The 144179-nt window shown below is 37.7% G+C and overlaps 2 protein-coding genes across 17 annotated transcripts; both read right to left on the bottom strand.

Annotated features, from left to right (window-relative positions):
* Window positions 1-35293: 35293 nt before the first annotated feature.
* Window positions 35294-84906, bottom strand: eef1a2 (eukaryotic translation elongation factor 1 alpha 2). Of its 14 annotated transcripts, XM_073938266.1 has the most exons (14): window positions 84510-84831; window positions 83438-83468; window positions 83010-83224; window positions 69795-69855; window positions 63911-64097; window positions 63703-63789; window positions 63119-63248; window positions 56786-56977; window positions 46601-46780; window positions 45623-45919; window positions 45350-45500; window positions 38576-38832; window positions 38261-38495; window positions 35294-35912 (listed from the first exon to the last, which is right to left on the bottom strand). In XM_073938266.1, exons 8-14 carry the CDS (start codon window positions 56927-56929, stop codon window positions 35785-35787), a joined length of 1392 nt encoding a protein of 463 aa, XP_073794367.1. In that variant the 5' UTR covers window positions 56930-56977; window positions 63119-63248; window positions 63703-63789; window positions 63911-64097; window positions 69795-69855; window positions 83010-83224; window positions 83438-83468; window positions 84510-84831; the 3' UTR covers window positions 35294-35784. The 14 variants fall into 14 exon arrangements, with proteins under 14 accessions (XP_073794367.1, XP_073794365.1, XP_073794364.1 ...); XM_073938264.1 differs by lacking the exon at window positions 69795-69855 and having other exon boundaries at window positions 84510-84780; XM_073938263.1 differs by lacking the exon at window positions 69795-69855 and having other exon boundaries at window positions 63119-63272; window positions 84510-84780.
* On the bottom strand, window positions 84147-100755 carry mrgbp (MRG/MORF4L binding protein). 3 transcript variants are annotated; one of them, XM_005161991.5, is made up of 6 exons: window positions 100598-100755; window positions 99957-100078; window positions 96136-96217; window positions 95982-96056; window positions 95729-95765; window positions 84147-84977 (listed from the first exon to the last, which is right to left on the bottom strand). In XM_005161991.5, the coding sequence occupies exons 1-6, from the start codon at window positions 100731-100733 to the stop codon at window positions 84896-84898; spliced, it is 534 nt and encodes a 177-aa protein (XP_005162048.1). In that variant the 5' UTR covers window positions 100734-100755; the 3' UTR covers window positions 84147-84895.
* Window positions 100756-144179: the final 43424 nt, after the last annotated feature.

Consider the following 144179-nt stretch of genomic DNA (forward strand, 5'->3'; position numbering starts at 1 on the left):
TTTTACATTGTCCTGTTTTTTGGGAGTATGCTGTTGTATTTTGCAATGTCTGTATTTTGCACTGTTGTTGTATTTGCACTGTCTGTATTTTGCACTGTCATTTTATTTGCACTGTCTGCATTTTGCACTGTCGTTGTATTTGCATTATCTGTATTTTGCACTGTCTGGAGCCAGCACCTAAGCTTTTCACTTATCATAGCACCAGGCCCGGCTCTAGCTTGGAACTTTAGGGTTATTTCTGTTGGCCCACCCAAAATGTCACATGGCCCACCCTAAGGTTCTGTCACTATGCTGGAATTTACAACTTTAAGATGATACCTTAAAAAAATATCAACATTCCATACCATTTTCTATATTTAACTACCATACCATACTCTATATTCAGCATATGACATGTTATAATCGACACACACATGGCGTTTCACGTGCTTTATCATAGCGCTCTGTGTGTATGCATCGGCCTGCTCCCTGAAACATTTTGAATTATCAATATTTATTCTATTCATTATTGAATTCTGAATTTCTAATATTGCATTGCACTATTGTTAAGCACAACAGTGAACAGTAACAGTTTATGATATCTTGTGTATGATTTTGACGTTTTTCCCTTATCAGTTAAAAAGTCCAATAACAGAGATCACATATAATAATTTGAGAGATTTAAAAGAAAAAAAGAACACATCAATCGACAACATGTTGCACGGCTTTCGTATTTAATTAATCGAGTCAGTGATATTGAAATGAGTTCAGTTATTAACTTTTCGATATTGTTTATACAGATGAGGGACACGCAGTAGCGCGCGTCAAGAGAGCGCACGTTTAGAGAGAGCAAAGTGAAAGCAAGATTATGTGTGGATATGTGTCGAAATATTGATGTTTTTGACAAACTGAAACAAAGTGCTTTGCACTCGTGTTTGAATTTGTATGTTGCACTTTGCACAAACTTCAGTAATGAAACTGCCTGTGATTTGTTTTTGTGCGTAATTAACAGATGGTGAACTTAATATTTGCTCTTTCCGTGAGAAAAATGCTATAATGTTTAAGCTGGCCCAATTGCATCTCCCGAATCCCACTCAGTGCTGAACTGTTTGTGTTCTTTAAGACTTTCTATCGTATGAATTAGGACTGCATGAAATAATATAAAAGGGAAATGCGCGCTCAGACGTGTGATGCGCACAGAAACCTGCGCTCTATGCTGAATTGGTGTCTCTTTCTTTTTTTGCAGCCTGAATTGTTTAAAATTATTAAAACAGAATACTTTAATCAAGATTGTAAATAAGTCTGGCTTGCCAAAACATGTTTTTTGAAGCTTACGGTTACATCTTATGCTGCTTTCTAAGTTATGAAACGCATCGCAAAAAATAAAAAATTGTTGTTAACTGATGTAGGGCCTGGGTGGGCCAAGCTTCTGATTGGGTGGGCCAGGCCCACCCAGGCCCCCCCGTGGAGCCGGGCCTGCATAGCACACGTGCTGCTGATGATGTGACAGTAAAAGTGATTTGACTTGATTTGATTTGGATTGACTGAAATGACAGGATGGGTGGATAAATAAATAAATGAATGAATAAACTGCAGTCAGGAAAGTAACTATGGGTGGATGGATGGACGAAGGGATGGACTGAAATGACAGGATAGAAGGATGGATGGATGAGTAAATTAATTAACGAATTGCAGTCAGGAAAAAAGGGATGACGGATGGATGTACGGGCGAATGTATGGACTGAAATGGAAGGATGGATGTATGAATAAATAAATGAATTTAATAATTACAGTTAGGAAAGATGGATGAATGGATGGGTTGAAATGACAGGATGGATTAATAAATTAATGAATTATTGAATTGCAGTCAGAAAAATAGGAATGATGGACAGATGATGGTGGGACAGATGGAGGAACGGATGGATAAACGGACTTAATTAATGAATTAATTAAGAAAGAAAAGAATAATAGACAGATGATGGATGAATGGACTAAGATGACAGGATAAAAAGACAGATGAATGAATTAATTGCAGTCAGGAAAAAAATGAAGGATAAATGAATGGATGGATGGTCTGAGATGACTAGATAGAAAGATGGATAAATGGATGGATGGATGGATGGATGGATGGATGGATGGGTGGGTGGGTGGATAGATGAATAAATGAATTAATTAATGAAATTCTGTCAGGAAGAAAGGAATGATGGAGAGATGATGGATGAAAAATTCAAGGACTGAGAGAAATAATGTAATTATGAATAAATGGATGGATGAGTGGGGTGAAGAAAGGTTTAATAGATGGAGAAAGAAAAAACAATGCACCGAAGAAAGGATGACAGATGGAAAAAGAAGTATTAAAAGAAAGAAGGAAAGAAAGTTGGATGGTTTAAAGTATTAAGACAGACAGATGATAAGATGATAGGATAAATGGTTAGCAGCGTCTCTTATAGTTCTCAGGACATACTGAAATGACATTAAACGCTGCTCCTCTGATCTCCTCAGTGACTATTAGGGACGATCTGTATCCTCTTTATCTGCTGCCCGTAGGGAATCAGCAACATAATAAACATCAGCGCCACTCACAGAGAGATGGGCAGGTCTGTGCAGTCAGGATTCTGAAAGCTCTGCTAACTGATTTGTTGTGGTGAAATGTATTATCTGTTGTCTTCACACTGATCGTGCTCCCCTAAAGGCATCTTTTTGCACTGGCGATCGATAATGAGAAAAGTAGAAAAGGCTCATGTGGCCTGGAGAATAAGAAAACAAGCTGGGAGAGACAGAACTTTGAGGCAAAGAGCAATGAACACTGTATGTCACTCAAACATCTCAAAGATTGTCAATGAGACAATTCTTGAAAGAGTTTTTTTTTTCTTTTTTTAATGGTAAACAATTGGCAAAATCTTAAAAAGTAGAGTAAACATATCAAATTATGACTGTAACTGTTGGAAATGGGGGTGTGAAGATGGGACAGAAGATCTGGGACAGAAGGTGGGGTAGATTAGTTCCTTTTTTGATTCTTCTATGGAGTTTAGTCATTCGTCCATTACGTGAACATACCAAGCATACCAAATTATCACTGTAACTGGTGAAAATGGGTTAGTTCCAAACATAGTTATTTAAGAGGAGTCAGATAGGCAGAGGCCGAGAACCACAACAACAAAGTAAATCCTAGTTATTTGTCATTTTTGAATGATTGATTGATTTTGAATGAATCTTTTGTGACTCAAGAATGGTTCGAGTCCTTCCAGGGAGTGATTCGTTCATTCGCACATACACACATTTGAGCAGGTGGGGTAGAAAATTAGTTCCTTTTTTGAGTTTTCTATCAAGTTTAGTCATTCGTTCATCATGTTAACATACTAAATCATGACTGTAACTGTTGGAAACGGGGGTTTCGAGGCAAGGGATAGTTCCAAACATAGTTCATTAAGAGTAGTCAGACAGGCAGGGATCAAAAACCACAACAACATAGTAAATCCTAGTCATAGGTCATTCTTAACCAATTGATTGATTTAGAATGAATCTTTGACTCGACAGCGTGCCCCGACGGGCCGAAGAGGTCGAAAGCATGCCCCGACAGACCAAAGAGAGCCAAAGAAGTGTGCCCTGACGAGCTGAAGAGATCGAGAGCGAGCCCCTTTTGAGCTTTTTGTGTGAGACAGAGCCCCGGCGGGCTTGCTGTGCGAAGTGGAACCCCGTTGGGCTTGGTAGGCGAGATGGCACCTCGTCAGCTGGCTAGATCAGGGTCATCTTGTATGAAACCTATGAAATGGACAATCCGTTGTGATTTATGACAATTAATGTTGAGCTGTTTAGAAAATTGGAGTGAACATTGAATCCAATATTTATGATTAGGTCCTGTCTGAGGATGACGGCAGGCAGTGTCTACCCCCAAAAATATAATACCCAACAGTTAAGATTTTCCTTGTTGCAATTTCTTATATAGTCGATAAGTTGTAGCGCAGGCCTGTCCATGTGATGACTAGATTTTACTGACCGTTGTTCTCTGTACAATGTTCTTTGTATGGTTGAATTCAATGCTTTTGGTATCCTAGAAATATAATGTCAATACCAGTTAGCTTAGCTTATCTGCTTTGCTGTCACATTCTACACGCTGTTGTGCATGAAAGAGCAGAGACGGCAGTGCGTTGAGCACTGTTCACCAACGAGTGACACTGATAAACTTCAGCGACGATCACAGCTGATCCATAAGAGACGCAGTGAAGAAAAACTCGCTATGCAGACACACTCATATATCTGGATCCACAAGTGTCGCTATAACAGCCGAAAGGAGAGGAAATGTCACATTAACAAGTCAAAGGGCAACAGTGAGAGAGAGAGAGAGAGAGAGAGAGAGAGAGAGAGAGAGAGAAAGAGAGAGAAATGGAGTTTACTTTCACCTTCGCAATCGCAGTGAAATAGTGGATGTAGCCTGCTGTAACTTGCATGTCAGTGAATGACTGTCCAGCAAACACTCACACGGTAAATATTGCACAGTTTCTGTGTTCTTAAGTTGCAGTGTTTTAATTGCCGTGCAAATAATGAGATAAATGACGTCTGCACATAATGACCAGTTAATATGTATTGCTGAACCGATACCGAATTGTCCACATCTGCATCGTGGCTTTATGGTATAGCATTCGACTAGTTTATATAATGTGGATTCCAGCTAGGAAAACATTTAGAACAAAATAATTAAATGCCATAGATATGTGCTCTTTTTAGATATTATATGTTATGATTCAGTGACTTTATATAATGAAACAAGAGTTAGACTTACCTCATGCAGACTATGTAAACACATAACGTATTTAAGGTAATAAACAATGAATATAAGATCACCGAGATGAAATGGCTGATAAAGATGACGTAAAAAATTCTGATGAAGAAGATTGACTGTGTTTATGGACAGTTTTCAGTGAAAAATCCCATGATCATTCTGGTATCTAGCTCTATCTTGTTTAAAAGGTAACGTACTGTAGTAGGTTGCATATGATATTGTTCAATTTCAGCATTGTTAAATTCATAATTACATTTTTTTTTGCGAGTAGGAGCTAGAAGTGCTAAAGGGGAGTAACATTATGCAAGGACATTTAAAAATTTATGATCAGCATGTAATAAAAGCAAAATAGCAAACTCAATCAAAAGCAAAATTAAAGTGATTTTACGAAGCTGTAACCTTAAACTTTAAGCTGTTAAACAAACACGGACTGAGAAATAAATTAACTGGTGAGACATAAACAACGCCGGAAAGTCCAAACTTCTGCAACGTCACCTGAGTACAGCGAAACAGATTGTTTAGATGGGCTTATATATAGCTTGCTTGGTTGTTACAGGCTGACGAGTTAATTATTATGAATGACGTGACATCTCAGTCTTTCTGGTAGAACTATTCCTAAAGCCTTTATTTCCTTTTTTGAGTCTTCTGTCAGGTTTGAGTCATTCCTTCATCACGTGAAAGATACAAGCCAATCATATGAAGTCAAAGTCAGGAAAAATGATCTGATCCGTTCATTTCTCAGAACATCTGAACATCGTTCAAAAGTCTTCTGTTTAGAGACATCGCTTCACATGCAGTTACTAATCAAACTATTTATGCGTCCTTTTGGCTCAGACTATGTGTTTTTGTTAAGCTTATATGGGACTGTCAGTATCCCATATTATCTTAAACAATATAAGACTCTTACATTTGAAGACAGAAGAGTCATGCTTTATTCACACTAGCAGTGAATTTGAAGCTGCCTGTCACTCTGGCTGATGACCTGCTGCAAATGTAGGTTTGTGTAGGTCTACAGCTCGGAGAATACAACTGGCCTCTGAGTAAGCTGAGAGAGGATCATGTGAACTCTACAGGTGCTCCTTGTTGCTCAAGAAAGTCACTTTTCATTTGCATAAAGTTGAAGGATTCTCAACTTTGTCGCATCTCTACACACGCCCACCTGGTCGCCAACGGTAGCTGTCGCTCACGTAAATGGAGGTCACTGGAAGTCGCTCACTCTGTTAAAATGAAGAGTCACTTGTCGCTTTGCCGCTGCGAGTCGCTGGTGGTTTGAATGAGGCTTTAGAAAAGGTGAGCTGAGCAAATCATAGACATAATACCCAAGTAAACAATGATTATTTTCCCTTTATTATAGCATTCTAGTTAAGACTTGTTTGTAGTGTGATCAATGTTTGGCCTAGTAGTGTTTTGAGGCAACTCGTACATAACGTTTTATTAATATTTTTGGCAAATTGAACATAATGACTCGAGTCAGCAAAATGATCTGAACTTCCCATCACTTGTAAATCCAAGAGCGTACAACAAGCAAAAGTTCAAGACAGTTGACAAGAATTGAAAAACAATAAACAAAGCAAAGATCAAAATACAAGAAAGGCTAAAACAAGGAAAACACTTTGAATTAAACAACAATCAGCAATTGGAGAGTGTATAGTTGCGCCCCAAATTGCATACTCATGCACTATTCCACATCGTTTTGTAGTATAAATAATGTAAGAAGGGCATTCACACTGAAAACTGAAACCACTTACCATATAGATTGTGTCAGAGCAGCCTAACATAGAAGTTCTTGTAAATTGAAACAGTGTCAGTCCAGTTTTCAAAGTTGAAGTTCAGTTTAGTTCAGTACAGTGTGGGTTAATTTTCACTTCTGAAAGTCCAAACACTGAAGAGCAAATCCATCGATGCGCAACTTGATTTAAAAGTTTTATAGTGATAGTTCACCCTAAAATGAAAATGACACTGTACAGTTACACTGTAATCTTTCTTTGTGCTACAAACACTGCTGTTCTCTAATTTAGATTAATTAAAGTTAATTAAAGTTTACAAGGTTTTCATAGAAGTGCCTCGTTAACTATAGCCACAAAAAAACTATTTTTTAATTCATTAAATCTGAAAAAAGTATTTATAAGTAGGGATGGCTGACGTGAAACTGACGTTTCGACACAGTTTCGAGATCCCAAAACACTGCACCGAAGCATGAACCGAAACACCCAAGTCACGTGACTAAAGTGTTTCGAAAGACTTGGTCACGTGACTAATGTGATACAAAGCATCGATCAGTTAAGAAGCGTTTCGAGACCTGGCAAATCTACATGTTACTGGCAGTGTCTGATTCATTACATGTCTTATATGGCTTAGTGGACTGTGCGTGTGCACATTGTTACTATTCTTCCAATGTATTTTGGGTTCGAATCCTGACTTGTACAAATACTCCCAAATTATGGTTTTATGTATTTTAATCATATTTCTGTTTTATGGTGTAGCCTAAATAGATTACAGCTGCTGATACGCCATCAATATAGCATCATTTTTGTAACACCAAAACAATAATAAATATTTTTACAGTACTGATGGTTGGGTTTAGGGTTTGGGAAGATGTTAATGAAATACAATAAATGGGAAATTGAATGAATAATATAACAAATCTTTGATACCTTCTGTCCACAACTATGTCTGATCTAGCAATAACCATTTTAATACCAAAACAAGACATATTTATTCACAAAGTGTTTATTCGGATGTCAGACCAATGTTGAAACAAAACGAAACAAGAACAAAGCATTACCAACTGGTATTAAAGCATTTCAAAATAGCTGTGTCAGCTTCGAACCCACTATCCCACATGGAAGTCAGAAACCTTAACTGCTCCACTAAATCTCTTGAATATATACTGTACTTTTACAAAGTGGGGTTTAATACCTCAATTTGCTAAAATGTTCTTGCTGAAGCTGTTTCGATGCAATACATTAAAAAATGACCACTAGGTGTCACTGTAGAGTGGGGCTTCGAAATGTTTCGAAGCTTCGACTCATTTGCTTAGATTGTTTCAGTGTTTCATGAAGCCTCACTTTGCCCACCACTATTTATAAGTTGCTCTCAGATTCTCATTTACACTGTACTCTATTTGTAGCTTTCGAGAACCGTTTAGTAAACCATAGTAGACCTCATACATTTATTTAAAAAAACAACAAAAAAAACAAAAGTTCTTGATTTTGATAAGGAAGGCAGGACTGAAATGATTAAATGGATGGAAGAAAGAAAGAGAATAAGAGACAGCAAGACATTCTTGATATTTCTGATTTTTTGTGCTTTTTATTTATTTATTTATTTAATTTCTATCATTTACTGTTATTCAACAAAAACTGCAATGGGAACAGTGGGAACTAATGCCAAGTTTAGACTGCATGATTTTCAAAGATGTTTTAAAACTGCATGACTATCTGGGCTAGGGCTTTGTCGATGCTTTTTTTACACTGCAAGATGGATTTACAATAGGAAACTTTGTCCAATCTATGTAGTATATCTTTTGTTTTTAACTACATAAAGAGAAAGAAGCCTTTAATGGAGTAGAAAATGTTGTTCTGGGTTTGAAGGAAATTAGCAATTTATCTCAAACTTTTTTCATTTTTGACCCAGTTGTGGTTTTGCTCAAATGTCGTCTATGTTATTTTCAGTCAAAACTCATTTCACACAGCATAATTTGAATCGTAGACAGTGCCAGATATTAAGCATGCCAAATATCTCTTGGGCATTGGCAACTTATTGATGATTCTCTAAGATCGCGTCTTTAATAGTTCACATTGTGTGATTGTTACTCGCACGAACGAGCACCAATTTGCCTGTAAAATCATGCAGTCTGAACTCGGCATCATTGTTTGCAATGACAAAGGTGAGAGAGAGTGAGTGAGAATGACACTTATATAGGTGCCGTAGCAGTAAATGACTAAAGATAAGAACTGCTCTTTGGAACAAATAAGCACACAGGTAAGGAACTCCATATAGGGGCCATAATTGCCACCAACTTGCCACCATGGGTGGAAAAGTACCTGCGAAGCCATCCAGTACTAGAGAGTGTTTCCCATTTGAAGCCGGTCTTCTGAATGAGGCTTTGTCTCAACTGCTACAGTCAATGCTTCGCTTTCACTTTTCCACATCAGTAACTCAATGTCAGAAAGGTCTCACTGGGGAGGAAATGTCTCTTTCGGCATCTGTTAAGAGAAGAGTTAAGAAGCAAGACAACCTCTGACAAGCCTCGAAATAAGAAAGTTTCCTTAACTGGGTAAACTGGATGATTTTCAGAATTTGCAACATAACTGTTACACTTCAGTCATTTAATCAGTCAGTCAAATTTAGAATTTATGTCCCACTTTTCTAAATAAACAAATGCAGTTCAAAGTGCCAAATACAAAACAAGAACGATTGGATTCACCAAATACCAAGGCTATCTCACACAGATTTCTAACTTTTTGATTCAGTGGCTAATTTGCATTAATTTGTATGAACTCATTCTTACATTTTTGTACAATTTGCTCATCTGATTGATGGTTGGGTTCAGGGTTAGTGTTTGGTGCCACGTCACCTTTTAAAAATCCTATATTTTCATACAACTGTACTCAACGTACATGTAATGAACTACAAATTAGCCACTAAACTGACAAAACGTTAAATTGTTACGTTTCCTTCTGAGATCAGGCTGCAAATACATTACATTACATGTATACTCTTTAAAAATACACAAATTATAAAAAATGTTGGGCTTAAATATGAAGTTTAAAATAAAACATAAAAATTAAGGAAAAACACAAGACATATTAAATAAAAAATAATAATTTACAGCAGCATTGTCACATTTATTTAGTTGTATGACACACTTATTAAATTATTTATTAAATAAACTAAATTCATGAATCCAAGTACTTCAAGCATTAAAAAAAAAAAAAAGTCTGTAGCAAACATGCGCAATGCCTTACAAATATTGTCAGCAAACAATTTTGTGTTAATAGATGTCTAATAGACATCTAAACTAAGCTTGGCTAAAACTGGCTAAAAAGTCTATAGTTTTGGCCTATTCTTAGATGTCTATTAGATTTTCACTGACAGCCCAAATTTAGCCTTGTTTTAGCCAAGAGGACTGTTTAGACATCTATTAGACATCTATCAGACATCCTTTAAAAACAAAAAATGCTTGCTAGGTAAAAGCTTACTCTGTTTTGTTTGTGTGTGTGTGTGTGTGTGTGTGTGTGCGTGTGTGTGTGTGTGTGTGTGTGTGTGTGTGTGTGTGTGTGTGTGTGTTGTGTGTGTGTGTGATGTTGATCTCTATAATTAGAAATACGTGTCCTTGCACTTTTCAAACTCTAATCGAACTAAGACGAAGTTAATAATTTTTTCTTATTTGGTCTGGAGCAAACAAGCCACGTGAACATGTAAACACACCAAAAGTTGCAGTTACATTATGTAATTAACATTTTGTACAAATTGATGAACAACAAACTTATTGGCCTATCAACATTTGAGAATAAACGTGAACACATATTCATCATTTTATAGTTTTCACATTGGTCATCTGCCATATTAGAATGGTCAAAGGTTGTTGGTGTATATTCAAATCAAGATGACTATAGTAATATGCATGCCATGAATATGTAAATCAGCAATTGATTTTAGTAGACGAATGCGCTAAACTAAGACAACACAAAGGAGTTAGATAACACAACATAAAAAAGTACAGATTTCTCAGAAGAAGAAAAAATCTATGGTATGCGACGAGATATTTGTGCATATCGTGTTTATTGGTTTCATATTAGATTATAGTCAGTACCAAAACCAAAACTGAAACTATTCTAACAAAACAATTTAAGATTGTGGTGAAAAAAACAAGCATACCCGATGAAAGCGTTTGATAAAACACACAATAAAACATTACTTTGTTCATTACTACTACCTGTTTTAGTTTAACGGTGGCTACTACACTGCACATCATGTATACATCTAAACAAAATATCTTTTCTGCTTTTTTTTTTTTTTTTTGTAAAAGTTGTTAAAAATTTTAAGCTGCAAAAGTAGCCAAGCAACATCAGTATACAATTATATCCAACAACACTGCTAGAAAAGTTTCCCTGTGTGTCATCACCTGGACACAAAACTGCATACGCCTGCTAAGAACAACAGCTGTCATACTCGTTCATATACTCTAAAACATAATGTTGTAGGCATTTTAGCCTATAAATGTCTTCAATTTAACACTTTCATTTTGTCCAAAACATATTTCAGTTTTTTTCCATTGATAAAATGAAAAAAAAAATAAAAATAAAAATGTTGTCTTGGCAGTATGCTTTGAAGAAAATAATTATTTATTCTTCAATCACTGGCACAGATTTGGCTTCATTGAATTGCAATTGGTGGAGTGAATGTTTTTGTCAGCCTAATTGTTGCTAAAACTTAACATGTGACATGAAACATGTACTTACCCATTCATTAATCAGAGTCTCTTGTTAGTTAACAAAATAAATAGATTGTTATTATTGCTTTAACTAATGAGGGAACATTATACGTAACCATATAACAGTATGTTGTCCTCTGATTTACCTGCAGTTAATCATTAGTGAACATATAATAACATCCATGAAGTGTGCACTTTTTTAATATAGTCTTATTTTCAAATGAAACAAAGTCTAAAGAAAAAGGGTGTTAATGCAGCAAGTGGATGACAGCACTATGATCAGTCATTGTGAGCGCTGCTGCCTCACAAAGACCTCTGACATTTGTCATAATTGCTTTATATTGATCTGCTGTTTTGCAGTCACATTTTCCCTCTCAGGCTATTAAGCTATTTTTTTTTTCATTCAGCTCACATCCAGACTGCCAGAAGAACAAAATCAGACAAGGATCAGAACTTTAAAACAACAAAAAGTATTGTTTAAGCCTCAAATCCAGGCTCATTTTATTTTAAATCAGTGGCAATCATTTTAGTATAAATCACAAAACCTCTTCTCTAAAACAAAAGGAAAGTTTGTGTATGGTTTAATCCTTTCCTATGACCATTTCTAGCTAATTTAATTGCTCAGCTTGTGAGATATAAATATGAACAAGATTCCCTTGCTTAATCTGACTAAGAAAACAGCATATTATTATCAACAAAATTCTAAATAATGAGGTTCTCAACCTAAAGTTCAGAATAGGCTCAGCAAAAATCAGTATACAATACAGCATGGCTGTAAGAAAACATGGTGCCTTCATTTATGATTTATCGTTGATGAAAGTGATTTTCATTTAATTGAATGCCGCATTTCCGTCAGAAATTTACGATGAAACATCAGTGATCAAGAGAGAGAAGTCATGCTGAATTAATTTTCCCAAATTGCCTGTTGAAGTAATTGAAGCTGTGGGGTACAACCGTGATTACAGCAGAGGAAATGAAACCAAAATATCTACCTATTTTTATCAAATCTGGCAAGCACTTTTATGACTCATTATAAGGTATAAACAGTGGTGTAGTCCTAAAAAAAGGTGGTGTATTACCAACACAATCCATATTTTAAATAAAAGTAGTCAAAGAAACGATGAAAGTCAATGTTTCTTTGATTTGTTAGCAATATATATTTATTTAACACCAGTTACCTGTAGCTATTAACTTCTACAGAAGGAAAATCAAATATTATGGAAGTCAATGGTTACAGGTTTCCAGCATTCTTCAAAAAATGTCCTTTTGTGTTCAATTTAAAAAGGAAAAATATTTAAACAAGTGTGTAGATTTTAAAGCGAGATGCTAATAGTCTAAGGATTTATGCTTAGTTGATAGTGCCCCCAACAGACCGGGAGATTGGCTGACTATATTAAGCTGGTGGTAAAGTGGTAATATCCAACTGTTTAACTCTAGGGGACTTGTAAAATGTTTCTACTTCAAAAAAAAAAAAAAAAAGTTTTAATTTATTTTAATACTGTACAAAAAATTGTGCTTCAAGACTATATCAAGCATTGTATGTTTTTAACTTAAACTGCAAATTTTAAAGGAAAAAAATTGAAAAACAAAAGCAAAACACTTGTTCATAACTTAAAATACTAAGTACATTATTTCCATGTATTAAAAAAAAACAAAAAAAAAAACCACAAATACTTTGTCTGCTGCCATTTTGATATCAAAATTAAAGGGGACTGAGGGGATAATGTAGTGTAGAGTTCATGAGCAAATCGCAAAAATTTAAGGGGCTGAATAGAAATATATAGGGGCTTAAGTGATGCCCATGCTGTTTTATAATTTTACCTGAATGTTTCAGCAAGACATCATTCAGTTGACTTGTCCTCATCTTCAAAAAACTTTCACAAAATTTTCTCACAGCTGCTTTGGTCGTCAGGGGGTGGGAAATGGTGCAAGTAAAAACAAAAATTCACCAATTGCAACAAATTAAGATGCGAGTTAAAAAAGCATTTGGTATACAGTTAAAGGGGACACGAATACACATAAATTAGGGAAGTCTAATCAGCAAAACAAGTAAGTATACCGAGGGTATATGCAATTATTGATCCTCAGAAGTCGTAATACTCAAACAGCTCATGGAAAAAAGTAGGTATATGAAGTATATGTGCGTATGTGCGTAGTGACTACACCCCTGGGTATATGGATATATTCATTTATTCTTTCATTTTATTTTCAGCTTAGTCCCTTTATTAATCCAGGGTCGCCACAGCAGAATGAATCGCCAACTTATCCAGCACGTTTTTACGCAGTGGATGCCCTTCCGCATGTCTTTGGACTGTGGGGGAAACCGGAGCACCCGGAGGAAACCCACGTGAACCCAGGGAGAACATGAAAACTCCACACAGAAACGCCAACTGACACAGCTGAGGCTCAAACCAGCGACCTTCTTGCTGTGAGGCGACAGCACTACCTACTGCGCCACTGCATCGCCTTTTATGAATATATTGACAAGATATCATGTGCCAGAAAATATCTTGTAATCCTGCATGCACCTCCACGTCAGCAGATGGAAGCAGTCTTTATTCATTTTACAGAATGTAGGACTGTGGAAAATACTAACTTTGAATATAAATTACCTCAATCTCTTTCTTTCTTAAATATGGCCATGATCACATGAAACTATTTAAGCATTGGAATGTTCAGGTAAGATGAAAGTTTGTGTGTGCACAGTTTACTTACTTTCATTTTAATCATTTACTAATTCACTAAGCTGAACTGCCAATCACTAACATTGATGACTCCAATGAGGGTGCTTTTACATCTGTGAATCGATTAAGTTGTTCCGAAACAGGGATTAAAATTGTTACATTGTTGCTCTTTGCTCTTGGTGCGGTTCGCTTTTACACTGCAAAGTTTCTAATTGGACCAAAAGAGCTAAAAGAAGCCACGTGTGAGTAAACTCCTCACATTGGTCAGAGTGCAGAGTCCCGCTCAGCTGTCAGGAGAGGTGGTGGTTTGGTGGTGTTTAACAAAGTGCGCGCGACGTATCTAAAGAGTGAGGAGAGATGCTGTGGGGAGGGGTAAGAAGCGTCCGCGACGTAGCCTATTTGAGCACCGGGAGGGAGACGCGAGATTACCGGGAGATTATCACTCGTTTGCGGGCATCCGGAGACTTGCAAAACATCCTGCCCTACTCATAAATCTCTCTTCATATAGTCGTATGCCTATTCCATATTCATAAAACACTGTGATATAACCACGCTCGGACCGTATCGTTTTCTCACTGCAATCGATCGCTCCAGAGTTTGTTTCAATCGAGCCGAGACCACCTCATTCAAGCGATCTCGGAGCAATTGATTTGGCGTGGATCCGAGAGTGATTAGTGGTTTCACATATGCCAAAAGAACCGTGCTAACTGAGCAAACGAGACAGGTTCCGAAACAAAAGTGTAGGTGTGAAAGCACCCTGAGATTCTAATACTAAATCATTCAAAAAAATTAGCAACATGGTTCAAATGGTTTCCAATAGACAGAACATACTGCAGAAACGAAACAGATGAAGATGCCTTTCTGTTGGCCAGCACGGAAAATCCATGTGACCATTTTCACTCATAAGTCATGTTTCCACTGTCACTTCTGGGGCCTAATCAAGCCAAAGCGGGGTTTTCTTTGGGCCAGTGGCCGGCTTTTTTCGGCCCGCCGAATACCTTGGGCCAAACAGGGCTAGCTGGGACTGTCACGGTTGGTGTTAGGGAAAAAGGAGCGAGGACTCAGGTGCAGCAAATAATGGGTGTTTATTAACAATAAAATAAAAACAAAAAGGCAAAACAAACAACCCCGAGGGGGGAAAACTCTAATAAAACAAATAAACGAACAAACAAACTTGACTGGACTGGCAGGACAAGGCAGGGCTGGACACAACAGGACAGGGAACTATCCACGACGAACTGGCAAAGGACTGAAAACATGAGGGGGATTATAAAGCAAAAAGTAAATAGACACACAGGTGAACATGACAAACTAATAATGAGTTCACAAGGAGGGTGGGACTAGACAATAGACGAGAGAGTGCATGACACAGAGAGACAACACAAGCCATGCGCTCACATAAAACAGGACAAGAACATGCAGCCAATGAGAGAAATCATTAACCGCATGTTCATGACAAGACAAGCACAACACTGAAGCACACGACAAAAGCACGTGACCACGATGTAAACACATAGCCACGTGCTTTAACAATAGACCCAAGACACAAGCACACGATGAATGAAAACACTCACCGTGCGCTCACACACGCAGCGTGCATGCTTTATCCCAGCGCCGACCAAAACCGAAACCAACTAGACTGAGATGCTGGGAATGAAACACCACGCTGCAGACAGACAAAAACATAAACATGAGTACAAGAGCGCGCGCGCGCGCGTCGGAGGGACGCAGAGCCCGCACGGCCGCATCAAGCGGGAGCATGCACGCTCTGCGCACACCCACGAAGGCGTGCGCACACACAGAGACACACACAATGACAGAAACAAGTGCTCGACCCAAGAAAACTTGAGCCGAGGACAACAGGACAAGAATAGACATGACTAGTGTCCGGATTCTGCCACCAAAACAAAAATTTACATGACTAGAGTGGCAGAACCCTAACAGGGACTTCGTGGCGGAATGAAAGGAGAGGCGGACACTAGTTTTCCGATCGCACACGAGTACATGCGCAAAACAAATAAAAAAATAAATAAATAGAGGAAGGAAAACATCTAGCCTTATAGGCTGTGTGCTTTTTGCGTAAAATCACCATTATGTTTCTGTTTTAAATATAAGGCTGTTGCATAAAATAATAAAGTTTTAATTTCTAAGTGACTTTGCTGCATCCTCCTTGATGTATCAATAACGCATAATAATATTTAAACCATATTAATAACACAGCAAACAGTAAAGGTTTGTCGAGAGTTTTTGTCAAGTTTAAAAGGTGTGTTTGTCCGCGTTTAGATGCATGTATGTGAATGTGAGACAAACCAAAAAAGAGCTCCCTTCACAGCTCTGTTGATGCTGCGAGCAACTTCTGTTTTTACTTATTTAAGAGATAATACACAATATGAATGCAACAGAAATACATAAAACTTTACAAATTTTGTGTCCACTTTTGTAGACTCAACACAAGTGTCATATCTTTATAAAATAGCCTAAGCTATATAGAAATAATTTAAATAATTACAAATTTCGGATATAATAAAATTACATAAAAAATAAACCAATATAAAACAAATAAAATCTAGCTATAATAATTTAGGTAGCCTATAAAAATACATAAATCAAACCATTTTAAAGCCATTTTAAACTTTCATTTTACAAAGGCCTACCTGAAAAAATTTTTTTTAGATATTTTCTAAAAACAGTAAGCACTGGAGAAGGTTTGAAATATTATTTAAAGTATTTGGATACAATGGTGTTAATCAAATTGTGCAAACAGAGCATTTATGCGTGAGTGAAAGCAGAAACTAGGCTGCCTACTAGAAACTGGCTCCCGTGATGCCCTGGGGCATTCGTTCAAATAGAAAAAACCCTAGAAGACATAAAAACGTGGTTTTCTCTTTATCCTCCTCGGTCATGGTATCTGATCATATCCACTTCTTAAATCCAGAACAGAAAACCATTTACTTCTTACCAAGCAGTCCAACGCATCCTCTACCCTAGGAGTGACAAACTGATAAAGAATTGTCCGGCTATTTAGGGTACGGTAGTCCACACACACATCCCCATTTTTCTTTTCTGCAATCACTATGGGTGAGGCGTATGGACTCCGAGAGTCCTTAACAATCCCTGCTGCCATCAAGTTTTTAAGTGACATCGAACATCCTCAAGGTCAGCTGGATCTAGCCTTCGAGAACACTCACAGAATTGGTTGTCATCACGCAGCCTTATGTGATGCTCAACTACCTTTGCTAAACCCACATCACAGTCAGAGAGTGAAAACACATTAACTCTCTGTGACAACTTCTGCCTTAACCGGACTTTCCATTCTGGCGGTACTGGAGAATTACCAAAATCAAATAACTCGAAGTCAATTTCCTTTACAGCATTTTTGGCCTCTCTAACGGTGTTGGTGGCATAGACTCTAGCAAGCATGGTACCCGTTGGTATAAACTTTTCTTTCAATGTGTCATCTCACTAGTATACGAAAATGGTTAGCATCAATGGCGAAAAAAGGTACAACCACTGGAGGAACTAGCACACCTGCTGAGAGAACATTATCCTCTGGAGCTTCTACTAAATAAATATCTTTGCCCAAAGAATCTTGCTCAACCAACTGACCAGATACGCATGTCTCAGTCTGCGGGGGACTAGTAAGAGGATTGGGGTCTACCCACTTCACTTCTCCAACCGGCCTGTCTTCAGTTAACCAACAAGTAGGTGGAGAAGCTCCTCCCTCCATCACAATTGAGTCTGAATCTGAATTCTCATTGCATGAGTGAACTGAGCACTAAAATTTTCCTGTCAGATACCGGCCAGTCACTGGAAAAGGCTGGCATTAGTTCTAATTATTACCGGTACCTGCTCTGGTCCCTTGGGTTCAGGACATACCAAAGCAAGTACGGAGATGGTCTCTGGAACAACCATAAGAGAAACGGGAAACTCCATATCCACTACAATATAACCCCTGTAAGGGTAACTAGATTGACTTAAACCCCAAATAGCTATAGGCTGCAGTGGAACCTGAGGTAGATAGGTCAAATACCACTTTTTAAATCCAATGGTTACTTGGGACCCACTATCCATCAGGGCAACACACGATGTCCATTTACCGTTACATTTAATGTAAGAGAGGGACTTACAAGCCATTTGGGTAAGTAACTTGACTCTGAAGATTCAACTTGACTTTTCTAAGAGAAACATTCTTCTTTCTCTATGTGACCAGTGTTGGGGTTCAGTGTAGGGGGTGTATCTGTTGGTTTTAGGACCAGCTTGAGTAATTTCTGGATCACAAGAACATGATTTTCTGCTGATCTACCTTTGGGAGCAATATGCTCATCTTCCTCACAGTGATAGCAGAAAAACCCTTCACTGCTCTTGCCCTGTGGTCCGCCTGTAGCCAGAGAAAGAGATTCGGTTATTGGATGGATATTCTTTCCCACTAGAGACATAGGGGCCTACCCTCAACGAAGACAACTGCTCTTGTAGTTATAGCACCTCGGCTCTCAAAGCTTTTACTTCTGAAGTTAAAGGTAATGCAGTTCCCTTTTACACACACTCCTTCTGAAAGTCACGTTGGTTTTTGTTCCCCTGACTGAAGTCTCAATTCCTTTACACCAACTTTTGAGGTTTCACGGCTAACTTGACTGCTTTTTAATCAATCTTTTGAGTGGGCCTCCCTTACATTAACTGTAAATCTACGTCTAATGGCCTCAGTCTCCTCCTCTTCTCTAATTTCATTTAAGAGCCTCAGAAAAGTAGGTGGATTGTCTTTTTTTTCACGTAGCCGCAATTTTAAAATCATTATATCGCACTCCACCGCACTCCTCAACAGTTGCTCAATTCGAAATCTGTCAGGGGGAAGGGGGAGTACGCATATGAATATGAGATGGTTAGAGGTGAGGGAAGACACAGGTCCGCCTGTGAGGGGACACTGGACCGTGGCTGAATAAGCATATGGGATCACCAGTGGGGATCGCACATAGCGGGCACCTATACCCAAAATGTGGGCTGACCAGCAGGCAGACCTGCAATGCAACGGGTCAGCGACTGACTTCTCCGCTGAGTCAGATAACCAGTAAAATTCACAGCAATATGGAAAGGCGCCACCTAAAATCCTGAAAGTGGTACGGCATGGTTCAGTTTAGTATGCTTTTATGGCTGTTTCCACTGTCAAATAATACCAAAAAGCGAACCGTACTAGAACGCGTTTTTGGTTACTCTTTTGAGAGGGTACCTAGCACAAGAAGCTGAACAGCTGAACACTATTGATTTACAGATGCGTCACTAGCTCGTGCACAAGCCAGGAAAATGAAAACAAAGGAATCGCTATTTTTAAATACACAATCAGGACATTACATCATTGTAATATATACATATAATAACGAGCCATGGTCGACCCAAGCTCAAACAAACCTTGTCGTCATCTTGATGAGCAGCATAAGCAGAAAGACCATAATCTACCCTGTGCCTCGTAGTTGTTTAAAAGGCCGCCTAAAGCACGAGTGGTTTTTACTTTCTCGAGACATGTCTATATTTGAAATAACGAACTTCTTGAGCTGATAATAATAATGTGTGTTTGATTATTAAAGTGCTTCTGACATCCGATCTTTTCAGAAACAAACACGAGAGAACCCATTAACCCATATAAGACTTAACTGTATGCTGTGTGTAGTTTTTCTGTAATTGGTGATATATCAGAGACTGTAAGTGTCAGTATGTATTCATATATGTTGCATTTAATTTATTATTTCATATAATCCCAGAAGTTACAGTAGGCTATCATTGATTTGCAGTTATAAACATCAAATCATGTTCATAGAAAAATTAGTAATGAACATTTATTACCCCTCAGTTATACTACCCCTCTTAGACCAGAACCTGAATCAGAGTTTCTGATATGTGAGGCAAACGTGCTAACAAGAACACTTAAGACCATGGCTTCTAGTGATACCATTATGACCTTTCAGATTTTATTTGCCTTTCTGGGGCTGGACTTGAACCAGTCTTTCTAGCATGGATAGCAGGGGGACACATTACAGTTTTTCTTATTTGTTAACACACAATTACTTGTACTTCAGACACAATGACAACAACATGTAGCTGATGCACCAACCCCCTGAACCAATTCTACTAAACTACAAGCACAATTCCTGCTTTACACTCAAGTTGAAGACTGCTGACTACAGATTACAGACTGCTATAATGTCAAGCATGATGTTGTGCCCCTTTTGAGGCCTGGGGAGTGAGATTTACTCACACAACTGCTAATTGCTGGTCATCAGTAAACTCACCCCTCTAAATTTCACTCTCATCCGGTCATGGCACCAATGTGACACATTGTACTGTATCCCCCCACTTGGATCAGGATTTGATACTGTGTATTTGGCATGGGAGAAAACACACTGTCTATGTACAACCAAACAATCAATTTGTAATAGGATTTGTATGATTCAATCATATCGATAAGACATTCATGTATTCACATAAATCAATCCAACTGAGCTCAATCCAAATTACATTTCAAACTGTATGGGGTAGTTTATTCCATTTGTAATCTGATCCAACAATAAAAATGACCATGTAAACACTTCTTAATCGTACTCTGAAGTCTCTGGGGCAGTGCTCAGTGAAATGTGGACATTAATTTTTGGGGATAAATGTAAAAATATACATTTAAAAATATTATAAAAATGATGTCAGTTCAAAAGATGACGACTACTGCTGCTGGTTTTTTAAAGTCATAAACAGTATAGGAAGGCACTCCTTTTTAACCCTAAACCCAACCTCAAAATGATTTATTGCACGGATAGCCTATTTGTCTATTTTTAAACATTGTATAAACTTTTATTTTATGGCTCTGTTGGTGCACTGTAAAAATTGTAAGCCAGTACAACAAAAACATCATTCTTATTTTCTTTTTTGTGTACTCAACTTTTGAAAACAAAAGGGTTAACATACAATTATTAGTTTTCTGGAGAGGTGAACTAGGGCGAGACAGTGGCGCAGTAGGTAGTGCTGTCGCCTCACAGCAAGAAGGTCGCTGGTTCAAACCTCGGCTCAGTTGGCGTTTCTGTGTGGAGTTTGCATGTTCTCCCTGCCTTCACGTGGATTTCCTCCGGGTGCTCTGGTTTCCCCCAAAGACATGCGGTAAATTGTCCATAGTTTGTGTGAATGTGTGTGAGATGGGTTGCGGCTGGAAGGGCATCTGCTGTGTAAAAACTTGCTGGATAAGTTGGTGGTTCATTCTGCTGTGGCAACCCCAGATTAATAAAGGGACTAAGCCGACAAGGAAGTGAATTAATGAATAAATGGAGAGGTGAACTATTCTGTAACAAAACGTTTTAAGTTGTGCCAACTGAATTTTTTTGCCTGAAGTTGAGAGAACAAGAAAAAAATTTATTAAAAACTTATTTCCTTTTATTTTTTCTTGTTTAACTTTTGAAAACATCAGCTGCACTGACCTAAAATGTCTGAAATTGAGTGAACAAAAAAGTCTTTTGGAAATAGTAGAAATAATACATTATCAGAACAAACAAACATAGTTCAATTGAAAAAAAAAAAACTAAAACAGACACAAATGTTAACAAAACAATTATTAGACACAGAATTAGAAACAGGACAGGAGGTAATACAACACAACGATAAACAAAACAAGGATCAAGATGTGGCAGGGCAAACAGGGAAAATGCTTTTTATAATGCTTCACAGGGAAAAACAAGACTTAGTAAAGAGTCTGTGTGAATGAGCTGTCTTTATAGTCCTCTGAAATCAGTCTATCATGAGTTTCCAGCCAGTGTATGTGTGAAAACCAGAAACTAGTTTCTCCATTTGAATTATAGTTTCAGTATTTGATTTTTCATTAAATTATTACAGGATTTTACTGAGTTGTTCATGAAAATTAAATATTAACTACATTTGATATCTCTTTTGAGAAAGTATTTCGATTTATGACTTGATCGTTTGAGCATTTGATAATTCGATTTATTATTTGATTTTTTAGGCATTTGAGGTTTCATTTTAATTTTGTTAGGAAAAAACTTCCATACATACATACATAATTTAGGGGTGTAGCGGTTCACAAAAATCATGGTTCGGTTCCATATGACAAAGGGGTGTCACGGTTTGGTACGTTTTCGATACAGAAAAAAAAAGAAAAAAGCCACAGGACTTCTCTGAATTTCATTTTTTTAATGTATTAAAACTAACATCATAAAAGTTTGATCCTGTTTTTTTTCTTTTACTTTAAACAGTGATAGAGCTATACTTCCGGGCTTTCTGCTAGCAAATAAAACAAATCTTTCTTTATACTCAAAACCAAAAAGCTTCCTATAAAAAATAAATGTAATAATGTAGCAGTAAAACAAATTAAAATAAAAGAACAATTTAGTTTTTCCATGGAATTTCAATTTTTAAGTTTTTTTTTTTTTTTTCAGAAAAATGAGTGTCCACATTTTCTTCAGACAGCACAGATCTGCTGGATTTGACTGTCATCTGCCATTTTAGTGGACAAAAAAGTGTCCTAAATCAAATCAGCAGGATGCCTGACTATAACTGCAGTTCGGCAGTTTTACTTTAACTCATGAACATTTCATTTATGCCCATGTGACATTAGGTATTAAACGCAAATAAAGAGGAAGGACAGGTGAGAGTGAGAAGTTTACTAACGCACGCTAATTAAAATAAATTTCCGCATTTTGCAATGCGTGTGTGTGTGTGTGTGTGTGTGTGTGTGCTCTGTCTATTACTGACAGCCGTGTGTGTGGATCTTGTCTGAAAATATGGCTAAGTCCTACATGACGGTAATAGTTTTATTGCTGTGTTTACTTTAATAATGCCACTAATATCTGCATACTCCACATCTTAATTCTATTTTTGTTTAGTTCAGTTATGACTTTAGTCAGATTAAGGTGATCAAAAATCGCTGTTGCAAGCTTATGTAGGCCTACAGTTCAAATTCATGTTTAACTGAATAAATAGTTAGTAAACACAAGTATATATTATTGATGAACAAAATTTATTTTCATCTCCAATTATCCTAGTAGAACAGTTTCTCAAGCAGTTTGTAATGCATTTTGGAAACAGGAGATTAGCCCCTGGTCTAATGCGCCACCTGGCCTGAGAAACCAGCTCTCAAAGACTTATTATTTGGGTAGCACAAATATTCTGAATGCCTTCGACATAATTCAAATGAGCCATATTAATCTAGATTAATCTAGATTAATTCCAAGATTACCAAGAGATTAATCTAGTTAAAATAAATCTATGCCCACCTATAATATATATAACGGTTAAATACAAATTAACAGTCTACATGTGCTAAGAATTTCTTTTTGAAGAGCGAACTAGTTAAATGTGAGATGAAAATTTACATTAAAAACATACATAAAATACATAAAAAACTTGCAAAGTTTTGCTCACAAAACTAATCTTTTTAACTTGATGAAGAAAATTTTGATTTACGTTAATGAACGTCTTAAATTGTACAGACTTTTTTCAAGTTGGAATTTTTACAGTGTGTCACGTCTACGCAGAATGTGTGGGCAAAGGTTTTAATCATAACGTGTATAGAAGACACATATAAACAAATATCTGGTTTAGAGCACATGTAAACAGATCTGCGATTAAATTCAATTCAATTGGATTTATAATTATTTTGTATATGTAAAAGAAAAAATGCTAACCTCTCGTAGCAAGCAGATTTAGGTTTACTCATATCGTTGCCTCTAGATGACCTGCATTACATATAATCTGCATAGAGAGTTTATTTGCTTTGGTAAAATTACTAATAATTTGAAGGATAGTCTTTGTGTCAGAACATCCAAACTGTACAGGAAGAATTATTTTTTCATTGACAGGAAACCGGCATGGGTCTCAAAGCTCAGCGCTGACCTGTAACTCCAGATCCATCGAGCCTCTGTCATCCGTCGCTATTCTTAGTAGACTGAGTGATGACCACTGTGTTATTGTAACTGGGCTGAAAACTAGGCTAGCTCCAATACGACTTCCTCAACTCCACCGGAGGCTCACGGCACATTCATTTCTGACCTCTTCATAGTTAGGACAACATAAAGATGACAAGTTCTTGCAAAAGTTGTAGGCAGAATGAGGAACATCAAATGTAGGAGGAAAAGAAAAAGTTTTGCCACTTTAAGGATTTCTTCTAACATATGCAAATGAGATCTGTCATTGAGCAGAAAGGCCAGAATGTGTCCTGCCAAATATCCCTGTGCCTCTACAGGCACAAATTCAGGCCCTCTTTTTCTCTTACTAAACATTTATCTCTTTTACATCCACTCGCCAAAACCATCCTAGCAACCAGACTTTAACATGTCTGCTAAATTATTCAAAGCTTATGCTCAATTATGTATCAGTCTGGTATATTTGGATCGTCTGTTAAAAGTCTGCTGGATGGGATAGTGGGCCATACATGAACTCCATGCAGAAGATGCAAGTCTGTAGCTCTTCAGACTAGCCTTTCTAAGAAATTGTTTACACAAATAATATGCTGGCACAGGACTTGGCACAAAGCTCTGCCACCCTTAACAAAGCGATAGCTTTTAGCTCCCAGTTAGAGATTTGCACGCTCGCCTCAATCTATTTCACTGATTTAGAAGAAAAAAACATCTGCAGATTCCATCTGCGAGCAAATAGACTGTGTAACACTGTCGATTCTGGCTGCAAGTCAGGCTGAGCTGTGACAGTGCATATCCATTAGCGATAATGCAAGTTTTCACCTCTTCGATGCAACTGTCCATGTGTGATGAATCTAATAATGGAGTCAGATAGTTAGTATATACGCCACCTAGTTTATGGGAAAATGTGTCCTGATGAAATTAATCACACAAAATGAGGCTAAAGAGCTGATCTTAGAGGCTTTTTTGGAGCTGTTCACATATTTACCAAGCAGAAGGCTCTTGTTATAGGTTGTTCTCTCTGGCCTCCCCGAGGACAAAGTGTGTCCACAAAAGCGAAGGATTCTTTAGGTCAACAAGGTCTCTGTGCTCCCCACAGCCAATTACTTCCTGTAAATGTCAGTGCCAAGCAGAAGACCACTGAATACTGATAAGGTCACAGGCTCCGTTATCAGATTCCCTCACTGTAAGTGTGTAAACACACACCTGAGATTGGCATATAGTCTTAATCGTACATCTACTTATTATGTGTTCCTTTAAGCCAAAAGTTTGTCGTTTTTTGTGCATTCAATAAAGTCTTAAAGGGATAGTTCAGCCAAAAATGGAAATCCTACATTGTTTACTCACCCTAAAATGGTCCCAATCCAAACTTTCTTCAGTTTATTAGAAAGTAAAAATCTTAAAATGTGTTGATAAAAATATATACTATGAATGTCATTGGCTACTGGTTTCCAGCCTTCTTCCTAAATCTTGTTTCGTGTTCAACAGTAAAAGAAACTCAAACATGTTTGAAGCAAGAGGAGAGTAAATGAGGCCTTGAGACGAAGAACCATATCATAATTTAGAGTGATAAGATTATTTTATTTGGATCTTACACATTATATTATATATTTTTATTTTACTTGAATATAGACAACAAAAGCTTCTCAATTCTAAAGAGATAATATTTTTCAGTGTCAGTTTTAAAAATCAAAAGTTATTTTGATTTATATTTTTTTATAACCACCAGAGATTTGATTCCTAGTTTTAGAATCAGAAAGAGCTTTATTTTATAGGAAAAAAACAGAAATATATTTTTAAAAATAGTATTGAATGCAAATAGACAAATTGACAAGTGTATGTACAGGTATATCACTTTATACAACGTTATGATGACAAGATGGCTGCGCGTACACATCGCAAGGCTTGGCGTCTCTCCAGTTTCTGCAGTTTGGCAGTATTATTCCTGCTCATTTCAAGTCTGTTCGTGCAGAATAGTAGTGCCTTAACATCATTCACCCGACAGGAGATCTTGGATATTGGTTTGTGCATTCTGGACAGTTTTATTAGCAATCTTCGACTCATCCTAGAGTTCGCCAGAACACCCTGTCCGGCCGTTCAGAAGTGCTCGAAGGCAGCATTGAGACCGTAAATAAAGACGGGGGAAGCGCGGCGGGCTAAGAGCTAAAGGTAACACCACACCTGCTCTCTTTACCCAGCATCTTTCTCACCAATGTACAGTTACTGATGAACAAATGGATAAGATTCGACTGCGCATCAACCACAGCAGAAGATTATGAAACTGTAATGTCAAGATTTTCACAAAAACATGGCTAAACAGCGGGATACCAGACAATGCTGTAACTTTAACTGAGCATGACACATTCCGAGTGGCGGAATGGCAGATGACTCTGGTAAGACCAGAGACAGAGGATTATGTATTTATATTAACAAAGCTTGGTGCACAAAGTCTATCATCGTTGGGAAACATTGCTCTGTTAACCTGGAATTTCTAATGGTTAAATGTAGACCGTTTTATCTGCCAAGGAAGTTCACCTCCACCATGATAACTGCTGCTTATATTCCTCCCTATGCTGATGCCAAGCTTGCTAAGAATGAACTTCATGCACCCATCAGCAAACAACAGACTGCTCACCTGGAGGCTGCTTTTATTGTTGCAGGGGATTTTAATCACTCAAACTTAAAGACAGTGCTTCATAAATTCCATCAAAACATTTTCTGCCTCACAAGGGGAAACAAAACCTCAGACCATGTTTACACAAACATGGCTGAAGCATACTATGTGACCCCCTCCTCCACTTGGGTCAATCAGATCACTTTTATTTGTTCCTCACCATAGATATATAAATTAGATGTCACCTATCCTGTTGTTGTCTAAGGAATGTGTCAGTTGAGCCGCCATTTTGGAACAGGGTAGCGCTCCATTGAAATGAATGCGGGACCAAGGTACAGTGGGGGACTGTGGCCATCCAAAGCCAGATATATACACATATACACATATATCTGTGATCAGGAGTTTTCCTGGATGTTAGAATTCAAATTTTTTTTTAATTACAAAAATTATAATTTTACATCACTTTTCCACATTGATGGATCAGTGATTGCACAGTGAAACTTTGCAGCCTGTGTTGACTCATATTTAACATTCCCTGTCTTTTTTTTTCTGGTTAAATGCTGAGTTACAGACCAACGTAAAGGTATATACTGCCAACTACGATCATGATGTGTGTAAAATCATGGCTTAGCAAGAGCTGTTTGCGTCCACATGTTGATTATTTTGGGTCAATCCGTGTCAGAAATTAACGGATAAAGTCTAATTTAGTTTCAATTAGATAATTTAGTCTTATTTAAAATAATATAGTTTAAGTCTAAATTATTAGCCCCCCTTTTACTTCTTTTTTTCTCTTAGAAATATTTCCCAAATAATGTTTAACTGAGCAAGGAAATTTTCACTGTATATCTGATATTTTTCTTCTGGAGAAAGTCTTATTTGTTTTATTATGGCTGGAATAAAAGCAGTTTTTAATTTATTATGAACCATTTTAGAGTCAAAATTATTAGCACCTTTAGGGCTAAAATAGTAAACAACCAGCTAAGGCCAATCTGACCAGCTTGAACCATTTAAGACTAGCTAAAAACCAGCTAAGACCAGCATGACTATCTTAAACCAGCTAAGAATTGCTAAAAACCCCCAAGGGGCCGATCACATCGAATGCGATTTTTTCGTTGAGAGGAGCCTTTTTTGAATGATTTACTAACGGTAGTGAGCATTTTGCATGCTGCTAATGCACCCTGCGCGACTCACTTTTTTGTCCTTGCACACTGTGCGCTCGCAGTTGTAAAAAGTCAACTCTGAGCGGAAAAAGCACGTCATGTCACTCGTGTCTTTTTCATTCTCCAATCACATGAAAGCAAAGGCGGGGTTTCTGTTGAGGCACCTGCAGTGTTTATGTTGTCATGACAACAACAGAAACTTTTGACAAAGACTATGGCTGCGTCCGAAACCGCCTACAACTCAGTATGTACTGCATTTCAATTTAAACGTACTACACGGCCGTTAGAAAAGTACGCTCTATACAGTATGAATGTGAAAAGTATGAATGGAATTCGGACGTACTACATCCGCCATTTTGTCATGGTCACATGACCTACCTGCATCAGTTGCATCGCTTTACTTCCATTCACGAATTCGCTCGCGGGGCATCATGGGATAGTGCAGCATGCATGGGATGCGCACTCCGGAATCTCGCCGGAAGTAGTAAGTCATCCGGGTACTTCTCGCATACTGATTTTTGAATTCTATGAATTCGGACATACTACTAGGCTCGCATACTGATTTTGGCGTACTATATAGTATGGAAGTATGCGATTTCGGACGCAGCCTATAGAATACACAAGACTTATCACTTGTATACTTTTGAATGGGAAACGTGTAACTGTCAATATGGCAAATTAAGCTCCGCCTTCTAGTACAGGAGCCAATCAGCGGTCGCTATATGGCGATTAAAGTCCGCCTTCTACTACAGGAGCTTATCAGCAATTGCTATAGACCTTTTTCTTGGAATGCAAAATTACCCATTATGCTTTGCGTGTATGCATGTATTTTACCTGCTTTTATCCTCTTTGAACTAATACTGTTGTCCATCAGCACAATTCCCTGGACTAATCATTTAAAGAAATGCGATCTAATAGGAAGGAAAACAGCTGCTGTGAGGCATTTTCCCCTCGTTGTCAGACGGCATCTTCTGCAGTTTAAATGAAGCCTTGTCATCGCTAAAGTCAACATTTTCTCTTTATTTCAAATATATAACCAGCCCAAACAAATGTAATTCACCAAAATGTTTGACACACACACGTAGCCTGTACTGTGCCACTGACACACTGATTTAAAAACTGTGACAAAGTGAAAATATAGGCTAGTGTCATTTCGAAATGACAGAAAAACACAAACCGTGGTAAAAACAACACACAAAATAAAACACAAACGGCTCGTGATTAGAATGAACAGCAAATCAGCCAGCAGAGTATCAATAACAGACTTTTATTGGTCGTTTTTGTAAATTGCACGACTTTCATACCTGTTAAGTTTTATGCCAGTACTCTGGTTTGCTCTCTCTCTCTGTGTGTGTGTGTGTGCATGCGTGTGTGTGTGTGTTTGTGTTAAGGAGCCGCTGAGCTAACAGCTGACAGGCCGGGAACGCACACACACACTGTATTTCTGACGGCAGACATGTGAACTAGGAGAATGTTTTTCAAGTATTTCTGACACGCTTGAACCACATGTGACAGATTATAACGGCTTTAACAGACACATTTCTAAGTTGTGTGTTACAAAAACACTCTGTTATCCATTAAAAACGTAATTGAAACCCATTTTTCGGAGAGCAAATTACCAGTTGTACACACTGTAAACTGAAGTTTTTTAGCATTCTACCGGAAGACGCTGGTCGCTATGGCGTCCTCCGTGCAGCAGCCATGAAAAAGGTCTATAGAATGACAGTTTTCCGGGGGAGGGGCTCGGATCAGATGTGAGTTTCTGCATATTTTGTGTGACATGAACATTTAAAAATTAAACTAAATAGACAGTTGTTGTTTTAATTTATTAATTATTCGTAATATGAAATGTAATCATAAGCTTGGCAAGTAATTTTGGAGAATTTGATGTTTCCCCATTCAGACGGAATGCCCAAGCATACTGCTTGAGAGGCGTTTCAAAGATGGCCGCCGAGTAAAATGACTTGCCTCAAAGGGACTTTGCTTTTAAAGATGGAGGAGAGACTTGTGGTTTCTGTTTTGCTCTATCCAGAGATATATGACTTCACAAATCTTGAATATCACAATATGATTAAATCTAAAATTTATATTAATATCAACAGCAACAGCAAGGCACAATAACCAGCTGATTTAGTCGTTGCCTAGTGACATATAAAAGCACACCATGTTCTTTTTTTCTTGTCAACAAAAAATCAGTTTGGTGCGCCTTGCGTTTTTGGAACATAAATGCGCGTTCGATGTGATCGGCTCCTAAGACCAGCTTGACAAGTTTGACCAGCTCAAACCAACTTAGACCAGCTTGATCCACTTAAACTATCTACAGCCTCATTTACACTACGAGGGACTCACAGCAGGAAAGTGACCAGCGTCCGTTCATATCAACGGAGAGTGAGCAACTTTCAGCTACCTCCGTCTACGTGAGTGACTGTTGGCGACAGGGTGGTCGTGTCGAGCGATGTGACAAAGTTAAGAATCCTTCAACTTTATGCAAATAAAGACAGACTTTCTTGAGCGACAGCCAATAAGCACACCAGTGGAGCTCACGTGATCTTTTCTAGGTTGTATTCTCTGTGCTGTAGACCTACACAGACCTGTGTTTGCAGCAGGTCGATAGACATCTACAAAGTCCCTGCTAGTGTTAATGAGGCATCAGAACAACTTAACCAGCCAATACTAACTAAAGCAGACTTATCAGCTAAAAAGTGGTCAAAACACCTTTAAAACCAGCTATAACCCTTTGTAGGTTATCATGAGGACATCCATTTCTTAATCCCTTAAAATATTGTCTTGCTAGGCACCTAATTGTAGCCAATGAAATAGAGTGTATTTACTCATCAGCCACTTAATCAGACAAATATAACAGTATAACATGACATGTCACAGCTCATATCATGTCAGACTGGTTTCTTGAACATGACACTAAGTTCACTAAACCAAAATGATCTCCACTATCAGCAAATCTAAGCTAATAAAATTGAGATGTGATGAAAAAAGATTAACATTTAGGATATGCATTCACCAAATCTAATACAAGATGCTATGATATTAACATTGGTCAAACTTTCTGGGGAATGTAGTCAAATCTTGACTACGCCACAAAGGATTTTAACCCAAATATGAGCAAAGGTACCTAATAAACTAGCCAGCGAGTGTTGAAGTTAGTTAGTATTCCAGTCATTTCCAAAGTCTGTTTTTGTGGACACAACAGGGGTATGATTCATGTCCCTCGGCTGAAAGGCTTGACAAAAAGGCCTGACGATTTAATTTATCGGACCAAACACAACACCCTGACCCCAAGGCCTTTCTGCGGGCATTTCTACTCACTCACCGTAATTATTTCACTTATCATTTCAAAAGACTGCTTCTGGCCTCCATCACCATTCATACCACAACAGGGGAAAAGAGCCAACTGCCATTAACTGCTGTGATTCAGCCTCCGATTCATTTAAAACTCCATTTAGCAGTGAGTGGAATTCTGAAGAAGCAATGGTGACACGAAAAAGAGGAGAGAGTGCTTTCATTGCATAAAACCCTGTCACTAAAATCATTATGCTGCACTCTGTGATTTTCTCCAAACAACCTGCCACTCGAAAGTGTAGTTTTGCTTATTATAAGTGTTTTTTCTCCAAAGTTTTATCGCATTGGACTTATTTAACCGAGAAGTTAAGAGACAACAATTTGTAGGAGGGAGAAAGGTAAAGAAATCATGTCAATAGATCTCGGGTCACCTTCAGGCAAGTACACTAGTGACCTCTTGTGGTTATGCTGAGATATGCAACAAACTATCCGACTGACACAAAGTGAAACATTTTAATATTATGACTATATCTCAATTGAAATCTTTTATAAGAAATCTACTCATTTTACATCAACCTTATAACTAAAAACAAGGCATGTCTTGATGATCTTATGATGTACTCAAAATGTAGAAATGTGAATTCTTCTGATGAAGCTATAATTAATACTAGCCTATATTGATGTCAATGGCTATCCAACATTCTTCGAAATATCTTTTTTTTTTTTTTTTTTGGGGGGGGGGGGGGGTGGTGGGGGATGGGGGGACCTCATAAATGCTTGGAATGACTTTAGGTTGAGTAAACTATATCAATAAACTTTTCTTTTAAAAACCAAGAGACCAAAATAAGTATCGGCAGCCTACACAGATTTTTAAAGGACTTTTCCTCCAACTTGTGTAATCACTGTAAAGCCACACATATAACAAACTTCTCTATAACTAATGATACATTTTACCTCTGCATTTGTTGTATTCAAGAGTTTAAAATACTGGAGTAGTTTTGATGACTTCAAAAGACTATTCCTTGCTGGGGAAAAAAGAGCTTAAACAAGCCTAGGTTGACTGGTATTAACTGGTTGACCAAGTAGGCTTTCAGGCTGATCTTAGCTAGTCAGGCATGGTATATATATATATATATATATATATATATATATATATATATATATATATATATATATATATATATATATATATATATATATATACAGTTGAAGTCTAAATTATATCTAAATAATTAGCCCCCCTTTGATTTTTTTTCCTTTTTGAAATATTTCCCAAATTACATTTAACTGAGCAAGAAAATTTTCATAGTATGTCTGATAATATTTTTCTTCTGGAGAAAGTCTTATTTGTTTTATTATGGCTAGAATGAAAGCAGTTTTTAATTTATTATGAACCATTTTAGGGTCAAATTATTAGCCCCTTTAAGCTATTTATTTTTAGATAGTCTGCAAAATATACCATCTTTATGCAATTGCCTAATTACCCTAACCTGCCTAGTTAACCTAATTAACCTTAAGCTTTAAATGTCGCTTTAAACTGTATAGAAAAGTCTTGAAAAATATCTAGTAAAATAATATTTATTGTCATCATGGCAAAGATAAAATAAATTAGTTAGATGAGTTAATTCAAAATTTATTTAAGATAAAAATCAAATAAAAAAATCAAAGGGGGGCTAATAATTCTGACTTCAACTCAACTATTTCCCAAATTATGTTTAACACAGCAAGGAAATTTACACAGTATGTCACATATTATTTATTTATTTTTTCTTGTGGAGAAAGTCTTATTTGCTTTATTTTGGCTAGAATAAAAGCAGTTATTATTTTTTTAAACACCATTTTAAAGACAAAATGATTAGCCCCTTTAATCTAAGTTAACTTAATTACCACTCTTCGCTGGACCACTCTTCGCTGAGGCCAGCTTCCAGCCTCCACCGCAGAGACTCTGCACAAGACTTTTGGCCAGCGGAGAAATTTAAATGGTCGTGCCAAACTGAGCCTGGTTTCTCTCAAGGTTTTTTTTTCTTCATTCTCCTATCGTTGAAGTTTTTTTCCCTCTCCGCTGTCGCCACTGGCTTGCATGGTTCAGGATCGGTAGAGCTACTCATCTATGAATTTGCTCTTCAGTATTTGGACTCTCAGTAATGATTTTAAACCACACTGAACTGAGCTAAATTGAACTGAACTTGAACACTAAAAACTGAACTACCCTGATCCAGTTACTATGACCATTTATGTAAAGCTGCTTTGATACAATCGACATTGTAAAAGCGCTATAAAAATAAAGCTGAATTGAATAAACAAAAAAAAATAAAAATTAAATCAAAAAATAAAAATTTTAGAGTGTGGTCCACAACTGGGTCAGAGGCTTTGTTTGTATCGCTTTTCAGTGTCTGGGCTAGATATGGGCCATATAAAACACAAAGTCATTTTACAGGGTCTTGGCTAAAACTGGGCCAGAGTTTACAGTTTGTGCCTATTTTCAGTGTAACGGCCAGTTTTGGCCCGGGGACCCAACCAGAAGTAACCCAGCCGGGGACCCAGCCAGAAGTAAGCCCAGAGGTGGGCCAGACAGATTTTGCTATCTATGGATGCGCATACATTTTGAAAATGCACATAAAAACATGCACATAAATGAGTAGGATAAACTTTATTCCATAAGAAAAGATGAGCATGAACTACAATAGAAACACTTTTATCGGACAAATTCTAGTATGCACAATAAAAAAGTCAAGTGATTTTGTTATAAGAGATCATATGATAATAAAAATGTGTGTGAATGGACAAACCAGCAGGCTAAGCACATTGTAAAACATCTGAAATGTTGTTTTGGTCATTCTAAAACACCTTAACCATTTCAGTATACTCATATTATTAATGACCTCCAGAAATGTCAAGAGCATCTGTGCTCCAAGTCTCAAGCCTTCAAACATCATTGCATCTTCTGAGGTGCATGTAAGCCTTTATTTTTTCTTAAATAAGTAAAAGATTCATGCAGCATCTCCTACCGCAGCAAATTCCATTTTTACTGTTGATATTTGGTGCCAGTTAATCAAGTGACAATTTTGTTCTATTTGACTACTTATATTATACATGTACTAGGCTGAAACTAGCAAAAGAAAACCAGCAATGAGTTGATTTGGCTTGAGATGACTCATTTAAAGTAAGTTTTTTTTTTAAGTGTAGTGTGTAATTTCAGATGCAGACATAATCTATATTTCAAGAGTTCACACTTAGCTGATGATTGATTATAAAGCTCATTGGCATGCTGTCCCGGGAGAGAGCCCTGAGCTAATAAGCTCTTAGAGCCCGGGGCTCCCGCCCATTTGCATGGCGTGAGGGGAGTTTGAGCTCAGGTAGATCTCCAGAACTCCCCTGCTGTAGTAGTTAATGAACAGATAGTGATTGCTCTAAGTAGATAACTACTTACTAGGAGAATGTGTGTGGTGCTGATTTGGATTGGGATCTGGATGAGGAGAACGTGTAAACTCCACTCAGAAACGTTGGCTGGCTTGGTAAGGACAAGAACCAGTGACGTCCTTGCTGTGAGGCAACAGTGCAATATGAATGAGGCCTCTCTGGTGTACACTAGCTCTCTTTGCTTTTGCGTGCTCTCGCTCTCCCTGTGAATAGCTGTTTCCATCCAAAAATACAAATTAACTTTATGTGCAAAACTGGATTATCACATAAAAGATGTGCAAATAGAGCAGCGTTTCCATCCAACGAGTCAAAGCGTACAAAATTGTCACTTCCTGATTATCTGCCATCAAATATCAACAGTAACAAAATTTGCTGCGATAAGAGAAGCTGCGTCAATCTTTTCTTAATTTAGTAAATGACTTGCACCTGAGAAGACAATCCTGACACGCAGTGAATGCGCAGTTTGAAGGCGTGAGATGCGGAGCATAGATGCTCTTGATTCTGGAGGTCATTAATAATATAACAACACTAATACTAAGATGATTAAGGCAATTTAGAATGAGCAAAATAACATTTCAGCTGTTTTACAATACGATGAGCCTGCTGGTTTGTCCATTCCACAATTTTTTTTATCACATGATCTCTTACAACAAAGTCACGTGACCTTTTTTGATGGAAAACATTAATTTTAAATTAACAGGAGAGCAAAAAAATGTCTCCAACTGCATCTGTTAAAGTCTACAGGTGCGAAAATGTGCCTTTATGTACATTAATGCTAAAAATATGTTATCCTACTACGATACAAAGTTACTTCTCAAATAAAGTAACATGAAAGACTGTTTCAAGTTAAAGTTATTTAATTATTTTGTTTATGAAAACTGCAGAGTGATGCATGAAAAAAATGGCTGAATAATTGTTTAAGTAGTGTGTGATCTATGTTAAAGTGTGCCACTGGATCTAACATTAAATTAAATTTGTCTTTCCCTCAGAAGCAATAAAAACACCTTCAATTTGTAAACTCGTGGTTTTGGACAACAGTTTCTTTATTTGTCACAGGTTTGAGCAGCAAGGGTCCGAAAGGAGACAAATGGTGCTTTGGATCGAATAGCCTTTCATCATCAGTGCTCATTTATAAATCATACAAAATTATCATCAGCAGTTTGCTTTCCAGTTTGGTCAAAGTGCAGTTTCTTCTTTCAACATGCGCGCACACACGCACGCACGCACGCACGCACGCACACACACAGCAATACCAGCTACATTCATTTAACAGATGTCGTGCAAACATCCATGCAACGTGTGTACCGGTCTGCTATTAAAAGTGAATATACAGTGCAACCAGTCAAAATGTGATAATGCTAGTTTTTCAATATTTTCCTTCAGTCTATCAAACTCCAGTTGGTTCGAGTATATATTTCAAGCACACAGGGAAGGAACTGACTGAGCATGCCTAAATGAGAGAGGCATGTAAGCTGGGACAGGGCCTAAGGTGACTGTCTTGGAGATTCAGATTCATTTGCTAGATTTTTGAGCTTTCTGAGCTGATTTGGTCACTCTCCCGCTGCCGCCAATCTTCTTCTCCACATTTTTGATCACACCGACTGCAACGGTCTGTCTCATATCTCGGACAGCAAAGCGTCCTAGGAAACACACATAAACATATTTGCCGTATATTTGCCTTTCTAGGTATACTTAAATTTCCAGTTGGAAGTTGTTAAGTTGAAGCTAAACTGAGCAGGACACCACCAGTACCGAGTTTGGACATCCTGGCTTAGAGCGAGCTTCCTGAAATGTTAAACCCATTCAGATTCATTTGTCAGAATTATCCCTTACAGAAACAGAACTTTCTTGATGAAAACCAATTTGATTTTATATGAAAGCGTAATGAGAACAAGATGCAATAAAAATGATATGTTGTAGTCAGTCAGGGGGTCAAATATGATGAGAAATGGCTAAATGAAACAGTCCTAATAAGCATTTTCATCGAATTAGCAATCAAGAGGAATATAAAAATGTGCAGGTTGACATCTCTGATGAGTCCAACCTTTAACCTGACAACGACTGCAGTAAAAATCTAATTAATCATAAGACCGGGTGACCAACGGAAATGTAAGCCTGAGACGCCAATTAGAAATAAGGATGGCAAACCGAACTATGGGTTGCTTGGTTCTTGTAATTTGACAACAAACATGAATCATCATGTCTTTAGCCACTGTTACTGTTTAAGAGAACATAAATATCTCAAAAATATTAAGTAACTAATTAGCAAAGCTTTGAACAAGGTTTCATTATATCTCCTTCTGATTACGTGTGGGCTTGACACAAATTGCTACAGCCATTTTAAGTGATTTCTTTTTATTCTCTTCCTTTTAATGGCTTTTATTTTTTACCTGTTAGATGAATCTGTTCATTTCTATGTTAACAAAAAACAAATAAAACATAACAATATAACCAGACAAGCAAATATAAACACACAAAATAAAGAAAAACCAAGCATAAGAAGAAACAAGCCCAAACTGTAAAAGCAACAAAGAACTCAGCCAAACAAAACATAAAAAAGCAAGGTGAAAGAAAACATAAAGACATAAAATAAAGTAAAACATTAAAAAAGCAAAGTAAAACAAGTGAATGAAAATCCAAGTTAAAAGGCAACAAAACAAAAGTTACAACTGAAACTTAAAAGAAACCGAAAAAAAAAACTTAAAGGAAAGCAAAACAACCTAAAGAAAATAAAGCAAAGCATCAGAGCAAATCAAAGTGAAAACAAATTCAAGCTAACTAAAGGCAGTGAAAAGGTACTTTATTTAAAATAATTTATATGAAAAACACAAAACAAAAAAGAAAGCAGCTAAATGAGATATAGACTGTTTCTCAATTACAAAAACGCAGAGAACGGACTTGCGTTCTTGTAGAGATGAAAACGTATCCTGTGAAAAATGAGATGCTGCGTTCTTCCTGGTGGTCACGTGACCTTCACGTGTTTTTAATGGAATATTATTTAAACATTGCATTCAAACAACAATTTACTGTTTACTGCAAAATATATACTATGCATAAAAACATTATAAATATACGTTGCACAATACAAATAAAATAGATTTTTATACGAATTTCAGCAAACAAACGAGAGAAGAGCATCTCTGAACAAACAACACATCCAACCTTAAGTCAGATGGGCTACAGTAGCAGAAGACCATACCGGGTGACACTCCTGTCAGCTAAGGACAGGAGGCAAAACTGGACAATAGAAGATTAGAAAAATGTTACCTGGTCTGATAAGTCTTGATTTTTGCTGCAACATTCGGATGGTAGGGTCAGAATTTGGCGTCAACAACAAGACAGCATGGATCCATTCTGACTTTACAGTATCAACAGTTCAGGCTGCTGCTGGTGGTGTAATGGTGTGGGGGGATATTATCTTGGCACAGTTTGGGCCCATTAGTACCAATTGAGCATTGTGTCAACACAACAGCCTACCTGAGTATTGTTGCAGACCATGTCCAGCCCTTTATGCCCACAGTGTACCCATCTTCTGATGGCTACTTAATCTCAGACTGGTTTCTTGCACATAACAATGAGTTCACTGTACTTAAATTGCTTCCACAGTCATCAGATCTCAATCCAATATAGCACCTTTGGGATGGGGTGGAATGGGAAGTTTGCATCATGGATGTGCAGCTGAAAAATCAGCAGCAACTCCATGATTCTATCATGTCAATGTGAACCGAAATATTTTTAGTACCTTGATAAATCTATGACGAAGTATTAAGGCAGTTCTGAAAGCAAAAGGGAATAAAACCCAGTACTTGTAAGGTGTACTTAATAAAGTGGCCGGTGAGAGTAGGTAAGCAAAAAAAAAAAAAAGCCAACAAAAATTTAACGCAAAGCTAAAAAGAAAAGAAAGCAAAAAAAAAAAAAACACAAAAGAAAATCTATGTGAAAATACCAAAAAAAAAAAAAGAATTATTCATGGAAGATGGACACATACCCAGTGGAGGATACTGAGAGAAGCTCTCCACACACATTGGTTTTCCTGGGATCATGTCCACTATGGCGGCATCTCCAGACTTCAGGCTTTTGGGATTGTCTTCTAGCTTCTTGCCTGAGCGGCGATCAATCTTCTCCTTGAGTTCAGCAAACTTGCAGGCGATATGAGCAGTGTGACAGTCTATGACAGGAGAGTAACCTGAACTGATCTGTCCTGGGTGATTCAAAATGATGACCTGATAACAAAAAAAAAAACATAAAACAAAAATCCTGATAGGGGTTGATGTAAGATAATGCAATAAGCTAGCTGTCCCACCTGTGCTGTAAACCCTGATGCTTCCTGAGGCGGGTCGGACTTACTGTCTCCACAAACGTTACCTCTTCGAATGTCTTTTACGGACACGTTCTTCACATTAAAGCCCACATTGTCTCCTGGAAGAGCTTCACTTAGAGACTCGTGATGCATCTCCACGGACTTCACTTCTGTAGTGATGTTGACTGGGGCAAAGGTCACCACCATACTGGGCCGGAGAACACCCGTCTCTACCCTGCCCACTGGCACAGTCCCGATTCCTTTTTTGTGAACAAATAATTTTATTAATGAACAGTCAGTTCAACATAGAAAATATACAACATTTTCAGTTATATTGCAGCTATACTTCAGTATCAACAACGTCATCACAACAATACATCATATGGCTTAAATAGTTGTCAAGAACCAATAGACCAATTACCAACCTACGTCACACATGACGTCACACGGGTCCCTGGTTGCAAAAAACAGACAGGCTGCAATGGGAAAGATATCCTGTTTTGCAGTAGGATGCCGATTTTGAGTCCAAAAATAGAAAACTTAACTTTTACCATACACCACACACTGCTTTAATACCGACTGCAGACTTCTTTGGCTAAATGGGAGCTGAATGAAGTAAGGAGCTAATTAGAAATGCTGGACTCTGCAGTTCTCATGTCATGTCAGGTAAGTTCACGCTATGCTGAATCATACACATCACTCGTTTTTGATTGCATAAATGATTTCAGCAAAAAAAGTTACATGTGGTTAATTAAACTGCTGACACTGAATGCTAAGAATGAAACATGAAAGTTACGTTTGTTAAGGTAAACTTAGTTTTATATTCACAAATTCATTCAGTGACAACTTGTGACACACTCCCTATATTGTTTACCACGGCACTTTGAATACTCGGTCTGAAATAACCTGCAAGTGTGACTTGAAAACAACATTAACACTGTTTACTTGACTGTGAACAATGTTGTATATTGAGTCATTGGCTGCTGCTAATATGATTTCGCTATTTAGAGTTTGCAAATAATATTTTTATGAAATTATATTATTAAGGAGAAAGTCCGAATGTGCAAATATAAAACCAACTTTACCTCTATGTGTAGGTTCTCCCTGCTGTACAGGTGCAGTTCAGTGTCAGAATGCAGTTGTTTTGCGTGTTGATGATTAATTACCCAGGCCTTGTATAACGTTAGCTCCGTCTTGTTTCTTTGTCTTTGGCTAGGTGGAATCTCGGTGTTTAGCTCTTGAATCTGGTCATCATGGAGCATTATTTCTTGCACATGACCACAAAGAACAAAATTGTTGGCATCTAAAGAATTGTAGACCTTTAGCTTCTCTCTTGTAAATTCATTCGGAGCTTCTAAGAGATTGTATATTTCGGGCTGGATGCTTGGTCACTTCGTCTTATCGAATATCCATTGGGAGGGAGCTATCGCAAATGGAGCTGTCAGATGAACGCCGTTCACTTTAACGTTAATTTTGCTGAATCACTGTGCTTGTCACTGGGTGACGAGCTGTTATAATGTGCTGTAAGCATTATGTAAATAATTTATATAACATGTAAGTATTATATCTTATTTCTAAGACAACAACAAACTCTGCACCGCATCTGATGTCATTCCCTCGCTGTAAATGCTAGGGCTCCCGGTTGCTTTCTGCCACCTCCCTGCGCGCGCATCCTGAATGTTTACAAACATGGTAATTGGTCAATAAATAGCCAGACCGACACCCAGATTATTACAAACACACATTATCCCAATACAACACATCACCTTCCCCCTTAAGATGATCATTACATAAAGCAAACATCAGAAAAATACAATTCAACATTACTTTGTTTCAACTTATTCTCTGAAATGTTGTGGTAATTTAATAGTTCGTTTAGACCGACGTGGTCCCACTGGGCTTGTAGCCCCAGATACAGGGGGTTCAGCTGAAAGTCCAGTCTCTCCACACCACCGCCAGTGTGCAGCATCCACTTGGATGATGCGACGGCAGCCACAGGACAACGGCGCCAGTGCGCTCACCACACACCAGCTATTGGTGGAGTAGAAAGTGATAGAGCCAATTCAGTAGAAGGGGATGATTGGGAGGCCATGATCGTAAGGGCAGATAGAGGGACTTTGGTCAGGACACCGGGGTTACACCCCTGCTCTTTCATGAGAAGTGCCATGGGATTTTTAAGGACCACAGAGAGTCAGGACCTCGGTTTAACGTCTCATCCGAAAGACGGCGCCCACGGACAGTGTAGTGTCCCCTTCACATTTACTGGGGCATTAGGACTCACGCAGACCACAGGTTGAGCGCCCCCTGCTGGCCTCATTAACACCACTTCCAACAGTAACCTAGTGTTCCCTAGTGGTCTCCTATCCAGGTACTGACCAGGCTCAGCCCTGCTTAGCTTCATTGAGTAACTGGTCTTGGGCTGCAGGGTGATATGGCTGTGGCTGCAATCACCTCAGTCTGGTAATTGTAGCTTAAGATGTAATGTGTGACATTCGGAAGACTTCTAACCACATTGAATAAGCATCCACTACAATCATAAACATATTGTTCAGGAAAGGGCCAACAAAATCTATGTGCAGACGTTTCCAAGACTCACCCAGAAACTCACATGGATGAAGAGGAACTTGACTGGGCACTCGTTGTTCTTGTTGACAAATTTCACACTCTTTGCAACATCTTTCCACATCCATATTAATTTTTGGCCACCACACATACTTGCGAGCCAGGGCTTTCATTTTAACAATGCCAGGGTGTGCTGCATGAAGTTCATACAACACTGATTTCCAAAGTTTAAAAGGTACAATCACCCTTGTTCCCCATAGCACACAACTCTGTTCCATTGATAACTCATCTCTTTTAGTCTGAAACACCTCCAACTCTTCTGCCACTTCATTTGACAACCATTCTGTTACATACTGGGCAACTTCAGACAGATGTTGATCTCTTCTAGTTGCTCTAGAAATATGTGATGCATTTATAGGGGCCTCATGTAGATGATTAGTTAGCAGGGTATTAATATGTGCTGACATGGCTTCTGTGCCAACTAGGGATGTAACGGTATCAGAATTTCACGGTAAGATAATACCTCGGTATGAATGACATGGTACGGTATTTATTGAATAATTTACAGGAAAAACATAACTAATGAAAAGACTCGAAAAAAGTGCCAAAAGTGTTTATTTACCTTAGTACTGAACATATCAATGACATACAAATTAGCCATCTATCTGTAAGTTTCGAAGCAGGAACTTTAATTTTTCAATTTTAATAACAAAAAACTATAAAACCATATTAAAAAAAATAAAGTTTCAATTTAGTATTGTTGAAAACTCATCACATTCAACATTTAATCATTCACTCACTTAGATAGAGATGTTTTTTTTTTAAAGGAAAATAATCATATAACTAATCTGGTAAAAGCTGGGATCTCTGGGCATGTCCCCTGCAACAGAAAAAAAATATTTAAAAAAAACTCTCATTTGGGACTGAGGTTTCTGGAACAGAGAGATATGATTTAGCCAAGGTTGACAGCAGTGGGTAACGTTGCGCATTGTCTTTCCACCACTTGAGAGGACAAGCCATGAGTGAGATAGAGGTCTCTTTGCAGTACAAGTCAATGTCTGCATCAATCTAACAAGTGTGCTGTGCTAATAAGTGTGCTGTGTTCTGCAGTCCCCATTACTGTTTTTAGTCGTATTCCCCGACTTATATTTCACCACAGTCTGGCAGAGCCGCAATACTGTTTTTTTTTCTTTTCTTTGTCTGTCACCTTTTCTCCTTTTTCGTATCTTTTTAGAAAGAAACCGAAATGCTTCCACACATCTGATTTAAAACTCGCTTTAGGTTCGATCATTTCCAGCTCTTTTTCTTCCCCGCTACAGGCAACACACTCCATTTCCGCATTACTGGATCTGTAGTGACAACAGACTGCAAATGATGATGGCCACGCCAAGGCTGATGGGAATTGTAGTTCCCGCTACCTACCGTTCGTTTCATTCGCCTAAGCAAACTTTTCTCAGAAATATAGTTTTATTGAGTCATGCGCCTACGGTAATATGGAAAAAAAAATTACTATTGTGGTATGACAGTATTTACAATATTGTTACATCCCTAGTGCCTACATCTGTAATTTCAGACAATGGAACTCGTGACAATCCATCAGCATTTCCATGCATCTCTGCCTTGCGGTAACAAATGTGATAATCATAGGCTGCTAAAATTATTGCCCACCTTTGGATATGGACAGCAGCCATCATTGGGAAGTGTTTATGCTCCCGAAATAAAGTCATAAGAGGTCTGTGATCAGTCATCAACTTAAATGATTATCCTCACAGATATTGATAAAAAAAAAATTTACTCCAAAAATAATGCTCAATGCTTCTTTCTCAATCTGAGAATATTTCTTATCTGCAGGTGACAAAGTATGTGAAGCATAAGCAATAGGGCGTTCCTCACCATTTAGCATTGTATGCTGCAACACTGCTCCGATTCCATAAGCTGAAGCATCACATGCTAGTGTCACAGGTAACTCTGGATTATAGTGTACAAACACTTTATCGCTAGTCAACAGCTCTTTGCACTTCTCAAATGCATTTTGTTCTTTCTTCCCCCAATACCAGACCACTTGCTCTTTTAAAAGTCTATACATACAGTGCTCCGATTTGGTACAAAACGTCCATAATAATTAATCAAGCCTAAAAAAGCTCGCAATTCTTTTACATTTAAAGGTGCTGGAGCATCCTGGACAGCCTTCACCTTGTCCTTCGTTGGATACACTCCTTCATCCGTCACATGACCCAGGTATTCAATTTGAGTCTGGCCCCACTCACATTAATAATTTTTTACTCGTAATCCAGAGTCTTGTAACCGCTGGAGAACTTGGCAAAGAATTCACTTTTATTCCTTTTTTCCTTTTATATCCTTTATATGACCAAATTTTCCACACTGATGGCATTTAGAACTCTTAAAATAGCATTCCTGTGCAATATGATTGCTACATTTAAATCGATAACTTGCATACTGAGAGCAATTTCAAATGCTCGTGCAAACGTAAGCGCATCCTCTGAAAGCAATCTTCGTTGGCATGCATCGCTCTGTATTCCGCTAACAAAACGGTAACAAAACGCTTCATCCAGACTTGCACCAAAATCATTTTGACGCACATTGTTTGAGTTCGGCAACAAACTAAGACACAGTTTCATGAGGCTTTTATATGCAGTGCTAAAATCAGAAGCGCTCAGCTAATATTAGTGGTTTGGGTTCAAAGTGTGGTTGCAGGATCTCAACAGTTTCTCTAAATGTCTTATCCTTTGGCTTTAAAGGTTGAACCACGTTTCGCAATAGCCCATAAGTGGAAGCACCAACAGCACTTAGTAATGTCACCACTTTCTTTGTATTATCCACATCATTAGCAATCATGAATAACTCCACTCGCTCAATATATGCTGACCAGGACTCATTTTCTGGTTTATACACATCTAATCTTCCGATTTGGGCCATATCCACACAATTTTCCTCGTTGCCAGTTTGTTATATACTTACGAGGCAAATACCAAGAAATACCATCAAGCGTGCTTTACTTCAGTATCAACAACGTCATCACAACAACACATCACATGGCTTGAATAGATGTCAAGAACCAATGAATAGCCAGACCGACACCCAAATTATTACAAACACACATTCAAGAGTTCCCACTTAGATATGCTTAGCATTTATAGCAGGTTTGGCATGCTGTCCAGGAAGAGAACCCTGAGCTCAGAGATATTTGAGCCCAGGGGTCCTGGCCGGTCAATAAGCATTTCAGGGGATCCGAGATCAGGTAGGTCTCGACAGCTCCCCTTTTAGAAAAGACAGGAAAAGGAGGAGATGGGGTGGAAGAGGGGATTCTTCTAACACAAAGATAGAGCAGTAAGGAGAAAATGATCCATAAGCTAGGATCACTCTGATTGAACTATTACTGATTACAGATGAGTGGCCAGCAGTGCTCAATCCTATCACGTGCTCCTCTCGAAATTAGTTTATGAAACTTCACTTATCTCAATACACAACAGAGACCAAGCTAAAGGAAAATGAATGATTGAATGTAATTGTCTTCCAAATTTAGACAGAAAATAAGGTTGGTATACATCTTCAAACCACAAATTGACACATTTTAGATTAAATCTGAGAGCCCTCTCAGATCATGTTTTTGGTTCCTTATCTGGACTTTGAACTTCTTGAGACCATTGCTGTCTTTGGAGGGTAAGAGAGCTCTTGGATTTCATCCAAAACAGTGTTTCTCATCCGCGTTACCGGACGACCTCCAGCTCTGAACATTTTTCCATGGCTGTTTTAATATATGTTCTTCAGCATTTTTGCGTCCTTGTGTTCTCGTGTAAAATCATCAACTGTAAAAGTTCAGTTCTAAAACTCAAGACCGTAAGAACAGAGGAAGCGGTAAAGTTGTCTGATGTGTTCTTAATATCAAAGATGTGTGGATGCGGACTTTAGCTCAAAACTCGCTCAAAAAGTCTCAGAAATCATTGCAGCTGAATAAAGGAGAATTGATTTGGTTGTAAGGAGAAATTTTCTCTTCAAATTTGGTCAGAAAAATAAATTAACATGTTTTAAATGAAATTTGAGAGCTCTCTTAGTTTGTTTTGGTTGAGACCACTTGAATTTTATCTAAAATATATTTGTGTTCGGAAGATGAACAAAAGGTAATAACAATATGAGGGTGAGTAATTATTAACAAATTTTGGGTGAACTAATTCTTTAAATAACATTAGATCTCACCTCCAATCTTGTAGACATCTTGTAGTGGAAGACGTAAGGGTTTATCAGTGGGCCGTGTTGGAGGCATGATGGTATCAAGAGCTTCCAATAGAGTAACACCACCGGCATGGTGCTCCTTCCTGTCCAGCTTCCAGCCTTTAAACCATGGCATCTACCAAGCGCAAGTGAGACCATAGTATTAATCAAAACTGCCAACTCTTTAATTAGAAACTGGTAAATGGTATGAGGTCATTGCAAAAAATAAACAACCAGACAAACCCCAAGGAGACTCACATTGGAAGACGGTTCCAGCATGTTGTCGCCATGCCAGCCTGAAATAGGGACAAAGGGTACGGAAGCTGGACTATAACCAATCTTTTTGATGTAGGCGCTCACTTCTTTGACGATCTCATCATAGCGTTTCTCACTGTAGGAAGGCTCGGTGGAGTCCATCTTGTTGACGGCTACGATCAGTTGCTTGACACCAAGTGTGTAGGCCAGCAGGGCGTGTTCCCTTGTTTGGCCATTTTTGGAAATGCCTGCCTCAAATTCACCCACTCCAGCCGCTACAATTAAGACAGCACAATCCGCCTGGGAGATAAAGGAGGAAAGTAATATTGTATACCTACAAATGAAAATGTTGTTTTTAAGTCAAGTGCCATCATTGTTTTTTGTTTGGAATTTAAAAAAATATTTGACAAATATATAAGGCTGTTATGGTTGCTCTATACCACGATGTCCATCCGTGTTCGTGGAGATCTACCTTGCAGCAGAGTTTAGTTGCAACCTTGATCAAACACACCTGTCATTAATTACCAAGTGCACTTTCAGATCCTTCTTAGTGAGGGTGAACTCTGACCTGAAGGGTCCCTCTGAAGGGATAAGGGCATAAGAATGAGCCCTTCTGAACTGAGTGCACTGTGTGATACCAAACAACTTCCTTGCTCAAAGGTACCATCAGAACGTGTCCATCAGTTGTATTTTTTAAACTCCATCCCAAAGGGCCCTTCGAAGTGGCCAGTTTATAAGACTTCGGTTTAGAATGACACTTCAATATGGCGGCCATGACTGTTTTACTCTAATGTGCCCTCCAGAGAGCAATATATCTTGTTTGGAATGTACCGTTAGTTTAGTTGTGCTTGATCAGGGTTGGAGCTGAAGTCTAAAAGAATGTAGATCTCCAGGAACAGGGTAAAGCACACCTGCGTTATACCAGTCTCCCAGGCACAAGTTTTTGTACATTTTTATATTAAGTTTTTTAAAAGTCATTACCTGAGATGTCCCAGTGATCATGTTTTTGATAAAGTCTCTATGTCCTGGAGCATCTATTATGGTTATGTAGTATTTAGTGGTCTCAAACTTCCAGAGTGAGATGTCTATGGTGATGCCTCTCTCCCTCTCAGCCTTCAACTTATCCAGGACCCAGGCATACTTAAAAGAACCTTTTCCCATCTGCCAAAAAAAAATGGTGTCAGTGTATAAAAGTAAATGCCTTAAAGGGATTGTTCACGCAAAAATAAAGGTGCTGCTAGATTCATAGGTAAGAGTAAGGCAAAAGCAAATCTATGCCCTTTATTTATAGGACCGGGCCTACCTAGAATCTCTAGCGGAATTCCTCTCAATTGGTCATTCTATCTCTATAAAAGCACTATGGGAACTTTAGGCTTTTCATACTGTTCTTTATCTCACTTTTAACCTCAAGCAGAGAAACATATCACACAAGAGTGAGAACTATAGAACTACTATAAAATATAAATAGTAACAACTATAGAAGAGGGCTAAAATCTCTTTCTACCAGGGTTATAAAACACTGATTTAGATTAATTCCACACTGTGGTGCTAGATATGTACAGTGTGGAACAATGCGATGAAAAATTTGCTAATACAGAACCATGAGCTGGTAATTGGAAGTTAAAATCAGATAAATCAAGTTTAGACCCATGTGGTGTATCCAAAATCACATACTTCCCTACTATATAGTATGTGAAAACAATATGTGAGCAGAGTAATATGTACAAATTCTTAGTGTTCGAAAAATGTAGGTAAGAATTACCTGGATGACCTACTACTTTCTGCAAGATTCTGAAGTGCGCATCCACTGGACGCTACCCTATCCCACACCAGAGAGTTCATAAATGGGAGTAAAGCGATGCAACTAATGTGGGTAGGTCATGTGGTAATGACACAACATGGTGGACTTAGTATGTTCAAATTCTATTTATACTTCTCACATTCATACTGTAGAAAACAAACTGTTCTAATGGTTATGAAGTACGTTCTAATACAAATGTAGTACTTACTCAAGTAGTATGCAATATCGAACACAGCTATTGTACACAGGGGCATGTTTAGCATTTCGGGGGCCCTAAGAAAATCTTTCAGTTGAGTCATCTCTGGAGAAATCACTTTCAGAGGCTTCTTTATCTCTGCAGACAACTTATTTTGGTGTCCCCCTTACCAGAAATCACTTCAACATAAAGAATGCCCTCCTGGGGCCTGTTTCAGAAAGGAGGTTAAGTAAAAACTCAGAGTATTTTAACCCTGAAATGAGAGAAACTCTGGGTTTTCCATTTCAAAATGGCAGGTTTGTTAAACTCGAGAAAGTAAGGGTAAGTCAAGCCTGTTTCTAAAAGAAAGGTAACTTTAACTCAGAGTCAGTTACTGTGGTAACTTACCCTGTGAACCTAACCTGGGGCCTGTTTCAGAAAGGAGGTTAAGTAAAAACTCAGAGTATTTTAACCCTGAAATGAGAGAAACTCTGGGTTTTCCATTTCAAAATGGCAGGTTTGTTAAACTCGAGAAAGTAAGGGTAAGTCAAGCCTGTTTCTAAAAGAAAGGTAACTTTAACTCAGAGTCAGTTACTGTGGTAACTTACTCTGTGAATCTAACCTGGTCCGGAGCAGGTTTTATTCTCTAAACTCTGAGTTTCTGTTGGTCTCCTCCCCTTTTTTTAAAGATGAAGCGTATTTCTCGCATTAGCTTACATTTCCACACACCTTTTAGAGCTCATTTTGGAGATGCCCATAAAAACGATTGATGGAAACGTCATGATTCACATAACTTTTGAAAATATGCATAATAAAACATGTGCATAACAGAGTAGGTTAAACTTTTATTTGATAAGAAAAGATGTGCATAAAGTGCACTTAACAAATTACAGTATGTACATTAAAAAATGGTTTGTTAGAGATGATGATGAAAATGTGTGTGAATGGACAAACCAGCAGACTGAGCAAACTGTAGAACATCTTAAATGTTGTTTAAGTCATTCTAAAATGCCTGAACTGTTTCAGTATTAGTGTATATTATTAATTACCTCCGAGCGTCTGGAGCGTGTCAAAAGGTCAAGAGTCTCCGCGTCTGGCTTCAAACGCCCCCACGTGTTCATTGTGTGTCAATTGTCTTCTGAGGCGCAAGTATTAAATAAAAAAGTCATTGACGCAGCTTGTTCTACTGCAGTAAATTGTTTTTACTGTTATATTTGGCGCAAGTTAATCAGGAAGTGACCATTGTGTTCTCTTTGACTCGTTGGATAAAAACGCTGCTTTATTCACATCTTTTAGGCGTTATTCCAGTTTTGCACAAATTTATGTAATAGCCTGTATTTTGATGGAAACACAGCTATAGCCTACATTTTTGTCACACATGGAACAAAGTCACGTACGAGGCTTGTCCTTTTTTCCATAAATATTTAGCTTAACCTTCGACATGAACTGTTACTAGATTAATGGGATTAATCGTAAGCACTGCTTACGTTCTTAATGTTATATCAACCTCTATTACTTGATCAGTAAAAAGGCAGACACAAGTGCACTGTTAAATCTATTAAAACTGATAAACGTGTTTAAAAGTTTAGAAAAAAGTATAAACGTCACACATTTCATTACTTATTTTATTATACTTAAATGTTTAAATACTTTAAATTAAACATTACGCATTAACTTGAGCAGCTGTTTTCCCATGCTGTCTCTGTTTCACTGATGGTTGCTTCTCAAATATATACACTCATATTTGCTATTACTTTGCATGAGCACATCAAGTTCAGCTGGAGAAAGAAATGCTGATCTGTTTTTTTAAGATGTTGCCATAGTCACTAATAATATCTGCGCTCCATTGATAATGCCTTTTTATAGTCACGGTGTGCGCGCTTAACTCTGAGTTGGTCTACTCAAAGTTGATTGACCCAACTCAGATCAGCTATTCTCAGAGTTTTTAATCTCTCTGTAAATCAACTCAGAGTTCAAGTTTCAACTCCGAGTTGTTTGAACCTCCTTACTGAAACAGGCCCCTGGTCAGGAGCAATTTTTATTCTCTAAACTCAGTTTCTGTCGGTCTCCTCCCCTTTTTTAAAGACTAAGCGGTATTTCTCGTCTTAGCCTTATGTTTCCACCCACCTATTTTAATGCTCATTTTGGATATGTGCATACAAACGATTGATAGAAATGTCATGATGCACATAACTTTTTAAAATATGCATAAAAAACATGCGCATAACTGAGTAGGATAAACATTTATTTGATAGAAAATGTGCGCATAAACTATGATGGAAACACTTTTACTGAACAAATTACAGTATGTACATTAAAAAAAGGTCAGGCTGAGCACACTGTAACATGTCTTAAATATTGTTTTAGCCATTCTAAAATGCCTTAACTGTTTCAGTATTAGTGTATATTATTAATTACCTCCGAGCATCTGGAGCGTGTCAAGAGTTTCCGCGTCTCATGGCTTCAAACGCCCCCGCGTGTTCATTGTGTTTCAGCATTGTCTTCTGACATGGAGGCGCAGGTACAGTAATTAAATAAAGAAATAATTGACGCAGCTTCTTCTACTCTCTGTTTCACTAATGGCTGCTTCTTTTCAAATATATACGCTCATATTTGCCATTACTTTGCATGAACACATCAAGTTCAGCTGGAGAAAGAAATGGTGATCTGTTTTATAAGATATTGCCATAGTCACTCGTAATATCTGCGCTCCATTGATAATGCCTTTTTACAGTCACGGTGTGTGTGCTTAACTCTGAGTTGGTCTACTCAAAGTTGATTGACCCAACTCAGATCAGCTGTTCTGAAACCGAAAACTCAAGAGTTTTTAATCTCTCGGTAAATCAACTCTAAGTTCAAGTTTAAACTCAAAGTTGGTTGAACCTCCTTACTGAAACAGGCCCCTGGACAATTTTTACAACAGAAGGTTGTGGGCTCAAATCCTTTATGCCTAGATTCAGACTACAGGGCTGTTAGCCTGATATGAACCTGGTATGCAAGTTATGGCAAGTTCAGACTGCATGATTTTTCATGCAGATCTGCATGACTATCTGGGTTAGCGTTCTGTCAGTGCTGTTTACACTGTAGGATGGATCGGCGACAGGAGAATTCATACTGCAAGACTTTAAAATAGGAAGAATCACAGACAACTTTGTCCAAACTATGTTTCACAACCAAACAAACGTCACATAATATATATCTTTCGTTATTTACTACATGATGGAAAAAAGACTTTTGCTTTAGAAACTTGTTGCTCACCTGGCTTTTGAAGAAAATGAACAATCTTTGCTCAATTTTTTTACTTTTCTACCTGATTGTGATATTGATCAGATGACACGTCAAACAGACACAGTGCTCCTGCCAAATTTACACTAGTTTTTCCTCCATTTATTGGGTCCAAATGAACTGAAAATGAGCGCTTTTAACTTCTCCCCCAGCCTCCCACTGGCTTGCAGGTACCCGTACTAGTGAATGCTTCTCTCTCATTGGCTGTAGGTGATCGCGGATGTTATTTTCAATCAGAACTCATTTCACACAGCACGATTTGAATCGCAGAGAGCTCCAAATATTTAACATGCCAAATATGCTATATATTTTTTATTAGTACAGATAGTATCAACAAAATATGTTTAACCAGTGCTCGTAAAGGCTGTTCCAGTCCTTTGGTCCAAACTTGATGTTTCATCAGAGCAATTCCTTGAGGAACTCAGAGTTCTTGTTGGTGGGTATTTGACAGGGAATTTCCCACTTGGACTCTGAAGTTTCTTCAAGTGAGAAAGTTTGAAATGAAGATAGGAAGTCTTCCTCTAAATCCCATTTGGTGAAGATCTTTTAAAATTCCATTTCTCCATGTTGTATCATATGCTTTTTCTAAACCAAAGAAAACAGCAACAACATGTTCTTTTCTGATGAATCGATCTCTGATATAAGTTTCCAGTCGGATTAACTGATCCAATGTATTCTTTCCACGTATAAGTCCACAATGGTAGTCAGTTAGTTGGCTCCGGGGATTCCCTCGCAAGTTAAGAAATCATCATATTAAAGGAGAAGTGTCGATTTTGTTTTACAGATGGGTAACAACACACAAAATGGCATTTACTCTGACAGAAATGTGTTGAACATGTACTTTTTATGTTTTTATGCACTATGTATGCGTGAGCATTTAGAAAACCATTCTTGAAAAGAAGTCAATAGCAATGCAGTTAAGCTAGATACACAAACGACCATGAATGAACCACAAAAGATTAAAATTGCCACTCCATTCTAAAGTAATTAACTTAACAATATATTTACAATTGTTTTTCCTTAGAAAAAAGTCAGCAAAATGCCAACATTGAGGTAGTTTGACTTACCAGTTGCTGTTCTAAAACTCAGATGGAAAACGGCGTCTGGAAAATTCTTCAGTGACAGGGGCTGCATGAATTCCCGGATGTTGGAAATAACACCACCAAGTGTTGGATAGATATCTCCTTGATTTTACACTGAATCAAATCAGTTCTAACTCTTATTATATCTATTTATCAAAATCTAACTCTATAATGTCAACACTTTACTCTGAAATGCTTCAACACCGAGATTAATTTGCTTTATACAGCCAGTGAGAGAGAAGGGTTGCTTCCGAAACTACTAAAGTAGGTACTACACATAAATTTTCTACGTGAAGTATATTCTATGTAGTATGTATGTTATGAATGGAATTTATACTACAGCAGGGCTATTTAATTGGCAGCCTGCAGGCCGAATCCGGCCCCCGAGGCTCTTTGTTCCGGCCCTCCAAATAGACATATTTGTATATTCAATAGTCATAGTGTGACAAAGACATTAAAAATAAATTTAGTTCAGTCGACAAACGGCCGCTATAGTTATGAAGTGACGCGTGTCTGTTCAATAACAGCAAGAGCTGCAGTTAAAGGCTGCACAGAGCGAGAGTCATCATAAGCTAGTGGTGCGGGCAGCCAAAAACATGTTTGTAGAAATTAAAGACTATTTGTACAATGCACTGATATTGTTGATAGGGATGCAATGATTAGCCGATTTCACTATCAACTGCGCTTTAATTCGTCCCAGTTTATTAATTGTAAAGTCTTCTCTAAGCCGAATCTCTGTTGCACGGAACGAAACGAAACCGCTGCAAAATGCCAAGTTGCCTGGGCACTAGTTTTAAGTACACCGAGGCTAATACGCACACACACAGGATTAACTATGGCAGCGGCCGTTCCCATATCACGTCTTTTCCGCCAGCAAGTTTGTTATTTCTAATGTGACAATATGCGGGCACCAGCTGAGCGATTCGCTTGCATCTTTCTGGCCGCATGCAGTAGAAAACATCTGACGGTCAGAGTTGTGAGTGCCTTTTATCATTCATTTTCTTGTTGGCTTAGTCCCTTTATTAATTTGGGGTTGCCACAGCGGAATGAACCGCCAACTTATCCAGCAAGTGTTTACGCAGCGGATGCCTTTCCAGCCGCAACCCATCTCTGGGAAACATCCACACACACACATACTCATACACTACGGACAATTTAGCCTACCCAATTCACCTGTACCGCATGTCTTTGGACTGTGGGGGAAACCGGAGCACCCGGAGGAAACCCACGCGAAGGCAGGGAGAACATGCAAACTCCACACAGAAACGCCGACTGAGCCGAGGTTCTAACCAGCGACCCAGCAACCTTCTTGCTGTGAGGCGACAGTACTACCTACTGCGCCACTGCCTCGTTGCGTGCCTTTTAGTGCAATGTAAACAAAAGATATGTTATACGAATTAATATTAAAATGATTATGCATGCATGAATACAGATGGCATCAACAGTTAATCTAAATAGCTGTTTACCTATTATAAAGCTTGAATTTAAATTAGACGTAATAACAGTGAAACCATGACTATTCTTCAGACAATATAATTGTACAACCAAAATCTATAATTGTTGTGCAGTTCAAAACATAACATATGAATGTGTCTGAATGTAGAAGAAGCCTACTTCAGCAATGCACTGCTTTTGTTGTGCTCCGAAATACAACATTTGAATGTTTGTAAAAAAAATAAAATAAAAAAAGTCTATTGTACAATGCACTGATATTATGTAGTTTCAAAATACAATATATTAACATTTTAATGTAGAAAAAGCCAACGTGGGTGTCTTAAGTAGCAAAAATATACAGCATATGGGCTCTTATGTGCTGTTTTGTCATCACTCATATAGCAAGTCATATCTCTCCGGCCCTTCATTTGGGATGCTTTTCATGAACCGGCCCCATGACAAACTAATAGAATAGCCCTGTACTACATAATCTAGCATGTAGGTAGGTAGGTAATAGGTAAAGTAGTAGGTAATTCAGGAACTTCTTGCGCACTGTTTCTCAAATACTATTAATTTGGACATACTACTCGGCTTACATTCTGTTTTTCACACATTATAAACTAAGTATGCACTTTTGGACGCAGCCCAAGTCATAGGCTGTTTCTCAATTCCAAGAACGCAGAGAACGGACTTGCGTTCTTGTGGAGACCGGTCTTGCCAGGTGTCCTCGGAAGAACGAACTCGGGAGACCGCGAGGGCAGAGAACGCATCCTGTGCGAAATGAGATGCTGCGTTCTTCCTGATGGTCACATGACCTAAATGTGTTTTTAATGGAAAATTATTTAAACATTACAGCTTTCATACAACAATTTATTGTTTCTCCTCTTTTCAAAATATATACTATGCATAAAACATAAATACATGTTGCACAATATAAATAAAACAGATTTTAATACGAATTTCAGCAAATAATTATGTGTTTATTCCTTTATTAAGATGTTCATGGTAATGTTGTTTATATTCACCGTTTCATTTAGGGAAATTCCTGAGATAAATAAGTGATATCTCCAAACTTTAATAATAAATCTAAATAAAATGCTGTGCTTCCCACCTCCAGCCACAATGACTTCTGGGACTTCCAGAGCAAGTTCGGTGCTCAAGTCATACTCCTCGATTTTAAGAACACATCCGGGAAGTTTCACACATCCACTGTTCTTGCGGTCTTGAGTATTGGAACTGAATTTTGTCAGCTGATGATGACGTTATACGAGAACACGAGGAGGCAAGACTGCTGAAGAACGCATATTGAGAAACAGCCATAGGCTGACTAGTTATTATGTACACACCTATTACAGAAATGTCTGTGATTGGCCAGATTGATAGATGCACTCACTTTACCCTGAGTTTATATGAACACAAGATTATATAAAAGCCACATCTATCAGCTGAACTGTGCAGATATATGAGCAATTGATCAGATCAGCTGATCGACTATGCTTTTAGAGAGATTTCAAATGCGTGTCAATGACATCATCATCACACATGCACAAATGTTGGCTGCACACTGAACATTTCAATTGCTGTGGTTTAAGGGTTGGACAGAGATGTTGTATCATGTTGTGCAGGGGTATAAAAAAGACAGTTCCTAAAGGGCTGCAGCCCTGCCAAGTTACTTTTCAACCATACTTCAATAAACTTACCTGTGGGTTTTAAACAAGTCTGAAGGACTTAATTAGTTTGATTAGGTGTGTTTAGTTAGGATTGGAACAAAGCTGTACAGAGCTACAGCCCTTCAGGAATTGAGTTTGGCACCTATGATGTAGTTTGTTTTCAAACATGTACATGTTTGTTTTCTCTTGAGGATTATTTACATAAGGGGTGTCAAACTTGGTTCCTAGAGGGCAGTAGCCTTGGACAGTTTAGTTTCAACCCTGCTACAACATTTACCTGCAGGTTTCAAACAAGCTTGAAGGACTCTATTTTGATCAGGTGTGTTTAATTTGGGTTGGAAGTAAAATATGCAGGCCTGCGGCCCTCCAAGAACTGAGTTTGACGCCCCTTTACATAGTGTTGCATAGTGTGAAATACCACAACAGTTTAAAGACACAAAATCATATAATGTCGTCTGAACGCCACAGTGATATTTAAACTAGGCTTGATGTGTAAACTAGGTTTTCAGAGTCCATACATTACATGCTTCAAATCAACCCAGTTGATTATTTTAGTAATATGGCTTTTAACAATTTTACAATAAGAAAGATGTTGGTTCAAGACCATAAGATTCCACTATACTATGCCTCAACTTTTCGCCAACTGTGTAAATCTTTAGAATTAATCTCTTCTTAACTAAAACAATTATTTTGTCACCCGAAAATTAGTTTGGAGACTAAACAAATTATCTGAAAACAGTTTTCAGATTGAAAGCATGTAAGATCAAATCCCAAAATAGTATACCTTGTGCAACTTCATCCATATCCCATGTTTACGAATTGCTTAACAGCAATCCAACATAGTCCTTCTCTGGCTAAGTTTCTTGTATATCATAGATAGGCAACCTTTCTTGGTGGGCACTGTTCTGAAGAGTTCAGAACTATTCAGACGCAACTGCTTGCAATTTTTAAGTCTAACCTAAAGACACAGACAGGGCCTTTATTACTGGTTTACAATGCAAGTCCAATTAGAACCACTTATTTGATAAACAAAACTACAGCAGCTGTACTTCCACTAAAAGGCTTAAAATATTACTTTAAAAATTGTATTGTACATACATTGTTTAAACATCTGAATAATATTCAATAAGACAACTGACCTTAATATAAAAAACTGAAAAATATATACATTTACACACATTTACATATGCAAATAAAAATAATGTTTCATCCAAGTTACTGAAGTACCTAACCCAACAGCCCCAAGAGCCTTGTTTTTACACTGTTTTACCACAATTTTGCTACATGAAGAACAAGCTACCCTCAAAGACAGAGCTGCAAGACCCATTGGGATTAGACTTATTCACTTGGGTCTCTGTTTCCCAGTTTAGAGAAGGTCAAGGAGACAGAAGTGCAGGGCCCGACTAATGGTTCAGTCTATTCTAGAAATCCATTTATCTTTCCTTTCATCTCCAATATGGCATCTTCCTAAGAGTAAATGTCTCAATGTAATTACTCTCCAGTTCATGAGCGGAGATGAAGGTGTAGTGTGGTGCGCAATGAGACTTACACAAATATGCCACACTGTAAGTGGGTTGAAATTACCCATACTTTAATAGAGACCACGATTCTCAGAACGCATTAAGAAAATTTACAATACCAATGATGAGGTCACTCGAATTCAAAATGGAAGATGCAAGTGAACTCATAGAAACTCAGCCAAAAATCATATTTACCTACCTCAGCTGCCTCTTTCTCAAACTTCTCAATGGTTCTTTTATCAATTCCTCCACATTTGTAGATGAGATGCCCAGTGGTGGTTGATTTCCCAGAATCAACATGGCCGATCACCACAATGTTGATGTGGATCTTCTCTTTCCCCATGTTGACTCGGGGCGGCAAGAGAGAACAGTAAGAGGTGCTTTCTTCTGTCTGCAAAAAAAAGGCAAAAGTAAGGCAAATAACATTAGTACATATAGAGGCTGTTTACACCTGGTCACTTCATAATTTTATATAGCTATCTGATTATGAAATGGGCATGCCCGCAGAAAGTCATTTAAGAAGTATTTTAATCTAAACGCTAAAACCACTTCAGGAGGTGGTCTGGGACTGCTTCCAGATGAAACTGTGGAGGTCTAAATGCATCTGGTTGTTGAAATCACATGTAGTGGTAGTGGCTTCATTTCATTTCATTTTCTTGTCGACTTGGTCTCTTTATTAATCCGGGGTCGCCACAGCGGAATAAACCGCCAACTTATCAAGCAAGTTTTTACGCAGCAGATGCCCTTCCAGCCGCAACCCATCTCTGGCAATGTAGTGGTATCTTCCTTCTTCCAAAATGTAAAAAAATACATGAATAAACATGTGAGAGCATAAACACACGTACAAATAGCCTACATACATTACGAAATCATTCGTATGCCAAATAAGACATATACAGGGTATTTTAGATATCAAATTCCCACATTTTTCCCTGACTAAAAAGCTTAATTTCCATGATTTATAATGAAGGAAAAATCAGAATGCTGTTGTGCTTTGCATAAGTTTAAAAATGTTTAGCTTGAAAATCCTTTTGAAGGAGTTTAATAGCCACTATGAGAACAACAATAAATAATTTACTTCTGTTTTTAAGAAAATAAATAAAATAGCTTCGAACTGCTCCCTCTCCCATATTTGATGGCTTAATAATAGTTTTACGAACTCTACATTTAGTTTGTATTTCATCTACTTTTTAAAACCCAGTCTCTGATGTGGTAATTTTAAAGCCAAAACTCAAAAATATATATTATCCTGACATGTTTGCCTTACTTAACAGGTACGATCCGGTGATTGCGGTTGACGGAACTGACTGCCAGTTAGAATGAATTAGAATAAGAATGAAAAAAAAAACAAATAAAATGGAGTTTAAAAGTATCATGATCGTAAACATTTTGTTTTTAAAAATATATACTCAAAACTTTGTTCAAACTACTTATTTAAAATACCTTGAAACAACAATTTCTTTAAATTTTACTGGGACAACCTAAGTGTATTATGTTAAATCCACTTAAATTAGTAAAAACTAATTTTCTTAAAGGAATTAAGTTAACTTAATTCCTTCATATTGTCGCAACACAAATCAATTGTGAAACCCAGCAGTTTTTACTGTGTGCTATAGACAAAATTCCATGCACTGCTGGAGCTCTGTATTTAGCTTTTCTGTAACAAATAATGATAAATAAATTAAATGTGGTGTATCTGATGCTTTAGTTTAAGTAACTTGCCTAGTTAAGTTTGCATAGTGCAGGATTTGAAATTCTGATTTACAGTTAGTCAGAATTATTAGCCCCCCTTTGAATTTTTCTTTCTTTTTTAAATATTTCCCAAATTATGTTTAACAGAGCAAGGAAATTTTCACTGTATGTTTGATCTTGTTTTTACTTATGGAGTAAGTCTTATTTTTTTGCTTTAATTGGGCTAGAATAAAAGTACTGTTTAATTTTTTAAAAGCCATTTTAAGGTCAAAAATGTTAACCCGTTTACGCTATTTTTTTCTTTGACAGTGAACAGAACAAACCATCGTTATACAATAATTTGCCTAATTACTCTAACCTGCCTAGTTAACCTAATTAACCTAGTTAAGCCTTTAAATTGCCCTTTAGGCTGTATAGAAGTGTTTTGAAAAATATCTAGCAAAATATTGTTTACTGTCATCATGGCAAAAGCGCCTTTCACACAGTGATACTGGTAAATATCTGGATAATTTTCGGAACAACTTTACCGGTAAATTCCAAAAAAGCGCTGTTCACACAGGCGAGGCGTTACGGAATTTTTCCAGAAAACACCGTTCACACATCCATTCCAAAATACCGGTAAATTCTGACATCATTCCCCACAAATGAGCTTTAAACGCCTGCGCTTGTATTTGTAAACATTTGACTACATTACAAACTCTGTGGATGATCAGTATTGTGAACAACTTTGATGAAGACATATGGAGGATCACTTTCGCATGTCGAGATGTTCATAATATGTGTGTGCTGGCGTTCACGGCTGTTTCACGAGCACACGCTAAGCTTGAAGGTAAACAAACAATGGTTTATCATAAGCATCTTATCGATGATTATTTACACAGTTGGCATTAAGAAGAACATATAAACGTTATCTAACTAACTTATAGCAGCTAAATGCGTCGTGGAAAATATTCAAAGGCTTTTATTCTCATAAACCGCGCAAACATGAATGCGTCTCACTGTTCGGATTGGTTAAAGCAGACGTCTCACGTCAGCACGTTCTAGATGTGCACATGCTCTTTCCGGCAATCTTCCTTCTGCAATTACACAGCGCTGCATTCCGGCAAATTACAACTTCTCTTTCCGGAAAATAGTCAGAACGAATTTACCGGTATTTTCAAAAAGGACCTGTTCACACATACAACCTTTCCGGAAAATTGTCGGTAATTTTACGGAAAGGTCTGTATGTGTAAAAGGGGCTAAAGATAAATATTAATCAGTTATTACAGATGAGTTATTAAAACTATTGTGTTTAGAAATGTACTCAAAAAAATCTTCTCTCCATTAAACAGAAATTGGGGAAAAAATAAACAGGGGCTAATAAATCAGGGGGGGCTACTAATTCTGATTTCAACTGCATATTTAATCAGCAGAGACACATTTATGTGGCCAAACGTAAATGAAACCATTTTCACAAAAAAAGATACTGTCCAATCAGAGAAAATGTAATACATAACCAGGTGTAAACAGGCCCACAAACATAAACTTAAACATTCAGTATTAGGGTATGTTCACTTGTAGTATTGTATTCTTGGTTTGGACTAAGAAAATTGGGGAAGAAAATCATGATACATTTAATCCTTGTTCGGTTACCATTCACACTATCATTTGTAAAAATGAAATTAAACATAACAAAAAGAATATACTTTTAAGGCATTGAGAACTTGAGAAAACTGTCGTAAAGGAGTCAAAAGCTCACCAGGGGTCTGTTCTTCGTAGCCCGCTTAAATGATCTAAGATGATTTTTACTGATCATGGATCTGTTCATCTTGATAACTGATTTCTGGCTAATTTGGTTCTTCAAACAAGTTTGTGAATCAGATTAGAATGTCAGGTTGGACTGATCTGAGATCGCTGTGTGTGTTGTTAAGGACTGATCTATCGATCCTCGAAATCATGATCAGCTATGCAACGATTGGCTGATGGCACAGAGGCAAAATGACATCATCTGATTAATATCCAATTATCCATGTGAGCTAAATTACATAAAATTCGGTTTGTTAAATATGATATGCAATAACTTTACACCTTGTTGTGGGCTGCATGCTTGGCCCTTTCATGCATCAAGAGCAGTTTATTTAGTTTTACAGTTAGAGCGGATTTTCCTTATCATAGTAGTATTACAGTAGCCAGTTTTTTAATTGGTGTAAAGAATACCTGGATGTTTACAAAAACATTTTGGTATTGGTAAAGGCGTCAGCAACTTTTATGAAGCATCAAATCACTGTCATATTAGCTGTCAAAACATGTTTATGACTGCATAAATGTATTATTGCTTTTAAAAAAAGTCACATACTGTGCATTTCTATTATCATACACAGATTGTACTAAAGCGATGTAAAAAGTTCATATCAATCGGTTTTGTCTTTGCAGTCTTTGTACTTTCATTTCGTTGGTGCAGATTGCATTTTATATATATATATATATATATATATATATATATATATATATATATATATATATATATATATATATATATATATATAAATATCAGATATCGGTACTTTCTGTATTATCTTTGCTTGAACTGAGCTGATCTAATTCTGTTTATATGGATTGAACCTGCTTCCGACCAAGTTTAAGCTACCAGAACTGTTATGACAACAACTCTCGGATCAGTTTGTAATACATAACCAATCCTGGATCATGTCAAATTGTCAATAACCAAATCCAGCTAACAGAGTAAATCACGAACGAAGAACAGACCCCAGGAATTCCTCTGTCTCGCAAAACAAAGAAATAGCAACATCTTTTACATTTTTTTAGAATTTGTTTTAATTTGTTTAGATTTAACTTCTACTTTATATTGATTTTATATTGCAGTCCAATCACAACCGGGTTTATTTCAAAATAAACAGAGACCAATCTTTTTTACTGGTCCTAGTCCACTTGTTTGGTGACTACAAGAATTATGAATGGCATCGCTTTGACTTGATCATACTAACCGGACTAACAGAATTATCACAACAACTTAACTTTATTAAACCAAACCTGTGAATGCACCCAGATATGGCAGGAATAGGCTGGAAGACTGTTGGAGTTCAAGGCTGTACACTTTGTATGAGAATTAGCAGGAATAAATGTGGGAAATAACAGGAATTCATGGAAATAAATTATCCTTAAATATGGTACTTAATTGTAATTGAAAAAAAAAATCTTGCTGTATAATTTGAATTTAAACAACCAAACTCGGTGCATTTCTCTACCCTGCATATTTCTCAAATCACATGCAGTGGATAGTATAAAAAAATATAATATAATATATATATATACACATATATATACACACACGGTTTAAATAGTAGCTATAGATAGCCAGTAAATTAGATTTTATAAAAGTAAGCTAGTTAGCACTACTTCATTGACAATTTGTAAGGCTAGACATCATGTAGCTCAATAACAGCTAGCTCAAACTGTACTGCTGTTCTTCTACCTTTTGCTAGTCAGTTTTGTTGTCATACAGAAGTAAAGTACTGGTAAAAAGTTTAGACACATATAATCTAAAAGAAATTTTAAATTCTCATATACTCATAAAAGCTGCTTCAAAACAGTTCTAAACAGTAATATTGGGAAATTGTATTACCATTTAACATAATGGTAAAAGTATGATGTGATTCTTTGATGCAAATGTGAGTTTTCATCGCCATTGTTCCAGTCTTCAGTGTCCTGATCCTTCCATAACTATTAAAATATGCTAATTTATATTTGGTTATTTGGAATTTAGTCTATTATATTATAATTACTTGGAAACAGTTTTCAGTCTTATTTATAGGAAATTAATACTTTTATTCAGAAAGGATGTCAAATTAATACAATAAACAACAAAGAGATGTATTACATAATATATATATATATATATATATATATATATATATATATATATATATATATATATATATATATATATATATATATATATATATATATGTTTTGAATAAATTCTGAATCAATATTTCCAAAACTCCAGGGTTTCCATGGAAATTTTCCAGAAATGTTTAATCCCTTTGCAACCATAGACATGACAGAGCAATTTTCAAAAACATTTTTAAAGCATTAATGTAAAAGGGAAGCTGAATACTGTATATCAGTTACACAATTATAATATAGCTGTCTTGACCAATACATGATTTAGACTTGGTTAATTTAACATGATTATTTATCATTAATATTATTATTGTTATTAATATTGTTATTATTAGAACAATCCTACAATACATCTATCATCCTCACAATTTGTTCAAAATTCTTTACTTAAAAGATGATCTATGAGTAGACAATAATATTGTCATTTTTTTCTCCCCATCTCCTCTTTATTTTGCTTCTTAGTGTACTTAAGAAGCATGAATTTGAATTAATTCCACAAGACAAACTGTGAAGAATAATTCTGTTCCATATACATAAACCCTTGGTTATCCAACCATCATTTACTGTATGTTGATTCTTTTTATTCTCGAGTCACTTAGCTGAACATCAACATAATTTCTACATAGTGGACGCAAACAAAAAATGTGCACAACATGCAGAAAGAAAAACAACTTGCAGAACAAAGATATTCAATAGTAGCTTCACAGCTCAGGACGAACCACACAATTGTAGTCAAACTTTCAAGTTCATTGATGCAAATTTACACAAAATATACTAATTTGGATTTTAATTTGTCTAGTGGATCACATGTAAACACCAAGTAAATGTGTCTGATAGCTTTATCAGGCCAATACTGTGAAGCACAACAGAACTGAGCTTTTATTAGTAACAAACATAGCTAAAGTCTCTCCGCAAGAGGATGTTTGTGGCCTCTTACCTGCAGCAGACAGGCAGACCCTGCTTTCCGCTCAGCAAACAGACACTATGAAATCCTTCAAAGCTGGCGGAAGAGTCCAGGTCTGTGTGTGTGTGATGAACTCTCCCCGGTTTGATACAGCAATGCGGCACTGAAAGTGTAGGGTGGGGGGGAACTGCAGTGAGACAGCAGCAGAAGAAACAAGCAGAGATGGAGAACAATCACACAGCAGCGCTCAGTGACTCAGCAGATCATGCTGAAGCATCTCCTGCTGGGGACTGGACGGATCCCTGTCTGGCATGAAATACGACACCTGACATAGCATTATTATTAACAATGTTTATCTGGACTTTTTTTTTTTCTTTCAAAGTGTATTAAGTTATTCTGAGTCTATAAATTATTTTTGTTGTAGTTGTTTGATAAAATAAAACCTGTCAATCTATAGGACAACCACAATGTTTACAACCACAAATTAGAAAAAGTTGGGACAGTATGGAGAACGTAAATATATATATTTTAAAAAGTCTTTTATTTCATTACAAACAATACAACAAACATTATTTTATGTTCCTCATAATTTTTATTATGAATAAAAAGTCAAATACCCGAATCATCTTTCTTCGCAGCCAGAACTTTGTAATGTGTGCAGAACTTGGTTTGGCTTTTTCTTGTTGAAATATGCATGGGTATCCCTGGAAAAAAAGGCAGCATATTGTGCTCCAACCTCTTTATGTACTTTTCAGCATTAATGGTGCCATCACAGAAGTGCAAGTTATTTTTGCCAAGGGCACTGACACAGACACAAACCCATACCATGACAGATCCTGGCTTTTTGGACTTGATCCTTTTCTTCTTTCATTCGGAACACAGTTACAGTTTTAATTGTCATTTGTAGATGTAACTATGTATTGTGGTACTTGACAAAGGTTTGCCAAAGTTGTCCTGAGCCCATGTGGTGATATCCCTTATAGATGAATGAGGATTCTTGATGCAGTGCCACCTAAGAGATCGAAGATCATGGTTATTCAGCTTAGGCTTGAACTCTTCTCCCTTACGCACTGAAATTCCTCCAGATTCCTTAAATTTTTTAATTTTGTTATGCTTTCTTGATGGTAAAATGTCCAAATGTCTTCCAATCTTTCTTTGAGAAACATTGTTTTTAAACACTTTAATCATTTTCTCACGTATTTGTTGGCAAACTGGCGATCCTCAGCACATCTTTGCTCCTAACGACTAGACCTTTCTTGAATGCTGCTTTTGTACCAAATCATGATTACAATCACCTGTTTTAAATTACAACATTTAACCAATTTACCTGATTACTACCCCTTAATTGCTCCTGTCCCATGTGTTGCATGTCTAAATGACAGGAAAAGGTGTAGATTTACAAATAAAAATGAAGCTTACCAATATTTTGTTCATATTATCTGCAATGGAATACAAGTCAAAGTCAATTTTTAAAATCACTAGTGGTGGAAAAAGTACTGAAAAATCATATTCCAGTAAAAGTACCATTACTTGCTTAAAAATGTAGTGTAAGTAGAGTATGATGCATTTACTTGTAATTTGTGGATGTGTGTAAACATAACATTCTGTAGGCAGCGGTTCCCAACAGTGGGGTTGTGGCCCACAATGGGGCCTCAGCGAGCTTTGTGGGGGTCGCGTCATATTTAAAAAAAATCTTAGCAGTGGACAATTAGGAGAATGATCATGTTGCCTTTTATCATTCATTATTTCAGATTTGTTTATTTTAGGAGTCTGAACAATCTTTTATTTTGGAAAGTCTTTTATTTTGAAAAACGACTGTATTTTCTCGGCTTACATCTTGGTCACTTTAGCGCCCAAATTTAACACAAAAGCTGCAAAATAAGTAAGAAATAGAGGTCTTTACAAAGTTTCTTTGCTAAGGAGGAAAAACCAAGTAAAGGACCGGCGAACTGCCAAGGAATAGATCAACCCACTTGTCAACAAATCAGGTCAATCCCTCATGGTTGTGCAAGGAGATCAATTGATGGAAATTGCAAATAACAGCGGCCTTTTAGGGGCCGTTTGCATATCGCGTATTTCTAGAGTTTGCACAAGTTTGTTGTTTCCATTGGAAGTGCGCGGCTTGTGCGCTCAAGCGGCGTAACATACTTGCATCAATGACACCCGGGCCACAAGCGCACCGCAAGTCATGTGACAAGAATTGACCCATCAGCTTCAGCTTGTATGGAATTTTGGTAAGACTAATTTACTCAGATAAACACAGAGCACACAAACACTGCAGTGCTTTGTACTTATCTCCATAAATAAAACTTGTATCAGAGAGTGACAGCAATGTTTTGTCAGCCTGTCATGAGAAAACAGTTGATGGTCGCATAGCAACCTCCGAAACACCCCCAACCCCCCGCAGTAAAATGATCAAGTGCATGGTGCATGGTACATGGTGATAAAAAGGTTGAGGACCACTGCCCTAGCTGATCAAAAATGGACAAATTTGTAATCCATCCTCCACAGAGTCTCACTATCTCAACTCACAGCAATCCTCACTCTAATTGATAGAGCATAAAAAATAACATGCAAGTAGTACATTGTAATAGCCTATATTCTTTTTTCCCCATAAACACCTGTGTGAATACTGATAATTTTGTAACTGAAATTCAAATCGGATCAATTAAAAGGCAAAATGCTTCAGCTTTTCAGTTACAAATGGCCTACTGATGTTTTGCTTTTATATTTTACATTAGGCTATTATTCATTCATTCATTCATTTTCTTTTCGGCTTAGTCCTTTTATTAATCTGGGGTCACCACAGCGGAATGAACTGCCAACTCATCCAGCAGGTTTTATGCAGCGGATGCCCTTCCAGCTGCAACCCATCTCTGGGAAACAGGCTATTTTTTCTGCATAAACATATCTAGATATAGAAATAAACATACCGTTTGTTTGAAAACAACATTTTTTGTTATCAATACTGCAAACTTATATGAGTGATCAAATCATTAAATTTGGAGGGGGCCTTACAATATTTTCTGGTCGAAAAAGAGGTCTCAGGCAAAAAAAGGTTGGCAACAACTGCTGTAATGCATTTCGTGATTGCCCAGCAGGCACACAACATCATACACTCAAAAAAATGGATCATGGCTTTAGTTGGTTCAAAGAGTGTAACTATGTTTAAATTAAACAATTCACTTATGTTTGTCAATTAAAACCAAAAGAGTTGTGTTGGAAAAAATAGAAAAAGTATGTTTTCAATTTTAAACAGCTCGGTTAATTAAGATGAATAAAAGGGAGTTGTGTTGCTTCTGCAGTACCACATTTTGGTCAATAGGTTAGTTGTTGTTTCAAAACAACAGAGGAAGGAAGATTTAAACCACAACAATCATTATATGGGAATCAAAAGAGGAAGATTACAGTAAAAATGTTGAAAATCACTGTGCACTGTTCAATGCACTGAAAAAATATGGGTGATTTTAACAGTAAAAGTCTGTACAGTCCACAGTGGAAATCTGTTCAATAATTAGCAGCTCATTTCTATACAAAATATGCAAAATAACTGTAACAGATCAAACCTTTGTTTTCCAGAATGTAATCAGAGTGTCTGAAATCTCGCCATACACCCTCATTCACTAGTCCCTAAACTAGTCGATTAGTTTATTCCACTAGAGTGAATGACCACAATGAATGAATTCAGACACTGATGAACAGCTGTTGTAGATAAGCACAATCACTGAAGGAAAGAACAAGACGTAAACGTACAGACACCGCCTCACACCAAACCAACTGAATTAAAACAGAGGATTAAACATCTCCATTAAACAACAGCATTAGCAGCTTCACTGATTACAGTTTGAACACATTTCTGTCATATCTGCAGGAATATTTGATAATTAACAGAGGTTTATATATTTTTCAAACATGTTTTTTCATTTGACCTCACAATCATGGAGATCAGAGGCTGCTTTAGTTGGGCTATTGATCCTTCATGCTTCCATCTTAATGTTTCTCTGGCTGTTATAACTGTGTGTCTGAAACTCATAAGATATAGCAAGAAAGGCAATGAGAAAATATACTGTACTGAATTATAACAGATATAATTTCTAGTACTTTGTAAGTTAAAACATGTACGAGAGAGAGAGAGAGAGAGAGAGAGAGAGAGAGAGAGAGAGAGAGAGAGAGAGAGAGAGAGAGAGAGAGAGAGAGAGAGAGAGAGAGAGAGATGTACAAAACCTGGAGAACTCCAGAAACACCTTAAGACACGTAGACATCAAGAATCAGGATATGAACCTCAACCATGGTTCCTAAAAAAAAAGCTGCATAATTCATTCATGCTGCAATGCATGCTGTGTGCCAGCATAGTACAAAACTCCCAGCATGCATTGCAGCATGAATATATTATGCAGCTTAAAGTTCTTACAATCTCTTTCTCTGCCTTTAGTTTATTTTGTTTTTGGGAGGTAATATTTCAGTAGAGAGTTTGGTATAGTTCTGCGTTGTTTTTATTAGATTTTTATTTTTTGTTTGTTACCATTGTTGAGATTTAAAGACTAATTGTTGATGTCTGTGTGTTTTTAAGTTCTGCCATGGATCAAATATTCTCATTGTGAATGGTGTATTTAGACCTGAATCTTCAGTTATTTCATTTACATATTTTGTTCATGTCTTACACCAAGCTAACAAGATATTCAATAAATAGACAAGCAGGTGAGGGAGGATACAATCATAGTTAATCTCATCAGACTGATTCTTATGTATTTTTTGGCTTTTCATGCTATACAGATAGTGTGACGAATACAATTAATTATAGCAACCAAATAAAAACTAGTGTTGAAATAAGCAGCTGAAGAGCCCAACTAAAGCAAAGGCTGACCTCCATCATGGTGACTTTAAATGAATAGAAATTTCATGAAGAGCTTTTGTCCACATGAAACAAATAAAGTAGGAGCCCAGTAATGAGTGAAGCTCCTGATGTTAGTGGAGTTTAATGATCTCTGCTGAGATCTTCATTTTTATTGTGTAATTATTTTGATTATTATTATTTTATTTAGAGTTTTATTCTCAGTTAATTTCATCTTCGGTTTCGGCTGTAATTTGTGATTTTCTTTCCTTCAGTGATTCTGCTTGTTAACAGTTGTTCATCAATTCATCCTTTAATTAGACTCTTAATTATCTGATTAACTTCATCACTGCCTGAGTGTTCAACCCTCTGCAGTAAGGACACTAGTGAGGAGTTTGCTCAGGGATTTAAGGGGTCAAATGTGTTTGATGAAAATACAGACTGGAATGTATTTGATGTATATGGATTTACAAATGTACAGTAGATTACTGGCAACGGCTGCCAGTATTTTTCCGTAAATTTAACGGATGTAAATGAACAGTGTAAATAAATCAAAGCTAAGTTATAAATGTTGTGTTGATTGAACTAAACATTACCTTTATGTAACTAACTTAAGTTCACTCAAATAAATATTTTTTCTTTAAGGTAACTTAACTGGGTTACGTGGAACCTGTTGACATAAACTTAATTAGAGCCAACATATTATTTTTTTGAGTGCACCATTGTGGAGGATAGTAGCATCTTTGTGCAAGTCCAACATGAACTAAGGATAGCTGATGTTGTGCTGAATCTTCTTTTATTTAAAGGTAACTGTATAGTTACTAATGCAGTGAAAATCTGTTTGCTAATCGTACACACATGAACACATTAGTGCATTGAATGACTTTACATTTTTTTGAAAGCTAAACTAGGTTTTTGTAAAATGAGCATAGTATCAGATGATGGAATACGGTTATTTTCTGTAAATTTAAACAGTCCTATAAAACTTCCGTATTTTTACAGAAAATTTACTGCCGGTATTTAACGATTTTTTTAACAGTGTAAATTAAAGCTAATTTATAAATGTTGCGTTGATTGAACTAAACAACATTACATTACCTTTATGTAACTAACTTAAGTTTACTTAAATTAATATTCTTTCTTTAAGGTAACTTAACTCGGTTACGTGGAACCTGTTGACATTAAAAAGTTAATTAAAGCCAACATATAATCTTTTTGTAAGACGTTAGGTTAGATTTAGGTTGTGATGTAAGGTGACTAAAATTCAATGTTTAGCCAGCATTTAAGGACAATATTTTAATGTCCAAAAAGACATCAAATGACGTTGATACTTGGTTGACTGTAGGTTGTGTTGTAAAGTGACCAAAATTCATTGTTGAGTAAATATCCTAAACCAACATCATATTGATGTCAAATAATGACATTTGATCGTCAGTAATGGCAACCAAAATCCAATGTCTGATAGATGTCATAGTGGTAACAACCACACAATGTCAAGCTGTAACATCGTTAGATGTGGATATTTGGTTGGTTTTAGGTTGGACATTGACTTAGGCCTGACGTTGAGTTCTGACGTCAACCTGATTTTCATTTCCAAACAAAATGCAGCATACACATGACATTAGGCTACAACGTCAAGCTTCCATTTTGGTCATCTTTCTTTCTTGCTTGCTTGCTTGTTTGTTTGCTCGCTTACACACACACACACACACACACACACACACACACACACACACACACACACACACATATATATATATATATATATATATATATATATATATATATATATATATATATATATATATATATATATATATATATATATATATATATTAGGGATGCAACAATACAGTTAGCCCACGGTTCAATACATACCTTAGTTTTTTAACATGGTTTTCGGTTCGGTTCTCATGGCTTGACACTTTATTTTTTTATTCTATAGGCAATAGAAGCAGTAAGAGGTTTAGGAGAAAAAAAAATTAAAACGATTCATTACAATACTCATTTTGTTTTACTTAAAAGCCAAGAAAAGTACACTAGTTCCTAGTGTATTGTATAAAAAAATTAACACTGAAATCTCACAGCTGCTGGTAGCCCATGTACAAACTGGGGAACACATAAAATCTTGAATTTAAACATACATGTGAAGTTAATAAAGATAAATTGGCCATTTCAAATAAACATATTTGTACTTAAGTCAACATAAACAAACCATCTTAATTATCCCGGTGCTGAAAAAATGAGACTGTGGTCCAGGGCTATTCAATTGGCGGCCCGTGGCCCGAACCCCTGCCCCAGAGGCAATTTGTTTTAGCCCTGCAAATAGTGACCAAAACATAAAAATAAATTTAGTTCAGTCAAAAACGGCCGCTATAGCTATGAAGTGATGGTCGTCTGTTCAATTCAGTATGTGCTGCAGAGGCTGCGCAGAGCGTGAGTCACCATAAGCAAGTGGTGTGGACAGATGAAAACATTTGGATATGTTTTGAAGAAAATGCCTTTTGTACAATGCACTATAATCATTAATAGGGATGCAACGATTAGCTGATTTCACTATTAACTGCGCGTTAATTCATCACAGTTAATTAATCATAAAGGCTTCTCTAAGCCGCATTTCTGTTGCACGGAAAGTTGCCAACTGTGCGCTACGCACGCACACCAGATTAACTACAGCAGTGGCCGTTCTCATATCACGTCTTTTATGCTTGCAAGTTTGTTATTTCTAACGTAAGAATGACAATATGCACGCACAAGTGGAGCAACACGATTGTCTCTGTCCGGGCGCACGCAGTAGAAAACATCTCATGGTAAGAATTGTGCTTGCCTTTCATTGCAATGTCAAGCGCCCTCTAACTTTAGAGCATAGTGATTGGATATTTACTCGCAGGGAGGAGTTTCCTCATCACAGCTCATAGACTTAAAGGCACACACAGTCAGTTCGGGAGGATATAAAACGCACATAAATTATTTTAACACAAAACTGAGAAAACTGCAATTCACAAGCGCGTACTGAACCATGGAGGACGTACCGAATAGTTTAATATTATATTGAGAACCGTGACATCCCTAATATGCATGTATGTATATATATATATATATATATATATATATTTTTTACTTCCTGTTGTAGTGGACGTGTTCAACATGCAAAGAAATATGGATAAGACCAAGGAAGCACTTTTTGAAGGCAAGTTTCTGTATAAAACAATTATGTCGCATCACCAGGCTCTCCACCGTTTCATGCAATTTCAGGTGTTTCATTTTTAACTTTTGACTTCTGTTTTAAAGAGCCCATATTATGGGTTTTTGAAAATTCCCCTCCATGTAGTGTGTAACACAGCTCTAAGTGAAGTGAAGTATCCAGCTAAGGCTTAAATCTGTAAGAATACAGTGTTTAAAACTGTTGATTCATCTATAAAAGAGTCGAATCATAGTGCTTCAAACGAGTCGCCTTGATACCGACTCATTAGGTGTTTCGCCATGACGTACGAACGAAACAAAGTTTTTCACGTGCACGCGCAAACCCGGGAGATTTCAAACCTGAGGCCCCGCCCTCTGACGCAGTAACCCAGACACACACACACACACACCCACAAACACACGCACACCCACAAACATGCCGGTCGATTGAAGTCACAATGCAGATGGATATATTGAGTCTCTACCCAAAGATGAAACCTCAGCATTATAACCAAGCAGTTGGAAACTTCTGGAAGCTACATGCTACAAAGAATACTTCATCTGAGTTTGTTAAAGGAAGGATCAGTAAAGAGTAACTGATGGACGTCAGGATGGGTTTCTTCCTACATTTCTCAAGTGTAAGTACGTGCGGTTAAAGTTGTTGCCTCGTTGACTCTAGCTTGCAAATGTATTTAGTTGTGATTTGTTACTTGTAACCGCGTGTACTGTATCAGGTTAACTGGATATATTATCTTATCGCGTGCAAAGTCACGTTAAAAACGCGACGCGTGCTGTTTGTTTATGGAGCTCCGTGCTAGAGTTCTGCTCCCGCGATTTATTCGGAAATGTATTCCCGCGCCGCAGAAATCTGGCGCGGGGAGAGAGAGGGAGAGAGAGAGAGAGAGCGAGAGAGAGAGAGCGAACGAACGAACGAGCTTTGTGTACTTTGTGCTGTGTGTGTGTTAGTGCAGACAGCTTGGCTGTCTGGACTGTATACTGGGTGATATTTGGTTGTGTTCTCCGCTCTAGCGGGACCGGGCGCGGCGGGCAGAAAACGGAGCGGGTTCTCAGGCTAAAACCTGGCGGGTGCGGGCTGAAGCGGGAGCGTTGTCATCCGGAGGTGTGTGTGTGTTTTTGTGTGTGTGTGGTATGGCGAGTACACGACTGTCTCCTTCGTTCGGTTATCCGTGGCACTACCCACTCGCCATAGTGTGGCAGCTAAAGTCCACGCCTACACTATCGAGCGTGTATGAACTGTGATTACTTTTTAAATTGCTGATTAGCTATTGGCCATTTCCCTCTCTGACTGAAGGCAGTCGACCAATCGCGACAGACTGTCATCGGCCCAATCAGCGCAGATTAGCTTCGCGCTAAGGAGGGGTTTGGGAACAAATGAATCACTGGACGATTCATACAGGAGTCGCTGGGATAATTAGATAAAAATAAATGCAGATTATAAGACCATGAAAGTGTTTTTTGACCTTGCATGCATATTAGACTGTTGTTGGAGACCCTTACAACCAAGATATGACCTTATTTCATGTATAATATGGGCTCTTTAATGTAATTTGATCTTGCATGTTGAACGAAAAAAAAAACCTCCGCATTTCGTGACTCAGTTTTTCTTTGAGGTAATCAAATCGCTGCTTACACGGTAGACTTTTAATAAGAGTATTATCTTAATCATATTAAAACCGAATTATTGGTGTGTTATGTAAATTGACGTGTTTCCTTGTTGTGTCAGAATCCTTGTGAAATTCAGGGGACGAGGATTAAGTGGCGCCAAATAAATGAAAGCAATATAACAAAAACCCCAAATCTAACTAATATTTACCCTCTAAACTGTCTAATACAAAATAAACAAACAAAACATCTTCAGCATTTACACGCTATAACTAAACTATTCTACTAACCAAAAATACGGAGAAAACTTACAGCGGGTGGCACTCACTTCTAAACTAGTGTGTTTAGACAGTTAAGTTCTCTGCGTGATGCAAAGTGTATGTCAGGTGACATCTAAACTCCTCGAATGCAAGGGAAAGGCTGACGCCAGACGTCAGGGGATTGCCACATATACACATCCAAGACGTTAACATCGATCAACACAAGAACAAGACCAAAATCAAAACTAAGTTCACGTCAACATCACAGAACATAACAACAAGCCAAAAAACACATACAAAAGCAAGCAAAGACAGCAAGTAAGTCAGAGCAAAAGCAGAACGAGCTTCCCCGATCGTGTCCCTTTAAACTGTGAGCTCCTATGCTGATCGGTTGTGAAGGTGATGAGGTCATAAGGTGGAATTGAAATTGACGTCTTCACGGACGAATGGCATACTGGAATGGGCGTATCTGATAATTGACAGAGAGGGAGGGAGGGAGGGAGCGAGCGAGCAAGAGAGGGAGAGAGAGAGAGAGGAGAGAGAGCGCACACACACAAGCAAAACAAACAGGCATATACATATGACTGTAACACCCTGACCCTCAAGAACAAACCCTTTTGTTAAAATAAACCAGAGACAGAGAGAAAAAAAAATTAAACTCTAGACAGGGCATCCGCCATAACATTATCAATGCCTTTTTTATGACGAATATCCAAATTATAATTCTGGACTGGCAGAGACAATCTCATCAGTCGTTGGTTATGATTGTACATCCTGGATAGCAATAAAAGAGGATTGTGTTCCGTATATACAATCACAGGTAAACAGCTGGAACCAACTAAAACTCAAAGTGTTGCAAAGCAAACAACAGAGCTGATATTTCTTAAACTTACGAGAGAAATAGCTCACAGGATGGTCAATACCAGTTTCATCCTCCTGAAGAAGTACGGCACCAGAACCCACAGCACTTGCATCAATCTCAAGCTTAAATGGTGATGCACAATCAGGAGCGGCAAGAACAGGTGCATTACATAAAAGTGCTTTTACATTATCAAAGGCACTTTGACAAGCATCAGACCTCACATATGATGTAGAAGGGCTAAGCAAGGATGTTAAGGGGTTAACCACAGTAGAAAAGTTTTTGCAAAAACTTCTGTAATAACCAGCCATACCCAAGAAGCTCTGTAGTTCTCGGCAATTGGTGGGGACTGGAAACTGCGAAATAGCGGTTACTTTCGCATCTACAGGGTGAACTTGACCTTGTCCAACTTCCTTGCCCAGGTTATGACAGTCGCTTGGCCGAACTCACATTTAGCTAAATTTAGTGTCAGAGATGCGTTAGAAAGTCGTATAAATATTTCTCTTAACGAATGCACATGATCACGCCAAGCTCATGGAGTAAACTACTACATCCTCGAGATACGCGCTACAGTTTGGTATGTCTGCCAACACTGTATTTACTAGACGTTGAAACGTTGCGGGTGTGTTTCTAAGACCGGAAGCCATCGAATCGTATTGCATAAATGAATCTGGAGTGACGAATGCGGAGATGTCAGAAGCTCTATCAGTGAGTGGAATTTGCCAATATCCCTTCAGCGTGTCTAATTTAGAGACAAAACACGCAGAACCGAAATTGTCAATGCAGTCTTCCATGCATGGTAAAGGATAGCTGTCTGGGACAGTGACTGCGTTAACCTTTCAGTAATCAGTACAGAATCTGTACGTTCCATCTGGTTTTGGCACCAGCCAGCATGGTGAACTCCAAGGGCTACTGCTAGGTTTTGCCAATTTATTTTCAAGCAAGTAGTTCACTTCTTGAAGCATAATAGATCTTTTAGCCATATTCAAATGATATGCGTGCTGCTTTAATGGACGTGTGCCATCCACATTAATAACGTGTTTTAACACGTTTGTTTGGGTTAGAACATCACCAAACAAACAGTTAAAATCAGATATTAACTTAATGATATCCGTTTTCTGATCAGCAGGCAAATGTTTGAGACAGGAATTTAGAACACTCAAAATTTTTGAATTGACTAACCTCACAGATAATTGGGGAAGGTCACGAAGAATTACACCGTCATCAACATCTGACATCACAGCAGAAGTCTGTTCCGCAACTGCAACAACAGTGGAAACAATGGATTCTGGCTTTGACAGGGCACATCCTTACCTGTCTCTTTGGAATGGTATGCTTTAAGCATATTAATATGACATACACGGGTTTGGTGTTTTCTATCGGGTGTGTGAATCATATAATCCGTCTCACCTATTTTTTTTTTTTTATTTCGTACGGACCGGCGGAACAAGCAGAAAGTAAAGAATCGAGTACTGGTAAAAGTACGAGAACTATCTCCAATAGCGAATGAGCGCGCAACAGCCTTTCTGTCTAATCTAATATGTTAGTTTTCTTACTGGTCTTAACAGACAACATGCGTTCTTTTAGTACTTTTAACGGACCTCTAATTTTGTGAGAAAATACGAGCTGAGCTGGGCTAAATCCAAGCGATTCTTGAATTGTTTCTCTCGCAGCAAATAAAACCATCTGTACTCAGGCAGTATTTGTGAAGCATGGACTTGAGTGTCTGATGAAAGCGTTCAAGCGCACCCTGTCTCTCAGGATATGCGCTTGAAACACGATGGGTGATGTCGAGTGATTGTAAAATTTTCTTAAAAAGCTTCGATAGAAAATTTGTACCTTGATCGCTTTGAATGATTTTGGGCAGGCCAAATGTAGAGAGAATTTTATCAGAGCTTTAACAATCACAGGTGCTGTAATTTTTCTCAGGGGAACAGCCTCTGCAAACCTAGTCGCTGCACACATTATTAGTAAGCAAAAACTGATTACCAGATTTTGTTTTGGGGAGCGGCCCCACACAGTCCACAATTATGTGTTCAAAAGGATCGTGAATAACAGGTATGGGAGTCAAGGGTGCAGGCGGAATCACTTGGTTTGGCTTTCCTACTATCTGACATGTATGGCAAACACGACAGTATTTAACCACATCTTTTGTAAACCTGGCCAAAAGAAATGCTTCAAAATTCGGTTGTATGTCTTTATAATTCCTAGATGGCCAGGAAGCTGATGGTCATGCGCCAGATATAGTACATGTTGACGATAAGGAGATGGAACAACTATTTGATAAACGGCATCTCAATCAAAATCACTTTCCGGATTTGAACACCATTTCCTTAACAGTAACTCATTGTCAATGAAAAATCCACTTTTCATTTCTCTTATCACATCTGTTGTGACAGCAAAATTGACAATAGGTGCAAGAGATTTATCCTTTTTTTGAGCAACCATTATTTTCTCTCGTGATACAGGTACCTTTAACGTTTCAGTATCAGTCACTACATCAACATTTTCTGTGTTTTGTTTTTCCCTGGATGTCTCAGAATCAGGAATTTTCTCACAGGAGAGGAGAGAAAAATTAATCAGCCAACTCAATTACCTTACCCAACTTGCGTGTCTGTGCACACATTACTGCGCATGCAGGGAAAACATCGGGGTAAGCGTCAGTCAAATGCGATTGAGCAAACAAATCTGTTTTTTCTGTTACTTCTAACAACAGCATTACTTTTCCTCCTGCCAGATCATTTCCAAGAATAACATCTATGCCATTTACAGGAAGTGACGGGCGCACAGCCACCCTTACAAATCCTGTACACAGATCACTCTTCAAGTGTATATGATGTAGCAGCGCTTTGATGCAATTCATCTCAATGCCCTGAACAATCACACTGGAGCCACAGAAAGTGTCATCCGACAACTTTAATTTCTCTGCAACAATAAAAGATTGCAAACAACCAGTGTCCCTAAGGATTTTTACCTTAACCTGATCCTCACCATTTTCAGACAACGAAATAAATCCTTCCAGAGTAAAAGGTTTATAATTGTCATCAATTTTGTCATCATCAGATGCACTTTTCACTTGAGGCTGTTGTCTCCGTTTTAAAACCAAACAATCAGCTATGACATGACCCTTTTTGTGACAATAATAGCACTCACGTTCTTCACGAGTTGTGCTAGATTTTGGTCTACTGGTTTGTGAAGAATTAGGCTGGGATTTTTCAAAATGTGCAGGTGCAAAAACATTCTTGCGAGTTAAAATGAACTTGTCTGCTAGAACAGCTGCTTGCGACAATGAAGTCACCTTCTGTTCATTTAGATAGACAACAACTCGCTCAGGCAAACAATTTTTAAATTCTTCCATTAACATCAGTTCCCGCAGTGAGTTAAAATCAGCCACCTTACTAGCGCTGCACCACTTATCAAACAAGATTCCTTTCTCTCTTGCGAATTCAACAAAAGTCTGTGCAAATGTTTTCTTACATGCTCTAAATCGCTGTCTATAGGCTTCCGGAACAAGTTCATAAACTCGCAAAATTGCAGTCTTGACATTTTCATATTTCAAGCTATCCTCAACTGACAGAGTAAAGCAAACCTCTTGAGCTTTACCAAACAACTTGCACAGCAGCAATACTGACCAAACCAATTTAGGCCAACGTAAAGAAATGGCTATCCACTCAAAAGCACAAAAATAAGAATTTACTACTGATTCTCTAAATGGTGGGACTAATGCAATGTTTACCTATGTCAAATGCGGTTAGAGCTGGATCAGTAGGCGGGGCCACATCAGAGAACACAGAGGCAGTAACCGAATTGGGTTGCGCAGCTGAGCCAGAAGAAATCTTCATCGCCTCCAGATCTAGCTGTCGCAGCTTGATCTCTTTTTCAGCCTCAATTTGTAGCTTGCTTATTTCTAACCGCACGTTTATTTCAGCCTGATGTGCATGCGCTTTTTCTTGTGCCTCGTACTGCAGACGGGCTAAGCAGACTTTCAGTCGCGCATCATCTCTGTAGCCAAAGGACATAGGGGAGAATGATCAAACACTGGCAAGCTGACCTTCGCCTCCGCGCCAACATCAACTTGACCATTAGGATCATCCTCAGCACCCGGACTGAGATGCCACAGCAACGTCATCCTGGCTAATATTTTCACCAGTCTCCTCCACAACATTTGACAGAGGAAGAACATTTTTCTCATGTAACTTTAACAGTGTCTTAACTTTTTTTTCTGCCTTGCGACTCTGCTTGTTAACAACAATCTGATAATTATCAGCAATCATTAAAATAATAAATATAATAAATCCTGCTTCCTACAAACATTAATCTGCTCTATGGTTGGTTTTGTAACAAATTTCTCCAAACTTAAAACCTCCATGATACAGGCCCCGTTTACACTAGTGCGTTTTAGTTTTAAAACGGCGTTTTAGATCAAAAACGATCTGCGTCCACACTAGCGTTTTACCTAGTGTCTCTGAACATATCGCCGTCCACACTATGCCACTAAAAACCTAAATCACATGATCATTCGCGCACACTGGGCATGTACGTTCTAGTATAAACAGAAAGCATGCGTCTCACTCGGCATTTGGTTATTGTTAGTCAACGAATGCCAATTGAACATTAAACGCGATGGCAAAGAAAGCAAGAGAGGTATTTTTGTGAACAGACGACAAGGTCGAGTTACTAAACGCAACAAATGAATAACTGCACAATGGCGCCTAAAACAGACAATAGTGCAAACAACGCTCCCATTTCTGTGCCCATGTGGTTGTTTACAGTACTGTCTTCCGGTAGCGTTAAAGCCATGTGTTATAGTCATGTGATAGAGCCTTGGCGGATAAGGGAAGGATACAGTGACGAAGGCAATGACACAAAAGCCTCAATCAGGTAGCGAATCTCAGCAGTCCCACCTCCGTTTTCAGATGTCTCCATTTTTCCTCATCCACACTAAGACAGAGCAGCAGCGTTTCAGAATGAAAACAGCCTCTCCAGCATTTCCAAAACGCTTCGTTTTCGGCGCTCGAGAACTCCGGCGTAGTGTGGACGGATGGCGTAACTGTAGCAAAACTTATGCGTTTTAAAACAAAAATGCATTAGTGTAAACGGGGCCACAGACTACACGAAAAAAACAGCAAGATACCCTTCCGCATACATCTGTTATATGCAATATACAAACTTAACACCAATTGCCACCAACAAACACAAAAATTATCACAATTTCAGGTTTCTTTTATAAAAAAGAGATTCCGGACGAGCCCCCATATAAATGTTACAACTTTTAAGTTTTGTCTCGAGTTGGTGGCAAAATATCAGACCGACAACTGCAAATAAAAAGTGAATTTATTTACAATAGTGAAAGGAAGTCAAAAAGTAATAAAGTATTATTTACAAGATCTCACAACATAAAATAAACCAAACAATGTAGATTAAGGATGGGGGGGAGGAAATGAGAATTAAGTGGCGCCAAATAAATCAAAGCAAAATAACAAAAACCCCAAATCTAACTAATATTTACCCTCTAAACTGTCTAATACAAAATAACCAAACAAAACATCTTCAGCATTTACACGCTATAACTAAACTACTCTTCTAACCAAAGATACGGAAAAAACTAACAGCGGGTGTCACTCACTTCTTAACGAGTGTGTTCAGACAGTGGAGTTATCTGCGTGATAAAAAGTGTAAAAAAAAACACATACAAAAGCAAGCAAAGACAGCAAGTAAGTCAGAGCAAAATCAGAACGAGCTTCCCCGCTCGCGTCCCTTTAGACTGTGAGCTCCTATGCTGATTGGTTGTGAAGGTGATGACATCACAAGGTGGAATTGAGATTGACGTCTTCATGGACGAATGGCATACTGCGACAGAGAGAGAGAGGGAGGGAGCAAGCGAGCGAGAGAGGGAGAGAGAAAAAGAAGGAGAGAGAGCGCACACACACAAGCAAAACAAACAGGCATATACATATGACTGTAACAGAGTCGCTCCAGCACATTGTGTGTGTCTGTCTGTGTGTGTCTGTGTCAGGCCCGTTGAGGGGTGTCAGGGGATGAGTGAGCGACGTATCTGAGTAGGAGCGTGTGTACACGAGACGTACCTGAAGAGTGTTGGGGGTAAGTTGCGCGTGACGTACCTGAAGAGCGGTGAGGGCGAGTTGCACACCACGTACCTGAAGAGCGGGTGTGCAACGTATTTAAGGACCAGGCGGGAGACGCGTGATTTTCAGGAGATTATCATTCATTTGCGGGCATCCAGGAGTCTCTGTGCATTTGTGGGATACTCCTAGTCTTAGCAACTGGATGAATGTAAAGGAGGACTGAGCAAAATTGTTTCTACTTAATAATTAATGTTCTCAACTCACAGCAATACAACTTTACAATAAGTGCAACTATTTGTATTCAATAATTTATTATTATTATTATTATTATTTTCCAATTTTCATATCTTCAATGCCTGTATTTTGGCATTTTTTTGCACTCCACTTAGAATCCAACTTGGAAATAATTGGTATTGATTGTTTTGAAATTCAAAGGGCACTAACATGCCTATTTTAATTTCTGTAATAAACCTGTCTGTCAAGCCAGGATCTTTTAATAAACGATAAAATGTTGAATTTAAATAGTTTTTGTCTTGCGTTTACATTAATTTTACATTTAAATAGCCAAAATTACAAGTTTCAGTATTTTAAATGCGATTAATTTTTAAAAAAAAGGTGCGATTAATTATTTAATTTTTTTTATCGATTGACAGCATTAATATATATATATATATATATATATATATATATATATATATATATATATATATATATATATATATATACACATACACACACACACACGCACACACACGTGTATATCTGTGTATATATTTATGTGTGTGTGTATATATAGTGCTGTCAATCGATTAAATTTTTTTTTTTTTTGAAAATTAAATCGCGATTAATCGCATTTAAAATACTAAAACTTGTAATTTTGGCTATTTAAATGTAAAATTAATGTCAATGCAAGACAAAAACTATGTAAATTCAAAATATAATTGTTTATTAAAATTTGTTTAACTTGTAACACAGATTTCGTCATGTAAACAACATGCACAATAAACCATCAAGATCCTGACTTGATAGCCATATTTATTACAGAAATTGAAACATAGGCATATTAATGCTATTTGAATTTTAAAACAATCAATGCCAATAAAGAAAAAAAATTGATTTCCAAGTTGGATTCTAAGTGCACTGCAAAAAATAAAAATAAATAAAATAAAAAAAGCCAAAATACTGTCGTTGCAGACATGGAAATAGGAAAATTAATAATAATATTACTAAAACTATCGAATACAAACAGTTCCACTCATTGTATTTGTATTGCTGTGAGTTGAGAACATTAATTATAAAGTAGAAACAATTTTGCTTAGTCCTCCTTTACATTTATCCAGTTGCTAAGACTAGGAGTATGCCGCAAATGCACAGAGACTCCCGGATGCCCGCAAATGAATGATAATCTCCCAGAAATCGCACATCTCCCGCCCGGTCCATGAATACGTTGCACACCCCTCTCCACCGCATCCCTCCTAGCTCTTCAGGTACGCAACTCACCCCCACCGCTCTTCAGGTACGTCCAGCAGGCACATGCCCCTACTCAGATATGTCATTCACTCAACCCCTGATACCTCTCAACAGGCCTGAGACAGACACACACACACAACACATTGGAGCGACTCCCTTAAGATTCAACACGCATGATCGCGTTCATCAAATTTGCTTAAACTAAGCGTTCTAAAGTATGGCTGTATTTCACAAGGATTCTGACACAACAACACGAAGCATATGCTTTCGTTGCGTTTAATGAGGAAACACACTAAACTTGACTTATGCTGAAAGGCAGAGCAATGCGCTGTCTTTGACAGCTCACGACTTCACTAGAGACTTTCTGAGTACATTTACATGAGACACCAATACTCCAATTTTAATATGATTAAGATAGTACTCTTATTAAAAGTCTATCGTGTAAGCAGCAATTTAATTATCTTAAAGGACCACTGAGTCACGAAATGCAGAGGTTTTTCTTTCCGTTCGCCATGCGGTATCAAATTACATTAAAACAGAAGTCGAAAGTTAAAAATGAAACACCTGAAATTGCATGAAACTGGAGAGCCTAGTGATGCGACTAATTGTTTTATACTGAAACTTGCCTTCAAAAAGTGCTTCCTTGGTCTTATCCATATTTCTTGCATGTTGAACACGTCCACCACAACAGGAAGTAAAAAAAAGAAAAACCCTGCAACTGCGTAAATCTTTTTTAACGTATTAATTATTTCAAATTAATTGCATGCGTTAACGCACTAATTTTGACAGCACTAATTTATATTTATGTATATATATTTATGTATATATATTTATGTATATATATATATATATATATATATATATATATATATATATATATATATATATATATATATATATATATATATATATAGATAGATAGATAGATAGATATAGATACACATACACACATTGTATTAACAGACTGAACAGACACTGGACAGCCTGTTTGAACCCAATGCATATAAACAATAGCCCCTTTCACACATACAGACCCAGAAGGTTGTATGTGTGAACAGGTCCTTTTTGAAAATACCGGTAAATTCGTTCTGGCTATTTTCCGGAAAGAGAAGTTGTAACATTACCGGCAATTTGCCGGAATGCTGCGCTGTGTGAATGCAGAAGGAATATTGCCGTAATAAGCGCGTGCATGTCTAGAACGTGCTGACGTGAGACGTCTGCTTTAGCCAATCACAACAGTCAGACGCATTTACGTCCGCGCGGTTTATGAGAATAAAAGCCTTTGAATATTTTACCAGACACATTTAGCTGCTAGAAGTTAGTCAGATCACGTTTATATGTTCTTCTTAATGCCAACTGTGTAAATAATCATCGATGAGATGCTTATGATAAGCCGTTGTTTGTTTACCTTCAAGCTTTGCGTGTGCCCCCATAGCGCCAGCACACACACATATCATGAACATCTCTACATGCGAAAGTGTTCCTCTATATGTTTTCATAGGAGTTGTACTCAATACTGATCCATCCAAAGAGTTTGTAATGTAGTCAAATGTTTACAAACACAAGCGCAGCCGTTTAAAGGACATTTCTGGTTAATGATGTCAGAATTTACCGTCATTTTGCGATGGATGTGTGAATGCTCTTTTCCGGAAAAATTCCGTAACGTCCTCGCCTGTGTGAACAGCGCTTTTTTGAATATACCGGTAAAGTCGTTCCGGAAATTTTCCGGATATTTACCGGTATCACTGTGTGAAAGGGGCTATTGGGTCTCCGTATTCAGTCCTTTACTTCCACAGTGTCTGTACAGCTGAAGTAACTGAACCAGCCCTGTGACATAAGACACAGCAATATTTCAAGATGGCAGTGCCCTATGTCTATAACTTATAGTTAAACATGCAGTTTTCTTATAAATGGTTACATTAATCAAGTTTGTAATGTATATTTCAATTAAAGTGGAAACCAATGTACAAAATAATGTAAAGTTGACCGAGTACAACACAATTCAAATCCAGTTGAATTGAGTAGCCTAATATACTTTACCTTTTACTTTCTCTTTTCTTCAGCATATTTCCTATTAAAAAAAATGTAATAGTTTTAATTAATTATATATAAAATATATTTTTATAAATTTGAAATAGCCTATCATCTAAACTTTCAGGTATTAAATTTGAGGTGCCTGGCTGTAGCACTTAATAAGTGACAAACAAACCAATGATTTGCAGAGGATAACAACAAATATGCGTCCTGGCTTTATTTATAATGTACATAGACCGCACGTGGTCAAGACATGCCATTGAGAGAGCAAAAGAAGTGTGCACAGCCCCGCACGCATTTAAAGCAATTTCATGAGCAGCGGCTTCCTCACACGCACACATTATAGAACTACACAATATCATTATACACAACAGCCTAGGTAGGTCTACAATTACATCTATGAGAGATGTCTGGAATTAAACAGTTGCTGCTGCTCCTTGTGCACATTGAGGAACACTAAAGGGGCAAACCATCAGGTCATCTGATTTGATGACGATAGACCTCGCGATAGCCCCCCTCCTCAAATAAAAACAAAAAAAAAAACTGCGGATTTGTGCAAGTCACAAATCAGACGAAAATACGGAAATCCATAAACGGAAGAATCACATCCCTGTGTATTGTAGCCGTGGCCGGAATAAATTTTACGCCATAGAAGAATGAATGTAGCAGAAACCACATACATATATATACATAATAAAATCAAATCAGTCCAGCATTGTTCTCAAAGATTGTTTAATCAGGGTTTAACTCCTGATGTATTCAGTACACAACTGGTCCAATCATTCAAACAATCATTAACCCAGAAACAGTGAAAAAAAAATCTTCATCGTTTCCTAAACGTTTGCTTAATGACCGTCTAATAGTTACAGTTAATAACAAACAACAAGCTCAGCTTATTTGCAGTGTAAGTCCTAATAAAATCACACAACAAACTAGTTGATCTTCTGGTCCTTTTCAAGAATGCTGGCTCGGATACAAATAAAATCGAGCTACCACTTAAAATCCCCAGTTTTCACTTAAAAACAAAAAAAGGTTGCAGTGTTGTCTCAAACTCAGTGTAGGAAAGCATATTACTTACTTTTCCCAGAAGTGTAGTCTGATCCTACACAACCAGCAAAGACTTTCCTTCCACTATATTTCTGCAGTCTCTGTCTGTGAACAGCTCAGAATGCTCCAAGCACAAGACCGTCTCTTTGTGAACCTCAGACTGCAGAAAACACGCGCACACACACATTTCACCTTCGTGCCGGCTCTAGTGTGCCCAATATCAGCTACACCTTTCTCTGTCAGTCTTTTTTTTCTTCCCTGTCTGATGTCCTGTGTCCTTGTGCAGCCGGCTAAGGTTACGTCCTGCGGCGTTTGGCTCCTCCGGGACTGGAGGGGTTGCTGGAGTTCATCACCTTCTCCACGGCTCGGCTCCTCTTCCTTTTTTCCCCAGTCGATTCCTTCATCCCGCTGCCCGACTCACCTGAGGCCCCCTTCTCGGCCCGCTCTTTCTCTCGGCCGCTGCTCGATCTCTCCGACGTCTTCACGGAGGAATTGCTGCCTGACAAAGGGAGAAGGAGAAAGAAAACAAAGAACACAAGCAATTAATAACATGATTTTAAAAACATGCATAAAAAAATTCTCAAAGTGACAATTCCATCATTTACTTAACACTATTTCCAAACATGTTTCTGTTGAACACCAAAAAATATATTTTGAAGAATGTTAAAAAACCAATTCCACTGACATTCATAGTAGGAAAACTAAATTAGGGTATATACAGAACTTCTTGAGTTGAATTTAATACCTTTTGCAACCTTTTTTAATACCTTCAAAAAAAAATTACTACCAGCACAACTTGCAACTGTAGTGGCGTAAATGTAATATATTTTCTAAATTGAATTTTGCAGATAACATACCTTGATTGCTCCCTCTGCTTTACCTAAATGTGTCAGTGGGCCTTTATCCATAATTTATAATCACTGTCTTATACGTCAATAGCAGCTCTTCTAAGAACAGTTCGGTAGGGTTACGGTTGTTTCTTCACTGAGCAGCAAATGTACAAAAATGTAGTAGCACCCACCAAAAAGGAGCACCACTGCAAATTGTATATTATTGGGTTTATTGCACTTGAAAACAACATCAATAAGGACTGACAAAAGCCAGAAACAACTATCTAACTAATTCTGTGATGACTTAATATTTATGCAATAACTCCAAAACAAAGGTCTAATAATTATAAAATATTAATGATGAAGATAATTACAATAATACTAACAATCAATTGCATTTCTCTTATTATGCTGCCTTGAATGTGCTTGAATGTAAATTATCTGCTATAAAAAGTCTGACTATTACATTATGAGAAATAAATTTATGGTTTGCATCAAACAAAAATGATGCATTGCAGTAAGAAATATTTATTTTGTGCTGCTGTTTTTATATGCATGTCAATATAATATATAATATTTCTGCTACAAAACAAACTAAATATTAAAAAAATCATTCAATTCAAGGCTGAAAGCAGTCATCAGATATTAAATAGAAAAATAATATACATCTCAAGAAAGAATGGACAAAAGGAAGTCTCACTTTTATCACTCTTTAAAAGTTTTGTTTGGGTTTGTGTCATTATAAATGCTGTCTCGTTATGCGCTCATTTACAGTTTTCTGTGTTTGTGGAAAAACAGCAGGCGAGTCAGGAAACCGGGTTTACGAGGATTCTCGCCGCAACACCGCTCTTTGTTATGAGCCACATCAGTTTAAACTCAGTAAAAGCGAGCTTCTTTGGCGATGATGTGTCTTGTTAGATTATACATTTTTAGCAGACATTTGCGCTAAACAAGCAGTGAATAACGCATCAAGATTCAGGCAATTTCTTTGAAAACACTCGATTGATCTCGGCTGGCGGATTAACATTCACAACATAATCGCTGTCATCGGTACTTTTCACACTTCCCCCGTTTGCATTTCCCACATTCTCCACATAAGCTCCCTGTCATCTGGCAGCGGAAAGCAGTGATTGACAGCTGATATAGCACCAATTTAATCGTGTTCTTGCAGGCGTGGCTATAAGCCTCGCGGCGGTTGCCAACTAGAGGCCTAGGCCAGTCTTTAAATCTTGCGTCCTCCAACCTGAGGTCCGAAAACTTGCATTTCTCAATGTTTTAACTTAATTAATGAATCAGAGGCGAGCTCGCCTATATGGTTGGCAGCAAGCCAGCCGGTTACCCTGCGGTTTGTTTCAGTGCGTGCGCAAACTCCACCTCACGTGACCGCGCTCAGGTCCTACTCTCAACTTATAAATAAATCCATGCAAAATTTAGAATAAAGGCCTTCACTTGACACAAATTGAAAATGTATCTAAAAAAACTATGCTTTACTTTAAAATGGCCTTAACTTTGGCTAATTTTATTTAATACCTTTTACAACCCCGCAGACACCCTGTAAATGCTACGAAAGTCAATGTTCAATGCTTTCCAACATTTTAACATATTTTCTTTGATGTTCAAAACAAAAAACAAAACACTACTAAATGTTTGTAACCACTTGAGGGTGAATATTTTTTTAATTATTTTTGGGCTTAACCATCTCTTTTAAATGTTTATTTTAAAACATCTGACCACAATGTTAAGTTCTACATCACAAGCAGATACAGGCAGATTAACTCTATGGTAAACAGAGAAGAAAAAAAAGTGGAAAACATAAGCATTAATTACTTTTTTTTTTAAAGGGGAGATGAAGCACTCAGTCAAGTGTACATTATTATGTACACTTTAATTGAAATATAATAAACAAATTCGATTAATGTAACCATTTAGCTGAAAACTGCATGTTTTACTATAGCATTTAAACCTAGGGTGCCACCATCTTGGAATATCGCCATGTCTGACTTCACGGGGTTGGTTCTGTTCCCTCAGCTGAACAGATACAGCCGAAGTAAAGCACTGAACACCGAGACTGTAAAGCCTAATTTAACCCAATGCGTGAAATTGTGGACGTAGAGCTGGTGCAAATACAAGCATCAGATGTGTGTCTAATATAAAAATATGTTCATTCTATTCTTCTTTTTTCCCTTTTTAATTATAGAGTGTTTGATGCGCTTTGGTTCACACTCCGTATTATGCTGCCTGACTGGGTTTCAAACATGGATTCAACAAGGTCCGGTGCTGACTTAATGGGAGTGGGTACTTTGACTTTTCACTACTACAGCCCCTCACCCCTTTTCGTATTCAAACCAAACTAAGATTGGCTCGGTTTTTTACACGGCAGGTTTTTTGTCCTTCATACATTTTGAGAGATCGAGTTGATCAACTTGAAAAAGTAATGTCTTGACATAATCCACACAGATGTGATTTAGTAAAGTGTGAAGTGTTGCGTTTCAAATGTTGCAGTAGTCTGAATAAAAACCCCTCGTCAGGCAGCGCTGGAGCAGCGTGAGAGAGTGGACCAAGTCACATCAAACCAAAGGTATTAAAAAAGAAAAATACACAACTTAAGACAACTTAAATGCTTGTATTTGCACCATCTCTGCAATGCACGTCCACAACTTCATGCATTGGGTTCAATCAGGCTGTCCAGTGTCTGTGTTCAGTCCGGTACTACTATGTATCCCCCCAACTTTGTCCAGTTTCACACATGCTCCCACTTCACCAAGCCAAAATGCGCAAACATGCGGTACATGTGAAAACATCATTAACATATTACTTGCTGCGTTTAAAGTGCTTAACTTATTTAGTGTGATGGCTGAGCCTGTTTCTGTGAGGAAAACGCGGTTGGATTCTTGACAGGATTAACCGTAAATCATCTTCCACTGTCAATAAGTGTGAGCCATAGCATACTTGCTTTTGATGTATAATGCTGCTTCGCAAATCAAGTTCGCAGAGCCCCGATGGTGTGGTTGAATTGAACATTGAGTACGTTTACATGGACACCAACACTTTAATAGGAATTGCTAAAATTAAGACAATACTTTGACTAAAGAGTCACCACATAAACAGCGATTTTTGCTAACCTTAATCTCACTAAACTCATACTGAACTAAACAGAAATGGAATTAAGACTTGGAATGTGCATATATTAGTGACATTTTTAAAGTAGACACCGCAATCAAACTATTACCGTCATTTAGGACTTTTCTGATAAGTTCTGCACAAGCGACTGTCAGTAATAGCCAATGCACACACATCGCAAAATGCGGAGGTTTTTTCTTTTCATTTGACTTTAGTTATTAAATTCCATAACCCTCTTTCACCGGTCCTTACTCATATGCGTGTAATACCCTGGTTTGTAAAGGGGGCATGAATGAAATGTTCATGAGCAAAAGTGAACTGTCGAACAACAGTTAAAGTCACCCAATATTATGGTTGGGTATCGTTTGGGTTTTTTCGATACCGGTGCTAAATTAAAATTAAAACATCAATTCATATTTTATACATTTGAATTGCATTAATATATTTGTTTTTATCATTTGTTTTGTTAGCATAAATGCAAGATTTGCATTATGCTATTAACATTACATTAGCTTACTACTAACCTGTAAAAAGGCTGTCATCAAAATCACCTTTTTTTCTGGGTTTGGGGCTTGTGACTTTTACATGGACATTGTTGATCTAATGATTTGCCTTAATCTGAATAAGACAATAATATGATTCAGGTGTTTACATGAGTTGCTTTTTGAATGTTACATTCATGATTCCCAATTACGTTACAGCACATAGATCACTAACATCACTGTGTCACCTGCATAATGTTTACTCTGCAGTTTGTGTCGGTGGCCCCTTTAAGATAATCAAACATCACGGTTTATGTAGTAGACTCATGATCAGAGTATTGTCTTAATCATATTAAAATCAGAGTATTGGTGTCCATGTAAACAAACTCAAATAATGTGTCAGATGATGTCACAAGCTGTCAAAGACAGTCCTTTAAGTTGATTCCATGAGCCCTTACATTTCATGAGTTTGACATGTTTCTCTCTTACACGCAACTTTTGTAAAACATCTACTGCATGTTGGTGTGTCAGAATCCTTGCTTTTAAAATATAACCATACTGTAGAATGCTTAGTTTAAGCAAATTAGATAAATGCGATCATGCGTGTTAATGAAGTGAGTCGCTCGCAGCATGCGCCGTACTGCACGCTTTGCCTTTTATAAGCTACAATAACAAACGCTTGACATTGCAGATAATCGTATCCCTAAAAGCTGTTTAGAATTAAACATTTAGAGATAGTGTGACACATCGCTTACTTACGTGTGCCTTTAACGCACTCTTTTGTGCTTCTTAAGGGCGTCAGCGGATGGGCCGTTCAGAGCCGCGGCACGGCATGCACATGACCACACCAGACCACACCAGACGTGCATTCGCATATTATTTAAAATGAAACTATTCAGATGGCACTCTGTGGCATGGCAGAAATATGAACAGTCATGAGTTGTGCCTGGGCATCGCGGACAGCCGCTGACTTGCGAATTTATGGCGCTGTCGCCGAGCGGCGCTTCTGGAGCGCGACCTGCTTTACGTTCTTCTTGCAGCACTGAAATTAGGCACTGAAATTGATATGCTGATTTGATCCGGTGCATACCAGTTCCAAAGGTACCGGTGCCATAATAACACCGGGTTTCGGTACCCAACTTACCCAAAATTACAGGAAACTCTTACATGAAAGCACTTCACATAAACACCTTAATTATATTATTGTCTATTAAGGCAAATAACTAGATTACAGGTGTCCATGTAAGCATAGTCAGTAGTGTCTCCAAAGTTAGTGTAAGTTCCAGAAGGGCATCCTGCTGATTTGATTCAGAAGGGCACTTTGTTGTCAGACGATTCACCGGTTTTACTTTCATTCACAGTCATTCATTTAAAAATTAAAATAAAATAAATAAATAAAAAATAAAAAAACATAAATAAATCACCCGGTCCATTTTATTTGTATATGTATTACTCGAACGCATTAACTCAACAGGTGCCTGATAGTTAGATGTGGAGCTAACATTAATTACACAACAAACTAGTTGATCTTCTGGTTCATTTCAAGAATGCTGGCTCGGATACAAATAAAATAGATCTACCACTTAAAATCCCCAGTTTTCAATTTAAAAACAAAAAAGGTTGCAGAATCAGATTTATTCTAGTGAAAGCATAAAAACCGTCATCATAATTTACCCTAGGTCTAAATGCTTCCGAAAAACATGCAGGTTTTTTTTTCTAAATAGTTACATTAATCGAGTTTGTTTAATCTATTTTCATTCAACTGAAAACCAAATGTACAAAATAATGTAAACTTGACTGAGTGCCTCATTTCCCCTTTAACCCTTTTATGCACTACATGGGTCTAAAGTGACCCGTCTAAGTTTATTTTTTATATTTATTTTATAGCTTGTGCATCAAAGGGTAATAACCTTCCTGCATAAATCAGCAGCAACCTTGATCAAACACAGGTGTATTTAATTATCAAGTGCAGCTTTAGACACTTCAAAGTTGGTTTAGTTGTGTTTGATAAAGTTTGGGGCTAAACTCTGCAGAGGGTTGAGCACCCCTGGTCTACAAATTATTTAGATAGTTTCCTTCATGCTGAATTCAGACTGCATGATTTTAGCCCTGATTTTGACTCGCTGACAGGTTTTGAGAAATTGCAGATGAATGCCTGAAATCACAGGCAAATCGGTGAACTATCAAAGATGCGATCTGAGAGAATCACATGAATCGCATTTTATGAGTCGTCGACACCCATTAAATATTAGTGGGTGGCGGTTTTGGGTGTGGCTTAGTGAAGGGTCAATTGTCTCATACAATTTTCATTTCAGTTTTAGTCATAAATAATTGTAGGCTTGACATTTATAAATAGGGTTTACAGTAAAATTCAACTACAATTTGTTTAACTTATTGTTTTTTCTTTACCTTTTCTTTTCTACAATTAAATTGAATATGACTTTAAAGCTTGTAAACACTAATTTATATAGCATATTTTACATTAAATCTGATTAAAAATGAAAAGGGCGCTTTCACACCTGCCTCAGTTAGATCGGTTGAATCGCACTAGAGCTTGTTTTGCTGTTTGGTGCCGTTACTTTGTGCAGTGGACCTAATGTGGACCAAACACTAAAGTGGTTTATTTGTGGTGAGAACACGATCTGAACTCAAATTACTCATTGCATTTTTGTGCTACACCAGCTATTGTGTTTAGCTGTGCTATACGTTAAAAGATGAGGGTAAGTATTTGTTTTAAGAACAGCTGGTACCTTGCAGACAAACTTCTAAAGTAACTTGTGATGCAGTTTCGCCATTTGCAGTGCATTAAAACACTCTTTTCAAGCTGCATCCATGCTTCATTCACAAAATTTATAGTTTGTATGAAGTGATGCACACAAATTACATACTGTACTTTTGGGATTATTTGTGCGTTAATTCTAACCAATCGAAAAGCAGTTTAGAAAAAGCGCTCGATGACTAATCTAGCCAACAAGTACAACTGTCACATGACTGCATTTTGGTTTGTTTCAACTGGTTAGGACCAGAACAGTGTGGTGTGAAAAGAAACCAAAACCACAGAAAATAAGATTTATTTATAGCCCTTTGTCCAAAACAAATTAACTAAACCAATAAAAGGCAGAAATAAAAAAAAAAAACTCTTCAATACAAACATCACTTCAAGTCTACCTCAGAATTTTTTCAAAAAATGCTTTATGATCGGCATGGATCACTGCAAGCAGAGGGAGGAGTGGGAGTGGCCACCAGAGCAGGGGAAAAGAGGGGCACTTGTACGAATATAGGCGGTGTCTGAATAGTGACAAACTCAACTGATAAAAGACAAAGTCCGCCATTCTCCATTTCTCGTACAGCTCTCCCAACAATATTGCTTGCTTCAAACCAACAGCGTGGCTGTATCTGTCGTGACAGCACCGCAGGGAAAAATATGCAATAAACCCCATGGATAATGGAAACAAACACATACAACCTGTGCCATGCGCAGATGCGGACCCAGTCATTCATTGGGTCTCACAGATTGGCACGTCTGCCTTGCCTTCGAGCACATGCTCTCATGAATAATTTAGAAGCAGAGTCTTCACATAGGATAAGAAAACTCTGCAATAAATAATAATGAGAAACCGAAGCGTCATCACTTCACTAGCAGATTCGCGATACGTCACCGATTTTAATTCTGCCTCTAAAATTATTTTAAACCAGGAGATGAAATTTGTTCAATTTTTTAAAAAGTACTCCAGGGTGTCTTAAATCTTTGGTAATGTAATATTGATGCAATGCAACACAATCAGTCCTACTTTTCAGGAAAATGCAGGTCCACGCAAACATTAAAGACAGTGTTCACCCAAAGGAAAATATACTCAAGAATGTTGGGGAAAAATTTGTTTGCAGCAACTTTGGATGTCAATGGCTGTTTTTTTTTCCTGCACTTTTCAGAATATCTTGTTTTGTGTTTAAAAGAAGAAAAAAACAGTTTAAAGCACAGGTGTAAAGCTTAGTTCCTAGAGGGCCGCAACTCTGCACAGTTTAGTTCCAACCCAAATTAAACACATCTGAACAAACTAATTGAGACCTTCTGGGTTGTTTGATATATTACAATTGTAACAGCATAAACAGCAACACTTGCACAATCAATACCCAGCTGATTCAGTCGTTTCATAGCGAGATAAAAAAAAAAAAAGAGCACCGCGCTTCTTTTTTCCTTGTCAATATAAAAGGCAGTGAGGTGCGCCTCACATTTTTGAAACGGAAAATCACGTTTGCTGTGATCGGCCCCTTAAAGGGTCACGAAACACCAAAACACATTTTTTGATATTGTATATGTGTCCTACACTGCTAAAAACACTATAAGGACACCTATATTTCACTAAAAAGTGTAAATTGGTTGTTTTTGCGTTATTTCAAGCAAATTCGTACTTCCGGTTTGAAACTAATTTTTGAAGCTGCGTCACGGTCATGACATAATAGCGTTGTATTCCAGCGTGCAGATTGGACATCTGTGCCAGAGTGTGTCTTATTACGTCTTACAGTGTGCTGCATTAATGCATGAGTAAGGCTTGGATCAAACCAATCAGCGAGCTCTATTGTGCAACTTCATTAATATTCATTACTGTCATAGTGTTTAGACGAAAGAGACGCCACGTTGTGTTGGCAAAACAAGCGTGAAGTGTTGCTTTTATAGTTTGCTGCCGTTAAGTTTTGTTTTCATTTTCTCTCTGTGAGAGCTCAGCTGGAGTCACGTGTGGATTAACAGTGTACACGACGCTCGACAACAATAACTTGCATGTCTAAGGAGGATTATTGTTTACCTGAGAGTTGTTCTCATCTGCAAACGCTGGGATCCGGATTCGCTTTAGTCTCCTCTTAATAAAGACGCGGCTCTAGTTGCTGGTGATTGTCCTGTCTTTACAGATTTGGTAAGTGAGCGACCAGTGCTCTTTGTTTATTCAGTTTGTTCGTATCGAACCAAGTTAAGTATTGCACAGAGTGTAAACATGTTAGCACTACAACCAAACTTTAACCTCGTGTAGGATTTTCACTGCATTTAGTGACCGGAATAACACACGCGGCTTTCTGACGCTACCTGCCGAGTGCATTTAAGTTTCCGGGAAATGCGGAGGTTTTTTTTCTCTCATTCGCCGTGCGGTATCAAACATTGCATGAAAAATACATGCTTAGAGCAGTTCCTTGAATCAAATATTTTGTTTGTCGCAAGGGACATGAATGAATTCCCTGAATGAAAGAGCCAAACTGCAGTTAAAGTCCACCATTTATTAATTTGGCAAATAATTTGACTACAGATGTCCATGCAAACACAGTCACTTTGTCCCCTGTGTGTGTGGGTGGGTGTGTGTGTGTGTGTTTTGACTCTGAAAGTCACCCCACCCAAACAGACACTCCTCCGACACTCCCCCCTAAACAAAGCTGGACACGGCCACTTTTCTGACTTTTTCCAAAGTAGAGGTGTGAAAACACCCTGCTGAAACGAGGGGGCTTCATGGCCCTTTAATGTGCAACTGCAACACATTATTTGTTACTCGCGGGACAATAACGTATGACGACACGTGCCTACAGACATATTTGCCAAAGAAGCTAAATGGAAGAAGAATATTGCTGTTTGATACCGACGAATTGATGTCAATCCAGCGCTGATGCTGATAGCCTCCTGGATTTGCATCATAACAAAACAAATTGGCTTTAGCTTTCATTTTACAGCTTATAAAGCATGTATGCAAATCAATGCAATATCATATTTAAACAACAAAACGGTTTACAAAAAGTCAACATATGTGCGCGTTGACATTGTCTTTTCATCATGCAGCGCACGCACTTGAACCGCGAGTGAAAAGGGAAAATATAGACTATATAAAATACATAATCTTTAAAATAATGAATTCTATTTAAAATGTAAAAAGGTTTTGTGATATAAAAATGGCGGGGCATTATATAAATGCGTATTTTTTGTGGAGCGAGCAATTTGAGAAAGACTGCTATTTTTATTTGTTGGAAGACAAAAACATATGATTGGAAAAAAAAGCCTATGCCTGTTTTTAAAAAGGATTCAGTCAATGTTTTCATTTTGTAATCTAAATTAATAAATTAAGTAAAAAATTATTTAGGGCATGCCTATTTATTTTATACATTTTATTCAGTTTATTTTGTTTTTCTATGGTGTTGGAAACACTGCAGGTGCGTGAAGATGCTCTGTTGTTATGTTTTGTTATTAATATGCTACCATGTTAAAATAAATTAGTATTTTAAAATGCAATATTTAATGTGTCAGACACAAAATAGACATGTAATTTTTTTTCTATTTAATAACAATGTAATATTTATCTGACCAGTTAACCGTTAATATCCTATTAATGTGCGGTGGTTGTCGGTTAGCAAAATTAACTGAAATGAGCACCACTAATTTGATGCCTAAAATTATGTCAACAAAATGAATAATCACGTTCTACTCTAAAGTTTCAAACTAAAGGTCAAAGCCATGTGTGCTATTTCCCTCAACCTTGCTACATTTTTGAAAAACTGTTGAACCATTTTGAAACACCATTATCATATAAAGCTGTTGCTTAACAAACCCGTCAAAACATGCCAACATGCTTCCCACCACACATACAGAGAATAACAGACTAGGGTGCACATAAAAAAAAGACAAAAGAGAAAGAGAAAGGAGGACAGCGAGAGAAAGACGGAGAGAAAGACGCACATGGTCAGAGGTCTCTGAAGGCTGTCTACAGAGGCCTCTGGTAATGAGCTGGCCTGTACTGAGCTCAAGCTGGAGTTTTGGAACAGAGCAAAACGTTTTCTTCTGTCCATACCTCGCAAAATCCTGGCCAGCCATACTGGGACCCAGACCTTTGAAAATGAGACAGAAATGACCAGTGTGAGCTTCACTGAGCTTCACGCCAACGAGAGAACGATCCAGAAAAAAAAAGTAGTAGTAGTGATGCAATGACGCAGATTTTAATAGACGGTTTACTTAAAAAAAAAAAAAGAGAGAGAGAGAGAAAGGGGGCAAGCAAAAAGAAAAGGGTGACTAGATGAGAGAATAAAGAGAGTGAAGGAGAGAACCTTCTTCATGGGTTGCAGGAGGGTCGCTCTCTTCTTTGAACTCCTCTTTCACGTCATCTTCAGATCCCACTTTACCTACAACAAGATTTGAATGATCACTAAAAACAAATATGTCAGCTGGGAGTTAAAACACTGAAAACTAAGAGGAGCCCACCTTCCTTGACGTCCTGTATGATCTCTTCTGGAAGCACAAAGCTCTTTTCAGAGTTTGGAAATGGAAGTATTTCTGATTCATGCTGTGGCAACAAAATTAAATTTGCTGATTAAATTTGAGTGTTGGATAAAATAATTGCAGCAAACAAATAAAAAAGTAGACAATTGACCCTTCGCTAAGCCACACCCAACAACCGCCACCCACCAATCGTGGCTTAGCAACTGTAGCTACTTGCAGGGGCTCTGTCAAGCTTTCGAGCGAGTATATATGGATTGTGCAAATCTGATACCCGGTATCCTTAAAAGTTTGGACGGGATGGTGGAAATTTTTCCCTTTTCAAAACCTAAAACCCAAGGGGAGAAATGCCAGCGTAGATCAAGCTGTGTGAGGGACGCTAAAGGAGCGGAGCTAAGTCGCTTTTGTTTTGATACTCCTGACACATTCAGTCATAGATGGACGGCAAAAACTCACACACCTTTAACCCTACACAGATCTAAACTGTACTAAAATACAAAGCAGGTTATGTTTCACAGCTGTCTTATTCCTTTTTTTTTTTTTTGCTCAATATTTTGAGTAATGCTCCGTTTAAGCCTTCGCTATAATGTTAGTAACTTAATCATACTAATAGTGAATAGGTCATAATGACACGAGTTATTGATCCGGAAAATACTAATCTGCAAAATCTGTTTACTGAACTTCATATTTCCATCTTATTTCAAGCTAAATCAACAAAACAAACAGAGATATTATCACAAACTGAGCACTTGCAATCAATATACTTTACCAGCAATTATTCTACCATTTGGAACAAATCCATCAGTTTCCCCTTTCTGGTTGTTCTTTCTATGAATGAACTATGTAAAAGCACTGTCGTGCGTGTTTCCTCGCCAGTTAGTAACGCTATATTTCATTGCACAACAATTAATCTATCAGGGTTTTTGGCTAAAAAATAGAGAAATCACGGTTTTTAGTTGTTATTATTAGATTATTTTAAAATTTCACCTCTCCTGAGGCGGCTAGGCTAAGCTACCTTCAATTTTGATTGAATTATTCTCTAATTGGTTGCCTATTATGCCGTGAATATAACCCTGTATTGCATACGGCAGTCCTTTTTTGTCTGGCTCTCTCGGATATCTCACTTGTTCGCCAAAAATGACATTAAATCCCTGGCAATGTTTGACACTGGCGCACACACATTGAAAAAGCTGTGCCAGGCACGAAAGCTTGACAGGCGTAGCAACAGTAACTAAGGAGGGCGGGGCTTAGTGAAGGGTCCATTGACATGGATTGTGTGATAGGGATGGGAGGATAACCAGTTTCAAAGTTTACCACGGTTCAGAAAAAATAAATAAATAAATCAAGGTTTTAGAACCACAAAAATGTTCTGTTATACCATTCCTAAGGTGTATGTAAGATTTTAATCTTAATGTGTTTTTTATGTTTGTAAAGAAATCTTTGTTTTTGAAACTAATAAACACAAAATATTACAAATGTTGCAAATAAAGTAAAATATAGTGTTCAATGGGGAAAAAGGTTGTCATTTTTTTACCCAGACATTTAAAAAGAAATTATTTTAGAGCAGTAATCACAATACCGTGAAATTTTTATCCAAGGTTATCATGCCGTCAGAAACTTATACCAACCCATGCCTATTGTGTGATATCTGAGACTCCTGTTAAACTTGTGCATGTTAACCCTAAAAAGATATTTATTTTGTGATATTTTCAGCTGACGGCGACACAGTGGCGCAGTAGGTAGTGCTGTCGTCTCACAGCAAGAAGGTCACTGGTTCGAGCCTCGGCTGGGTCAGTTGGCATTTCTGTGTGGAGTTTGCATGTTCTCCCTGCGTTCACGTGGGTTTCCTTTGGGTGCTCCGGTTTCCCCCACAGTCCTAATACATGCGGTACAGGTGAATTGAGTAAGCTAAAATTGTCTGTAGTGTGTCATTGTGAAATAGTGTGTGTGGATGTTTCCCAGAGATGGGTTGCGGCTGAAAAAACATGCTGGATAAGTTGGTAGTTCATTTGATATATATATATATATATATATATATATATATATATATATATATATATATATATATATAATATATATATCAAAATACATGCTTGTGTGTTTTCCAAATTATATACAGTTGGCAAAATAAGTATTGAACACATCAACTTTTTCTCAGAGAACATATTTCTAAAGGTGCCATTGACTTGATGCGATTTCGGCTTCTAGCGATCATGAAAAACCATTATTCGAGATAAACGATTATTCCATTATTTACCGCCCCCTTTCCAGTTGTAAACATTTGTTGCTCTTAAAAGCGCGAACTAAACCACATGCTCCTGTGTGTGATTGCGGCGCGCACACACAGTCACATGCAATCGGTCAGCATTCGCACACTGTGACGAGCAGAGTGCACACACATCTAAAGTCATTAACGCAAGTGTTTTATGTTCAAATAGGTGGCAAAACGCTGTGTTTAGTGATTATTCCTATTAATCCTCCTTTGTGTAATAAACAAATGAGATGAGGATCAAAAGACATGTGAAAGCGAAACCATTTAAGTGACAGCGTGCAATTTCTACTGCCGTCTGTTTCGATCAGTATTAATCAAATCAGACTGAAGGACCTTTGTAGCTAAAGTGTTTTTCTTACAGTGAAGATGCTTAAAGCACAGTTTGTTTCATATATTTATTCTATTGTATTTATTTTTCTTTCCTTTGCAGGGAGGAAAATAACTATATATACAGTTGAAGTCAGAATTATTAGTTCTCCTGAATATTACCCTTTTCCTCCCCAATTTCTTTTTAATGGAAAGAAGATTTTTTTCAACACATTTCTAAACATAATAGTTTAAATAACTCATTTCTAATACCTGATTTATTTTATCTTTGCTATGATGACAGCACATAATATTTGACAAGATATTTTTCAAAATACAAACATTCAAATTCAAAGTGCCATTCAAAGGCTTAATTAGAGTCATTGTAAAGTCACTGTATAACAGTAGTTTCTTCTGCAGACAATCAAAAATATATATTCTCTAAAGGGGCTAATGATATTGAGCTTAAAATAGGTTTCAAAATATTTAAACCTGCTTTTATTCTAACCAAAATAAAACAAATAAGCCTTTCTCCAGACGAAAAAAAATTATAAGAAATGTTGTTAAAATTCCTTGCTTTGTTAAACATCATTTAGGAAATATTTATAAAAAAATAAATTCTATGGAGCGCTAATAATTTTGACTTCAACAGTAATCGTTTTGAATCATCGTGATTACAATTATGACCAAAATAATTGTGATTATGATTTTTTATCAATAGACAACTGTATTTCTTGTAATAACTAATATTAAAAAACCTAGCAAATGTAGCTAAACATACTGCTGAAAACTAATGTTAAGATATTAATCAATATAACGAGATCTTACTGTAAAGCATTACCTATTATTATGCAGATAGTATAGTTTTATAGCACTTGATAGCAAAAAAATAGGTAAATCTGGTTTTATATTCGCACATATAATGTTTACCACAACACTTTAAATATTCGGTCTAAAATCACATGTAAATTTGACTTAAAAATAACATTAGCACTATTTATTTGACTGTGAACAATGTTAATAATAATATTTGATAGTCATTGGCTCCAAATATGATTTCTTTATTTAGAGTTTACTGAAAATGTATTCTTAAGGGTATGTGTAAATATGAAACCAACTTTACCTCAATCAAAAAAAAAAAAGACTATTGGAAAGTGAGACCAAATCTTAATGTACATTGCATGAAATGAATCAATTGCACTAAATAAAACGGAAGCATTGGTCTTACCAGAGCCTGCATGTCATACATAGTACTCAGGTGATCCCAGATGACTTTAGATGACACCTGTCTGCCGATATTTTGACTGAACTTATCACGAATACAGATCATGTGGAAATGACGATTCACCCCTACAAATGAGAAACAGATCCACACTCCTTACAGCACAGAAAACCCCTTTGTGTTTTTGCAAAGTTAGCCTAGCCGTGATGCTAGCCGGCTAGTTAGCAGACGTGCTAATGTTTGCTAACATCACAAACAAACCGCTATACCCCAGCCATAATCACATTAATAATATATTAATAAAGTGTAAAAAATGTAAAAGTTCACAATAAATCTCAAATCTGTAATGTAAGTTACATGTTATGTTAAGCTATGTTAAGTTAGTTACTTTGTCATTTAGCAATTGGTACTCAATTAAGCTCACTAAAGCATAAATAAAATCGCTTTAGTTACATTAATTATAACGTAATTCAGTATTGTAAAGTATGATATGTATCATTTAATTGAAAGTATTACTATTTTTAGATCAGTAAAAAGCAAACGGAGCAAATGTTTCTGTTTATGATGCTGTATTGTTTCACGTGTGGAGTCATACATGGAGATAATGGCCTATTAATTCACATCATTCAAGCATGAATTCATCTTACCTACGGGTTTGTGACCGAGCATGGCGTGAAAAAGACACACTTCGACTTCCTGACTCCATACAATCGATTCTTCGGCTGTACAGACGCCAGTTTCTGCGGGTTTTTCGTCTGATGGCACAGTCTCCGCTTCCCCCATGTTTCTGCAGTCTCGCACACACACTGGTGCTAACGTTAACCCAGTTCATCACAGGAACCAGCATCACCAAACGAGAACGAACACACAAACACACGCACGCGCACACACACACACTTTGTGCAGTCTCGTATTGACCTATTTGCTAAATTAATAAACGACAACAATAAATATAATACATTTGAATACATAAATAAAACTATCATTATTATGATAATGATTTTAGCTTCCCTACAGTCTTTTGTTTAAAAAGGTTTGACATTTGTATGTTATTATTTATTATTTTATTTATTTTTATAATGTTTATATATTTTTTATTTATTAAATTAATAAAACAAATTGTTTGTTATTTAAAGCTATATTTGTTCGATAATAATATCAAGGTTTGCTCATCTAGTTTTGTTTTATTTATTTTGTATGTCTCTTTTGCTTCCAGTTAATCTTCTGTTATCGTTAAAGGTGCTGTGTAAGTTTTGACTCCTAAAACATAAAAATACCACATGTTTGCAGATATAACATGCTAAATGAATTCTTGTTTATCTGAAAAACAATGCTGAAGTCGATATTCTACTTTAAAAATATGTTTTCCGTGCCAGTGTTGTATCGAAATCTTATATAAAGCTTTATATATGCACACGTGATACCCTCTATACATATGCGCACATGATACACTCTATACATATACATACATGATATACTCCATACATGTGCACACACTATACAGTACATACTCTACACTAAAATTATACACTCCATAGATATACACACATGATCCACAGATGAATAAGCCATGTCAGGGTCTGGGATAGAACCCAGGTCTTTGGCATTAGAGGTGAGGCACGTAACCACTGAGCTACTGGGAGCGGATAAGCCATAAATATGCACACATGATACACTCCATATATATGCACACATAATACACATGCACACATGATACAGTCTATACATTTAAACACAGGATACACTGCATATAAATGCGCACATGATACACTCTATGCATATACAAACATCAGTGACTACATACACTCCATACATAAGCACACATGATACACTATACATATGCATACATGATACACTCAGATGATACACTCAATACATACACACACTCCATACATATGCACAGTTGATACATTCTATACATATACACACATGATACACTCCAAACATATGCACACCATACAATTACACATGATACACTCCATATATATGCACACATAATACACATGCACACATGATACAGTCTATACATATAAACACAGGATACACTGCATATAAATGCACACATGATACACTCTATACATAAACAAACATCAGTGACTACATACACTCCATACATAAGCACACATGATACACTATACATATGCATACATGATACACTCAGATGATACACTCAATACATACACACACTCCATACATATGCACACTTGACACATTCTATACATATACACACATGATACACTCTATACATATGCACACCATACAATTACACATGATACACTTCATACATATGCACACATGATACATACCGTACCCTCCATGCATAAGCACACATGATATACAGATGATACACTCCTTTCAGAGACTGGGATCTCCGGGACCGTGTCTCTGGCGTGAGGAGTGAGGCATGTAATGTATAGAGTGTACACAAAAAAAACTCTATACATATGCACACATGATACAGTCCATATAAAAGCACACGTGACACACTCCATATATATGCACACAATACACTCTATAGATATACACACATGATACACTCCATATATATACACATGACACACTCTATACATATACACAGATGATACACTTCTGCCAGGATCTGTGATAGAACCCGGGTCTCTGGCGTGAGAGGGAAGGTATGTAACCACTTTGTGTTGACTACTGGGAGTTGATAAACCCAAACGTGATAAATGCAAACATGATACACTCCACACATATGCACACATGATACACTCTATACATATACACACTATACATATGCACACGTTACACTATAAATATAAACACTCCATACATATGCACAAATGATACACTCTATACCCATACACACATGATACACTCTATACATATTCACACCTACACTCCATACATAAACATGCATGATACACTTCATACATATAATACATTTAAATGCACACATGATACACTCTTTATATGCACACACGATACACTATACAAATGCACACATGATACACTCCATATACATGCACACGTTACACTCTAAACATATGCACACAATACACTATATACATATATATATATATATATATATATATATATATATATATATATATATATATATATATATATATATATATATATATATATATATATATATTAAGGGTGGAGCCGAATACGGTATTCGGAAAGGCACGAATAGCGTGTTTTTACGAATACTTATTTCGAACAAATACTTGAAAAATTATTTGTATTCGGGAGCAAGAAAAACATTATATCAAAAAGCAGCGTTTCCTCATGAGACCACAGTGCATGCCCGCGTGAGTGAGTGAGAGAGAGAGAGAGAGAGAGACGCTCAGTCAGAAGTCGGAGGGCAGGGCGGAGGTAAAAGGTGTCTGGCACAAGCTTCTCCACAGCAACAGACAGAGAAGGCTCGGCTGAGCGAAAAAAATACTTCACTGCATCACTATTTTTGTTAAATAGATTTTTGTACCTTAATTGGGTTCCAGATGCAGTTTATAAACTTGTAGTTTGATCGGGATATTCCATTACGCTGCAAGGGTGGAGCCGAATACGGTATTCGGAAAGGCACGAATAGCGTGTTTTTACGAATACTTATTTCGAACAAATACTTGAAAAATTATTTGTATTCGGGAGCAAGAAAAACATTATATCAAAAAGCAGCGTTTCCTCATGAGACCACAGTGCATGCCCGCGTGAGTGAGTGAGAGAGAGAGAGAGAGAGAGACGCTCAGTCAGAAGTCGGAGGGCAGGGCGGAGGTAAAAGGTGTCTGGCACAAGCTTCTCCACAGCAACAGACAGAGAAGGCTCGGCTGAGCGAAAAAAATACTTCACTGCATCACTATTTTTGTTAAATAGATTTTTGTACCTTAATTGGGTTCCAGATGCAGTTTATAAACTTGTAGTTTGATCGGGATATTCCATTACGCTGCATTTTTGAAGTTTGCAATCGGGTGCTCTCTGTTTACATAACGTTAGCTCTGTTAGCGTGGTAATTTAAACAATAGACTGTTGACAAAGTATCGTTAACGTTCGTTTATAAAGGTTAAAACTATGCTTGTGCAGTTGTGTCGAATAGTATGCACTTATGGGAGTTATATGGTACGTCTATATTACTGTCTTTTGCAGACAGCAAGATATATGCTATAGGCTAGTTAACCTTAGCATAGCTTCCCGTCACTTTTTATTAACTTGAAACTCCTCAAATACATTTGGGCACCCAGAAAAAGAGTGAAAAAGAGTGAGACTGCTGCTGAGCCATTTCTTGGTCCTCCACCAGTCAAAAAAAAAAAACTTCATGTTCTTTGTGGAAGAATTTTACAGTCAGTGGAGCTGCAGATAAAACAAACTGATACTGTATAATGTGTGCAAAAGTGAAATTAGCAGAGGCAGAGATATTAAACATCTGTCAACATCTTCTATGCATAATCATTCATTCATTTCTTTTCGGCTAAGTCCCTTTATCAATCTAAGGTTGCCACAGTGGAATGAACCACCAATTTATCCAGCATATGTTTTACGCAGTGGCTGCCCTTCCAGCTGCTACCCAGCACTGGGAAACATCCATACACTCTCTTTCACACACATACACTAGGGACAATTTAGCTTACCCAATTCACCTGTATTGCATGTGTTTGGACTGTGGGGGAAACCGGAGCACCCGGAAAAAACCCACGCCAACATGGGGAGAACCCAGTCGGGGCTCGAACCAGCAACCTTCTTGCTGTGAGACGACAGTGCTACTCACTGTGCCACCGCGCAACCTTCTATGTAATGTATTATGCACTAAAAGCATCCTCTCCTAATACTGTCTTTGAAACCCCCACAAGCATCAATCCCCTCAATCAGCACAGCTTTGTTCTGCTAAATCCTTCACAAGCACCAAATCATCAACACAGCCACATTCTGCCCCAGCAAGTCAGTTTCAAACATAAAAAAAAAAAAAAACTTTGTGTCTGTTTTGTGGCAGGCAGATGACAATAGCAGGGCTGTATCTTTTAGTATTATATAGAATACTTTTTTTTCTGCCAGATCTCCCAGGCAGGGTTTTATTTAGATTTATTTAGTTAATTTTAGTTTTTGGAATTCTGTGCATTGGAAAGAAGTTCTTTCAGATGAAGAACAGTTTTTTGAAGTATTATTTGTTTTTATTCTGTCTATTCAGTGTCCTTCAACGCGAACGGTAGAGGTGGTGGGGTTCATAATATTCACAATGGTATTTTATTAGTTGGTGGTTTAACTATGGATGAGATTATGGCTTCTATGTTATTTTCTTTTCAATGACATTTCTTGTCACATGTTCAAAAACAACAACCAATATTGCATATCTATAATTTATATAATGGGTATAATTAAACAATACTTTCACTATAACGTAAATTAGAAGTGTAATAGAAAAAATATATATTTTTGCGCCATTTTGAATTTTACTCGAATACAAATACAAATACTTTTCCTCCCTCAACAAATACAGATACAAATACCGGCTTCTCCGCACATCCCTAATATATATATATATATATATATATATATATATATATATATATATATATATATATATATATATATATATATACATGATACATAATATAATATATATGCTGTTTTGGGTTGGTGATTGATTCTTTTTGTTTCTTGGGGGCTGTTCCAGAAAGCAGGTTATGTGACATACTCAGGTAACTTTGAGAGTAAGTCGGTGGATAACCTCAGCTTTGGTTCGAAAATCGGAGGTAACTTCTGGGTATGTTAAGTAGCCATAGCAACTTACTCTTTGAAGATAACCTGCTCTGGAGACACCAGCTTGCTGAGCAAAGCCTTTAGGAGGCGAATCTCAAGTCTGGCCTTGGTTTGCTGCAGTTTGGTCAGAGTCAGTTGTTCCTCTACCAGATGAAGCTGTGCTTCTGCTCTTTCAGTCTCTTTTTGCAATTGTTGAAGGTGATTTCAAAAATCAGTGATTGCCATTATTTGCATTTTTTTTTGGTTATTCTGTAATCATTGCATGCATCACTAATAAATATTCTAAAAACAAAAATATTTTCCATTGTGATGAATATATATATATATCAATAATTGACAGAATAAAATGTATTGTTTTTGGTCAATTTTGACAGCTGTTTGGGGGATTGTTTTATGAGGCCAAGCTATTTCTACTTTGCTGTAGGCCTATACTGAAAGGCTGAATACGTTAAAGCCAATAATAACTATAGCCTGACAGATGAACAAATAAATTTAAAACTTTACGAATAAATAGTATATCTCGTAAGATCCAAAAATAAAATTATTTAATACATTTTTTAAGTTTTCATAAAATTTTGGGCATGAAATCCACACTAAATCCACCCTTCTGATGGGATCAGTTTAATCCATGTTTTTTGGATCAAAGTGATCCAAATCCTACAAAAAAGGTCTGAAAAACCCAGAGTAAAGGTTTGATCCAGATCAAAACCAAGATTAAATTACGTGATCTAATCTGATAATGTAATCCATTTTTTCTTTTGAAGAACCCATTTTCAAAATTTGATCCAATCTCTTATCCAAAATCCTAGTGGATTACTTTTGAAAAACCAGGCCCAGGAGGTTGATTTAAATAACTCTTATCACCTGTTTTGGAACCAACATACTCGTGGTAAGCAGGTTTTGGGTAAATCAACCGACAGTTCAGGGTTTAGCAGATGGTAAGTTAATGCAGCTTTCTGGAAACCCCCCCTGGTTTTTGCTTTCTGTTTCTAAACAGGTGACTCGTTATTATACAGCAGGTGCGGCTAATCTTAGGCTTTATAAAAGGAGCTTCCAAATTGTGTTTGACAGACTGCTTTGGAGGATTGGTTTTCGTTTTACTTCCTTTGGCTTCCCATCGCTTATATTATTATGTTTATTTGAATTTTGCTCCTATGTAAATTGTTGTTTTGAACGTTATGTTAGACATTTAATTTGTTGTTTTCTGGTTTTTACTTTCTTTTTCTTTAAGCTGCGGTCACACTAGTGTTTGTATGTGTGAAATTCGTAAGGCTCTGCGAAAAAGGGCGGGATTAAACAAGATTATTAGACATTAAAAAAGCAAGCGATTGCTCCATGCTTTAAATTTCTGTAAGGAGAGGTCATGTTTTGATCTTCGATTGGTCTCATGCAGTCAAGTGATGCAATTTCGCAGGTCAGAGTTCACCAAGCTTGAACTTTGCACCGCAGCAAACTGTGAAACTTAACGCATGACCCCGCGTTTCCAGTCTGAAGGATTCATGTGCGTATGAATGGAAGTCTATTGGGAAAAAAGTCAAGTGTGGCCGCAGCTCAATAGGTGACTCGTTTGGTGCAGCATGGTGCAACTAATCTTCGGGCTTATTTAAGGAGCTTCCAAGATATGTTTAGAGACTGCTTTGGAGAATAATTTTTTGGTTTAACTTCCTTTGGCTTACCCACGGCTAATGAAGTGCCTGAGCATGCTGTTGATACGAATGGGCTGGCCTGCCTTAAGAGAGGTGAGCTCCTCTGGAAAGCTGCTTGCTCGGGATGCTCTTATAAATGTGAGTTAAGCTGTGCAGTAGATATTGCTTGGCTGAGTATGATCGGGCTCTCCTGTACCCTGACATTGGAGGTGGACAGCCTTGACCAGGTCCTTCCATGATGTGAACTGACTTGCATCTGGCACACTGTCCTGCTGTTGTACCGATGCTAAGTTGCACAGTGGTATATTTCTCAGTTCATCTGACTGGAGTAGTGGAGCAGTATGTGGTTTCTCTGGCCACCTGTCAAGAGCTTGCAACAAAAAGGATGGCCCTTTTACTCCACCTGTTGGTGGTAGCTAGCTCTAGAAGTTTCTTCCCTCTTGTCAAGTCATCCACTGGATTACTCAGCGTATCCACATAACGCCAGGCTCGCAGATCTGTAAGTTCTTGTATCTCTGATACACGAGCACCAATGAATACCTTAATTCTGCATGACTCTGATTGCAACTGCTCCAGAACTGTTGTGGAATCTGTCCACAGTGTAGTCTGCTGCAGTGTGACTGACAATTCTGACTGGATCAGATTGGCAAGCTGCGCTCCTGCCAGCGCTGCACACAACTCCAGTCGTGGCATAGTCTGTTGTTGTTTGAGGGCAACCTTTGATCTGGCTATGACAAATGATACATTGATAGTACCACCTTGTGTGGAAGAGAGGTAGACTACTGCTCCGTAGGCCTTCTCAGAGGCCTCACAGAAAACGTGAAGGTTGATGTTCAATTTTGGGCTGATTCATTCCTTCAGGAAGGTAACTACGAGAGATTGAGATGGCACTGATATTTGGCAATTCGCTCTCCCATTGCTTCCAGGATTCACTGAGATCCAGAGGGAGATCTGGATCATCCCAGTCTCTCCTCTTTGCCCACAGCTGCTGCACAAGAACTTTAGCCCTGGTTAGGTATGGTGTAAGGAACCCTAGCGGGTCTGGCATTAACTGTTAATTTAGGGAGGTGCGCTTATACACATGGGAACAATTGAACACTAGCCGTGCTTTATCATTATGATAAACGAGATGATGTGGCAGATACCAGGACTCCTTTGAGTTTTTAGCTTCCTCTGCAGTAATCTCCTTCACATAGCCATCCTGAATCAGCCTGCTTATTCCTCCCTTTCTCCGACTGATCTCGGAGTCTCCGTTCTGTGTCATGTAGATGAGCTAGTACCGACTCTTGGGGAGCTCTCAGCTTATGAGCTTCCGTTGGGACAATTAAACAATTAACTCATTAAACAATAATCAGCAAGTTTTAGCATCTAGAATCCTGATGAACTCTTGGTCTTGTCTAGACCGAATTACAACCTTTTCGCTGTGGTAAGGTAATGAGTCTAATTGCCACAGTCTTAGCACATCTCTATAAAGTGTGTTGTGCTGCTGAGGTCATGAAGAAATAGCTCTGAGTAATTGTGGTAACTTTGTTTGTGAGGCCTTCTGGGCCTTGAAGAGCCCAGCCCAGCTTTGTATGTACTGCAACTGGTCCCATCTGATTGCTGGCTTGAACTATCTTCCCCGCTGTGATCAGAGTGCTATTATCTGACCCAATCAACAACAAGGGTTGAACATTCTTGAAGGGCTGCAGTGGAAGACTCCTTAAGTGTGCATATTTGCATTGGAGAGCCTTTATAGGGTAGCTCTGCTCCACCAGATCTAAACCAGCAGCAGTAAATGCACTGTGAATCCTATATCTGGTTCCAGAATTGAGCATGGAGGACACATCAAAGGTAACAATTGAACCAGTAAGGAATGTAACATCAGGGCGAATAGTGCATGAGGCTAAGGTTTCTTCCTTACCCTCCGGCTGCAGCTTCTGAGCTGCTGTGGGCAGCTGCATGGTTCGTTCTGCACCATCATCAATTATAGTGAATGTCTCAATAGTCGTGTTCTCCTTATGCAGCAGCACTGGCACCACTTTCAGCAAGACTCGACCTGAGGAATTAGATGGGGTGAGATAGATTCTGCTACTCAGTGCAGTAGTCCGTTTAGCTTTGGATTGCTTCTCTGCAGCTCTATGAAGCACTTGAAGGTGTATTTCTCCACACATACCGCAGGGTTTTCTCAGATTACAGCTCTCTGGGGAATGAGAACGATCACACTTCCAACATCGTTTTCCCTCTACTATCCCCTGCATGAGGTTATCTGCTGACTGCTCCTCAAAATCTGAGCACTGTGTTATGTAGTGATCTTTACTGTGGAAGAACAGACAATGCACTTTGGATTTTTTTTCACTGAGGGGGCTGAGACTCCAGCTTAGGAGCTCTATTGCTTTGGGATTCTATCCCATGACAGACTAAAGTACTCTGACCTCTAGGTCGGGTTAAAGTTTTCCCGTGTGCTTGGGCAATAAACTTTTCCTTCTGATAGCGTTCAACTAACTTATTGGACAGGCGCTGCTGCTGAGCTTTACCTTGAAGCCAACCAGAGAAGTCTCTGAGGTTATATGGGTTGAGACTGGAGACATTCAGCTTGCCTTGTATCTGCAAATATTCAATTAAGTTGTCTCTGAGATACTTTGGGAGTTTGCTAAGGAGCCTGTCTACATGGAAACAACAGCTGAGTTCAATACCTCTGGATTCTTCCAGGAATAACAGCATACTCACAAGAAGGTGAACTCTTAAAGCAAATGACTGGAAGCTGCTAACATCACCGACTTTAACATTTGGAGCATTCAGAAAAGCTGCGATTTCGCTCTGAGCTAACTGGTGAGACTGTCCATAATGTAATTGAAGAGCTTGCATTGCTGATGGATAAAGCCTGGTTTATATTCTGCGTCAAGTGACTGGCGTTACTCACGGCGCAGGCAATGCGAGTAGCTGTGCATTTATACTTCTGCGCGCTGTCTCTGTTGGTCTGCATTAACACTTCCGAAACGCTAGTTGGCAGTGAGGTGTAAATGTTCCTCTGTGTCGAGTTTCTTCGCTGCTGCTTTGCTTTTCCTGAACACTTCCTGGATGTACAAGTGACTCAAACTCGCTCATTTTGAGGCAGAAACCGGCAGACGTGCAACAACTTTAACCATGAGGTAAACACAGAACAAAACTTTCCATCCGGAGCTCATTTACGGGACTCCACACTTGTAAACAATCGCTCACACCGTTCGCGCGGCTCTCGGTCCCGCTCAGACTCGTCAGCGCTACCAAGCCGACCAATCACAGAGCTTACGCTACGCGTTGTTGCGACGTGTAGTTACATTTTTTGAGACGTGCACGTCAGTGACGCCGACGGCCACGGCGAAGGGCTATGCGTCAGCGCCGTAGCATACACCGGTGTTTGACGCAGAAGTATAAATCAGCCTTAAGGATGAGCTTCATGTCAGCATGATTGATCGATTATTTGCTTAAGCAGCACATGATACTTATATTTCTCTGATAGTTCAGGATGTGAATGTAGTAGATTGTATAGTGCCAGTTTTACATTGGCAAAATCTCTTTCATTGTCTGCAACGAAATCTGGAATTGAAGGCTTCGGTGCTCCATACAGGGGCATACAGGGGGTGCTGCACAATAGTCAACAGGCTTTGGCCAGACATTTGAGCTCACTGCATATGGCTGGTGATAAGCACTACGGTAATCAGGCTGTGCTGAATAGGCATAATGATCACCTGGATGGGCAACAGAGGGCTGCATGTGAGGCACTGTAATGGATGATTTATGGCCCATTGCTGCTGGGGCAGTCAAGCAGCATCCTCCAGACCTGAGTACTTTCTAAAGGCTAATTTATACTTCTGCGTCAAACACCGCTGCCTTTTTTCATAAAGAGACAATCTGCTTGTGAGCTGTGTGATCTCATTTGATTCCTCCTGCTCCGCTGCGGAGAGGTTCTCCATCAGTTCTCTTAATGAAAGTCCATCCTTTGACTGAATTTGCTCTGATTTACTCATAAGAGTGAGCGTAGATGATGCCATTATATCTCCAACTACATTCACTACAGAATTGTTTGATGGAAGACAACTAGGAAGATTGATATCCAAAATATAGTTTTCCAGATACGCAGGAAGTGTGCGTGGCCTCACTGACCTCTGAATTGCATTGGAAAAGTTTGCTTCAGATACTGACATGTCTGTAGTAGTTAGGATCCGGCTCGAAGGACCACAATTAGGGATTAATTACTGGACCAATGTTTGCTAACAGCCACAGGGTTCTGATTAGAGAACTTGGAGTCAGTAGTAGATTATATATAAAGCTTTATTGATAGCTCAGATGGACAAATACAAGGTTTCTGTTTCACAGAGGAAAACAGATACCGGCACAAATCGAGCATAAATGACCTGTGCTATGGAAGGCCGTTGGGGCCAAAACGCCTGCAACAAACGTTTGCTAACGTTTGCTAGCGTTAACACGTTTTTTTAAACTGGTCTCATTTTTAAAGTGCTATCATTTATTCATTTCTCTATTTAACCTGCTTATTTTAATATGTATAATGTAATTTCACTTAAATCACAATAAATGTTTTGCAGTCAATGATCTGTAGCAAATATTTAGTATTATAAAACAGACATCTTCTGTAATGTTATGTTTGATGGCATAATAATGTATAATAATGTTTGTTTTTCAGCTGCTGAGATTTCTTTGAAATATGTGATGTTTTGTAAACAAATTTCGGGAGGAGCATGCGCAGAAGTTTCAGTATCGAATACGTCATTGACAATTATCCCATCATCAAATCAGTTCTTGAGCAACCCCTATATATACCAAAGCTGTCTTACCTGCAGCATCTCACGACTTTAGCATTGACACATCCAATCGCTGTAGCCTTGTCCAAACAGCAAATTTCCATGAGGATGACACGGCTCCTCTTGCAAACTCCAAGCCGACGTCCAGCGCATCAGCACTCGGCAGAGCATATCAACAGAGTCCGCGGTCTTAACTTAGGCCCGCCACGCCGCTGCTCTTCCAGACACCGGCAACAAACCTGAGCCGCTCCCCAGTTGGAAACCACCGGCCCAGATCAAGCGAGTGCCAGGCCACTGCTCTACAAGTGAAGCACCACCATCGGCCAATTCGATATGACAGCGTGAGCATGTCTCCGCTACGGCCTCGTCCACCGTCCACGCACGGAACATTTCCACTTAGTAGCGCCCACAATGCCTGCTCTTGGCGCGCCAAATTAGGAATAACAAGCCTGTCCGCTCGTGAGTGTGACCTCACGCGAAGCGGCTTCCGGGTCCAAGCGCTCTATTCAACTGCATGGGGAGACCCATGAAATGGTAATTATAACGTTTACAAAGCGATTTATTACTTTCGGAAATCATGATCCCAATATATATGTCTATGCCTCATACATGACACAAGTGATTAATTTTTATAAATTGTTACAATTTTTGGTATTTGTTACACAGCAAGCCCAAAAATGGTTGTGTACAACATGACTTTGTATAAATGTAACTTATTGTGTAATATGTTTAAAATTGATCATAAACAAATAATTTCTCAACTTACTGCATGGGGAGACTCATGAAATGTTAACTATAATGTTTACAAAGCAATTTATTACTTTCGAAATCACTATCACAATACATACGTCCACACAGAAAGTGATTCATTTTTATAATTTGTTAAGTTTTTGGTATTTGTTATGCAGCCAAGCCATGGTTGCGTACACTGATTTTTTATTAAATTAACTTTATTGTGTGATAAGAATTTAAAGTGATCATAAAAGATTCAATTTCTCAACTGAAATGAGTGGCGGCTTGGACCCGGAAACAGTATTACATACGTCACCAACAGGTCACCACTTAACAAGCGGACTCTTCCTTCATGCCGCTTGAAGATTAACCAGGTTTGTTCACGCCCTGATGCAAGTTCCAGCGTGAGGCTGCCTCCGCTGATGTCACCAACTCCGGCAGCCCCTTCTCTCTTCTCTTTTCCTTCCACCTGTGATCCTAGGGCCATCAGTAGCGTGAGCATGCCTCCGCAATCGGCTCTAGCCCCCAACTTTCTTCAGACCCCGACGCAAGTTCCAGCGTGAGGCCGCCTCTGCTGATGTCACTAGCGCCGGTAGCTTTCCTCTCTTCTCTTTTCCTTCCACCTGTGATCCTAGAGTTATCAGTAGCGCGAGCATGCCTCCGCAAACGGCTTTAGTCCCCAACTTTTTGTCAGGCCCCAACGTAAGTGCCAGCGTGAGGCTGCCTCCGCTGACGTCACTAACGCCGGCAGCCCCTCTTCTCTTTTCCCCCCACTTGTGATCCTAGGGTCATCTGTGGCGCGAGCATGCCTCCGCAAACAGCTCTAGTCCCCAATTTTCTGTCAGGCCCCGACGTAAGTGCCAGCATGAGGCTGCCTCCGCTGACGTCACTAACGCCGGCAACCCCTCTCCTCTTTTCCTCCCACCTGTTATCCTAGGGCCATCAGTAGCGCGAGCATGCCTCCGCAAACGGCTCTAGTCCCCAACTTTCTGTCAGGCCCCGACGTAAGTTCCAGCTTGAGGCCGCCTCCGCTGTCGTCACTAATGCCGTCACTAAAGCTCTTTCGCTTCCACCTGTGATTCTGGGCCACAGATAGACTATATTCCTTAGATTCATCGTCTAGGTACTTAACATGTATTAACTTAAATACGTTATTAACGTTTACATAGACAACACGCGTATATAAAATAAATTGCTTAATTAAATTAATTTGATAAGTAATTATGAACGAATAATAACACCAAGCGATAAGCAACTTCAGCTCAGAAATCATCCAGAATCCCGTGACTAGCTTACCCCATCTATTTTCACAGCGATTCAAGTCGTAATTGCACTCAATATAAACCATAAAACTCCATTCAAACTTTGGCTACTACTCAATGCTCCTCACACTACCTTAAGTTTCTCTAATACTATCAATTACGTTTTCCACAGAAATTAAACTGAAAAGTCAGTGGAAATACGCCATCATTGCCCCCTTTTTACTATTTCAACCCCTAAACCTTTCCTAATCCTGGTCATTAACCCCTTCAAGGAGTTCTATTATAAGGTTGCTGCTGCACAGCGACCGCTCCCACTGGGGACGTACACCCTATTACGTACTACTGCAAGCACAGTGGCTGCTTCCACTTTAGACACACGCCTTATTACGCTCCACTGCAAGCGCAGTGACTGCTTCTACGATAGATGTACACATTATTATTGTTATGCACCACTGCTAGCGCAGTGACCGCTCTCACTGGAGACGCACACCTTATTTATCATGCACCACTGCAAGCGCAGTTACCGCTCCTACAGGAGTCACACACCCTATTTTGTATTATTGCAAGTGCAGTGACTGCTCCTACAGGAGTCGCACACCTTATCATTATGGACTACTGCAAGCGCAGTGACCGATTCTACAGGAGATGCACACCTTATTACATACTACTGCTAGTGCAGTGACCTCTCCTACAGGAGACACACACCTTATTATCATGCACCACTACTAGCGCAGTGACCGCTCCTACAGCGGACGCACACATTAACATAATGCTCTACTGCAAGCGCAGTGACCGCTCCTACAAGAGACGCACACCTGATTACACACTGCTGCTAGGGTATTGACTACTCATACGGGAGACACACATCCTATTATTTTGCACCACGGCAAGCGCAGTGACTGCTCCTATGGGAGAAGCACTATTATGCTCCTATTATGTGCCACTGCAAGTGCAGTGACAGCTCCCCCTGAAGACACACCTCATCACGCACCACTGCTAGTGAAGTGACCGCTCCCACGGGGGAAGCCCACTTTATTATTATGCACCACTACAAGTGTAGTGACAGCTCCCACTGGAGACGTACACATATTATGCACCACTGCAAGTGCAGTGACCGCTCCTACGGGAGACACACACTTGATTACACACTACTGCTAGTGCAGTGACCACTCCTAAGGGAGATGCACATCTTATTATGCATCACTGCTAATGCAGTGACCGCTTCTACGGGAGGCGTACACCTCATAATTATGCACCACTGCAAGCGCAGTGACCGCTCCTACAGGAGACGCACACCTTATGACACACTGCCGCTAGGGCAACGACCACTCATACCTCATACAGGAGATACACACTTTATTATTATGCACCACTGTTAGTACAGTGACCCCTCCTACGGGAGATGTACACCTTATAATTATGCACCACTGTAAGCGCAGTTACCGCTCCTACGGGAGACGTACACCTCATAATTATGCACCACTGCAAGCGCAGTGACTGCTCCTATGGGAGATGAACACCTTATAATTATGCACCACTGCAAGCGCAGTGACTGCTCCTACCGGAGACGCACACCTTATTACACACTGCCGCTAGGGCAGCGACCACTCATACCTCATACAAGAGACACACACCTTATTATTATGCACCACTGTTAGTACAGTGACCGCTCCTACGGGAGACGTACACCTTATAAATATGCACCACTGCAAGCGCAGTGACTGCTCCTATGGGAGACATACACCTCATAATTATGCACCACTGCAAGCGCAGTGACTGCTCCTACGGGAGACGCACACCTTATTACACACTGCCACTAGGGCAGTGACCAGTCATACCTCATACAGGAGACACACACCTTATTATTATGCACCACTGTTAGTACAGTGACCGCTCCTACGGGAGACGTACACCTCATAATTATGCACCACTGCAAGTGCAGTGACTGCTCCTACGGGAGATGAACACTTTATTATTATACACCACTGCAAGCGCAGTGACCACTCCTATTAGAGACGCATACCTCATCATACACCACTGTCAGCACAGTGACAGCTATTACGGGGATGCATACTTTAACACACACCATTGCTAATGCAGAGACAACTCCTACGGAAGACACCCGTATCCCGTGGGAGCAGACACTCTTGCTGGAGACATTCATCATGCACCACTATCAACACAGCAAATGCTTCCTCCCGAAACACATACTTTATAACTCAACAGCACCCCTCCAAATTTTTAAGATCAGCAAATTTTGGGGGGCTTGCACATTGTCTGGCTGCTGTCCTGTAACCAAATAGCGTTTTTTGGGGAGCGTTCTGGGGCCGGACTATATACTTCGCTCGAATCCCAACTCCTCTTTGTTTCCTGATAAGGGGAATAACTCGAGTTGGGGTGTCTCCTCGAGCTCAGAGCCCTCCGGGGACAGCACGCCAAATATGCTTTATACTTAAACGAATTCAAGTGTGAACTCGTGAAGTGTCCAGAGAAATCAGAATGAGATTTATTTGACAAGTGTGTGCAAACACACAAGATATGCATTTTTTTTTTCAGGAGCACAGATACATACAGTATATACATACAAATCAACACAAGAACACAGAATGACATAAGCGAATAAAGTAAATAATAAAACATTTTGGTTACAAAATCATAAATAGTAAGAGTTATGTATATGTATGACTAAAAAAACAGGAAGCAACTGATCTAATAATAAAGATCTATAAAGATAAAGATGTGTAGAGATTTGGAGGTTGGGCAGGTGCACAGCAATAATCCTCTCCGCTGTCCTGACAGTCCACTGCAGTCTTATGTCTGATTTGGTGATTTTTAGATGGCACTTGGAGTTTTTTTTTTTTTTTATCTTTTTTTTTTATCTTTTAACTTTTTATACATTTATTGTTTGCAAAACTTTACACTATATACTTTTGGTCTCTGTACTGGAAGCTCCAATCACCAAGACAAAACATTATTGTGTGCAAACAATTGACAATAAATAATTGACAAGTTTTGATAAAACTGTAACTAAGCTCCTTTCTGCCTGGTAAGAAAAGCCCAGGTTATAAATACTAAACCAAAATTACAAGACAAAAAGTCGAAATAATGATTTATTCACTCAAAATATGACAAAATAAATCTGTAGAAATTACATTACGACAATATATGGCGACAAATAACCATCTAAATGTGTAACTTAAATCTCTAAAGATGATTAATCTAATAAAACATGTCGTTTTTTTAAAGAGAGTTATTGAATCTTTAACTGAATGTAATTTTTTTCATGCATGCAGTTTTCATAAACAAGCTAATGAAAGAACTTAAACTCAAATTAAAGGTCCATGGTAATTTGACAAGTAACTTTGCAATGTAGTGGGTAACACATGCAGTTTAGGTCAATTCAATATAAAGTGAATTTAAAATAAAATTTTCCCACATTATCTTTGACAAACCAAGGACATGGTATTCACGGTATTATTATGCCACAGTATCCTATAAAAAATAAAAAATTCTTCTGGAGTCATAAGTCTTATTTCTTATAGTTTATATAAGTGATATGGGTCGATCAATTATTACTTAGGCAAACTTTAATAATTAATACTTGCTTTAAAATATTAAGGTGCTGTAAGCAATTTTTATCTTGACAGGCTGGCACAATTCGGCATGTAGACTCTCAAAAAAAAAAAACACATTGTTGTCAGGCATGCACAGAGCATCTTCTTTCTCACAATGAGTTTCTTACTTCTTAATGAGTTTCTTTCTTATCAATGAGTTTCTTTCTCTCACGGTCTTTCAAAGTGATCTGGGAACAAGGTCAGTTCTGCAAATAGCTTGTAAAGCCTGCCCTGGCTCATTTAAAGTGACCACCGCAATGAATGATAACGTCATTAATGATCAAAACTGTTAAAATAAGCTTCTCTAGAACTTTAAATATTATACATAATTTAACAGACTGTGTTAAAGCATACAAGCATATAGTGTACTTGTGCACTTCACATGTTATTCTTTCTTCTTGCTTATTTTGTAGATAACAGACCAACAAAAAATACATTAAAAGAAAGATACAAATTATATCAAATGAGTATCAAAAAGATACATTTTCCAAGAAAGATATATGTGTATATTTTTGTTCCTGCCCATTTTAAGCCCAGGTCTGTTCAACGTCAGTTAATCTTAACCAATAACACCATGAATGGATGATTTATTTTGTTCTGTGGGAAATAGGGGTTTATTTAATGCTCAACTTTAATTAGGTCACAAGCCCCTGTCATATGTTTACTGCATTTTTTATTTGTCATTGTTAAAGATTGTCATAAGCATCTGATTTTTCCTCGTTCTATTGTGCCTTCATTTTCTCCTCACTTGCTGCAGGAGTTTTAAAATCCTAACTGGTAATGAAATCTGGTTACAGCACACACAAACCTTAAATGTGCGCACACTACAAGATACTATTAAGATTGTGCCTGATGGAGCACATCACCTGATTGCAGAATAACTCTGCTTTATGATAGGCTTGCTAACAAATAGTTGACCAACTGCCAGAGCGAACAGCCTGCAGAATGAAAAAAATGCTACTTGAAAAAGACCACATTATGTTCAAACAAATGGCTAATATTATTATGAATAACAATAATAAAAACAAATAAAACTACTATTATTATTATTATCAATTAGAGAGAAGACAAAGGCAGATTAACAGAAAGAATGGCTATTTAATGATACTTTATACAATGTTGAGGTTGTTCAGAAAAGGAATATCACCAATACCAACATAAAGAAAACAAACAAACAGAACTTAACTTCAGGGGTCCGTTCTTCGTACGTGGATTACTCAGTTAGCTGGATTTGGATATTGACGATTTGACACGATCCAGGATCGTTTCGTTCTTCAAAGCTGATCCGAGAGTTGTTGTCATGGCAACAGTTCTGCTAGGTCAAACCTGATCGGGAGCAGATTCAATTCATATAAACAGGATTAGATCGGCTCAGTTCAAGCAAAGATAATACAGAAAGTATGTTCCGAATTCTGATATTTTCTTACAGTAGTAGTTATATACACTTGGGAAAATGGTACATATTTTTTAACTATATATATAAAGTTAAAGTCATTAATAAAATAAATAAAGGTATACATATTAATAAAACTTATGCAATCTGCACCCTCGAAATGAAAGTACAAAGACTACCATCTGGTGCAAAGATAAAACATATTGATATGAACTTTTTAGATCGCTTTAGTACAAATTGTGTATAATAGAAATGCACAATATGTGACTTTTTTTAAAGCAATAATACATTTATGCAGTCATAAACATGTTTTGATAGTTAATATGCCAGTGATTTGATGCTTGACAAAAGTTGCAGACGCCTTTACCAATATGAAAATGCTTTTGTAAACAACCAGTTATTCTTTACACCGATTAAAAAACGGCTACTATAATAAAGAAAATCTTTTCTAAATGTAGAACTAAATACATTGATTTGCATTGAAATACATGATAAATACACTTGACATGAAAGTGGAAACCCTGCAGCTCACAACAAATGTGGAAGGTTATTGCGTGTCATATTTAACAAGCCGTTTACTGCTAATTTGATGTAATTTTGCTCACATGGATAATTGATTATTAATCAGATGATGTCATTACGCTGCTGTGCCGTCAGCCAATCGTTGCATTGCTGATCATGATTTCGAGGATCGATAGATCTGTCCTTCAATACACACGCAGCGATCTCAGATCAGTTCATCCAGACATTCTAATCTGATTCGCAAACTTGTTTGAAGAACCAAATTAGCCAGAGATCAGTTATCAAGATTAAAAGATCCAGGATCTGCCAAATAATCTCAGATCATTTAAGCGAGGTACGAAGAACGGACCCCAGGGGTCCGTTCTTCGTACGTGGATTACTCAGTTAGCTGGATTTGGATATTGACGACTTGACATGATCCAGGATCGTTTCGTTCTTCAAAGCTGATCTAAGAGTTGTTGTCATAGCAACAGTTCTGCTAGCTCAAACCTGATCGGAAGCAGGTTCAATTCATATAAACAGGATTAGATTGGGTCAGTTCAAGCAAAGATAATAGAGAAAGTACCGAATTATGATATTTTCTTATAGTAGTAGTTATATACACTTGGGAAAATTTAAAAAAAATTAACTATATATATAAAGTTATAGTTATTAATAAAATAAATAAAGTTATATTAACAAAACTTATGCAATCTGCACCCTCGAAATGAAAGTACAAAGAGAAAATTTATTGATATGAACTTTTTAGATCGCTTTAGTACAATTTGTGTATGATAATAGAAATGCAGAATATGTGACTTTTTAAAAAAAAAAAGAAATAATACATTAATGCAGTCATGAACATGTTTTGACAGTAAATATGCCAGTGATTATGCTTCACAAAAGTTGCAGACACCTTTACCAATATGAAAATGCTTTTGTAAACATCCAGTTATTCCATACAGCGATTAAAAAAACGGCTACTGTAATAAAGAAAATATTTTCTAAATGTAGAACTAAATACATTGATATGCATTGAAATACATGATAAATACTCTTGACACATGAAAGTGTAAAGCCTGCAGTTCACAACATATGAGGAAAGTTATTGTGTGTCATATTTAACAAACCGTCGACTGCTAATTTGATTTAATTTTGCTTACATGGATAATTGAATATTAATCAGATGTTGTCATTACACTGCTGTTTCGTCAGCCAATCGTTGCATTGCTGATCATGATTTCGAGGATCGATAGATCTGTCCTTTACAACACACGCAGCGATCTCAGATCAGTTCATCCAGACATTCTAATCTGATTCACGAACTTGTTTGAAGAACCAAATTAGCCAGAGATCAGTTATCAAGATTAAAAGATCCAGGATCTGCCAAATCATCTTAGATCATTTAAGCGAGGTACGAAAAACGGACCCCAGGGGTTAATATTCAATTATCCATGTAAGCAAAATTACATCAAATTAGAAGTAGACGGCTTGTTAAATATGACACGCAAGAACTTTCCACATTTGTTGTGAGCTGCAGGCTTTCCACTTTCATGTGTCAAGACAAGAGTATTCATCATGTATTTCAATGCAAATCAATGTATTTTGTTCTACATTTAGAAAAGATTTTCTTTATAATAGTAGCCGCTTTTTAATCGGTGTAAAGAATAACTGGTTGTTTACAAAAGCATTTTCATATTGGTAAAGGTGTCTGCAACTTTTGTGAAGCATCAAATCACTGGCATATTAACTATTAAAACATGTTTATGACTGCATAAATGTATTATTGCTTTAAAAAAAAAAAGTCACATATTGTGCATTTCTATTATACACAATTTGTACTAAAGTGATCTGAAAAGTTCATATCAATAAGTTTTCTCCTTGCACCACCAGGTGTCGGTCTTTGTACTTTCATTTCGAGGGTGCAGCTTCCATACATTTTATTAATATGTATAAATTTATTTATTTTATTAATGACTATAACTTTATATACATAGTTTAAAAATATGTACCATTTTCCCAAGTGTATATAACTACTACTGTAAAAAAATATCAGAATTCGGAACATACTTTCTGTATTATCTTTGCTTGAACTGAGCCGATCTAATCCTGTTTATATGAATTGAACCTGCTCCCAATCAGGTTTGACCTAGCAGAACTGTTGCCATGACAACAACTCTCGGATCAGCTTTGAAGAACAAAACGATCCTGGATCGTGTCAAATCGTCAATATCCAAATCCAGCTAACTGAGTAATCCACGTACGAAGAACGGACCCCAGGTTGTAACTGAAACAAGATGATGCCAGTGGAGGTAAACACTGTACAGGATTTACAGGACAAGATAACAGACAGGATGACAAACTGGTGAGCAGGCAGGCTACATCTTCAGGTAAATGCTGTCACGCCAAAGAGAAACAAGTCTGGGTACTAACAAATAAGACCATAAAAAAATAAGTGTTCCAGGCTTACAGGCTTATGTAGTGTGAGCGGTGATGACCAACAGGTGAAGGTGACTAGTGATTGGGGCTGTGCAGGTGCAGTGAATGAATATGACAGTCCAGAAGGATTCCTGACAATTATTATTATAAGCTAATATCATAATACTGGGATGTGCTCTGTAGCTTAGAGTGTGGAAAAATATAATTCACAATGCAACAAAACCCTGGTCTGCAGTTACAGTACTGTCTCTCCCTGGGAATTTTATTTTCTAAACCTTACATTTAAATGTTTAAGCATTTTGTTTCATTGGCTACACATCTGGGTCATAAATACCACACACACAGAATAAAGTGTGGCTAATGGAAAATAAATGATAGTTTAAGCGTATTATAAATTAGCTTATTAATTTATTCATTTGTTTGAAATAGGGCTGTACGATACATAGTTTCAGCATCGAAATCACGATGTGCGCATCCGCGATAGTCACATAGCAGGAGGGTGCGATGCAAAAAAAAAAATATATATATATATAGGCTATATGTATTATGGGTGGAGCAGAACCCGAATACGGTATTCGGATAAGCACCAATAGCGTGTTTTTACCAATACTTATTTCGAACAAATACTTGAAAAATGATTTGTATTCGGGGAACAAGAAAAACATTATATCAAAAAGCTGCGTATCCTCATGAGACCGCAGTGCATGCCCGCATGAGTGAGTGAGTGAGACGTTCAGGAGTCGGAGGCGGGGTGGGGCCGGGGAAAAAAGTTGACTGAAGCATGCTGCTGTTCCACAACAGCAACAGAGAAGGCTTGGCAGAGCGAAAAATACTGCATTACTATTTTTGTTAAATTTTTTTTTTTTCATCATACTAAAATAACACGTGACAGAAGTTCACTCAAAAGTGAAAGTTCTTTCTGTCATTAATTACTAACACTCCCGTCATTACTACTTTCAGAACATAAATTTTGATATTTTACCATACGAAAATGCAATGCAGTTATGAAAATTGTGAAATTAAAGCAATAGTGCAGAGATCTGGTCCCCGCGTCAGGTCAGGGTGCACCTGTATCCTTAAAAACGCAGATGTGGAGGCGCACTAAACTCACACGGGAAAGAACTGGGCATTCAATTCATGTTTTAGTTAAATAATTCTTTAAATACAGCTCTCTTGATCCTCTAAAGGGGAAAAAATGCAAAAGAAATTTTTCGTTAAATTAATTTTAGCAGAGACGCAACTGCCTGTCATTTTCACATTTGTTTTTCGGTTAGGGATTAGGTCTATTAACCTAATAACAATGTTTTGTTGGACACTGTAGTCTACACAATAATCAATATTATAATTTATTATATACATTAAAACTAAACTATACAATTGATAAAACAAAACCCTTTTTATTGTTTAATTGCTTTCATTTTGACACCGCTAACAGTTGTAATAAGAAACATCACATTATGCAGAAGTTAAAAATACCTTTTGAGTTTAAAGATGATCAGCCTGCCAAGTTAAGTTTACAGTGTCATAAATGAAATAGGTAGCATGATTAAAGGGGATTTGCCCAGCACACAACTTCTCGCTGCAGGTAAGCTGAATGATAATCTTTAAAAATTTATATGCAATACAAAACTTTAAACATTTATGTTTTTTTTTTTTAATAAAAAGAAAAGAAATCAGGAGAGTAAAATATAATTTATACCACTGGTCTGGCGCTGATACTTTATTGTTTGTAGCGAGAAGAAGAAAAAAAAAGCAGATGAAAACCTGGCTGGGGAGACGGTGATAACATGGATTATCTGTTCTTCAGAAAAGATCACGACATTGTGAGGCGTTTATCATACAACGCAGTTCGTGTTTATAATCATTAATATTAACTACACTGTTAGACCTTACCAGGCTTTTTTACAGTAGAACACTGGCAACACTGTTGCCAGCTACTCACTGTAAAAGTTTGGTTACGGTAAGTAACTGGCAACAGTGTTGCCAGTTAATTACTGAAACTGAACCATTACAGTGAGTGGCTGGCAACAGTGTTGCCAGTTGTTTACTGTAACCGAACCATTGCAGTGAGTAGCTGGCAACAGTGTTGCCAGTTAATTACTGTAATAGAGCAGTAGTGGTAACTAACTGGAAACTGTGTACAGTTAATTACTGTACTGTAGTGTTACAACTCACAGCATTATACTGCATACACAATAGTATGTCAAGGTGTTACTAAAATTAATTAGTATTCTTACATGTTATTAATTCTTTAATTTAATTGAGTTGTAAATTCTGACAAATTTATTTTATTGTTTTGGCAGCAAACAAATATAAAACAGAAAATGTATAACAAAATTAAGAAATCAGCAGATATAAATATCAGCTTACATATTACTGAGAGCCACAGGTCTGCACAGCAAGGCTGCAGTCAAACTAACGTTTAAGCATGCAAAATTCTGTCATATGGCTCTGCGAAAAGGAGTGGGATTAAACAAAATATTTAGAGATTGAAAAAGCAAGCAATTGGTCCATAATTTTTGTTCAGAGAGGTCATGGTTTGATCTTTGATTAGTCTCAAGCAATCCCATGATGTGATTTCGCAGTTCAGAGTTCTCCAAGTTTGAACTTTCCAATGCTGCAAACTGTAAAATTTGTCGCATGAGTTTGCATTCAGGGTCTGCAGCATTCACATGCGTATGAATGGAAGCCTAAGGGAGAAAAGTGCAGTGTGACTGGGACTTTAAGCTGTAACTCTAATTAAACACACCTGATAAAACTAATTAAGGCTTGTTAGAAATCTACAGGTAATGTTGAAGCAGGGTGGGAACTAAACTCTGCTGCTCTGCAGTTCTCCAGTAACTTGGAGTTTGACCCCCATGGTATATAGCAGGGGTGCTCAATCCTGTTCCTGGAGATTTACGTTCCTGCAGATTTCAGTTGCTACCCATATCAAACACACCTGCCTGTAATTATAACGTGGTGTTCAGGTCCTAATTAATTGGTTTAGGTGTGTTTGATATGGATAGCAACTGAAATCTGCAGGAAGGTAGATCTCCAGGAACAGGATTAAGCACCCCTGGTTTATAGCATACTTTTAAAGCAACTGCTAACATTTATCACAATCACATCTCCAATAAACACACACACGCGTGCATGCACACACACACACACACACACACACACACACACACACACACACACAAAGTGCTGCAGTGAAATGTGTTACTCTCTCCTCAATGCTGACAATGCAAAAAAAAAAAAAAAAAACTGAACAGCAAAAAACACAAAATAATTATTTTAAATTTTAAAGTTTTAAATAATTAAAAGCTCTGTCAAATCTCAAAAAGTTTAAAATAATTATAGAAAACAAAAATAAAGTTGGCAACACCGAAAAACCAAAGGATCCAATCTTTTATTGTTATAATTATCTCATGACAACAAACTTTTTTTATTGTTTCTAATATAAATTCATAGATGGAAACACAGCTCTGAAAAATACTTAGCAACAAACTCACAACCTGGGACTGGACAGGGGAGCTTTTGTGTGTGGATGGCTATGTGTATCATGTTTTTGTGATTCCCTTTGATGATGTGCACATGTTACCTTACTGAGATGATGGAATTTAATTTTGGCTTAGTTGCCAGAAAGATACATACAACTGTTAGCATCTGTACATTATGACAGTATGCAATATCCAATAAATACATATACTTAAACAAAAGTAATGTAAGAAGTTATATGAGGAGAGGCTAACTAGCTAACAATGTAGCTTTCAAGTACACAGTTCAAGATAACAACAATGTAGCTTTCAAGTACACAGTTCAAGATAACAACAAAATAACTTAAAACACAGCCTTATTTTATAAACCCTCAAAAACATTTGAACACATTTTACTTACTCATTTTAGATTCTTATTTAAAGCCTAAAACATATCAGACTCAACATCTGAATTGATAGACAGAGAATAGAGCACACTCAGCAGTAAACAAATCAAACACCTGGCTCTCTTAAAGGGCCAGCATTTTCTGAAAACTCTTTCTAACACCTTTGTGTTTAGAATAAGACGGACAGCCTGTGGGAGTGTATGGTGATGCCTAAATCATTGTTTTTTACAGTATTTACTGCACAATCTACAGAGTAACAGTGCAGTTATACTAATTAAACACACCTGATCAAACTAAATCTAAAGGTAGTGTTTTGAAGCAGGGCTGGAACTAAATTCTACTAGGCTGTGGCCTTCCAGGAGTTTGACACCCCTGGTACATAGCATATTTTCAAAGCAACTGCCTACATTTATCACAGTTATGCACATATTGTTTAATAAAAACAATAAAAATATACTATAATATAAACCTTATCCATAGAAAAAAAATAAATAAATAAATAATCTGATTCTCATGTCGTTCCAAATCTGTAGTGATAATAAAAAACACAACAAATATCATGATTTATACATTTATTTAGGAAAGCCTTGATACTGTTAATGGCACTTTTACTTGCCAGTTTTCCAGACAAATTCATTGAGTCCCTTCAAAAATGTATGTGCGTGTTGTTTAAGATATATATATATATATATATATATATATATATATATATATATATATATATATATATATATATATATTTTTTTTTTTTTTTAAATAACACATTTTTACTAGTTATTTAGCAAAATACTAATATTCAGTTGAAAGTGCAATTTAAAATCTTATCTATAGGTCAAACTAGGCAATTAAATTAGATTAATTATAGAAAAAGTAAACAAAGTTAAAAAATTATTGTGACAATTTCTTTGCTCTGTGTGAATATTTTTGCCTTTAAATGCATTTCGTCCATATCTTACACTTACCTTTTAATAAGCTCTGTGGCATTGGTTGACTCTTGATACTCAATGTTAAAAACATAAAAGGAACCAAAGAAAACACAGAGATAAAATAAATATAAAATAGCAACATAAAGCATCAGAGTAGATGGGGCAGTAATGGTTGAACAGTAATTTACCATTTATTATCACAGTAAATATCTGTAATGGTACATAGAGTAAATTACTGTAATTTATTCTTTGCACTGCAGAATTTCATACAAATCCTGCTCCTTTTACAGTAAAATACTGTTTCTTTTCATTACAGCTAAACACTGGCTATTTTGCAGTTATTTACTTCATAATCTACAGTAAGGGTTAACAGTGTAATATTAATTCTCTCTCTAGACTTTGTTTTAGGGCTTGTTCTTGTTGGCGCAATATAGCCTCGGCTTATTGCACGTACGAATCCGATTGTGAAGAATGATTAAGCGCTTGCATTTTTTATTGCATCCTTTTCGCAAGTTATTTATCTATTTATTTTTTTAAAGTGGTGAGAGCATTATTTACTGGCAAACATGTTCCATGATCTCGTACATCAACAAATAAAGTAGCCTACCTAAATTAATTGACCTTTTATGTAAAAATTAAGGAATAACTTAACTTAATTAAATATTAATAAATAAAACATCCGTATAAACGTAGGCCTACGTGTTTGTTTTTGAACTTTCGTTAATAAAACAAAACTGTTTATAAATATTGTAGTTAAATATTAAATAACTTTAACTGCTTGAAACCGTATAATAATTAAACGTGACATTTTTTAAAGAACTTAGCAAATAGCCTAAATGGCACTTTACTAATCAGTGTAATAATAATATAAATATTAATAATTATAAGTAAAAAGTAAATATTAACCTAGTAACAATATATGTCAGATGTTTAAAAAAAAACAACGTAGGTTCTCTCCACCTTTTGTATTCATATTTTAAATTATTTGCCAGAAAAACTAACATGTTGACTTTGTCCGGTTTAAGTGAAGAATAGGGTTATAATGTTTCCAGCAATACACTGTCAGACGGTGTGCTTGTAGCGAAAATGCACAGACAGGCTACTTTTTCACAACCATGCGATAGGGCTTCTTGTTTTTGTTTCGCAGCCCGCATTACTCGCAACACAGGTTTCTCTACGCTGCGGAGCGGCGCGTTCTTAACTAGTTACCAAATATGTTGCTCCATTTCTCGTCAATGTCGTTCATTTATCACTTTCTCTTTTTTATCTGGCCATATTTTGCAAATGCCTCTGCCATGCCTGGCTGAGCTGGGCTTTTGCATTTAGAAGACAGGAGTTGATTAAGCCTACATGGCTTTTTTCCCTCGCTGTCAATCGCCACTGGCTTGCATGATTCGGGACCCATGGATCTGCGTATCGATGGATTTGCTCTTCAGTGTTTGGACTCTCAGCAGTGAAAATTAAAACACACTTTAACACTTAAAACCCCCCTACAAAAAGCTTAATCTAAATTCACCTTTCTCGGTCGGCATGAATCCAAAATGTTCCCAGATGTAAGATTTTGTTTTCTTACAAGATTCATGGTTGAACTTGAACTTGCTGAATCGCGCCTAATGTTATATTCTAACAGATATGTAATACTTGGCAACATAACAGTAATTTGTGTTTTAAAGTGCGTGACGTCACGTACTACAGCAATGTGTACAGCGGTGGCAATGGACAACGGCGGTGGCAACTGACCACGGCGGTGACGCGGTTGTCTCGGTGACCGTCACAGCCCTAGTCTTAAGTGTGTGTATATATATATATATATATATATATATATATATATATATATATATATATATATATATATATATAATATCGCAATATATATCGCAGGGAAAAAAAATATCGCAATGTCCATTTTTTCCAATATCGTGCAGCCCTAGTTTGAAACCAACACAGTTCCCACCAGCTTTTCTTTTTAGGCTTTCAGGACATTGTCACATCCATGAACAGAATAACTGGCTTTATTAATAGCCTAATTGTTATTATTTGACCAACTCATTATAGGCACAACCTCAAAATAGTTTCAAGCAGTTATAAAAAATAAAAGCATGTAATCAAGGTGTGCTGCAATTGTCTTTCATACATGAAATAAAAGTTTGTTAGTGAGAGAGAAACAGAATTGCGGCTCATACCGTGCGTTTACTTAATTTTATTATAGCCAGTAACAGATATGCAAAATGGAACATAATGACACCTATTTTAAGGTTTTGCTTAGAGTGACAGGTAATCAAAGATTAACATAATAATAATAATTGTTATGATAAATTGCAGACCGTCTGTGTGTTTCCTCAGTAAGCAGGAGCTTCTGGAAGGCAACAAAAACTGATATGTGAATCAAACAGTTTATTGCTCTCTTCTGAAGAAGACTGGGGTATTCCCAGCTTTTATACATCATACTCAAGGTTACATGGGCTGTGAATACGTGCAAATATTCAGCTCAGTTAAGCAGAACAATTTTATCCAGTGCTCAAAAATGTCAAGGTGCAACGTCAAGGCGCCTAGTACAGGGACAACTTACAATAAGATAAGACACAGTTAGAAAACAGAATAATTAAGGAGTGAGTACATGCATATTTCTTTCAATCCCCTCTTCCAGGCTGTTTTTACAAGAGCCTGAATCATACCATATTCTCATAAACCCTATTTGTTAAATGGTTACCCTCAGTTCCATTTATAGCTAAATGTTCATACCCTTTACCTAAGGCATTAACCATCCTATATATTCATTCTATAAAACATCTCAGAAGACATGGACCAAAAATACATACACATAAGAAAATAATTAGTACCGGTACCACCATTGAGACAAATGGAGCCAATGATCCAAACAGGCTTTCTAAAAATCCCCATCCCCAATTATAATTTCTTTCCTTCATTTCATCCTCATGCACCTGTGATGATATCCTTTTCATCTCCCTTACAGCTTGTCCTACTCGTCCAAGATCCTCATCATCCGCGGGAACGTAAGTGCAGCATTGGCTCTCTCCGACCAGGGAGCAGACCCCGCCCTTTTCCGCTAAGAGCATGTCCAGAGCCAGTCTGTTTTGCATAGGCATTAGTCTCAGAGCTTTCATCTCCTCTCTTAGTCCAGAAATGGCATCTGTGGTACTGTTAATAAAAGAGGCCAGTCTATAATGCATGATCTCTTGCTGTTTTAAGGCATCTGCCAACTAAAACTGGGAATCATAGCCTCCCAGAATCTAGTCCAATGTGATCTCATACGGTGTTCGTCGGGAACGTCGTCCAGGGGAACTGACCTCCGTTCCCTTCCGGATTGTCTGGCAAGATGCATGACAGTGACCATGTGTTGTAATTGGATCACAGTACAAAGACCAGTCCAATTAGTGGGGTAAGTGTTGAAGATGGTTTCTCCCCCACAATACCAGTACTAGTCATTGGCCAGGACTGCGTCCTGTCTCGGTCAAGTGGGGACACAAGTTACATTGCTGCGTTGACAGTATGTGTTGTTCAGGCTGTAACATGCCGTGACAGCTGTCTCATTTGTGATATTAGCACATTAAAGTTTGTTCAGTTCACAGGTGCCTGGGATGTAACGGGGACAAACACTTAGTAGAGAACTATATTTTTTATTCTTTCGCCACTGTAAATATATCCCCGAAAATCGATCCCTTTCGCCAATTACTATATTACAATCTTTAGCTCTTAAGGTGGATACATTACCTCCATTTGTCCCATTAAAGCAAAAAGAAAAAGTGAACTCATGGGGTTTTGTCAACAAAATATTCAAACCCATATTTCTAGGTGTAGGTATTACAACAGAATGATTCTTTCTGCTAGTTGATCTGCAAAAGGGCTCCCATGTTTTCTTGTTAGATACACATGTGGGGCGCCACTCATAAATATCTCCCAAAGCATTTGTACAAAAAGCAAGTTTAGTACATGTAAAAGGCAAAGGTTTCAAGGATATAGTCACAGCGGAGGAGAACACTTCTTGGCAGACAACACATGACTCATTGGTTGTCTGTCGTGCAGTCCAGTTGGCATACTGCCAGAATAAGTTGTGCACTTCAGTGTGGGCCTGTGTCAGTCCCAGTAGGATTATCAGTAGAAGTAGTCTGCAAAACAAAAATTATTAATATCGTATCATAGACATTTACTTCAATGGTTTCATTCTGGTGCCATGGATCCACTGTGGAAAAAGATCAGTTAATACAGCAGTGCGTGTAACAGCCAGAACCTCAGCTGGCCCTTTGTATTTGGGGTCAGTTAAATCTTTCTGGGGTTTTATATCTTTTATTAGGTTCTTGTCCCCTATCTGGAAAAGGTGTGCTGCCTCAAGTGGAATTTCAGGGTGTTTCTTTGTTACCCTTTCCCAATACTGATTGAGTTTCTGAATTAGGGCCGCTGAGAATTCTGACATGTGGTTAGAAAGCTCAATACCCACTCCCATAATTCCCCCTTGCCATGGGATAGGGAAAGGTCTTCCCATGACCAACTCATATGGTGATAAATAATCCAAATTTGCTTGTGGTGTCATTCTCAAATCTGCTAGTACTATTGGTCAAATTTTTACCCAATCTTTATGACCGTGTTGTCTTAAGGGCTTCTTCATCTTTGTTTTTAAGGTTCTGTTAGTTCGCGCCACAAATCCAGATGATTTTGGATGATAGGGTATGTGGAAACGCCAATTTATATTTAATTCAGTTGCCAATTGTTGCATTACCTTTGATGTAAAAGGTGTTCCTTTATCTGAATCAATGCATTGTGGGATCCCATATCTAGGTATAATTTCAGTGATCAATTTCTGTGTTACCACTTGTGCATTTTCCCTTGAGCAAGGAAAAGCATCTACCCATTTTGAAAATTTATCCACGCAAACCAGTAGATACTTAAACGGTCCCCTCTTGGGCATATGTGTGAAATCTACTTGCCATTCAGAAAAAGGTGTGATTGGTCTTGGTAAATGTTGGTGCTGTGCCACAGGTTTTGATACATTATAGTGAGCGCATATAAGGCATTTGTCAAGTATGTTATTAATGGTGGTTTCTAGTTTTGGGACACAAAACAAAGATCGCATCATTTCATGTACCCCTCTTCGTCCACGATGAGTGACACTATGAAATTCGTGGACAAAGAATGACAGTGCCAAATGTGGGAGACATAGGCAACCAGTGTTGTCCTGCCATAGACCCATCTTTTCATCAAACTTGGAAGAAAAGGCATCCCAGAAGGACTTATCCTCGTCAGTGGCTCATGCTTGAAACATTGCCAAATCAATGTCAGGGAGCATCCCTGAAGCCGAGGTTGTAGACAACAAGGAAACGTGCATAGAGTCCTCAGGCAAAGGCTGTTGTGCTGCTAATTTAGCATGTCGATCAGCCAGAGCGTTTCCTTTGGCTTCATCAGTGTGTTCCTTCGAATGGCCTTGAGTTTTAACAATGGCCAGTTGCGAGGGAAGATGGCAGGCCGTTATTAAATCAGTTATGAGGGTATGATGGGACACTGCTCTACCATCAGCGGCAATAAATGTCCTAGATTGCCAGATGGCGCCAAAATCATGTGCCACACCAAAGGCATATCTAGAGTCTGTGTAGATTGTAACTGGTTTGTCAGCATTTAATATGCAGGCTCGAGTGAGGGCATACAGTTCAGCCGCTTGTGCTGAATTAAAAGGTAGAGGGCAGGCTTCTATAACTTGATCAGTCAGTGCAAACACAGCATAACCACAGAGGTTGAAGCCATCTTATGGCTTTGAACAAGAGCCATCTACAAGAATGACTTCTCCATGTTGTAGTGGTCTTTCAGCCAAATCAGATCTCATGGAGCAGACAGCATTGATTTCCTCCAAACAGTCATGTTGTTCAACCAACAGTTCATCATCAAATGGTGATAACATGTGATGGAGGGCAGCAGCAATATGGCTATGTCCAGTCAGGCTTTTCACAGTCAGATTGGCAGTAGAAAACAAAACTTGTTCATAACCAGCCCTTCTCTGGGCCGATAAATGCTGTGTATTGAGGTTATTCAATACATGAGTTACCTGATGTGGTGAATGCAAAATCAGGGGATGCGAGAGAACAATTTTCTCTGCATCCTGTACCATGACTGCACAGGCAGCAATAGCTTGTAAGCATCTGGGGAGGCCCCGAGCTACTATTTCTAAAGTCTTTGACAGGTAGGCGACAGGTCACATGCCACCCCCGTGTTGCTGGGCCAACACTCCTGCAATGGTGCTGTCGTCATTATGGGCATACAAATGGAAAGGAAGGTCATAATTTGGTAAGCCTAAAGCTGGGACAGAACAAATAGCCTTCTTTAGAGCATGAAAAGCTGCCCGAGCCTCATCCGTCCAAATGACGGGTGAGGTTAGTGGCTCTTTGTGCTCTACACATGAGCGGAGAATGTGATCATAATGCGAACAATCAGAGATCCAATTGACCAAACCCAGAAACGACAGTAGTTGCTGTCTTGTTTTGGGGACAGGGTGTGTGGCAATAGCTGTAATGTGGTCTGTTGTCAATGATCTCTGTCCTTTTGACAAATGATGACCTAAATATATTACCTTGGCAAAATTGTAGCATTCTTTGGAAACTCGAAACCCACAGTGTGCCAGATGATTTAGCAGAAGCATGGTTGCATGCTTGCACGTATCGTAGTTTTGTGCAGTGACTAAGAGGTCATCAGCATATTGGTGGACAGCAGCCCCTTCAGGCATATGTAATAATTGTAAACAATCATGTACTACTGCAGAAAAGTAGGCTGGACTGTTGACATACGCCTGGGTTAACCTGGTCCAGGTGTATTGGATTCCTCTGTGGGTGAAAGCAAAAAGAGGTTGGGTCTGCTCTTCTACAGGAATGCTAAAAAAAGGCAGAACAGAGGTCAACAACAGAAAAAGTATCATGTGTACAATTGATACTAGACATGATGGTTGGTACATTGGGCACAACAGGTGTTATTGGTATTACGGCCTCATTGATTTTTTGTAAATCTTGTGTGAACCACCAAGAACCATTTGATTTCGGAACGGGGTTAACAGGGGTATTGTAAGGGCTTTGACAGGGTCTGAGGACCCCTTGCTTCAAAAAGGAGGCGATTATTGAATCAATGGCCGAAGCCTTTTCCTCACCTAGTGGATACTGTTTTATGCTGACTTGGACATTATGTTTCAATGTGGCTTCGTATGGAGGACATACCACCGGACCAGTGTCATCCTTATGGGTTGCCCATAGATGAGGAGGTAAACTAGAAAGTGCTTCTTGGTCTGCAACAGTTAAGTTGTCATGCAGAAAGAAGGGCAGGCCATTAAGTGGGCTCAGACAGGGCTTAGCACTATCTGTTGTGTGTACCACCAGCTGGTCATGTTTAAAGGTCATAGTGACACCTAATGCGGACATAAGGTCACGTCACATTAAGTTATATGAACACGAAGGCGTAAATACAAACTGTAGTATAGTCCTTGTGTTTCCAACCTTTACAGGCAGTGGAGGGGTCAGCTAAGTTTTAAAAGGGACCCTATCTATTCCCACAGAATCTATAGTTGAAGCACAAATAGGACCCTCATACTGTCCCCCAAACGGCGTACGAGTTGCCCTAGAGTCCAAAAGAAATGTATACATTTTGCCCTGCACCTCAACTGGAAGGGTGGCTGGTTCTTGGCCCTTCACAGAGATAATAGAAGTAGAGAGCAGTGTTGCGTTTGGGGATTCAGGACTCTGTGGGGACCCCTATTGTGGACCCTGTGTCCCTTGATTGGGCACCTGGGTTGGGGAAAAATTACCCTGTTGGTGAGGGGAGGCTCCTTTCTGCTTATCAGATTGCTTCTTTCTACATTCTCGGGCCCAATGACCCTGTTTTCCATAGTAATGACACTTTCCCTCCCTTCGGGGTCGTGCCCCCCATTAGGTGCCGGCCTAGAGCCTTGGAACCCATCCTCCCATTTGTAGGAGGGCGACATTTAAAGTTTGATGGAACAGACCATCGCCAGTCATCGTTCGAAGCTTTTGCTTGAGCTGTTTTGGAGTCATTTGAGATCGATAAGATAATTGTAATTTAAGTATCTTCTGAACATCTGGAGTACAGTTACTAATAAAAGTGGAAATAAACAGTGGTTGTGGGTGTCTTTCAGGGAGATCAAATCTTCCCAGACGTATCCAACCATTGGAAAAACACTGGAGGAAGGCAGAAACTGTCTCTTTCTTTTCCTGCTTACAGCTGGTCACGTGTGAAAAGTCTCTGTGAGCACAACGAGTGTCCACAAGGTAAGCAGTAAGCTGTCGCTTCAGGATATCTATAGCACCCTTTTCATCCAGCCAGTAAAAGTACGGTACATCTTTTGTGTATTCTTGTTCCTCATAATCCCCTTCTTTAATTTTTACTCTACACATCATTTGCTGGATTTGTAGTTTAACCTCATCATTTTTAGAGCACAAGCAAGGAACAGCATCAATGAGGGCCGTCTCATCATATTGAGACCATTTTGTTCATTAATATAAATTTATAATCAGCTCCTGTAAGCTGTGCATTTCTAGAGACACGTATCATAGTTTCTACAAATTCTACTGGCCTGCTCATATCAGGAAGCAGTGAAATGAAATCCTTGAGCTGTGTTGCGGAGGGGGGGGGGGGGGGGGTTACTTTGGCATGTCCCCCTTTCTATGAGACCCATAGGAAAGCCTGATTATCCCCTTGGTCTGGTTTCTCTGTGCGAAGCGCCTCTAATTCTTGTACAGGATACAGTGGCATTCTCTGCTGTGCCTTTCCTTGCCCCTCATAAGGAGGGTGGGAAGAGAGGGTAGGATTAGGAACAGTAACTTTAACTAAGGGAACAGTAACAATGGGGGCTGGAGGCACTTTGGGTGTCTCCTTTCTTTTTACCTCAATCTTTGATGCTGAGCCTTTAAGAGGCTTCGGAATTAATTTTTTTTGACTCTTTTGGAAGGTTAATATTTTGTTTATCATTCCACACACTCATCATCTACATCCAGATTTCATAACCCTTTCTCATATAATCATGGTCCCATTCGGGATCTCCTTCACTTTCATAAATTAATTTGTGAGCCCGTTTTAGCAAATGGGGGTCAAATGACCCGTCTATAGGGTAGGGACACATCGCTTGTGCCTCAGCCCACCCAGCTAGATTATCTAACCATGGATCAGTGTAATATCCCCACCCACATCGATACATCCAATCTTTAGGGCTTTCCCCTATCTTAGGCTTGGGGTATGAACCACACATGTTAGTAAATACTTACTAGACAACACACAGAATGATTGTTATACTTTTGTATAGCGCGCTCTTCTTGGCTTGTCAAGGAAAATCCCAGCCAAGGATTACTCAGTTCAGTAATGAAGCTTATCAGGCAGTCAAAATCAAATTCATGTCTTGCCAGCTTCCTGAACACTCAGTTCAGTGATGAAACTAATCAGGTAGTCAAAACCAAATTCATGTCTTACCTGATCAGCTTTATCACGTCGGGGTCACCAAGTTGTTGGGATAAATGGCAGACCGTCTGTGTGTTTCCTCAGTAAGCAGGAGCTCCAGGAAGGCAACAAAAACTGATATGTGAATCAAACAGTTTATTGCTCTCTTCTGAAGAAGACTGGGGTATTCCCAGCTTTTATACATCATACTCAAGGTTACATGGGCTGTGAATACGTGCAAATATTCAGCTCAATTAAGCAGAACAATTTTATCCAGTGCTCAAAAATGTCAAGACGCAACGTCAAGGCGCCTAGTACAGAGACAAATTACAATAAGATAAGACACAGTTAGAAAACAGAATATTTGAAGAGTATGCATATTTCTTTAAATATGTAAGGTCCGACCCACTGGTCCAACGGCGGCAGAGGTAATTGACTAATACTTTAGATGGCCGTTACCAGCGCTCGTTCTAAAATACTTTAGTTAGTCCCGCTTAGGTGTACACCCTTGAGTTAAGACAATCATCATTTCTAATTAGAGGTTAGGGCATTATTATAAATGTACCCGACTACTGGACTCTATAGTAGCTTTGGTTTTCACCAAGCCCATGGTTTCCCATATGAACTTAATTTAGAATAATATCATCTTCAAACAAAGGTCGGGTACCCAATCTAGGTTAGTCGTGCAACAACTTGTTGACCTAGACGGAAGTTATCGCCCTTTCCACCTAAGTACACATGAATCAATATCAAGAGTCAGTCAGATCGCTAAAACACAATTAGTGTGCCCAATGCTCCATCTCAATTGGATTTTAGTCCGTCTACTGACCTGACGCAAGACATGCGGAAACAAGGATTCAGCGTAATCTACTAAGACTAATAATTACAGAGTGGGCAAAATATGTTCAAACATAACAATTTATTAAACAGGTAAACAAAGGTAATCATTCAAATCCAATTCAAACAACAGACAAAATATAATCTAATCTAAAACAATAAAAATATCATCAAATTAATCAAATCAAATCTGTAAACATAATGAAAAGAGGTTTTAGAAATGTTTACCTGGAGATGAAAACTACACACAGAAGTTGTGCAGGATATCTGCATACAGATTCCCTGACTTCTCTGCCACCTTCTCTTAAATACCCATTTTTGCACCTCAGGGTGTTCCTTTGATATTTACCATTTCAACATCACTCTATTGATATAGAAGTTTCGTGTTCTTTTGTTTTAGTGGGAAGAGGTCTTGGCCGGGGTTCTCGTGATATTAGCATTTGGTTGTTCCTTTGTTTTGGGTAGAAGGGGGTTTGGGCTGTGATGCTTGATTTACAGTTTTATTACTGGTCCTAAGGCGAGTATTTTAACGTTTAAAGGAGTGAGACCTTCTTTGCCAGACCCACCGGAACCTTCAATGTGTTGACATTTGAATATCTTAAGACAGAGATGAAAAGAAGAAATGCATGTCAGTAGATAAGTGTCCGTGAGAGGTTTCGTTCCCACACTGAGGGTGGTGGGTGAGAGTTCTTTGATGTTTATCAGGTGTCTGTTCCTGTTAGAGCCTGAACATTTGATCATTTACAAAGCAGTCTTACAGTAATCATTTCTGAAATCAACCTTACAGTAATCATTTCTGATACCAGCCTTACAAATAATAATAATAACAATAATAATATTTATTATTATCATTATTAGCAGGTTGTTGTTATTCTGTTCATTGCTCTGACAAGGTTCTGTAAGCCTAAAAAGAACAGTTGAAGAGAATCACTTCACTTTTAACAAATAAATAAATATATATAAGCTAATTTATAATAACCTTAAATTATAGTTTTTTACCCACGAGTTTGTGTGTGTGTGTGTGTGTGTGTGTGCGTATATATATATATATATATATATATATATATATATATATATATATATATATATATATATATATATATATATATATATATATATATTTAGTCCCATAGCCTAAACCGAAAAGAGTAGGCTATAGGCAATTAGATTTTTATTTTCAGAAAGAGATAACTGCAGGGCCAGGGTTTTGCATTGTGAATTATATTTTTCAATACTATAGCTAACAATTTTGCTTTTGAACTATATAGACAGTCAAAGCACAGTGTAATAAGTTAAACTGTCCACAATTTAGTTTGGATGCGATAAATTGTAAGGAAAATATACATTAAATACAAAGACTGGTTATTTTACTGGTGATGAGGCACACTACAGTGTAACCTTATATTTTACTCATTATTTTAATTTATATTTTGTTAATTAATACCTAAAAGTAAAAATGTTATTGAATGTACTAAGAAAGATTTTTTATTTACTTTAAAAAACGTCTGGTGCAAAGCTTAATAGCTGTTTGTTGTGAAAGTTATTGATGTGCTCTGACTCCTTTAAGGGAGGTGCACTGGAAAGTAGGTGAGAGAAAAAAAAAGGAAGTGGAGAAAAGTTCGACAGATGCAATGCTGTTGTAATGCTGACTGTGAATGTTATGTTGATGTTCCAGATTAAAGAAAAATAAATGAATTATCACCCTGGTAACCCGCGTTTATTTATGATACCCACATTGGAGAGACTGGTGGATAAACAGCCAGAAATAAGGGTTACAACAGATTTTCAACAAAAACATATTCAATGTCATAACAAGTGCCCTTAAGTACCTAGCCTAGTTGACAGCAAGCATCAAGTGTTTATTGAGATTGTGTCTGTCATCTGTCTTTATGAAGCATTAAACAGAAGCTTGTATGGTGACCGCAGTGATGTTCAGCTGACGAGGCGCATTTTTTTAGTCTGTAACCTACCCTATAGATTTTTTTTTTTTTACATATAATGTTCCATTACTTAAAATTTCATTAAAAAGTATATTTATAGTTTATATATAAAATACAAATATATAAAGGGCCTGGATAAATTATATATTTTATAAAAGGATTGTTTATGGACTAAGTTAACTGAAATTCTCCAAATGGAAAATGACTCAAGTTGAATTTTTCATTACCTGTGTTAGTCTGGGGTTTAATTTCTCACAAAGGTGAAAAACTCTGATGCATACAATCTCAGCATTGTTGAAATGAAAATCAAGCGAAAGGAGAGAGAGACCAAGTGTGTGCGCGAGAGGACTCATATCTCCTTGGTGACCAATCTTCATCGACTGCAGATTCCAGCAGTAAGAGCAGACTGTGAAGGTTTAGTAGCACAGTTTTTCTTAAAATATTGCAATGCACACAACATAATGAGTGACATATCAGAGTTAAAAAAGAGGATAAACTGTTGGTGCACTGTTAGACCTTACCAGGCTTTTTTACAGTAGAACACTGGCAACACTGTTGCCAGCTACTCACTGTAAAAGTTTGGTTACGGTAAGTAACTGGCAACAGTGTTGCCAGTTAATTACTGAAACTGAACCATTACAGTGAGTGGCTGGCAACAGTGTTGCCAGTTGTTTACTGTAACCGAACCATTGCAGTGAGTAGCTGGCAACAGTGTTGCCAGTTAATTACTGTAATAGAGCAGTAGTGGTAACTAACTGGAAACTGTGTACAGTTAATTACTGTACTGTAGTGTTACAACTCACAGCATTATACTGCATACACAATAGTATGTCAAGGTGTTACTAAAATTAATTAGTATTCTTACATGTTATTAATTCTTTAATTTAATTGAGTTGTAAATTCTGACAAATTTATTTTATTGTTTTGGCAGCAAACAAATATAAAACAGAAAATGTATAACAAAATTAAGAAATCAGCAGATATAAATATCAGCTTACATATTACTGAGAGCCACAGGTCTGCACAGCAAGGCTGCAGTCAAACTAACGTTTAAGCATGCAAAATTCTGTCATATGGCTCTGCGAAAAGGAGTGGGATTAAACAAAATATTTAGAGATTGAAAAAGCAAGCAATTGGTCCATAATTTTTGTTCAGAGAGGTCATGGTTTGATCTTTGATTAGTCTCAAGCAATCCCATGATGTGATTTCGCAGTTCAGAGTTCTCCAAGTTTGAACTTTCCAATGCTGCAAACTGTAAAATTTGTCGCATGAGTTTGCATTCAGGGTCTGCAGCATTCACATGCGTATGAATGGAAGCCTAAGGGAGAAAAGTGCAGTGTGACTGGGACTTTAAGCTGTAACTCTAATTAAACACACCTGATAAAACTAATTAAGGCTTGTTAGAAATCTACAGGTAATGTTGAAGCAGGGTGGGAACTAAACTCTGCTGCTCTGCAGTTCTCCAGTAACTTGGAGTTTGACCCCCATGGTATATAGCAGGGGTGCTCAATCCTGTTCCTGGAGATTTACGTTCCTGCAGATTTCAGTTGCTACCCATATCAAACACACCTGCCTGTAATTATAACGTGGTGTTCAGGTCCTAATTAATTGGTTTAGGTGTGTTTGATATGGATAGCAACTGAAATCTGCAGGAAGGTAGATCTCCAGGAACAGGATTAAGCACCCCTGGTTTATAGCATACTTTTAAAGCAACTGCTAACATTTATCACAATCACATCTCCAATAAACACACACACGCGTGCATGCACACACACACACACACACACACACACACACACACACACACACACACACACACAAAGTGCTGCAGTGAAATGTGTTACTCTCTCCTCAATGCTGACAATGCAAAAAAAAAAAAAAAAAAACTGAACAGCAAAAAACACAAAATAATTATTTTAAATTTTAAAGTTTTAAATAATTAAAAGCTCTGTCAAATCTCAAAAAGTTTAAAATAATTATAGAAAACAAAAATAAAGTTGGCAACACCGAAAAACCAAAGGATCCAATCTTTTATTGTTATAATTATCTCATGACAACAAACTTTTTTTATTGTTTCTAATATAAATTCATAGATGGAAACACAGCTCTGAAAAATACTTAGCAACAAACTCACAACCTGGGACTGGACAGGGGAGCTTTTGTGTGTGGATGGCTATGTGTATCATGTTTTTGTGATTCCCTTTGATGATGTGCACATGTTACCTTACTGAGATGATGGAATTTAATTTTGGCTTAGTTGCCAGAAAGATACATACAACTGTTAGCATCTGTACATTATGACAGTATGCAATATCCAATAAATACATATACTTAAACAAAAGTAATGTAAGAAGTTATATGAGGAGAGGCTAACTAGCTAACAATGTAGCTTTCAAGTACACAGTTCAAGATAACAACAATGTAGCTTTCAAGTACACAGTTCAAGATAACAACAAAATAACTTAAAACACAGCCTTATTTTATAAACCCTCAAAAACATTTGAACACATTTTACTTACTCATTTTAGATTCTTATTTAAAGCCTAAAACATATCAGACTCAACATCTGAATTGATAGACAGAGAATAGAGCACACTCAGCAGTAAACAAATCAAACACCTGGCTCTCTTAAAGGGCCAGCATTTTCTGAAAACTCTTTCTAACACCTTTGTGTTTAGAATAAGACGGACAGCCTGTGGGAGTGTATGGTGATGCCTAAATCATTGTTTTTTACAGTATTTACTGCACAATCTACAGAGTAACAGTGCAGTTATACTAATTAAACACACCTGATCAAACTAAATCTAAAGGTAGTGTTTTGAAGCAGGGCTGGAACTAAATTCTACTAGGCTGTGGCCTTCCAGGAGTTTGACACCCCTGGTACATAGCATATTTTCAAAGCAACTGCCTACATTTATCACAGTTATGCACATATTGTTTAATAAAAACAATAAAAATATACTATAATATAAACCTTATCCATAGAAAAAAAATAAATAAATAAATAATCTGATTCTCATGTCGTTCCAAATCTGTAGTGATAATAAAAAACACAACAAATATCATGATTTATACATTTATTTAGGAAAGCCTTGATACTGTTAATGGCACTTTTACTTGCCAGTTTTCCAGACAAATTCATTGAGTCCCTTCAAAAATGTATGTGCGTGTTGTTTAAGATATATATATATATATATATATATATATATATATATATATATATATATATATATATATATATATATATTTTTTTTTTTTTTTTAAATAACACATTTTTACTAGTTATTTAGCAAAATACTAATATTCAGTTGAAAGTGCAATTTAAAATCTTATCTATAGGTCAAACTAGGCAATTAAATTAGATTAATTATAGAAAAAGTAAACAAAGTTAAAAAATTATTGTGACAATTTCTTTGCTCTGTGTGAATATTTTTGCCTTTAAATGCATTTCGTCCATATCTTACACTTACCTTTTAATAAGCTCTGTGGCATTGGTTGACTCTTGATACTCAATGTTAAAAACATAAAAGGAACCAAAGAAAACACAGAGATAAAATAAATATAAAATAGCAACATAAAGCATCAGAGTAGATGGGGCAGTAATGGTTGAACAGTAATTTACCATTTATTATCACAGTAAATATCTGTAATGGTACATAGAGTAAATTACTGTAATTTATTCTTTGCACTGCAGAATTTCATACAAATCCTGCTCCTTTTACAGTAAAATACTGTTTCTTTTCATTACAGCTAAACACTGGCTATTTTGCAGTTATTTACTTCATAATCTACAGTAAGGGTTAACAGTGTGCGCATCTCGCTGGCGCATCTGTGACCAAGACAGAACGTGTTTGAGATGATCAAGAGCCACGGTATCAAACCACCAATTGAAAAAGATGAACCACATCCAACAGGAGGAACTGTGGATACCAGAGGAATCTGTCTGAAATGGATGTTTGTGTAGTAAACAAGCATGAATAACATGCAGGTTTTGGAGTATGTGGAATTCCCAGCATCACCTTGCATGTTTTTCATGTTTGTTAACTATTTAATAATATGATTTACCATTAACAAAGCATTTGTTAGTGCAATTATGAACCTTATTGTAGTCTGCACTCCAGCATTATAATGTTACATTTGTTCATTGTTTCTTCTTGTTAGCACGAATGTGTTAACTAATGTATTAATTAACACTGTAATAGACGTTAATAAGAGTTATCTTACATTTCTTTATGTTAAAGGATCACTTTATTTCTATTGTTTATGGGGGACTTTTATTTTGACAAGAAATCGTTTTTTCAGAGCTTAAAAGTAATGATGAGAGAACAGTATGGATAGCAGACATTTCATGATGGTTTAACAGAGCTCGTATTTAAAAGGACGGTTTATAAGTTTATTCCTGTTAATTAATGTATTAATTAATACATTAATTAACAGCATATACTAACAAGTAATTATGGTAGCTGTTATTCACACATGAACTCATGTGACTCATGTTGTAGTTTACGTTAGTTCATGATTACTGCCTGCATTAACTTATCATAAATTCATTAATTCATTTTCTTTTCGGCTTAGTTCTTTTATTAATCTGGGGTCACCACAGTGGAATGAACTGCCAACTTATCTAGCATATGTTCTGCGCAGCAGATGCCCTTCCAGCTGCAATCCATCTCTGGGCAACATCCATTCACACTCATACACTACAGATAATTTAGCCTACCCAATTCACCTATACCACATGTGTTTGGACTGTGGGGGAAACTGCAGCACCCGGAGGAAACCCAACCGAACGCGGGGAGAACATGCACAGAGAACTCTACACAGAAACACCAACTGACCCAGCCGAGGCTCGAACAAGCGACCTTCTTGCTGTGATCGACAGCACTACCTACTGCACCACCTCGTCGCCATCATGAAATTATTATAAAGTAATGTTTAGTTTACATATTAATATATCATAATTAATGTACTGTTGTTGTAAAGTGTTACCAAATCTTTTTAAAAAATATAAATAATGATTTAGCAAAGTCAAAATTATTAGATAGTTACCGGCAAAAGCTTATTTTACGTGTAAGTCTTGCATATTGTGTTGTGCTCCACCCTGCTTTTCTCTCTGTCTCTAACCAGCTTTCAGGTTAAT

This window comes from Danio rerio, chromosome 23 (assembly GCF_049306965.1).
Source record: "Danio rerio strain Tuebingen ecotype United States chromosome 23, GRCz12tu, whole genome shotgun sequence".
Lineage (NCBI taxonomy): Eukaryota > Metazoa > Chordata > Actinopteri > Cypriniformes > Danionidae > Danio > Danio rerio.

What these genes read in the sequence shown, in the direction of transcription:
- eef1a2 (XM_073938259.1), bottom strand. Translation starts at nt 56,929, where the DNA reads ATGGGGAAAGAGAAGATCCACATCAACATTGTGGTGATCGGCCATGTT. An exon ending in TTGAGAAAGAGGCAGCTGAG is followed by an intron (nt 46,781 to 56,785) that starts GTAGGTAAATAT and finishes TTTTTTTGGCAG; the next exon opens with ATGGGAAAAGGTTCTTTTAA. An exon ending in AGATGTCTACAAGATTGGAG is followed by an intron (nt 38,833 to 45,349) that starts GTGAGATCTAAT and finishes TTCACAAAAAAG; the next exon opens with GAATCGGGACTGTGCCAGTG.
- mrgbp (XM_068216709.1), bottom strand. Translation starts at nt 100,733, where the DNA reads ATGGGGGAAGCGGAGACTGTGCCATCAGACGAAAAACCCGCAGAAACT. An exon ending in TGTATGACATGCAGGCTCTG is followed by an intron (nt 96,218 to 99,956) that starts GTAAGACCAATG and finishes TTGTTGCCACAG; the next exon opens with CATGAATCAGAAATACTTCC. An exon ending in TCCTGCAACCCATGAAGAAG is followed by an intron (nt 95,766 to 95,981) that starts GTTCTCTCCTTC and finishes TCATTTTCAAAG; the next exon opens with GTCTGGGTCCCAGTATGGCT.